We start from the raw sequence: 144179 nt of genomic DNA, 5'->3' as shown, positions 1-144179 counted from the left end.
GTTAAGCGCAAAATGCTGAGCCAATTAGTGTACTAGTATGTTTTCACCTTAAAAGCTCTATCATAAAGAAAAATGGACACCATGTGTAAATAATAAGAACACAAGTACAGCCATACTGGGTCAGACCAAAGGTCCATCTAGCCCAGTATCCTGTCTTCCTACAGTGGCCAATGCCAGGTGCCCCAGAAGGAAAGAACAGAACAGGCAATCATCAAGTGATCCATCCCCTATCACCCATTCCCAGCTTCTGGCAAACAGAAGCTAGGGACACCATCCCTGCCCATCCTGGCTAATAGCCATTGATGGACCTATCCTCTGTTAATTTATCTAGCTCTTTTTTGAACCCTGTTATAGTCTTGGCCTTCATAACATCCTCTGGCAAGGAGTTCCACAGGTTGACTGTGCGTTGTGTGAGAAAAACCTTCCTTTGGTTGTTTTAAACCTGCTGCCTATTAATTTCATTTGGTGGCTCCTAGTTCTTGTGTTATGAGAAGGAGTAAATAACACTTCCTTATTGACTTTCTCCACACCAGTCATGATTTTATAGACCTCTATCATATCCCCCCTTTGAAAAGAGATGTCAAAGATGAAAAGTCCCAGTCTTATTAATCTCTCTCTTCATACAGAAGCTTTTCCATACCCCTAATAATTTTTGTTGCCCTTTTCAGAACCTTTTCCAATTCCAATATATCTTTTTTAGAGATGGGGTGACCAGATCTGCATGCAGTATTCAAGATGTAGGCATACCATGGATTTATGTAGAGGCAATAAGATATTTTCTGTCTTATTATCCATCCCTTACTTAATGATTCCCCAGCATTCTGTTCACTTTTTTGACTGCCGCTGCACATTGAGTGGATGTTTTCAAAGCACTATCCATAATGACTCCATGATCTCATTCTTTGAGTGATAACAGCTAATTTAGACCCCATCATTTTATATGTATAGTCGGGATTGTGTTTTACAATGAGCATTACTTTGTATTTATCAACATTGAATTTCATCTGCAATTTTATCGTGGAAAATACAGAAGATGTTTTTATACACACAGACCATGAAAAAATGGGTGTTTATCACTACAAAAGGTTTTCTCTCCCCCCATCCCACTCTCCTGCTGGTAATAGCTTATCTAAAGTGATCACTCTCCTTACAATGTGTATGATAATCAAGGTGGGCCACTTTCAGCACAAATCCAGGGTTTAACAAGAACGTCTGAGGAACAGTGGGGGGGGGAAGGAATAAACAAGGGGAAATAGGTTACTTTTTATAATGAATCAACCATCTTCTGTATTTTCCACAGTATGCATCCGATGAAGTGAGCTGTAGCTCACAAAAGCTTATGCTCAGATAAATTGGTTAGTCTCTAAGGTGCCACAAGTTCTCCTTTTCTTTTTGCGAATACAGATTAACACGGCTGTTACTCTGAAATCTGCCATTTTTTTGCCCAGTCACCCAGTTTTGTGAGATCCTTTTGTAGCTCTTCATAGTCTGCTTGGGACTTAACTATCTAAGTAGTTTTGTATCATCATCTGCAAATTTTGCCACCTCACTGTTTGCCACTTTTTCCAGATCATTTATGAATATGTTGGACAGGACTGGTCCCCATACAGACCCCTGGGGGACACCACTATTTACCTCTCTCCATTCTGAGAACTGACCATTTATTCCTACCCTTTATTTCCTATCTTTTAACCAGTTACCAATCACTGAGAGGACCTTCCCTCTTATTCCATTGGTAAGGGAACTTGTCAAAGGCTTTCTGAAGTACACTATATCCACTGGATCCCCCTTGTCTACATGCTTGTTGACCCCCCTCAAAGAATTCTAGTAGATTGCAAAGGGAAATCATGCCTCATCAAAAACCATGTTGACTCTTGCCCAACAAATTATTTTTATCTATGTGTCTGACAATTTTGTAGTGGTAAACACCAATTTTTTCATGCTTTGTGTGTATAAAAAGATCCTCTATACTTTCCACGGTATGCATCTGATGAAGTGAGCTGTAGCTCACGAAAGCTTATGCTCAAATAAATTGGTTAGTCTCTAAGGTGCCACAAGTACTCCTTTTCTTTTTGCGAATACAGATTAACACGGCTGTTACTCTGAAATCTGACAATTTTGTTCTTTTCTACAGTTTCAACCAGTTTGTCTGGTACTGAAGTCAGGCTTACCGGCCTGCAATTGCTGGGATCACCTCTGGAGCCCTTTTTAAAAATTGGTCCACATTAGCTATCCTCCAGTCATTTGTTACAGAAGCTGATTTAAATGATAGGTTACAAACTACAGTAGTTAGCAGTTCTGCAATTTCACATTTGAGTTCCTTCAGAACTCTTGGGTGAATACCATCTGATCTGGTGACTTTATTACTGCTTAGTTTATCAATTTGTTCTAAAACCTCCTCTAATAACACCTCAATCTGGGACAGTTCCTCAGATTTGTCACCTAAAAAGAATGGATAAGGTTTGGGAATCTCCTTCACATCCTCAGCTGTGAAGACCGGTGCACAGAATTTATTTAGTTTCTCCGCAATGGCCTTATCGTCCTTGAGTGCTCCTTTAGCATCTTGATCATCCAGTGGTCCCACTGGTTGCTTAGCAGGCTTCCTGCTTCTGATGAACTTAAAATTTATTTTTGCTATTACTTTGAGTCTTTGGCTAGCTGTTATTCAAATTCTTTTTTGGCCTTTCTAATTATATTTTTACTCTTCATTTGCCAGAGTTTATGCTTCTTTCTATTTTCCTCACTAGGATTTGACTTCCACTTTTTAAAGGATGCCTTTTTGTCTCTCCTAGTTTTTTTTACTTTGTTGTTTAGCCATGGTAGTACTTTTTCGGTTCTCTGTTTTTTAATTTGGGGTATACATTTAAGTTGAGCCTTTATTATGGTGTCTTAAACATTTCCATGCAACTTACAGGGATTTCACTTTTGGCCCTGTACCTTTTAATTTCTGTTTAACCAACTTCCTCATTTTTGTGTAGTCCCCCTTTCTGAAATTAAATGCTACAGTATTGGGCTGCTGTAGTGTTTTCCCTGCCACAGGGATGTTAAATTTAATTATGGTAGTTTTTCAAAAAGAGACATTATTAAGGGCACAAGAGCAAACTATCCCACTGCTTAGGAAAGATAGGAAGTATGGCAAGAGACCACCCTGATTTAACCAGGAGACCTTCAATGATCTAAAAATAAGAATTAAAAAAAAAAAAAAAAAAAGAGAGAGACAGAGTCCTACAAAAAGTAGAAACTAGGTCAAATGACAAATGATGAATATAAACAAACACAAGTATGTAGGGACAAAATTAGAAAGGCCAAGGCACAAAACGAGATCAAACTAGCTAGAGACATAAAGGGTAACAAGAAAACATTCTACAAATACATTAAAAGCAAGAGGAAGACCAAGGACAGGGTAGGCCCGTTACTCAATGGTGGGTGGGTGGGGAATAATAACAGAAAATGTGGAAATGGCAGAGGTGCTTAATGACTTCTTTGTTTCAGTTTTCACCAAGAAAGTTGGTAGCGATTGGACATCTAACATCGTTAATACCAGTGAAAATGAGGTAGAATCAAAGGCTAAAATAGGGAAAAACAACAAGTTAAAAATTACTTAGACAAGTTAGAGGTCTTCAGGTCACCTGGGCCTGAAGAAATGCATCCTAGAATACTCAAGGAGCTGACTGAGGAGATATCTGAGCCCTTAGCAATTATCTTTGAAAAGTCATGGAAGAAAGGAGAGATTCCAGAAGACTGGAAAAGGGCAAATATAGTGTCAATCTATAAAAAGGGAAATAAGGACAACCCGGGGTATTACAGACTTAACTCTGTACCCAGAAAGATAATGGAGCAAATAATTAAGCTATTTGCAAGCATCTAGAAGATAATAAGTAACAATCAGCATGGATTTGTCAAAAACAAATCATGTCAAACCAACCCGATAGCTTTCTTTGACAGCGTAACAAGACTTGTGGATGGGGGAAAGTGGTCGACGTGGTATATCTTGGACTTAGTATAGCTTTTGATACTGTCTTGCATGACCTTCTCATAAACAAACTAGGGAAATGCAACCTAGATGGAGCTACTATAAGGTGGGTGCATAATTGGTTGGAAAACCGTTCTTAGGAGTAGTTATAAGTGGTTCACAGTCATGCTGGAAGGGCATAACAAATGGGGTCCCACAGGGATCAGTTTGTAAAGCATTATGCATGTATTTATGTTTTAATATGCATGCTCTGATTTATGTCTGTGATGTCTTGTTTTATTTACCTGGGAAATGGTAATGTTAAAAATCACCATTTTGAACGGTGGCTAGTAGCTGTTTAGTAGTCGTGTTGGCTACCCTTCTCTTTGGAACTTTGGCACCCTTTTGTTTGAGTTTGGTGCTCTTTTGTGGAAAGGTGGGAAAAGGACTGGTCAGGTGGTCACTAATCTGACTAGAGGATATAAAAGCCCCACACACAGGCTCTAGGGTACTGTCCTGCCTAGCAGCAGCCCGCACTCACATCATCGGATCAAGAACCACCGGAAGATCTCAGAGATACCACCACAGCTACTTACCTGAGAAGTGATCCTGATCCTAATCCTGGTTCAGCAATCAAAGTTCTGAGTTCCTCCTGTGCCACCTGTCATCCCCAAGTGCAGTGGTAGGTCTGGATCCAACATCTCAAGGCCGAGGCAGACGATCAGATAAACTTTGATCTGTAAAGTATAAATACCTTTGTCTGTCATTTGTAGAGGGAGAGGGTTCTGGGCTTCATGCCCATGCAAGTCACTGAGATATTTTGTCCATTTACTTACCTTATGTTGAATAAAGCACTTTTTTATTTTTCAAAAAGAGAAAAGTACCTTTTCTTGTCCCTTATCCTTATTTGCACTGAGATCAATAAGGTGATATATCCTAATTCAGAGACAGCTGTACCTGTGACTTCTTAGCAGGGGTCCATAACATCCTTAATTTCTTCCCCCACATTGATACATTGTAACAAGTTCGGGGTACTGTTCAATATGTTCATCAGATAATGTCATAGAGAGTACACTTTGAAAGTTTGTGGGTGATACCAAGCTGGGAGGGGTTACAAGTGTTTTGGAGGATAGGATTAAAATTCAAAATGATCTGGACAAACTGGAGAAATGGTCTGAAATAAATAGAATGAAATTCAATAAGGACAAATGCAAAATACTTCAGTTAGGAAGGAACAATCAGTTGCACACATACAAAATGGGAAATGACTGCCTAGGAAGGAGTACTGCGGAAAGGGATCTGGGGGTCATAGTGGACCACAAGATAAATATGAGTGAACAGTGTAACGCTGTTGCAAAAAAAGCTAACATCATTCTGGGATGTATTATCAGGAGTGTTGTAAGCAAGACACGAGAAGTAATTCTTCCGCTCTACTCCGTGCTGATTAGGCCTCAGCTGGAGTATTGTGTCCAGTTCTGGGCACCACATTTCAGGAAAGATGTGGACAAATTGGAGAAAGTCCAGAGAAGAGCAACAAAAAATGAATAAAGGTCTAGAAAACATGACAACATGGCATATTTCAGTGAAGCAGCAAGTACACCACGAACACACATGCTACAGACAACAAACTTACCCCAAGGGTCACGTAATCATTTTTCCTTCACCTGGAGAACTCCCTTGCAAAACTCCTCAGTTAGCCACTCCTGTTCGCGAGAGAGTTCCACACACAATTTTCCCTCCTGGGAGAAAGAATGAACTCTATATTACAGATGCTAGTCTCATCAATTAATGCACTTTGAGAAGGCCCTCACATACCGTAGCGAAGGGCATAGTATGAGACCTTGAGTAGAATACAAATAGGCCCATGCATTAATTGGCATGAACTGTTGAGAGCTGCCCAGAAAGCTCCAATTGTTTCTGGTGTTGTAAAATCATTTGGAATACAAATGAACTATAGGCATATAAGAATTTACACCACTGAAGGGCAGAATTCTTTTAAGGACACCGGGCTGGATTCGCCTTTCAACAGTTTTACATGGTTGTTGCTCCACAGATTTTAATGAAGTCATTTCTGCTTTACTTCAGAGTGAGTGAGACAAATAAAGTCCAAAGTGTATGTGCTAGCAACACAGGACTAGAGAAGGCCAATTGTTGGTGTATCATGTTACACAGAAGCCACTACTCTAAAGACCATACCTGGGGTAGGGCAGAAGAAGTCAGGAACACCTAATCTGAAAGTGGGGAACATAGTTTACAAACTGTTCTCTGTATCAACAATGTTTATCAATCCTGATAATCTGCCAGTTGAGATAGAGTAGCTCCTTAGTGAAGAGGTGGAGCAAGCTTTCAAGGCTTTGAAACTAAGGTCTGGTCTACACTACAGACCTGTATTGGTATAACTATGTTGCTCGGGGGGGGATGAAAAATCCACACCTCTGAACAACATAATTACACCAACCTAACCCGCCCCATGTAGACAGCATTATGTCAGCAGGAGAGCGTCTCCTGCCGACATACCTACTGCCTCTCAGGGAGGTGAATTAAGTAAGCCGACAAGAGAGCTCTCTCCCCTTGGTTTAGAGTTACACCTTCATCCGGTGCTGGCAAGAGTCAGAGACAAGATACTAGCCTAGATGGACTGGCTTTCTGATTCTGCATGACAATTCTTATGTTCTTTAATAGTTCCAAGAAGGAAGGCACCAGAACACTGAAGAGAAGGAAGTTTAACCCAGGGTTTAAGAAGAAATTAGGAATGATCCAGGAATTTATTAGGCTTACAAATTTCTTATAGGCTTGTAATCTTGGTGATATGAATGTATTTATGATTTTGCCTAAGGGATGAAATCACAAAACTTCTGGAGAGAAGTGAGCTGATTAGAAACTAGTCAGTGTGGTGTAAGGATAAATTTAGAAATCTAGTGATATGTTTTAAGCAAAAGCCACAGAAGTCAGATAGGGTGAAGCAATGGATTGCTAAAAACAGATTGACTCAGTTACAAAGTAGACTAGAACACTCAAGCTACACTCGTAGGGCATCATTTTTCAATGGATATGGAACTGATTTGGTAACTGAGTGCAGAGTCACGGTAGTTTAAGATAAGTTAGAAATTTAACAAAAGGACCAATGCTGCACAATGCTGAGAGCATCCAGGACTGGATTAAAACACTGCCACTATGGACCCATTCCTAGGGTACTAACTCCTGGAGTCCTGTGATAATTTACCAAAAAAAAAAATCAAATCTCAGTTTTGATTGAAAATTGTTTCTAACTCTCATAGTTGCAGAACTAATCTGGAAATAATGAACAGAGGCATCTGCCAGAGTCTGCAGAGAGTCTGAAACAATAGCTCTGGCATCTGCCAGAGTCTGCAGAGAGCCTGAAACAATAGCTCTGAGAAGTGTCAACTGCCTGCCTCATCTTATTGGGTTGTTAACTCTGAAACCCTGTGCCAACAATACCCTAACAGAGGGCTCTATGTGTGTAGTGCCCTCACTGTAACTAGCCCCTCATGTCTCTGCAGGGCATTGTCAGAAGGGGCCCCCATATTCAGAGGGGTGAATAAGGGCTGAGTTCTCCCTCCTCCAGGACATATCCCAGCCTGCCTGAAGAGATGGACCAGAGGTCCAGGTAGTGCAGAGGCTCACCTGCTCAAACAGCTTTGGTTGGCTCCCATCAACCCAATAAGACAGCTCTTGCTTGAGTAGTCCCTACTGCTACCATCCCTGGGAGGATTAGGGCCATGCTGGAGGAAGCCTGGTCAGGACACCAGGGCAGGGCCAAAGTGGATTTAGGTGAGGTTATGCCTCAGTTGCCTTAATCTTACCCTGAGCACACACTGAGGTTCTGCATCATCAAAACACATTTAGGCTACTTAAGAAGTGTTGCACCAGCCAGAGAGGCCACGGTAGATGATATCACACCAGACATTGTGTAGTGAAGTTCTCAGATATGGCTCAGTCCTGTGAATTCACAAAACTCTGGCAGGGGGAGGTCCTCCCCAGGGCAACACCAGATTGGGTCAGGGAGTGTGCCCATTCACATGTCAATGAAGAGTTAGACCATGATGTGCTGGGGTGTTTTTGTCCATCCCGGTGACATGGCAGATGAGCACGCAGTGCCAGTTTTCAGTACAATGATCAACCAAAGGAAGGATTATTACTTTTACAAAGTCAAGCCAGTTAATGCTAAGGATTTGGCGCTGACAGCACATAAGGAATGTGCCTAGCAGCTCAGAGTCTGACTGTAAGAGGGCTTTGGTTTCTGACCTGACTAGCAATACAGGTAATATGCAGGTTTCTTAGATCCTGAAATTTGTCTCACTGTGAAGACATTTATGTGTCGATAAGCAAGACAGAGACTTCAAGCAGGAGGCAGCAAGACCTGTTTCTCAAAGAACGTCCTGTTTGCTTCTACCATTTGAACTCTGCTTGCAGCCTAGGTAAATTGAACTCATCAATGCTCTCCATGGCATTTGGTCACACGTGCACCAGGGGTTCTGGTATCCTAGCTCTGAGGTTCTGGACCTTGGTCTTGCGCCATAAAGCATTCAACCCCATAGTGTTGGCAGCATCTTTGAGACCTTTAATTGAAGTGAATTTTCTTCATTTGGATTGACTTGAAACTACATTTTCCCATTCTGAACCAATTTCAACAGAATGTTTCAACCAAAATAAATTGTTTATTTTGTTCTCAATTTTTCAAGCAGAACATTTAGGACTTATCTAGATGTTTGCATCTTCATATCACTGCATAGCATTAATCCTCACAACAGGGTAGGAAGCAGGTAAGTGCTGTATGTATTGTAAAAATGGGGAAATAGAGAGAAATTCATTGAACTACCCAGGAGTACACAGCAAGTCAATAGCAGAGCCAGGATTACAGATGCAGAACAGAAGTTAGGGGAAAAAATAATTGTGATACTTTATATGGGATTTGTTAGATTATATTTATAATAAAATGCCCCTTTCTGTGCACTCTCAAGTGCCATTACTCTTTATCTCAAAGTGTAAGCAGAGTCAGAATGAGCTCTACCCTGACATCTGGTGGTGACCTGTGGAAAGGGACTTCAGGGGCTGATCTTGTTTGCATGGGCACACCTACCCTGCCTAGCATGATGGACTGCTTCCCCAAATGGTCACTTTGGCTGCTGTGGGATCCCCAGTCTCTTTGTTATTGGGGCACAAGAAATAAAGGGTTGTTATTCTGGTTATGTAAATCAAGGACAGTAGAACTGTACTTGGCATTTTATGATGGAGAGACTCGCCCTCAACTAAGTAGCACTCGCGAGGCAAAGGACATGGGTTCCAAAGCCCAGTGAATTGTGAGAGGTTGGACACAAGTATATGTACCTAGTAGTGTGGGTATGAAACACTATTTTCCCCCCCTCCCCACTATGTAATAGAACTAATTTTGGCTCCGTTAGGAGTCTTGTTACATGCTGCAGAGCTGAAATCACTAATACCTAGGTCTAAGCATTAGACCTACTTTGGGCTAGTGGTGCACCAGCACTTAGGCTCCCCTACTACCAGCTAAAAATCACTGAGTGCTGAAATCACTAAAGAGAGTGGAGCAGAGTGGATAGCCTGGCAGAGAGGTGCAGAGAGTGGAGCAGAGCGGATAGCAGGATGGCTGGCGGAGAGGTGCAGCTGGCGGTGAAGACTGCAGCCAAACCCCATGGAGAGGTGTGGCACTTGGCTGTCGACCCGAGCAGTGGAGCATGTAAGATGCCCCCCATACCTCCCCCCACTTCCACCCACTTACCTCCAGGCTGGGAGGTAAACTCTGCAGATGAACTTCTGAACTCTGGGGGGGCTGCACTGACCAAGGAAAGAAACTGGGCGGGGGGGGAGGTAACTATTGGGTTGCTGGACTTAAGACCCTGAGGGAAAGGACACTGCCCAACTTACTTGGGGGTGGGTCTTTTGCTCATGGCTGGTGTCATGGATCTTGTTTGTTATGTTTCCCCAACATAATGCTGCATTGTTTCACTTCTTTATTAAAAGGCTTTGGCTACACCCAGAGTCTGTGCTTGCGAGAGGGGAAGTAATGCCTCTTAGAGGCCGCCAGGGGAGTGGTATGTAATTGTCCCAGGTCACTGGGTGGGGGCTCAAGCCAGTTTTGCATTGTGTTATTGAAACGGAACCCCTAGATACTGAACCTGGCCCCTGTTGCTCCAAACTCTGACGGGCAAAAGCATTACGAAAGCATAGAAGTCTTCACATTTCCAATCTCTGGATTGATTATTTCAGTGAATAATGCTTACACCCTGTGTATACATCTTCCAAAGAAAAATGTGAGTTTGATTCTGACCACTGATACTGAGGGGCACTGTACCTTGTAAAAGCAACATTTATTGCAAATTCACAACTGGACTGCATAAAGCAGTACCTTGTAAAATTAGCTACTGCAACTGGCTCTGTGTGTATGAAATATGCTTTGGGGTTTATTTAAGTATAATAAATTCAAGATTTCTTTAAAGAAGGAAAATAAAGCCATAAAGAAACAACTTAGAGTTTCCATAGAAACAATATTGGGACTTGGGGTTTCTTTACATTATCATAGGTTCTTGGTGTAAGAATTTTAATTTATATGAGTTAAAAGCTTGTGCTAGCTTGTCCCAAGACCTGGTGTAATATTAACTGAATTATGTCAAGCATTTTCTGTCAGCTACGAGATTTGTTATAAATCACAAGAAATCTTGTAATAATGTAGTTCTGGGTTTTATGTCTCCAAAAAGCCCCTTTCATAATGGGAAATACTGACTCTTATGTTCTTTAATGTCTTTTTTTCCTCCCTTCCCTTGGGCTATGCTTTTTTCTTTCTTTCTTCCCTTTCAGGGAAGTTAGAGCTTTTCCTTTTGAATGACTAGAGAAAAATCAAATATTTAGTTCAAATCCATGTTTGTGTCTTCTCTATCACTTGGTAATGGGACAATTTCCCAACATCTGCACAAGAGTTTTAATACTTGAGGCCCCATTTAAAATTTGAACACTTCCAATCATTCCACATTTCAGCTGTCAAAGCAGCACTTACGAATCAAAGATAGGCTTCCACTGAACATCTGGATTCACACCTGAATCTCAATCCAGATTTGAAGCCAAACTTTGTGGCTCTACAACAATGACTTATACCAACATTGCAGAGCCAAACATCCCCAAATGTTGCTGAAGTTGGTGTGACCTGCTACTTGCAGATTCCCCTAGCGTGAGGATAATTCATGGGGGTCAGACTCATTCCTACATTCTCTAATAGCGCCAAGAAAGAAACCACCACCTTTCTGACACAAAGGACAGAGAAAAAAGTAACATCTGCACAAAACCAAGGAGAAAGAACTAGACTGTGCAACCCTCATACTGGGGAGAGCTTACTCACCCAAGTAGGCCCTGGGCATGCTCACTGATGTAAGGGTTGCAGAGTTCAGTCTATAATGATCGAATGGAGGCCAACCAAAATAAATGAGACATGCAGCATGACCAAAAGGTAGCCACTGAGACGACTCCCTTTGGGAGGAAGTCCATACTGGAGGACCCCAGCCAGGAAAGCCCTGCTTTGAACTGAAGCTGGGGACCAAACACAGATTTGTTTCAGAGGACCATAACTGCTAGGCAATGACATAAAGCAAAAGGCAATTGCTTGTGTGTTTATGGCTGTTTATGATTGTGTGTACACAGGACCAGCCACCTCCTAAGCAGCCCCACGTGGCCTGCCTATTGTGCCATACTACCAATTTCTCCCCTATTCAGAGCCCCTTAACTCACAGTTTACAGGTAATTTAAAACATTCCCCTCCTGGGGTCCCATTTATTTAGTCCTTACAAACTGTCTCTCCAGGTCCCCAACCTGAGTTCATTCAATCTCTCCCTTTAGGTAAGGCAATCCCTAGCCCTTCTTCCCAAAGCTGGGCCCCAACTCATAGTCTGTCCGGCTTTACCTTTGTGGAGTTCAGCCCTGACTTCTAGGCCTCCAAACCCTTCTGCTAATCAGTATCTTTAGTCGGAGCTGGGACTAGTACTTACTGAGCTGAAGCTCAGCCTTCCGGTTCTGGCTTCCAGGCCCAAACTTTTCTCTCAGCGACCGTCTGTAGGAGGAGCTCTTCTCTGTTACAATTCCCTTAGCTTCAGAGTCGTCCCTGCAGAAGCATTTCACAATTTCCTGTACTTCCCTCCTTTATTACAGCCTCCTGCTGCACTTTATATGGCAATCATCCTGATCCCAACTATGACTTATTATGTAACTATGGTTGGCTAGCTCCAGCCCTTAACGGCAAGCCACCATGTTACAAGATCCTAAATCAAAAAGGGCTTTTTATTAGGCTTGCCAGGTGTCTGTTTTTTTATCAGAACGCCTGGTCAAAAAGGGACCCTTGCAGCTTCAGTCAGCACCATCGACCGGGCCATTAAAGGTCTGGTCAGCGGTGCTGCAGGTCTAAGGCAGGCTAGTCCCTACCTGTCCTGGCTCTGCACTGCACCCCGGAAGTGGCCAGCATGTCCGGCTCCTAGCTGGGGGAGGCACTAGGCTCTGCATGCTGCCCCCTCCCCAAGCACCAGCTCTGCACTCCCATTGGCCAGGAACTGCGGCCAATGGGAGTTGGGGGGCTGTGCCTGCGGGTGCGAGCAGCGCGTAGAGCCTCCTGGCCCCAACACCTAGGAGCCAGACCTACTGGCCACTTTTGGGGCGCAGCGCAGTGCCAGGACAGGCAGGGAGCCTGCCTTTGCGCTGCTGACCAGGAGCCACCTGAGGTAAACCTGTGCCCCAACCCTGAGCCCCCTCCTGCTCCCCAAACCCCTCCTCCCCAGCCCCATCCCAGAGCCTGCACCCCCAGCCCACAGCCCTCACCCCCTCCCAAACCCCTGCCTCAACCTGCAGCCCCTCCCACATTCCAAATCATCCCCCAGCCTGGAGTCCCCTCCTGCATCCCAAACCCCTCATCCCCAGCCCCACCTGCACCCCAGAGCCCACACCCCTAGCCAGAGCCCTCATCACCTCCCGCACCCCAACTCCCTGTCCCAGCCCGGAGCCCCCTCCCACACCCTAAATCAGTCATTTATGGCCCCACCCCAGAGCTCGCACCCCCAGTTAGAACCCTCACCCCCTCCCACACACCAATTCCCTGCCCCAACCCAGTGAAAATGAGTGAGGGTGGGAGAGAGCGAGCCACCGAGGGAGAGGGGGAATATAGTGAGTGGGGGGCAGGGCCTCAGGGAAGGGGAGGGGCTAGGGTGTTCACTTTTGTGCGATTAGAAAGTTGGCAATCCTACTTTTTATAACAAAACTAAGACTCCATGTTTGATTCTGTGGCATATTGATAGCCAATGCAAGTCTGGGAAAGTAGGAATATTAGGGTTTCAAACCCTCCAGATTGTCATGGAATCTCCAGGAATTAAAGATTATTCTTTAATTAAACATTGTCATATGATGAAACCTCCAGGAATATGTCCAATCAAAATTGGCATCCCTAGGATGGAATGACACATTTCCCTGCTTCAGTGCAAAAGAGCAACTATATTTTGCAACTGTGGCAGCCTCCAGCCCAGTTTACGTGGAAGCCTAATTAGTCTGGCTTTAACTAGCCAAAACGAACACAGGCCAACTTGATAGGGAGTTTGTCTGTGCCCCCCCCACCAAACTCCTCCTGGATCTCAGCAAGGGAGATGTACTAGAAACAGTATCAATCCAGAGGTTTTTCAGCCTAAGCAAATAATTGACTATAATAAACAATCAGTTAAGATCAGTACCTTATTATTCCCAGAGAGCACTAAGGTACAGTACATTCCAATTTCAAAATATGAAATCAATACATTAATGAGTCCATCAGATGTAGAAATCTCCAACATATTCTCCACAGTAGAAACACATGAGAAGTCAACTTGCATCTGGTTTGACTAGATTATAATAAATGCAGCTTGCTGTTCCATATCAAATAAAAAATGTGAGCATTGCCATGACAGTTTACCCAACAATTACCAGGGGGGTGGGAGAGAGGAGGGGGAGAGAGTCTTGAGGGCTAATATTTCTTGTTTATAAAACAACAGCTGCCATTTTTCAAGTTTATGTTGGCCTCGAAACATTGGGGAGCAAACACATTCTTCACCAGTGGGAGAATGCATTTCTGCAGTTGAGTCATATTTTAAGAACTCAATAACAGCTAAGTCTTCGGGGAAAAATGAGCATCAGCATTCTCCTTTGGACTTGTCAGGTCCAGAGGTCTCTACAATAGCATTCACAGATGAGCAATTTTCCATTCTGTTCCTTTTCCATGCTAAACCACACATCTTATTAGCTGCACAAAAATGTGGTGGTCTCTCTCCCATCCTGAACAGAGATTTAAGAGCAAAAGCTGTAGTGAAAACCTATATTACTAAGAGTATTTTGCTCAAATATATTATACTACATTTACCAGAATACCAACGTATTATCGTCAGTTAAAAGTAAACTACAACTGGAAAAATAAATGACATCTTGTGATGTATAATCATTGCTTTTCATTGTGTTTGTCTACAATGGCCCTGCTTCATCAGTCTATCCCTATTCCGCAAAGTATTTAAGCACCGTGCTGAATTGGGACCTTAGGCCTGATGTACCACTGAAGTTCCGTTTAAGAACTGAAGATGGCTTTTAGGGGGGAATTAAGTGATGTGTATAGACCTTATGCTGGCCCTCTGCAGAGGAGTGAATTACACCCTCTCAGAGCTCGTAGAATACTGTATAATGGATTTAAGCCATTTTTGTTTGTGAATCATTTGTGAACCAATCTTGATTTCTGTGCACTTATTTGTAAATATTTGCTGACTAGCTGGGCAAATTATTCTCAAACTCTGGGTGGCTCACAAACTGTTCACTACAAGCACCGACTAATCATTATTTGCAATTCATGATGCGTGAATGCTGACATGGTATTGCTTTTGATCACTCTCTGAATGACTAAACTTTCTAACATGAGAATGACAGACGGTGAATAGTGACTAATGAACACCTGGTATGAATCCTTGACACTTTTGGGATTCACAAATATTCTGAAGAATTCTGGCAGTTACCCAAATATTTGCAAATACTGATGAGTTTGCCACCATTCTTAGGAGGGAATTTAATTTGAATTGTTTATTCACCTATATATTTTCCTGAAACTGTATTTTCTAACATACAGCTACTTGCTAATTTGAAAAATTCAGTAATTCTCAGTAGAACTCCAAGTCATAATATGAATCAGTGAGGCTCTCCTATACTTACACTAAAATTTTTAATCTGTATTGTTCACTACTCTTGAACTAGTTTCGAGGATATGTATCTTACTCACTCATTCTCCATTCCCCACTGTGTTTGGGGAAGTTCTCGCTCTCCCTTTCTTTTTTTCTCATCCCAATCAATGTTGGTGAAGTGTTTCCAAGATAGATCCCTCTCTCTCCCCTAATGCATCCTTGGATGGTAGTGTTCAGTAGCTACACTAGGTGGTCCATAGGCCACTGAGCTGTGGTAGCAGAAAGGCGAGGGCGAGCACTCGTTTGACCATTGACCAGTACTCACAATGGTGATCAGCAAGTTGAAACCCCATTTCTTCCTGTGCCTCCCATGTGCAGCACTCAGTCATTAGACACTAGCAACAGTAATGTCAGCTACAACAAGCATCATAATGGAAGAAGCCCAGCCAGAATGTTGTATCAGCTGAGGCCTTGTGTTTCGGTGTCTTAGTGAGGCAAGATGCATCTAAAAAGGGTATTCTATATTTTAGGCTTGGCAAGAAACACTGAATATACTCTCCTGTGACCATGTATTTTAAGTCAGGCTCTTGTATTAACATCTGTACTGTTTAAAACTGAAAGAATTTAGTTTACTTTTTTGCCATCTAGCAGTTGGCTGTTTGGGAAAGGAGGGATTTGTCTGGAGTATCAATCAGCTGGGGAAGTGACGCTAGGCTGATTTGATGCAGGGCTGCATCCTGTTCACTTCATTCGTACAAGAAGCCCGACTGATTTCTATGGATCTACTCCTGTAAGTAAAGGAAGCAGGATTTTCCCCAGGATTGGTTTTGCCTTCTAATGCTCAGGTGCTAGCAAAATCTGCAGAGTTTAGATTTCAAATAAGGAGGGGGATGTTAATTTTAGCTTCTCTCCCCTAAACTTCCCCTCCAAATAAATTCTTATTCTGATTTTAAAAAAATGTAGGTTTTGTGAAATCTTTTCTAGGTTAAGAGGGAGTTTTCCAAATATGCCCAAGAGATTTAGGAGCCAAAGCACCATTTTCAACTGTGAATTAGCCATTTAGGCTCCTCAGTCCCCTTGACTTTCAATGAGATTTAAGCTCCTAAATCACCCTTGAAAGTGCGGCTAACAGCTTGTCTTTATAGGGAGTTGTTATGGAATAGCAATGCCTGAGTAACTCCTGAATAACTCAATGTGCGGATGCTCTTATTCCAATTAGCTTAATCCACTTCAAGTTCACACCCTACCAAATTCTGGATTACTTTGCATGTACAAACAAGCCTTTAGGTGATTTTGAAAATATTACCTTAAGGCCAGATTCTTATGCTTATGCTAGATTTACACCGGTGTAACTCTATTGATTTCAGAAGAATGAGCCCAGATTTGTACCAGCGTAATTAAAAATAGGAGTTTCCTTCCATGTTAGCAAAGGTCTGTTTCTGCACATCCAGCTTATGTGCCACACTACCCCGTGAAAGTAGAGGAATGACACGCATTTTAACAAGGCATGTGTGAGAATTCATGCAGCATGGGACTAGGAATACTGCCTACAGGTTTTCTTGTGCAGAGATGCATGGGGGCCTTACATCCACCTGAACTCTACTTCTGCTGGGACATCCCATCTGTTTCTTAATTTTTTTTAAATGATAAAAGGATTAAACTAACGCACTAAACCAAAAAAAGAGGAAAACTGCCAGATGGAATTTTGTTTGTTTTATTCTGCACGCAGTAGGCCCAACAGCTCTAACCTTTATATGTTGCTCTTCAGGACTCACGCTCTCAGTAGCTTGACTAGCATTACATCATGAGAAATAAATAACTGAGACAGAAACAGAGATAACAAATAGTGCAGGGCAATTGCAGTAAACTATTGCTTAAGGGGGAAAAATCATAGTTCCAGAGGCTGTGGAATACAGTAAAGCCAAAGGCTGAGAGAAATTAACTCAAACACAGAAATTATTATGTCTGCTGTTGACCTCACAGTCAGTCAATATAATTTTTTTCCTTCCCCAGCCCCGTTGGGGGAAGGCCACTGGCTGGAGCAATCTTCAAAAGCTAGAGGGATGGGGCAGGTTCTCGAGCCTTCTGTCCATTATTAGAGCAGCTTGGGGCATCCTTAATGAAAGGGGTGGAGCTGATGAGGTTCTTGGGCTCTCCTCAGAAACAGAAGTCAGGCAGGGGCAGACTTGGGGAGTGGGGCTTGGGGGTGTGTGTAAATGTTGGGGAATTTTCTCTCAAGTGTGTGGGGTGGGCATGCTTCATGAAACACCTTCCCCAGCAGGACACAACAGCACAGTTGCTTTTCCGCTCTGTGGCTGAAGATGCCTATGCTTGCTCTGCTCCTCTCCCTAATGCCAGCTGGCTCACTCCTTGGCTACAGATGGGGCCAGCTCAGGCCACCAAGATATCTGGGGGAAGGGAGCTGCAGGCCTAAAATAGCAAAAGAATTTGCTTGGCAAGTGTCATTTTAATGCTGCTGCAGGTATTGGCCTCTTCCAGGTGCAACATTAGAAGACATCAGTGGTGGTAATATTCATCTAACAGCATTGCCCAGCTGTGTGTGCTGTTACTTACTTTAGAATCATAGAATATCAGGGTTGGAAGGGACCTCAGGAGGTCATCTAGTCCAACCCCCTGCTCAAAGCAGGGCCAATCCCCAATTAAATCATCCCAGCCAGGGCTTTGTCAAGCCTGACCTTAAAAATATCTAAGGAAGGAGATTCCACCACCTCCCTAGGTAACGCATTCCAGTGTTTCACCACCCTGCTAGTGAAAAAGTTTTTCCTAATATCCAACCTAAACCTACCCCACTGCAACTTGAGACCATTACTCCTTGTTCTGTCATCTGCTACCACTGAGAACAGTCTAGATCCATCCTCTTTGGATAGGGGAAAGCAGCTATCAAATCCCCCCTCATTCTTCTCTTCCGCAGACTAAACAATCCTAGTTCCCTCAGCCTCTCCTCATAAGTCATGTGTTCCAGTCCCCTAATCATTTTTGTTGCCCTCCGCTGGACTCTTTCCAGTTTTTCCACATCCTTCTTGTAGTGTGTGGGGCCCAAAACTGGACACAGTACTCCAGATGAGGCCTCACCAGTGTCGAATAGAAGGGAACAATCACGTCCCTCGATCTGCTGGCAATGCCCCTACGTATATATCCCAAAATGCCATTGGCCGTCTTGGGAACAAGGGCACGCTGTTCACTCATATCCAACTTCTTGTCCACTGTAACCCCTAGGTCCTTTTCTGCAGAACATCTGCCAAGCCATTCAGTCCCTAGTCTGTAGCGGTGCATGGGATTCTTCCATCCTAAGTGCAAGACTCTGCACTTGTCGTTGTTGATCATCAGATTTCTTTTGGCCCAATCCTCTAATTTGTCTAGGGCCCTCTGTATCCTATCCCTACCCTCCAGTGTATCTACCTCTCCTCCCAGTTTAGTGTCATCTGCAAACTTGCTGAGGGTGCAATCCACACCATCCTCCAGATCATTTATGAAGTTATTGAATAAAACCGGCCCGAGGACCGACCCTTGGGGCACTCCACTTGATACCGGCTGCCAACTAGACATGGAGCCATTGATCACTACCCATTCAGCCCAACAATCTAGCCAACTTTCTATCCACCTTATAGTCCATTCATCCAGCCCATCCTTCTTTAACTTGCTGGCAAGAATACTGTGGGAGACAGTGTCAAAAGCTTTGCTAAAGTCAAGGAACAACATGTCCACCGCTTTCCCCTCATCCACAGAGCCAGTTATCTCGTCATAGAAGGCAATTAGATTAGTCAGGCATGACTTGCCCTTGGTGAATCCATGCTGACTGTTCCTGATCACTTTCCTCTCCTCTAAGTGCTTCAGAATTGATTCTTTGGAGGACAATAGTATGATATATGGGCCTGATCTAAAGTTCCTTGAACCCAACGGGAGTCTTTTCATTGACTTCCCTGGACTTTGGATCAGGCCCTGTATTTGGTCACATGACCCATTTTTTATCACTAGGATTTGGAAAAATAAATCCCAACAGATGATAAATCTCTCTCCCCACAATGGAGCCTGTCATGGGGTGCATCCCTCACTGCCAGACTGGTGCCTCTTCCTGGTCACTTTGGGGATTACCTCAAGGCCAACGCCCTCATCTGCAGTTTGCATACTGTTGCTCTGACTATCCATCCAGTCTGTGGCCCCTCCCTCAGCCTCAGGAACTGCCACATCTTCTTCATGACTCAGCCCTTGCCACCATCTGTGTTCCCCTCCTTCTGGGAGTGGTGAGAGGAAGGACATATCACAGTCTTATTGTCCAGCCACTTCCCCAGAGGCAAGTGGGGGGTACCAAGGCCCCCAAGGGACCTCAGGGCACTCCACTCAGCCAAGAGCTTCCTCTTGCTCCCCCAGTTCCTGCCAGCAGCTGCTCTGTCCAAGGTGCTTAAAGGTCTCTCAGCCCTCTAGGGGCATAGTCCTTACTCCATGAGCTGTCAGCAGCAACTGACCCACTCTGGCCCTGCAACTCCTTTTATGTGAGCCCACTGGGCCCTGATTGGTTGCTCCTTGTATCCGCTCCCTGATTGGCTGTGCCTTATGCAGCCTCTCTGGGCTGCTTGGAGCACTCGCCTCCCCAGCTCCTTCTGAGACAGGCATAGTTAACCATTTCTATGCCTGTGTGGGGTAGGCACCTCATGACAGAGCCCCTGATGTTTTTGTCATGAACAAGCCATAGTTGTAAGTGTTTTCCAAGAAAACCAGCAGCATTTAGCTAGAAGTGCCTGCTGGCAGCAGCTTGGCATTAGGTTTCTTTGTCAAAGGATGACAGAGCTTAAGTTTTTCAGGAGAAAGAGAAATTCTTTTGATATAATACTATCATGCCAGGCAGACAGCCCTGCTTGTGTAATCCACTTTGTGCACAATAACACATTGCAGCATTAGTATTGTTTCCAGCTAAAAAGTGGTTATGTGTTGCCTGGCCAAGGAAGTTATCCTGACTGACACATTTAGACATGGGTACTGTGTGTGCTATAGATTCAAAGACCAATGGAATCCACCGGTTTAAAAAGGGATGCCTCGGGGGTCTGAGCGCAGGGGCTCTAGGCCCACAACTTCCTTGCTGGTGTAGAAAAGGTAGCAAGATGCTTCCCATGATATTGTATCCCCACTTCACCTGGACACTGCTGAGAGCTCTCTGGGAGGTTGGGATTGGTGGCTTTCAGGGTGGCAGTAGGCAGGTGTGGGAGGGCATGGTTTCAGAGAACCATACATCATTGCAGCATCTTTGCTTTTTACCTGGTATTAGGCATGAGGAAACCGCACTGTCACAGCGGGGTGCCAAATAACCCCACTTGCTAACTATATACACACATACATGGCCTAGTTACATGTGTACATGCTGCTGCTCTGTTAGAGTTCTGCAGGCACCAGGAATAGAAGATGGAGGCCTATTAGAGAGCTTCCAAACCATTTAAAGGGATGCTGTCCAATTCCTATGCTCTGCCAGTCATCTCTTCACCAACCCTGCAGCCTAAGGCTGTGTTCATTTTTGAATGGCCTCTCTCCACACTATGGAAACCGCCCCTTTGAGGAGGAGGCAGCGTTTCTGGTGATATCGGTGGGCAGAAGAGTCACTGGCAGCTCATCTCTATTAGAGTTACACTGTTAGGGACTTGAAGGGATGGCAGGTTTTCCCAGAGCTAGTGCAGAGGAACTGGGCCTCTGTCATAAATATAAAGGGAAGGGTAAACCCCTTTAAAATCCCTCCTGGCCAGAGTAAAACTCCTCTCACCTGTAAAGGGTTAAGAAGCTAAAGGTAACCTCGCTGGCACCTGACCAAAATGACCAATGAGGAGACAAGATACTTTCAAAAGCTGGGAGGAGGGAGAGAAACAAAGGGTCTGTGTGTCTGTCTATATGCTGGTCTTTGCCGGGGATAGACCAGGAATGGAGTCTTAGAACTTTTAGTAAGTAATCTAGCTAGGTTCACTTCAGTCCCTGGAAAAATCATGGAGCAGGTCCTCAAAGAATCAATCCTGAAGCACTTGCATGAGAGGAAAGTGATCAGGAACAGCCAGCATGGATTCACCAAGGGAAGGTCATGCCTGACTAATCTAATCGCCTTTTATGATGAGATTACTGGTTCTGTGGATGAAGGGAAAGCAGTGGATGTATTGTTTCTTGACTTTAGCAAAGCTTTTGACACGGTCTCCCACAGTATTCTTGTCAGCAAGTTAAGGAAGTATGGGCTGGATGAATGCACTACAAGGTGGGTAGAAAGCTGGCTAGATTGTCGGGCTCAACGGGTAGTGATAAATGGCTCCATATCTAGTTGGCAGCTGGTATCAAGTGGAGTACCCCAAGATTCGGTCCTGGGGCCGGTTTTGTTCAATATCTTCATAAATGATCTGGAGGATGGTGTGGATTGCACTCTCAGCAAATTTGCGGATGATACTAAACTGGGAGGAGTGGTAGATACGCTGGAGGGGAGGGATAGGATACAGAAAGACCTAGACAAATTGGAGGATTGGGCCAAAAGAAATCTGATGAGGTTCAATAAGGATAAGTGCAGGGTCCTGCACTTAGGACGGAAGAACCCAATGCACAGCTACAGACTAGGGACCGAATGGCTAGGCAGCAGTTCTGCGGAAAAGGACCTAGGGGTGACAGTGGACGAGAAGCTGGATATGAGTCAGCAGTGTGCCCTTGTTGCCAAGAAGGCCAATGGCATTTTGGGATGTATAAGTAGGGGCATAGCGAGCAGATCGAGGGACGTGATCGTTCCCCTCTATTCGACATTGGTGAGGCCTCATCTGGAGTACTGTGTCCAGTTTTAGGCCCCACACTTCAAGAAGGATGTGGATAAATTGGAGAGAGTCCAGCGAAGGGCAACAAAAATGATGAGGGGACTGGAACGCATGAGTTATGAGGAGAGGCTGAGGGAGCTGGGATTGTTTAGCCTGCAGAAGAGAAGAATGAGGGGGGATTTGATAGCTGCTTTCAACTACCTGAAAGGGGGTTCCAAAGAGGATGGCTCTAGACTGTTCTCAATGGTAGCAGATGACAGAACGAGGAGTAATGGTCTCAAGTTGCAGTGGGGGAGGTTTAGATTGGATATTAGGAAAAACTTTTTCACTAAGAGGGTGGTGAAACACTGGAACGCATTACCTAGGGAGGTGGTAGAATCTCCTTCCTTAGAGGTTTTTAAGGTCAGGCTTGACAAAGCCCTGGCTGGGATGATTTAACTGGGAATTGGTCCTGCTTTTAGCAGGGGGTTGGACTAGATGACCTTCTGGGGTCCCTTCCAACCCTGATATTCTATGATTCTATGATTCTATGTGTTAGATTATGATTTCTTTAAATGGCTGAGAAAAGAATTGTGCTGAATAGAATAACTATTTCAGTCTGTGTATCTTTTTTGTAACTTAAGGTTTTGCCTAGAGGGGTTCTCTATGTTTTGAATCTAATTACCCTGTAAGGTATCTACCATCCTGATTTTACAGAGGTGATTTCTTTACTTCTATTTACTTCTATTTCTATTAAAAGTCTTCTTGTAAGAAAACTGAATGCTTTTTCATTGTTCTCAGATCCAAGGGTTTGGGTCTGTAGTCACCTATGCAAATTGGTGAGGCTTTTTGTCCAACATTTCCCAGGAAAGGGGGGGGGGTGCAAGTGTTGGGAGGATTGTTCATTGTTCTTAAGATCCAAGGGTCTGGGTCTGTAGTCACCTAGGCAAATTGGTGAGGCTTTTTACCAAACCTTGTCCAGGAAGTGGGGTGCAAGGTTTTGGGAAGTATTTTGGGGGGAAAGACGTTTCCAAATAGCTCTTCCCCAGTAACCAGTATTTGTTTGGTGGTGGTAGTGGCCAATCCAAGGACAAAGGGTGGAATATTTTGTACCTTGGGGAAGTTTTGACCTAAGCTGGTAAAGATAAGCTTAGGAGGTTTTTCATGCAGGTCCCCACATCTGTACCCTAGCGTTCAGAGTGGGGAAGGAACCTTGACAGCCTCTGAGAGACTGGCCTCTAGTACATGAGCCTCTAAGACTTGTAGGTTCAGGGAGGACAACCACTGAAGAAATTCTGTGAGGGACACCTTGGGAAGGGTTCTTCCTTTTCAGTTCCCTCCAGTGGGTTTTTCAATGGGGAGCAGAGGGGATGATCTGACCTTAACACACAAGAGGCTCTGTCTGTGTATATGCTTTTTTTCTCCAAGACTGAGGGTTGAGATCTCCACTCTCTCTAGAATTATTGTTACAGTGTATTAGCTAATAATCAGAGTGGGGTGCAAGCTGCAAAATTTGGATCAAGCAAATCGTTTTCGCCTATTGAGGGGAGACTGAGTGCCTGCAATGGCTTGGGGAGGGTTGTTTGTATTAATCTGACACACCTTAGGCTGTAATAGATGTGATTGTACATTTCTCTGCATTTTATAAATCAAAGTGACAACTATAATAGAATAATTGTATTATTTAATTATAATAAACAGTGTGATGTAATAATATAGGCTCCCTGCACAGGAGCACAGTTCAACACGTATTTAAAGTTAAGCATGAATTTACGTACTTTCCTGACTTGGGATGGATGGAAGTGTGATGAAGTGTGAATTTTCGGTGGTATTTTTATGGGTCCTATTTGTGCCTTAAATTTCCCCCTATATGTTGCATGGCTCCTGGTGGGGCAGTGGGAGGATTAAGTTTGCTCTCAGCACAGACTCAGCCCTGGTCTACACTAGGAGTTGAAGTCAAATTTAGCAGCGTTCAATCGATTTAACCCTGCACCCGTCCACACGTCGAAGCCCTTTTTTTCGACTTAAAGGGCTCTTAAAATCGATTTCCTTACTCCACCCCCTGACAAGGGGATTAGCACTGAAATCGGCCTTGCTAGATCGAATTTGTTTTACTGTGGACACAATTAGATGGTATTGGCCTCCGTGAGCTATCCCAGAGTGCTCCATTGTGACTGCTCTGGACAGCACTCTCAACTCAGATGCACTGGCGAGGTAGACAGGAAAAGGCCCGCGAACTTTTGAATTTCAATTTCCTGTTTGGCCAGCGTGGCAAGCTGCAGGTGACCAGGCAGAGCTCATCAGCAGAGGTGACCATGATGGAGTCCCAGAATCACAAAAGAGCTCCAGCATGAACCGAATGGGAGGTACGGGATCTGATCGCTGTATGGGGAGAGGAATCCGTGCTATCAGAACTACATTCTAGTTTTCGAAATGCCAAAACATTTCTCAAAATATCCCAGGGCGTGAAGGACAGAGTTCATAACAGGGACCCGAAGCAGTGCCACGTGAAACTTAAGGAGCTGAGGCAAGCCTACCAGAAAACCAGACAGGTGAACGGCCGCTCCGGGTCAGAGCCCAAAACATGCCGCTTCTATGATGAGCTGCATGCCATTTTAGGGCGTTCAGCCACCACTACCCCAGCCGTGTTGTTTGACTCCTTCAATGGAGATGGAGGCAACAAGGAAGCAGGTTTTGGGAACAAGGAAGATGATGATGATGAGGTTGTAGGTAGCTCACAGCAAGCAAGCAGAGAAACCAACAGCCAGGAACTGTTTCTCACCCTGGACCTGGAGCCAGTACCCCCCGAACCCACCCAAGGCTGCCTCTCGGACCTGCCAGGTGGAGAAGGGACCTCTGGTGAGTGTACCTTTTAAAATAGTATACATGATTTAAAAGCAAGCATGTTTAATGATTAATTTGACCTGGCATTCGCGGCTCTCCTGGATGTACTCCCAAAACCTTTGCAAAAGGTTTCTGGGGAGGGCAGCGTTATTCCATCCACCACGGTAGGACACTTTACCACTCCAGGCCAGTAGCACGTACTTGGGAATCATTGTAGAACAAAGCATTGCAGTGTATGTTTGTTGTTCAAACAACGTCCGTTCTTTATCTCTCTGTGTTATCCTCAGGAGAGTGATATCATTCATGGTCACCTGGTTGAAATAGGGTGCTTTTCTTAAGGGGATATTCAGAGATGCCCGTTCCTGCTGGGCTGTTTGCCTGTGTCTGAACAGAAATGTTCCCTGCTGTTTGCCACGGGGAGGGGAGAGGGGGAAGGGGCTAGCCAGGTGCTGGGGGGAGGCAAAATGTGACCTTGGAACGAAAGCACATGTGCTATGTATGTAATATTAACAGCAAGGTTTACCATGAAAGAGTGTACCCATTGTTCTATAAAATGTGTCTTTTTAAATACCACTGTCCCTTTTTTTTTCTCCACCAGCTGTTTCAAGGATCACAGGATCTTCTCCTTCCCAGAGGCTAGCAAAGATTAGAAGGCGAAAAAAACGCACTCGCGATGAAATGTTCTCAGGGCTCATGCTGTCCTCCCACACTGACAGAGAACAGATGAATGCATGGAGGCAGACAATGTCAGAGTGCAGGAAAGCACAAAATGACCAGGAGGAGAGGTGGCGGGCTGAAGAGAGTAAGTGGCGGGCTGAAGAGAGGTCTGAAGCTGAAAGGTGGCAGCAGCGTGATGAGAGGAGGCAGGATTCAATGCTGAGGCTGCTGGACGATCAAACTAATATGCTCCAATGTATGGTTTAGCTGCAGGAAAGGCAGCAGGAGCACAGACCGCCCTGTGTAACCAACCGCCCTCCTCCCCAAGTTCCATAGCCTCCTCACCCAGATGCCCAAGAACACGGTGGCTGGGCCTCCGGCCACCCAGCCACTCCACCCCAGAGGATTGCCCAAGCAACAATAAGTATTGAATGCCATTCAATAAGTTTTAAAGTTTTAAACTTTTAAAGTGATGTGTGGCCTTGTCCTTCCCTACTCCACCACCCCTCCTGGTGCTTCTCTCCACCACCACCCCTCCTGGGCTACCTTGGTAGTTATCCCCCTATTTGTGTGATGAATTAATCAAGAATGCGTGAATGTGAAGCAACAATGACTTTATTGCCTCTGCAAGCAGTGATCGAAGGGAGGAGGGAAGGGTGGTTAGCTTACAGGGAAGTAGAGTGAACCAAGGGGCGGGGGGTTTCGTCAAGGAGAAACAAACAGAACTTTCACACCGTAGCCTGGACAGTCATGAAACTAGGTTTTCAAAGCTTCTCTGATGCGCACTGCGCCCTCCTGTGCTCTTCTAACTGCCCTGGTGTCTGGCTGTGTGTAACCAGCAGCCAGGCAATTTGCCTCAACCTCCCACCCCGCCATAAACATCTACCCCTTACTCTCACAGATATTGTGGAGCGCACAGCAAGCAGTAATAACAGTGGGAATATTGGTTTCGCGGAAGTCTAACCGAGTCAGTAAACTGCGCCAGCGCACTTCTAAACGTCCAAATGCACATTCTACCACCATTCTGCACTTGCTCAGCCTGTAGTTGAACAGCTCCTGACTGCTGTCCAGGCTGCCTGTGTATGGCTTCATGAGCCATGGCATTAGGGGGTAGGCTGGGTCCCCAAGGATAACTATAGGCATTTCAACATCCCCAACGGTTATTTTCTGGGCTGGGAATAAAGTCCCTTCCTGCAGCTTTTGAAACAGACCAGAGTTCCTGAAGATGCTAGTGTCATGTACCTTTCCCGGCCATCCCACGTTGATGTTGGTGAAACGTCCCTTGTGATCCACCAGTGCTTGCAGCACTATTGAAAAGTACCCCTTGCGGTTTATGTACTCGCTGTGCTCCGGTGCCAAGATAGGGATATGGGTTCCGTCTATGGCCCCACCACAGTAGGGAATCCCAATGCAACAAAGCCATCCACTATGACCTGCACATTTCCCAGGGTCACTACCCTTGATATCAGCAGATCTTTGATTGCATTGGCTACTTGCATCACAGCAGCCCCCACAGTAGATTTGCCCACTCCAGATTGATTCCCAACTGACCGGTAGCTGTCTGGCGTTGCAAGCTTCCACAGTGCTATTGCCACTCGCTTCTCAACTGTGAGGGCTGCTCTCATCTTGGTATTATTGCGCCTCAGGGCAGGGGAAAGCAAGTCACAAAGTTCCATGAAAGTGCCCTTACGCATGCGAAAGTTTTGCAGCCACTGGGAATCATCCCAGACCTGCAACACTATGCAGTCCCACCAGTCTGTGCTTCTTTCCCGAGCCCAGAATCGGCGTTCCACCACATGAACCTGCCCCATTAGCACCATGATGCCCACATTGCCACGGCCCGTGCTTTGAGAGAAGTCTGTGTCCATGTCCTCATCACTCTTGTCACCGCGCTGACATTGCCTACTCACCCGGTTTTGCTTTGCCAGGTTCAGGTGCTGCATATACTGCTGGATAATGCGTGTGGTGTTTAATGTGCTCCTAATTGCCAAAGTGATCTGAGCGGCCTCCATGCTTGCCGTGGTATGGCGTCTGCACAGAAAAAAGGCGTGGAACGATTGTCTGCCGTTGCTCTGACGGAGGGAGGGGCGACTGACGACATGGCTTACAGGCTTGGCTTACAGAGAATTAAAATCAACAAAGGGGGTGGCTTTGCGAGAAACTGAATGGCCCCTTCAAGGATAGAACTCAAAACCTCAAGGATAGAACTAAAAACTGGGTTTAGCAGACCGTTGATTTCACGGAGGGAGGGAGGAGAAAATGATACAAAACAAATCTGGTCTATTTCTTGTTTTGAGCCATAGAATCATAGAATATCAGGGTTGGAAGGGACCTCAGGAGGCCATCTAGTCCAACCCCCTGCTCAAAAGCAGGACCCATACCCAATTAAATCATCCCAGCCAGGGCTTTGTCAAGCCTGACCTTGAAAACTTCTAAGGAAGGAGATTCCACCACCTCCCTAGGCAATGCATTCCAGTGTTTCACCACCCTGCTAGTGAAAAAGTTTTTCCTAATATCCAACCTGAACCTCCCCCACTGCAACTTGAGACCATTACTCCTTGTCCTGTCCTCTTCCACCACTGAGAATAGTCTAGAACCATCCTCTCTGGAACTACCTCTCAGGTAGTTGAAAGCAGCTATCAAATCCCCCCTCATTCTTCTCTTCTGCAGACTAAACAAGCCCAGTTCCCTCAGCCTCTCCTCATAAGCCATGTGTTCCAGACCCCTAATCATTTTTGTTGCCCTTCGCTGGACTCTCTCCAATTTATCCACATCCTTCTTGTAGTGTGGGGCCCAAAACTGGACACAGTACTCCAGATGAGGCCTCACCAATGTCGAATAGAGGGGGACGATCACGTCCCTCGATCTGCTCGCTATGCCCCTACTTATACATCCCAAAATGCCATTGGCCTTCTTGGCAACAAGGGCACACTGCTGGCTCATATCCAGCTTCTCGTCCACTGTCACCCCTAGGTCCTTTTCCGCAGAACTGCTGCCTAGCCATTCGGTCCCTAGTCTGTAGCTGTGCATTGGGTTCTTCCGTCCTAAGTGCAGGACCCTGCACTTATCCTTATTGAACCTCATCAGATTTCTTTTGGCCCAATCCTCCAATTTGTCTAGGTCCCTCTGTATCCTATCCCTGCCCTCCAGCGTATCTACCACTCCTCCCAGTTTAGTATCATCCGCAAATTTGCTGAGGGTGCAATCCACACCATCGTCCAGATCATTTATGAAGATATTGAACAAAACCGGCCCCAGGACCGACCCCTGGGGCACTCCACTTGACACCGGCTGCCAAGTAGACATGGAGCCATTGATCACTACCCGTTGAGCCCGACAATCTAGCCAACTTTCTACCCACCTTATGGTGCATTCATCCAGCCCATACTTCCTTAACTTGCTGGCAAGAATACTGTGGGAGACCGTGTCAAAAGCTTTGCTAAAGTCAAGATACAATACATCCACTGCTTTCCCTTCATCCACAGAACCAGTAATCTCATCATAGAAGACGATTAGATTAGTCAGGCATGACCTTCCCTTGGTGAATCCATGCTGACTGTTCCTGATCACTTTCCTCTCATGTAAGTGCTTCAGGATTGATTCTTTGAGGACCTGCTGCATGATTTTTCCGGGGACTGAGGTGAGGCTGACTGGCCTGTAGTTCCCAGGATCCTTCTTCTTCCCTTTTTTAAAGATTGGCACTACATTAGCCTTTTTCTAGTCATCCGGGACTTCCCCCGTTCGCCACGAGTTTTCAAAGATAATGTCCAATGGCTCTGCAATCACAGCCGCCAGTTCCTTTAGCACTCTCGGATGCAACTCATCCGGCCCCATGGACTTGTGCACGTCCAGTTTTTCTAAATAGTCCCTAACCACCTCTTTCTCCACAGAGGGCTGGCCATCTACTCCCCATGTTGTGCTGCCCAGTGCAGTAGTCTGGGAGCTGACCTTGTTCGTGAAGACAGAGGCAAAAAAAGCATTGAGTACATTAGCTTTTTCCACATCCTCCATCACTAGGTTGCCTCCTTCATTCATTAAGGGGCCCACACTTTCCTTGGCTTTCTTCTTGTTGCCAACATACCTGAAGAAACCCTTCTTGTTACTCTTAACATCTCTCGCTAGCTGCAGCTCCAGGTGCGATTTGGCCCTCCTAATTTCATTCCTACATGCCCGAGCAATATTTTTATACTCTTCCCTGGTCATATGTCCAACCTTCCACTTCTTGTAAGCTTCTTTTTTATGCTTAAGATCCGCTAGGATTTCACCGTTAAGCCAAGCTGGTCGCCTGCCATATTTACTATTCTTTCTACACATCGGGATGGTTTGTCCCTGTAACCTCAACAGGGATTCCTTGAAATACAGCCAGCTCTCCTGGACTCCTTTCCCCTTCATGTTAGTCCCCCAGGGGATCCTACCCATCCGTTCCCTGAGGGAGTCGAAGTCTGCTTTCCTGAAGTCCAGGGTCCGTATCCTGCTTTTTACCTTTCTTCCCTGTGTCAGGATCCTGAACTCAACCAACTCATGGTCACTGCCTCCCAGATTCCCATCCACTTTTGCTTCCCCTACTAATTCTTCCCGGTTTGTGAGCAGCAGGTCAAGAAAAGCTCCCCCCCTAGTTGGTTCCTCTAGCACTTGCACCAGGAAATTGTCCCCTATGCTTTCCAAAAACTTCCTGGATTGTCTATGCACCGCTGTACTGCTCTCCCAGCAGATATCAGCCACTTCAACTATCTTTAAACATCTTGCTGGCAGCAGACTGTGCAGTACGACCACTAGCCATCGTCATCTCCTGGGTGCTCGGCAGAAGACGATGCAGTATGACTGCTAGCCATTGTCTTCTGCTGGCTGCAGATTAAAAGACAGTGCACTGTCGGTAGGACTCAATCGCCATGAGACGAAACTTAAAAGGGAAATGACCTGGCTGAGTCACTCCCATGTCACGTCAGGACGAAATGCAGAGACAAAATTTCTCGATACTTTAAATGACTGCTTCTTGGAGCAGCTGGTACAGGAACCCACAAGGGGAGAGGCAACTCTCGATTTAGTTCTGAGAGGAGCGCAGGATCTGGTCCAAGAGGTAACTGTAACAGTACTGCTTGGAAATAGTGACCATAATATAATAACATTTAACATTCCTGTGTGGGAAGAACACCTCAACAGCCCAACACTGTGGCATTTAATTCCAGAAAGGGAAACTATGCAAAAATGAGGAGGTTAGTTAAACAGAAATGAAAAGGTACAGTGACTAAAGTGAAATCCCTGCAAGCTGCATGGACACTTTTCAAAGACACCATAATAGAGGCTCAACTTGAATGTATACCCCAAATTAAAAAACACAGTAAAAGAACTAAAACAGAACCACCATGGCTTACCAACCATGTAAAAGAAGCCGTGAGAGATGAAAAGGCATCTTTTAAAAAGTGGAAGTCAAATCCTAGTGAGGTAAATAGAAAGGAGCATAAACACTGCCAAATTAAGTGTAAAAATGTAATAAGAAAAGCCAAAAAGGAGTTTGAAGAACAGCTAGCCAAAAACTCAAAAGGTAATAACAAAATGTTTTTAAGTACATCAGAAGCAGGAAGCCTGCTAAACAACCAGTGGGGCCCCTGGACGATCGAGATACAAAAGGAGCACTTAAAGATGATAAAGTCATTGCAGAGAAACTAAATTAATTCTTTGCTTCAGTCTTCATGGCTGAGGATGTTAGGGATATTCCCAAATCTGAGCTGTCTTTTGTAGGTGACAAATCTGAGGAAGTGTCACTAGAGGAGGTTTTGGAATTAATTGAGAAACTTAACAGTAACAAGTCACCGGGACCAGATGACATTCACCCAAGAGTTCTGAAAGAACTCAAATGTGAAATTGTGAAACTATTAACTATGGTTTGTAACCTGTCCTTTAAATCAGCTTCTGTACCCAGTGACTGGAAGATAGCTAAAGTAACGCCAATATTTAAAAAGGGCTCTCCTGGCAATTACAGACCAGTAAGTCTAACGTCAGTACCAAGCAAATTAGTTGAAACAATAGTAAAGAATAAAATTGTCAGACACATAGAAGAACATAAATTGTTGCACAAAAGTCAACATGGTTTCTGTAAATGAAAATCATGTCTTACTTATCTATTAGAGTTCTTTGAAGGGGTAAACAAACATGCGGACAAGGGGGATCCAGTGGACACAGTGTACTTAGATTTCCAGAAAGCCTTTGACAAGGTCCCTCACCAAAGGCTCTTATGTAAATTAAATTGTCATGGGATAAGAGGGAAGATCCTTTCATGGACTGAGAACTGGATAAAAGACAGGGAACAAAGGATGGGAATAAATGGTAAATTTTCAGAATGGAGAGGGGTAACTAGTGGTGGTCCCCAAGGGTCAGTCCTAGGACCAATCCTATGCAACTTATTCATAAATGATCTGGAGACAGGGGTAAACGGTGAGGTGGCAAAGTTTGTAGATGATACTAAACTGCTCAAGATAGTTAAGACCAAAGCAGACTGTGAAGAACTTCAAAAAGATCTCACAAAACTAAGTGATTGGGCAACAAAATGGCAAATGATATTTAATGTGGATAAATGTAAAGTAGTGCACATTGGAAAAAATAACCCCAACTCTACATACAATATGATGGGGGCTGATTTAACTACAACAAATCAGAAAGATCTTGGAGTCATTGTGGATAGTTCTCTGAAGATGTCCACGCAGTGTGCAGCGGCAGTCAAAAAAGCAAACGGGATGTTAGGAATTATTTTAAAAGGGATAGAGAATAAGATGGAGAATATCTTATTGCCCTTATATAAATCCATGGTACGCCCACATCTTGAACACTGCGTACAGATGTGGTCCACTCATCTTAAAAAAAATATACTGGCATTAGAAAAGGTTCAGAAAAGGGCAACTAAAATGGTTAGGTTTCAGTGGTTAGGGGTTTGGAATGAGTCCCATATGAGGAGAGCTTAAAGAGGCTAGGACTTTTCAGCTTGGAAAAGAGGAGATTAAGGGGGATATGATAGAGGTATATAAAATCATGAGTGGTATGGAGAAAGTGAATAAGGAAAAATTATATACTTGTTCCCATAATATAAGAACCAGGGGCCACCAAATGAAATTAATGGGCAGCAGGTTTAAAACAAAAGGAAGTTCTTCTTCACTCAGTGCACAGTCAACCTGTGGAATTCCTTGCCTGAGGAGGTTGTGAAGGCTAGGACTATAACAGGGTTTAAAAGAGAACTGGATAAATTCATGGAGGTTGAGTCCATGAATGGGTATTAGCCAGGATGGGTAAGGAATGGTGTCCCTAGCCTCTGTTTGTCAGAGGGTGGAGATGGATGGCAGGAGAGAGATCACTGATCATTACCTGTTAGGCTCACTGCTTCTGGGGCACCACCTGCCATTGGTCACTGTCGGTAGACAGGATACTGGGCTGGATGGACCTTTGGTCTGACCCAGTATGGCCATTCTTATGTTCTTAGTGGTAATGGTAGCAAAATGCCCATGTGCAGCTGTAATAGGAGCAGCATGCAGTATGCCTGCCTGGTGGTGTTTGTTGGAAGTGCCATAACATACTGTTTCATTAAGCAACTGCTTTTGATATGACGTGCAACAGAGTCAGTTTGAACAGCAAAAATAGAATCGAAAGCTCATGCCAAAAACAAAACAAACAAAAAAACCCCTCTTTCAAGGGTGATACTTGGAGAAATGGTATCAGGAACTTGCTAATGCCTCTGTTTGGAAGGATTCAGGTAGCAAGATACATGTTCCACCCAAAAACATCCTCATTCTGAGGAATACATACTTTCCCAAACATACTTTGGCTCAGCTAGGATTATTGCTGAAATCCTGGTTACCTAGTGTAATAGCAAAGCTAGTTTATAATGCTGGTGTCAAGCTCTGAGTACTACTAAGATATTATGTTTTCATATTATGTTTTTTCTTTTTATTCTGTGTTTAAGAATATTCCTCATTTCAGAAAGAGAAAAAGTCCCTTTATTCATAGGATTATGATGATTGACAGAATGTATTTATTAGTGTACTTTTAAGATTGCCATGGGTGCCCAGTTTTGGATGGGTGCTCATATATTGTAGAGAAGTAGAAGTGGAAATAATAAATAAATATTAGAGCATTGCATATCCAGTGAACCTGTCATTACAATTTACTAACATTATGCTGGTGCGCTGCCATGTTCAATCAAATATTCTAGAAATTATAGTTAACAATGAAAAACATAAGCTAAGCTCTGATAATTCTGTACATTACTCACAAAGAAGAGATGGCTTCTTTTAATGTTAAAATGGTAACATGAAAGTTTCTGCCTATCTAGTATCAGGACTTGGCTGTAAGGAGCATACTGATATTGTGAGGTCTGACAAGTATTATATAAACAGAATTAGACTTTGCTTGCAAAAACTTGATTTTTATTTTGTGGTCTTTAGCAAATAATTCTAATGGCTTTTGTTGATTCCCAACTGGTGAAGAGCCAAAAAGTTGACACAGTAAAAATGACTGATGATTTTTTCTCTTTGCAAAGAGTTAAAAGATAGAATTGTGCTCATTTTGGTGTGCTGGAGTTTGCATGAACACTTTTCTTTGGTTTATATTGGTAAGTTTGACCCCTCCCCCCCCCCCACCTTTGCTTTGAGTTTCAGTGAACCCAAAATGGAACTTAGTTGAAACCATGAGCTAATCGAGGTTTCAACACAAAACCATCAAGTGGCCCAAGCTTCCTGGAAACCGGACTCAGATTTTCTGAAGAGGTTCATGAATCCTAGTAAATGTTTGGCCACATCTGAGCTGAGTTTCATATGCTTTGGGGCTTTGTAACAAATGTTTTGCTCCATAGCTTTTAAATAAACATGTTCTAACTTCTCCTCTAGTTGCAGAGCATTAGTCTTCAATGAGAGTGCCTCTTGTGGTTGGTGTTTCTTTACAACACTAAGCTGTTTGCAAAACCCACAGAGGGCCAAATTCTATTCTCTGTTACACTGCTGTAAATCCAGCGTAATTCCATCAGTTCCACTGAAGCCATATTTAAGTGATGGAAAGGTCTCAGGCTGACCTTTTACAGAAAGGTGAGTCATCCACACCACAGAAAGTGGATAATGGTAGCACAATTAAGTGAATCTAAGGATTTCATATTTGAGCAGGAGTGCAAGGGGAATTTAGGTAAACAGAATGACTCCACGCTGGAATTTAACCAGGGCACTGTGGTTAGCATCCCTTCTCTAGCTATTAATGACCATAAGTGAACAGGACCTTATTTTTCCATCTCATTCAAAAGATCATCTTCAGCAGCACAGCATCTGCTCACACCATTGTTATTATTTATTCACAGAGGGGGACACTGAAATCCACCCCTGTGCAGAGAGCCAGCACAGGCCTGTGCCACTTAAATTCCTCCTAAATCCTAGCTTGAGGATTTACGTGGTACTTAAATGGTGACCAGGCCTTGTGCTGGCCCTCTCCGTAGGGATGGATTTCACCCTCAGCACCTAGAAGTGTGCTAGGTGCCACACAGACAAATAAAAGAGGTGCCTGGGTGCTGTTCCTGCCCTTTAGAGCTGTCAAATTAGACTGGGGCATTAGTTCAATATTGATTTAGGGGAAAAGAATCACAAATTGAATTTCCCAGACCACTCCCCAGAGCACCATGGGGTTTTCCAGTACTTCCCACCCAAGCACTGACCAGGGCTGAACATGCTTTACTTGTAAGATCTGAGCAAAGAGGAGCAAAAGCCTAAGGTTGAATTATCACTATTGCTTAGTGTGAGTCCAAATTTGGAAGCAATGATACATGCATAGCCCAGAATGTAAAAGCAGTATGTTAACTGACTTAGACTTTACTTGCAAAACTTGATCTTTTCTTTATGATAAGGTTAGAGAAAAGAATGGGGGAACATACAGTAGATGCGAAAGCTTTTTGTAAGTTAGAGAGGAACTTTTAAAAAAATGTTTAATTACTTTCTGTAAAATATGTCAGATTACAAGCTTAGACATCAGCTCCTGATCAAACACAAACTATACGCTGACAGGGGTATTAAGTTCCCAGACCACTTAATGGTTGCAGAGGTTGCAGTGGTTGCAGTGTCTTTAGTCATAGCTACATGAGAAAGCCATGGATGTCCTAAAAACCAGGATTCTGCAACTCTGTGCAACAAACACACTGCTTGAAATGTATGCCAATATGGCCCCCTTTCCAATGACCATCAGTTCCAGCAATTATCACCCTTAGTGAGAACTCTGAGTTTACTAGAATTCCCTAATCAGTATTTCCTTTTTAGAATGAGGTGAATCTCCGCTCTCTCTTATTTTATCCTCTTTTCCTTTGCTAACTTATCTGAAGATGTTTGGGGAATGGGCTTGGGAATGAACCTTCCAACCGATGAACAAGAGACAAGATTTGATTTAGTTATATTTGAGCTATCCACTCCACTCAAAACTATCCAGACTTTTGTTGCAAAATTGGATCATTAAGGCTAAAAGACTCACACACTGTTTTCATTGTTCTAGTGAGAATTATTTGCTATGTACTTATAAAGAGCGGTCTGAAAAGTATTCTCCCCCTATATATAATGAGCAGGGATTTTTTGTGTGTGTAAAGATCTCTACAGACTACAGATGTGATTTTGCAGTTCTTGCCTCAGACAGATTAACAGAGAAATATCTTAATCCTGAAAGGTATCTAAAATGTTATAAAAGGGGTTAGAAATGACAATGAGAACTTAGGGCTGTCCCATTTTCTTGAAACTCATTCAGACAGTTACAATGAAAGAAATGCTTTAATTTCTGTAAGGAGTGTTTAATGGTCTTGGAAGAAAGTGCACAAAAGCTAAAAACATCTCTTAGAGAGTTTAAAACCCACCCTCCTTTTAAGATTTTTTTCCCTATTGAAAAGTACTTTCAGGGGAGCACATTCAAGTGGTTGTCTGTAGAGACTTTTCATAAGTAATTAAAAGTTTTTCTGTAGAGCCACCATCTCGTAAAGTGGTGGTGGTGGGGAGGAGTCCTTCCCCAGAAATTGGTCTTTCCATGCTAAAGCACATGAACACCCAGTAACTGTAATTGTGCATATACCAATAGACATAACATCTGCTTCTCTCTATCAATAGTTTCCCAAGGCTCATCAGGCGATTCAGTGTTGGTCTCATTTGGAAAGGTGACCATTAGTACTGGTCTTGCATTGACCCTTTGTCTTGTGGCTTTGTGCTGACCACATCCTTTTGGCTTCTGATCTTATTTCCATCTCACTTGCAAATCCTTGGTCTGAAGCACAATGAGGTGGCTATTGGTGCAGATCATTTGATTTGAAATTATAAAATAATAGTGTCCCTGGTGGTTGCACCTAAGACACTAACATTAGTTGCTCAGAGATGCAACTCTACAATCTTTGTTCTTTGGATCTTTTTCTTTGGGTTGATTTTGGCCTGGTTGAGCTTTATATTTTGTCAGTCACTTTGACTCCATTTCAGCTTTGATGGTACAAAATGAACAAGACACTTTGAAATGAAGTTTGTTTTCTCGTTAGGGCTGTAGTACTGTAAGGTGCTGCACCACCAAGTAAAGCTCATCTATCTGAGAGTGCAGAAATCAATTTCAAATGATAGTTTGTAGTAACAATCCAATGCCTCTCGAAACCAGAGGCTGATGGCCTTCTAAACCTGACTGATAGCAATATGAGTAACTTACAAGAATCTTTAGGGAAAATGAATAATTTCCTTCTTAGAGGAAGCCTCAAAATGAGAGATGATTATATCCAAACTGGTTTCTCATTCCTGGAACAGAGTACTCCTTGGGAACTGGATATTGGTGCCTGGGCTGAGATTTCTGGAAAAGAGGGGATTGTCTGCATGCTGTTTGTGAGTGTCTCAGTTCTGGGACTGGTGTGTTTGTGTAAATAAAGTAAATTTGACTTAGAATACACCCAGACTCCATATCACTGATTTCTTTCACAGGGAAGTCGATCTGCAAGGACCTAGAATTCTGCTACCACTTGGCGGAGGGATAATACTGGTGTCACAAGGGGGACACTAATGTCAGAAGAACAAAATAATAACATATACTGGGAAGCACCTGAAAAGAGCTCAGAACAAAAATTTGGCCCATAAGGTTTGTACATTTCTAGGCTGGATTATAACTATGAAAAGAATCTGGAACGTTTCAATACAGATTGGCTGCTTGAGACAAGAAAAGCCAGAACCTCTCACTGAATTCACCATTTATATCAATTCTTTCTGCAAAGCTATTTATGCAAGAGACTAATACTGCTGCTTTATATTTCCTTATCTAAACAAAATAAGCTCCCAAAGGCACCAAGAATGGTGGGGTCTATTGCACAGAAACCTTTGAATATTAGCTTCTGTTTCAGTTTTGATGTGACAACAGGGGCATTCACCTCTTGAGTGCCTCCTGCGACTGTGTATGGTACTGCAGTCCTTTTCCTTCTGCTGGCACCCCTGTAGGTTATCGACCTTGCTTGGTGGGTCTTCAGTGGCGTAGCCCTCTGGTCATGTCACACAGTCAAAATGTGGGTAGCAAAGAGTCCAACAAATACCATCTATCTGCCCTCACTAGAGTCTTCAGCCCCAGCTCTGGATCCTTTAATTTCCTTCCTAGCAAGCCTTGTTCCCTTCTTGCGGTTTACACCATTTCACTAGTGGGGGAATCTGGGCCTGCCCACTACTCTGGGTTCCAACCCAGGGACCCTATAAACAGCAGCCATATACTGCTCAAGTCAATTCATTGCTGCTACTGCCCTGGACCTCTTCCCATCTGGCCTCTTTATCTTCACCCTTAGCTCAGGATTAAAGTTCTCAGGTCCTCTCTCTCCTAGCTTAAGCAAATGCAGCTAGGACCAGACTCTGGTTTTGTCTCAAGTGCCCTTGGCCAGAGAGGAGCATCCTTCCTTGCCCATCTGCTCCCAGCCAGGCACTGACGACCTGTTCCTTTTATCTGAGCTCCTTTTATCTGAGCCTGCTGGGCTCTGTTTGGCTGCTTCTGGGCAGTCTAGGCAGGCCTGGAGGACCCATTTTGCTGCTCCTTTCCTGCGGTGGTATGTTATAGGATGGCAGGGCCTCCAGCAGGTGGCCATGAAGGCTTGATATAACCTGTTACACATTGGTATTAGGAACTGCGGCAATCAGAAGTTTATCTAAGCATTGCTATATATGCCATGGGAAGGCAGACCTCGTGCTCGTCTTAAAGAGCTGGACTGCTCTGTCATGTGCCTAGACTTGGTTTTCACTACTCAGAAAAGACCAAGAGTTTGTAGACTCATAAGCTTAGGACATGGATTCTGGGCGGAGAATTTTAAGACTATTTTGAGTTTGCTCAGGCAGGACCACCTGCATGGAAACATCATTTGATCTTGCTGCAGTCACGTGCGGTACGTTTTTCCATGAGTATACGCGGTCATGTCCACTTGTGTTTATTTCAGGCTCTTTTTTATCAAATAGCTTCTGCTCTGGAGTTGAGGAGCATCTTTGCAGAGAATAATCTGTCTGTTCTCACTGGGGGTGAAATTCACCACCGTGGAGACAGCCAGAACAAAATGGGGTCATAAGTGTTGCACCGGCCTGCACTGGCTTGCACTTTGCACAGGGTGAATGCCAGGGTGTATTTAACTATGGGACACAAGGCTGTGCTTTTTTAATGACTTTGTAAGTATGATTAGAGAGCGACAATCTCATTTCAAGTCCTAGAACGGACTGGAGTTCAAAAGGGTATTGATTGCTTTTGCTGCCCTATCACAAGCCAAATGTATCCATTTTGCTATCTACCGCTTTTTGAATTACTGCTTTCCTGATTCCACCTTCAAACTGAATGGGCCAGATCCTTTGCCATGGCTGAAGAGCACATAGTGCCTGCTAGGGGCTGGAGGGATGTAAAGGGGAAGTAAAACTTACCATTGCATTTCCCAGCTCCACTAGCCCCAAGGGGCTGAAACAGGGAGAACCCAGCCATGCCCTCTATGCTGGTGATAGGGGATAGGTGGCTGAAGAGCTTCTATGATATCTCTATGCTACAAATGGATTCCCCTACTTAGGGTGATCCTTTTGTGGCTAGTTCTACCAGCTCTATGGCCCACCAGTGGTATGGACCAAAGCAGCTCCACTGCACCCAAGAACTTCGGCCAGTACATTTTGCTTACTTTTCTGTATATGAATTTCATTCCATTAGTTCCTGTCCATGTTGACAAGCTCTGTACTTACCTCGGTATAAAGTTGTCTATCAGCAGAGGTGTTTGCAACACCTCCAAATTTAGCATCATCGGTTAATTTAATTGCTATGCTGTTTACAGGTCTCCATTTCCAGCTCTTTAATGAAGATGTTTAGACCTCTCAGAAGCTTTCAGTATCATATACTCTGGGTTGTTGCTCCAGTGTCTATGGGAGATTACTGGTGTGCAAGGAATGTCTCCATAGTGGCTGGAATATCTGTGCATCTCCATAGTTCAAGTCCTGCGTATGAGATATGAAATTTACACTGTGATTTTGAACAACTGTGCACAGACTGTAAATACCTAGAGAGAGAGGCCAGACTAACACAGCTGCTACTCTGAAACCTGTCATTCTTCCTCTGCGATTGCACATCTCAAGGAACATGAGTTCCTCATGATTGCAGTGTTTTGTGGTTTAGATTACTTCAGGAAGTGTGATTCAGGAATGATTCATTATTACCTCCAATACAGCTGATCTGTAGCAAAGGCCCACTTTAGTTCACTTTCGACCCTCCTCCTTTTCCTTCTCCCCCCCCATTATTAGCCTACAGTATTTCCCCTTTGGCATCACCACTGTCAAGTTGTATTTCACTGGCATTTATGACATTTATCATGTACAGTAGAACCTCAAAGATACAAACACCGAGTTACAGACTTACCGGTCAACTGGACATCCTGTGAAACTGAAAGTCATCAATCAGCTACCAGCGGAGACAAAAAAAAAGAGAATGCAAACAACCAAACAAACCAGCAAATACTGTACTGCCTCAGGGGTTTAGCTCTGGGGCTCACGTCTTCAGCCACAGGGGGCTGGGGCTGCAGCTACAGGGGTGGGGGGGTGTCCAGGGTCCAGGCAGGAGGGGTCTGGGGGCTTCTGACCCTTGGGAGCACCGGGTCTGAGGGCTTTAGACAGGGGGGAAGCACTGAGGCTCGGGGCTTCAGCCCCATGTGGGGTGCCTGTGCTCAGGGCTTCAGCCCCGCAGCTCCATTCCTGGCTTCAGCCCCGCAGGGGTCACTGCGGCTCGGGGTTTTAGCTGCAAGGGGAGCGCTGGTGTCAGCCCCATTGCTTCCCCCCCCCCCCGCATAGCTAAAGGCACAAGCCCTGGCGCCCTCCCCACTCACGGCCACAGGCTGAAGCCTCGATTCCCAGTGCCCTCCATGGGGCTGAAGCCCTGAGCCCCGGCACCCCCTACGAGGCTGAAACTGGGAATGGAGCCATGGGGCTGAAGCCCCAAGCTCCCCCCAGGTCTAAAGCCTTGGGACCCCCTCTGGGAGTCCTGGCAGCCACTAGGGTCAGAATCCTGCCTGGAGTTAGGGTTGCCAACCCTCCAGGTTTGTCCTGGAGTCTCCAAGAATTAAAGACTAATCTTGAATTAAAGATTTGATGAAACCTCCAGGAATACAACCAACCAAAACTGGCAACTCTACCTGGAATCCTGACCACTCCACCCTCCCCCACCCTCCCGAGTGACTGCAGCCCCAACTCCATCGTGTTCAGTTACGAACCATTTCAGAGTTACAGACAACCTCCATTCCTGAGGTGTCCATAACTCTGAGGTTCTATTGTACTGCCATCCCTCACTCTCTTCTTTCCTTCCTATCTGTCCTCTATAGATCATACCCATCAAAAGACAAAATAATTCTGACAAGTTTTGCGCTAAGCCATAATTACTACTATCAATAATTTTTCTTGTTCTTACTATACCATTCCTTTCATATATAGATACTCATCACAAAAATATTTAAGTTCTAATACATTTTCTGTTGCAGAACACCTCTATCTGCTGTATTATTTTAGTGGTTGTAAGTTTATACTGTACAGGTGGAGTTACAGTAAGCAAAAGCTGCCTCTCTCGCCCTTCCTATCTTCTTTAAAGCCAGCCTAATAAGCCTGGTTTGATCCCAGGCTGTTAATTTAAATCATGTATAGACATGGGTTATTTACCTTTGAAAAGACAGAAATTCTCAATTACAGCCACCAGCCACTTTCAGAGATGTTTTTAACAGAGTTACAGCAAACTTTGATCATTTTCCTGTGATCTAGGTTAGCGGTAACACTACTGAAAATCAACCCGAGGAAGGCTATTGTATCCAAAAACCAAAGGATTTCTTTGGTCACAAAGGAGAGTCCAATTCTCTTCTTTGATATGCATCTAAAGCTGGTTTTCTTAATGGGTTGTCAATTTTGCAATACAGCATGTAATGTAATGAAGATATGGAAATGAATGAAGATACTTCCGAGAATGGTTTGACATTTCTCTACAAGTATAGGCCAACATTTTCAAATTTGGGAGCCTAAAGTTAAGCACTTAAATCCATGTTTATCCTCCTACATGAAAAGTAGCCTATATTTCTGAGGAGTGGAACAGCAGCAGTTGTTCCTGCTGCTGCTAATTTCAGCGTGGTTGCACTGCTGAAAAGGGCTAGTGACTTTCACTGGCATATGTACACTATATTATGAATGGTTTCAGAGTAACAGCCGTGTTAGTCTGTATTTGCAAAAAGAAAAGGAGGACTTGTGGCACCTTAGAGACTAACCAATTTATTTGAGCATAAGCTTTCGTGAGCTACAGCTCACTTCATTGGATGCATCCGATGAAGTGAGCTGTAGCTCACAAAAGCTTATGCTCAAATAAATTGGTTAGTTTCTAAGGTGCCACAAGTACTCCTTTTCTTTTTATATATTGAATGTTTTACAGTATAAGAAAGAAAAAAGCTTTTCTTAAAAGTGAAGCCATTTCATTGTGTGTGTATGTGTTAGAATTGGTAGGAAACAAGATGTAGGTCATCAGACCTTAATTACCCACCAGTGATGAGTAAATAGGGAGCCAGAGAGAGTACTCAATAACCACAAAGTTTGCACTCTGCAAACTCAGATTAAATATCCATCTTCTCTGTTACCAGCTTCTAAATCAGTGACAGGTATCATATTTCAGGCCCTCAGTCTGTGCACCAAACTTGTATTGACATCAAGAGAGTCCAATATGTGACAGAGACCGCATGTGACCATTACTGATGTCTCACGTAACTGTTCACAGTGGATTAGAAGCAAAAACATCTTTCTCATATATAATGAATATTTTACTTTGCAGTATTCTTGTTGGATTCCTAGGGTGAAATTCACTCCTGTGCAAATTCCTTCCTCTCCCCCACTTTAAAGGTTTGTGAATCAGTAGCTTAAAGTTAAAATACAGTTATAGTCAGAAAACTGGCTGTTTAAAAATGACCACTTCCGGCTTACCTGCTCCTGTTGGATCGTATCACCTGTTACTGACAAAAGCCAGGTTTTACTCATTCACATTACAAACAGCACAGTTGGGAAAGAGCACATTGGGATTCTATTCTGCCTCATGCTTCATCAGCAAAATCATCAGCTAAATTCTGATTGCAGAATCAGAATTACTGGTGATGACGCAAATGATGGAGCACAATCTATCAGACTTCCGTCGCAGATTGCAGTGACATGCTATCACTTAAGTCAATCGTCTTCTGACTTGTGAATCAAGCACGGTTTATACGGATGTTACAGAGGTAATAAGTATGGAGCTCCACGTGGCAATTTTTTTTTCACACTTAAGACTGAATCTTTAATTTTGAACTTTGGGTGTGATAATGTAGATAGACAAGGTCACCTGCCATCAGATGTATGAGGTCAGAAGGGCCCCTAGTAAACAGTGAATCATTTCTAGAGCCCTGTGTTTTTTGCTAATGTGAAATAACATTAACATGCAATAAAATGAAAAACAAAACAAAATAAAACTAAAACTTCATCCAGCAACTTCTGTAGCTCTTGATGATGCAGAGAGTAGACAGGCCAAACTTGAGTGAGTGCTCCTGTAACCTGGTGGATGGGATTGCAGCGCCACCCACTCAAATTTGGCCCCCCACCCCCTCTGTCATCATGATGAGCAGCAGCTGGGCCAAACCTGAGCAGTGCTACAACCCTGTGGGACAGGAGCTACAGCTGCTGCCATGTGGGATGAGGTTTTAGTTTTATTTTGTTTTTCATTTTATTGCATATTAATGTTATTTCACATTAGCAAAAAACATGGGGCTCTAGCAATGATCCACTGTTTACCACAGGCCCTTCTGACCTCGTATGTCTGACGTCACGTGAATTATCCATCCACATTGTCGCACTCACAGTTCAAAATTAGACTGAATCTTTAAAGTGTGGAGCTGCTGCTATGGGATGAAGTGCGAGACAGACTTGTTCTGCATTCCCCCAGGCCTCCCACACCTGTTGGGTGAAGGACCTGACCCCCGGGAGGGAGGAGAGTCGAGACAATGAAATGCCAAGAAATCCCCCCCCCCCACACACACACAAAAAGCTATAAAATTATAAACAATAAAAGAATTTCAGGGGCTGTAGTCATTGGCAGGATTTTTCACACCATTGACTGACACAGCTATGTTGACCTAAACATTAAGTGTAGACCAGGCCTGCATGTGGGAGTAAGAACACTCCCTACTCATGGGCAGAGGTTAGGAGGAACATGAGGGGGCGTTGCCTCCCAAACTGGATATGTCACACAGGTAACATGGGGGGGGGGCACCCAGGTTTCTCCCTTTATTTGGCCCTGCTTCCTTCCCGTGCAGGAATGTTCGGGGGGGCAAGTGTTGATGCCGGGAGCGCTGTGGGTCCAGGTCAGTTTCCCCATGTGGGGTGCCTAAGGGGAGGGCAGGAGAGCAGCTCCTGACACCTCACAGCAGGGCTCCGGCTCGGGGCCATTTCAATTTTACTAGCCTATAAAATAAGAGACTTGCCCCAGAAACACAGACATGGAGACACAGGGGCCACATTCTTATCAGCACCGGTAACATTGTAGCAAGTGAACTTAAGCTCTGAGCTGCTTCCCCAAGCGCCTGTGTAGTTACAGCACTGGCTGTGTCAAGCCCCGGGAGTGACAGCGACCAGGGAAGGTTAGAGCTGAGTGGAATGGGCTTAGGCAGCTGGGCAAAGGGGCAGGCTCTCGCGATGGATTTGTTCGCTGTGTGCATTGCATGTTTATGCATCTCTGAAACTAGGGAGACATGAAAGTGCTCGGTTCGGTTTAGACAAGAATTTGTTTTTATGCCAATGTTGATTTTTAAGTGGTAGCTGGTAAACATGGCAAATAATTAAGTTACAACAAAAAATTGAGGATGATTAAATAATGAACATAAACTGTACTTGTGATTGCAAGTGCACTGTAATTTAAATACCACTAACAACTGGCAAAACCAGAAGTTGGACCTATACTTATTATTAATAGTATTAAGCCCCTTGCTTCCCTCCCCCACCCATTATAGAAGTCAACCTTATGCCTGTACACATTTGTGTGAGCTACCTGAATCTTCTGTCTGCGTGCCCAGGAGTGAGCACACGCTGTGTTCCTAGCTAATCGCACAGAGCAGGTGGGTGGAGAGTGCATGAAGAGGGCAAGAAATGAGTGAAGCCTTGACTTCACCTTCCCTATTTGCTTGCCAGTGCAGCTGAACCAGCCAAATAGTGCCATAATTTGCCACTGCTATGGGCCAGTGGAAAACGTCTACCCCAGCCCCCGGAGCAAGGAGGGAAGCGGGGAGGCGGGGGGGAATTGGGAATCAGAGGAGGTGAGCCTTTCTCCCAGCACCACTCCTGAGGGGGTGGGGCTTAAAAGCCACCTTACCTATTGTTCTGGGCTGGCCTAAAATCACAATCTAGCCCAACACGATATTTATTTTAAAAGACAAAACATGGTCTGTAAGACTAGGCTAATGCCATATCATCAGTGGGTATCAGCTTGTTTGTATTTCTTTTGTACACTAACATTCTGACCTTGTTTTCCTGATCAAACAACAAAAAGAAGGAAAGGAGAGAGCAAGAGAGAGAGAGAGAGAGAAAACACACAATAAAAGTAAACCCAGAACCTTAAAAAGTATGTGTGTGCGTGCACGTGTGTGTGTGTGTATGTAAGCACCCACTGTCCTTACATCCTAGTGAATAATTATGGTTTTATCATAGTTTCATACAACCCCCTACTGGCCTCATTTTTTTCTCCTGTGCATTTCTTAGAATGGCTATATATATATATATATATAAACCTCAATATTCTTCACTGAGTCACTGTGTTCAATAACTCTTCTCCAAGGGAAAAGGATAGTTTTATCAAGCAGCACTGGTTCTCTGTACTGTTCTGCCATTCATCCTTCCGCAGCATCAAACCTTGTTTTCCTATATTATTTTAAAATCACAATGGCGACATGTGGCAGGAATTGACTATATCCCAGTCTAATGAGTTGTCAGACTTTCTGCAATGTCACTCGTCTTCCAGGCAGGTTATTATTATGAAGGCTGTCAGAGGCGGGTGAGGATGGGGTGAGCAGTACATTCTCTAGTCAGCAGGGAGCTGAGACTCTGTTCACATGGGATCAGCAGGGAGCTGTGGGAACATGCCTACCATGCAAGCATCCACCAGGACTACCATTTAAGAGAGCTCTATGGGTTCATGGAAAACTCAGTGAGGTTTCCTCTAATGTATGCCCTAATGAGCCTTAGGAGGGTGTTCTGCCTGCCTGTATGTCTTTAGTGTGGTAAAGCAGAGTGGACATTCTCGTACAATAGTAGGCTTAAATTCAGCTTCTCACCAAGGCCTAATTCATGGGCGGAACAGCTTTTCTAATACCTATAGAACAGAAGTACAGTAGGTCATAACTAATTGGAGTTGACAGTTGCATATCTATCCATCTCTCGCCCCTACTGACACGTTTTGAATCATGGGGGATGCTGTATTCCATTGACACTCAGCCACTTACAGAAGAAGAAGATTTTGTATTTACATGAGCCTAGATCCTCAAAGGATCAATGGGAGTTATCCTCAAAGGATCAATGGGAGTTGGGTGCTTAAATACCTTTGAAGATCTGGACCATGGTGCTTCGCATGTTCAAAGAGTTTTACGGACATAAACAAATTAATCCTCACCTCACCCCCATGCAGCAGGTAGATCAGTTAGTGTGTTATCCCTCTGTGCCGTCAATCCCCATCTGAAAATGGGGATAATAATGCTCCCTTTCTCCCACTTTTTATCTTATTATCTCTTCAGGGCAGACACTGTCTCTTGCTATGTGTTTGTACAGGGCCTAGCACACTGAAGTCCTGACCTGGTTTGACACTACCATAATGCCAATAAAATAATAACAACAATGCTGTTTTACAGATGGAGATGCTAAAACCAGAGATTACCAGGTTTGCTCGAAGCCATCTGACAAGCCTGGGACTAGTAACCAAGTCTCTCAACTCCCAATCCCATGCTTAATATGCTAGACTGTAGTGTAAACAGTTATGGCTTTTTATTCTGCATCGGTTGATTTTATGTTGGGGGACAGTTCAGCCATCCTTTATCATAAAACAGCATGGCCGCCTGCTAGCTCACACACAGATATAGCTGCTGGAGCATGCATAAAATCAGTACTATTGACTCTTCCATTAGAAAGCAGGCACGTATCACCCAGATAAAATAGTTAACATCCAGAACTTCTCAGCGAAGAACCTCATAACTATGTTGGAACACAATTCGAATTACACATCAAGCTGTCAGTCTTCCTTCTCAATATAACAACATCAAGAATGTCAACAACAAAATCGAGTACAGTCACTTTACATGTGGAAAGAAGCAATCCTCCCTCCGGGAGTGGTTTGTGCTAGCTTGGGCAATTTTCACTTTGTGTTTACTTAGGTCTACTTTTTATGCTGCTGCCCTTGAAGCTCTCTCAGTAAATTGCTCGTCTCAAACAGCTGATATTATAAAATCATTTAGCTACATTTTATGCTTCTTCAAAGCCTTCTTCATCACTCATTAATAGTGAATTCCACACCAGATAAGAAATGTAGAGTATGCCAAATTGGGCTGGTTAGCACTTTGTTCTGGGACCAAAGGAGACTGTATGGCATATAATGCTGCTTGCATTCACACAACACGCCAGTAACATGTACTTTCCTTATCCACAAAGTTTTAATTGCTATTGGTTTTACAATCTGCGATTTTATTGCACTCAGATATTACAGTGATGGGCAGCAGTATAAAAGCCTAAAATAGATAAAACAAGGACCAGGTAAATGATCCATGATTTGCCCAAAATATTTTTCATTTAAGGATCATCTGGAATGCAAAAATTCTTTTAAAAAAAACCCCACTGGTAATGTGGGAAATACGTTTTTAAAAACCAAGTAAATGCAACACACATTGGTAAAGAGAGCTCATTTTGTTATGGTGGTGTGATCACAGAAGGTTTTGCTACCATACAATTTTTAGTTAGGCCCTCAAAAAATTATTCTGCTTCACTTATGCGGAGTACAGTAAACAGCTATATAAAATGCATGAGGAATTAAGTAAATAGGCTTTGTTCATATGTGTTGACCTTTAGAAGACAAAGATAAGAGAATGACATTTCTATTTCTCCCTGTATTTATCATGTAGCAAGTCAATGTTCCCTGATAAAATATACAGTGATTATGATTAAAAAATAAACTCAAGTGAAATTCTTCGCTTCACACTTCAACAGTCTTCCAGCCGTACAAATGCATTCATGCATGTATAGCTGTCATTTCCAATCCAGACAATTTTTAATAGCTTTAGTTATTCTGAGGTGCTGCCAGTTTGAGTGACAACCCTGATACCTGTAACTAAATGGTTAATCTGTTCACCATTGTGAATGTAATCAGTGGTCTGAGACAATAGAATTCCAGAGTTTTTGGAGTCTGAAATGAATGGTTTAGTAACATACATTATATATGTATATTATAACAGAGAGAAAATATATTTTAAAGATGACCAAAAATTGATTTTCTTTTTGCCAAAATGATATATTACATGTAAGATTTAAGGCCTTGGTCTGATGTCACTGTTCCATTATGGATTTTTTAGTATAATTGAATGGGACATTGCAGCTCCCTTATTCCAATCTCCATGAATGAATTTAGTGGTATTCTTGCCTTGAAAATGCTGTGACCATGACAGGAATCTTACCAAGTGTACCAAGACACGGTGCGCATTCCCAAAAGTGAGAGAAGAAAAAACAGCAACAGTAGAGGGTATGTAGTTAGTTTCCCCCTCTGTACATTTGGTGCATACGCTGCAGTTCTGCTCAGGCAGCTTTAATTTGCTGAGCTGGCAGCTCTGACGCACATTACCTGAGGGCTTATGCAACTTGGCCCATTACAAAGGTTACATTTTTCACTTGGATGAGCTATTTTATACCAATACATTTTTCTTCCGCATCAGACATTCAGGTCTTCGCTTTTTTCTACTCAACCTGTCAAACATACTAATTTTGACCATTGCAAGACACACACACCCCCATTTACCCAAATCTCACTCAATAACTGAACTTTCCATTTTTCTGACAGTATTTCATGGCCATAAGAATGGCAATACTGGGTCAGACTAATGGTCCATTTAGTCCAATATCCTGTCTTCCAACAGTAGCTGGTTGCAGATACTTCAGCGTGAATGACCAGAACAGGGCAATTTATCAAGTGCTCCATCCCCTGTCATCCAGTGCCAGCTTCTGGCAGTCATGTTTAGGGACACCCAGAGCATGGGGTTATGTTCATGACCATTTTAGTTAACAGCTGTTGATGAACCTATCCTCCATGAACTTCTCATTCTTTTCTCCAGCCCAGTTATACTTTTGGCCTTCACAACATCCATTGGCAACAAGTTCCACAGGTTGACTGTGCGTTGTATGAAAAAGTACTTCCTTATGTTTGTTTTAAACTTGCTACATATTGATTTCATTGGGTGACCTCTGGTTCTTGTGTTATGTGAAAGCCTTTTTGACTGTCACTGCACACTGAGTGGATGTTTTCAGAGAACTATCCACAATGACTCCAAGATCTCGTTCTTGAGTGGTAACAGCTAATTTGGACCCCGTCATTTTGTATGTATAGCTGGGATTATGTTTTTGAATGTGCATTACTGCACTTGTCATCATTCAATTTCATCTGCCATTTTGTTGCCCTGTCACCCAGTTTTGTGAGATCCGTTTGTAACTCTGCAGTCAGCTTTGGACAATTTACCTTGAGTAATTTTGTATCATCTGCAAATTTTGCCACCTCACTGCTCACCCCCTTTTCCAGATCATTTATGGATATGTTGAACAGCAGAGGTCCCAGTACAGATCCTTTGAAGACCCCATTATTTACCTCTCTCCATTGTGAAAACTGACAATTTATTACAACACCTAAAGTTATATGTTTAGTTAATTGTTTTTAAACTGGCATTGCTAAGGTGAGTATAATCTAAATTTACATTCTAGAACAGGGGTGGGCAAACTTCTTGGCCCCAGGGCCACATCGGTGTTGCGAAACTGTATGGAGGGCCGGGTAGGGAAGGCTGTGCCACCCCAAAGGCCTGGCCCTCGTCCTCTATCCGCTCCTTCCCACTTCCTGCTCCCCTCAGAACCACTGACCCATCCAACTCTCCTTTTCCCTAGACCACCCCCTCCTGGGACCCCGGCCCCAACTGCCCGCCGGAACCCCACCCCCGTCCAATCCCTCCTGCTCCCTGTCCCCTGACTGCCCCAACCCCCATCCACACCCCTGCCCCCAGACAGGCCCCCCTGGGATTCCCACGCCTATCCAACACCCCTGTTCCCTGTCCCCTGACTGCCCCCTCGAACCTCTGCCCCATCCAACCGCCCCCTGCTCCCTGTCCCCTGACTGGCCCCTGGACCCCCCTGCCCCTTATCCAAACCCCCGCCCCTTACCATGCTGCTCAGAGCAGCAAAGCCCTGCGACCTGGCCAGAGCCAGCCATGCCGCTGCCGTGCTGTCCGAGAGGAGTGGCAAGCCAGAGGGCTGGCATCACGTCGCGCTGAGGCTGCAGGGGAGGGGGGACAGCAGGGGAGGGGCCTGGGCTAGCCTCCCCAGCCAGGAGCTCAGGGGCTGGGCAGGATGGTCCCGTGGGCCGGCTGTGGCCCACAGGCCATAGTTTGCCCACCTCTGTTCTAGAAGGATACTATTATTTGATTGTTCCATTTTGATTAATGAATGACAAAGCACAATATGGTAGTAAAAGTAATAATGGTAATTACTCCAGCCAGCACAGGTTTGGCATTTTAGAACTCACTAATCAAAGAATTAAATTTAAACATGAGAGAAATAAAATTATGAAAGCACAGACCAGTCAAAAAACTAAAACAACAGTACTATAATCCTTAACAAACTTTGAAAGAATAACATTACAGAGAATATATGTGCATTGCGCATTTCAACAGGAAGTATCAAGAAGTAATAACAACAATAACACAAGTGTGTGTATTGGGGACTGAGTGTATGTGTTGGGGGAGTCAAAGAGAGTGCGTGTGGTGGGGGACTGTGTGAGAGAGAGAGAGACAGTGTATGTTGGGGGAGTGTGAGAGAGACAGAATGTATGTGTGTGTATGCATGTGTGTGAGAGAGACAAAGAGTGTGTGTTGGGGGGAGTGTGAGAGACTGCATGCTGTCACTTTAAGCATACCACTCACTGAAGGTTTGTTCAGTCCAGCAGCAGCAGCCCCCATTCCTGACCCAGAGGCAGCAGCAGGAGACTGGGTCCATGGGTGTGGAGGGGGATGGGGATACCCCGACATCAGTGCCCCACCCTGCACAGCAGACAGAAGGCTCCCAAGAGCAGATTTGCCATAGGTGGCTCCAAGGTGTGAGGGGGAGCAGGAGCAGCGGTGGCTGCAAACGGTTGCAGAGCAGGAGTCGGGAGGCGGGACAGGACACCCCAGCTCCAGAGGTGCCCCGCTCAGCAAGGCGCACCCTGGGCGGTCATCCAGTCCACCCATCCCTGCCAAGTACACTATACTAACTGGATCACCCTTGTCCACATGCTTGTTGACTCCACCAGATAATTCCAATAGATTGGTGAGGCAGGATTTCCCTTTACAAAAGTCGTGTTGACTCTTCCCCAACATATCATGTTCATCTGTGTGTCTGATAATTCTATACGTTCAACCAACTTTCAACCAATTTGTCTGGTACTGAAGTTAAGCTTATTGGCCTTTAATTGCCAGGGCTGCCTCTGGTCATCTGGTACAGAGGCTGACTTAAGTGAGGGAAGAGCATCTTCACAAGCAGGCTGGCTAACCTAGTGAGGAGGGCTTTAAACTAGGTTCACCAGGGGAAGGAGACCAAAGCCCTGAGGTAAGTGGGGAAATGGGATACCGGGAGGAAGCACGAGCAGGAGTGCATGAGAGGGGAGGGCTCCTGCCTCATACTGAGAAAGAGGGGTGATCAGCGGGTTATCTCAAGTGCCTATACACAAATGCACGAAGCCTGGGAAACAAGCAGGGAGAACTGGAAGTCCTGGCAAAGTCAAGGAATTATGATGTGATTGGAATAACAGAGACTTGGTGGGATAACTCACATGACTGGAGTACTGTCATGGATGGATATAAGCTGTTCAGGAAGGACAGGCAGGGCAGAAAAGGTAGGGGAGTTGCACTGTATGTAAGAGAGCAGTATGACTGCTCAGAGCTCAAGTATGAAACTGCAGAAAAACCTGAGTGTCTCTGGATTAAGTTTAGAAGTGTGAGCAACAAGGGTGATGTCGTGGTGGGAGTCTACTATAGACCACCGGACCAGGGGGATGAGGTGGACGAGGCTTTCTTCCAGCAACTTGCAGAAGTTACTAGATCGCACGCCCTGGTTCTCATGGGAGACTTCAATCACCCTGATATCTGCTGGAGAGCAATACAGCGGTGCACAGACAATCCAGGAAGTTTTTGGAAAATGTAGGGGACAATTTCCTGGTGCAAGTGCTGGAGGAACCAACTAGGGGAAGAGCTCTTCTTGACCTGCTGCTCACAAACCGGGAAGAATTAGTAGAGGAAGCAAAAGTGGATGGGAACCTGGGAGGCAGTGACCATGAGAGGGTTGAGTTCAGGATCCTGACACAAGGAAGAAAGGAAAGCAGCAGAATACAGACCCTGGACTTCACAAAAGCAGACTTTGACTCCCTCAGGGAACTGATGGGCAAGATCCCCTGGGAGAATAACATGAAGGGGAAAGGAGTCCAGGAGAGCTGGCTGTATTTTAAAGAATCCTTATTGAGGTTACAGGGACAAACCATCCCGATGTGTAGAAAGAATAGTAAATATGGCAGGTGACCAGCTTGGCTTAACAGTGAAATCCTTGCTGATCTTAAATACAAAAAAGAAGCTTACAAGAAGTGAAAGATTGGACAAAGACCAGGGATGAGTATAAAAATATTGCTCGGGCATTCAGGAATGAAATCAGGAGGGCCAAATCACACCTGGAGTTGCAGCTAGCAAGAGATGTTAAGAGTAACAAGAAGGGTTTCTTCAGGTATGTTAGCAACAAGAAGAAAGTCAAGGAAAGTGTGGGCCCCTTACTGAATGAGGGAGGCAACCTGGTGACAGAGGATGTGGAAAAAGCTAATGTACTCAATGCTTTTTTTGCCTCTGTCTTCACGAACAAGGTCAGCTCCCAGACTACTGCACTGGGCAGCACAGCATGGGGAGGAGGTGACCAGCCCTCTGTGGAGAAAGAAGTGGTTCGAGACTATTTGGAAAAGCTGAACGTGCACAAGTCCATGGGGCTGGATGTGCTGCATCCGAGAGTTATAAAAGGAGTTGGCGGATGTGATTGCAGAGCCACTGGCCATTATCTTTGAAAACTCATGGCGATCAGGGGAAGTCCCGGACGACTAGGAAAAGGCTTATGTAGTGCCCACCTTTAAAAAAGGGAAGAAGGAGGATCCTGGGAACTACAGGCCAGTCAGCCTCACCTCAGTTCCTGGAAAAATCATGGAGCAGGTCCTCAAGGAATCAATTCTGAAGCACTTAGAGGAGAGGACAGTGATCAGGAACAGTCAGCATGGATTCACCAAGGGCAAGTCATGCCTGACTAATCTAATTGCCTTCTATGACGAGATAACTGCTTCTGTGGATGAAGGGAAAGCAGTGGACGTGTTGTTCCTTGACTTTAGCCAAGCTTTTGACACTGTCTCCCACAGTATTCTTGCCAGCAAGTTAAAGAAGTATGGGCTGGATGAATGGACTATAAGGTGGATAGAAAGCTGGCTAGATTGTCAGGCTCAACGGGTAGTGATCAAATGGCTCCATGTCTAGTTGGCAGCCGGTATCAAGTGGAGTGCCCCAAGGGTCCGTCCTCGGGCTGGTTTTGTTCAATATCTTCATAAATGATCTGAAGGATGGTGTGGAATGCACCCTCAGCAAGTTTGCAGATGACACTAAACTGGGAGGAGAGGTAGATACACTGGAGGGTAGGGATAGGATACAGAGGGCCCTAGACAAATTGGAGGATTGGGCCAAAAGAAATCTGATGAGCTTCAACAAGGACAAGTGCAGAGTCCTGCACTTAGGACGGAAGAATCCAATGCACAGATACAGACTAGGGACTGAATGGCTAGGCAGCAGTTCTGCAGAAAAGGACCTGGGGTTACAGTGGACGAGAAGCTGGATATGAGTGTACAGTGTGCCCTTGTTGCCAAGAAGGCCAATGGCATTTTGGGATGTATAAGTAGGGGCATTGCCAGCAGATCGAGGGACGTGATCATTCCCCTATATTCGACACTGGTGAGGCCTCATCTGGAGTACTGTGTCCAGTTTTGGGCCTCACACTACAAGAAGGATGTGGAAAAACTGGAAAGAGTCCAGCGGAGGGCAACAAAAATGATTAGGGGACTGGAACACATGACTTATGAGGAGCGGCTGAGGGAACTGGGGATGTTTAGTCTACGGAAGAGAAGAATGAAGGGGGATTTGATAGCTGCTTTCAGCTACCTGAAAGGGGGTTCCAAAGAGGATGGATCTAGACTGTTCTCAGTGGTAGCTGATGACAGAACAAGGAGTAATGGTCTCAAGTTGCAGTGCAGGAGATTTAGGTTGGATATTAGGAAAAACTTTTTCACTAGCAGGGTGGTGAAACACTGGAATGCGTTACCTAGGGAGGTGGTGGAATCTCCTTCCTTAGAAGTTTTTAAGGTCAGGCTTGACAAAGCCCTGGCTGGGATGATTTAATTGGGGATCGGTCCTGCTTTGAGCAGGGGGTTGGACTAGATGACCTCCTGAGGTCCCTTCCAACCCTGATATTCTATGATTCTATGATAGGTTACATACCATAATTAATAGTTTGGCAAATTCATATTAGAGTTCTTTCAGAAGGTAAATACATTGGTCCTGGTGACTTATTACTGTTTAATTTCTTGATTCGTTCCAAAACCTCCTCTATTAACACCTCAGTCTGGGACAGTGTCTCAGATTTGTCACCTAAAAGGACTGACTCAGGTGTGGGAATCTCCCTCGCATCCTGTGCAGTGAAGACCAATACAAAGAAAGAATTTAGCTTCTCACCAACGGCCTTATCATCCTTGAGTGCCCCTTTAGCACCTCAATCATCCAGTGGCCTCCACTGATGTTTGGCAGGCTTCCTGCGTCGAATGTCCTTCAAAATCTTTTTTGCTGTTATTTTTTGTGTCGTTTGTTAGTTGCTCTTGAAATTATTTTTTGGCCATGAAGGAGTGCCCTTTGAGACTCCATTAAATGTAGGATCGCCAATAGTATTAATTACTATGATGAAAATATACTGTATAAGTAGCAGGTTGGAAGAACTGAGTGTTTTTTCTATAATTCTTTTACATTAAGAATAAAGGTGCTTGCTTAGAAAGCGCTGTGTAGTAATCTGTAGGCAATACACTGCTCATAGTGCCTGGAGAGAACGCAAAGAGCAGGCACTGGCCTTTAGGCAGACTTTTGCTGAGGATTTGCTGAGGATATCACAGTGGAAGAGAGGGAGCTGTGCAGCTTTAAAACCCTTGATCAGAAGGGAATGGGCCAAGGGTTCCTCCCCAGAGACAGGTGATGGCTGGTCTTGACTGGGCACTCTTAAAGACTGGGACACCTGAGACTTGACTGAGCACTCTTGGAGTGGACCACGGAGGGGTGAATACAGGAGCAGTTACCCTGATACTGTGACATTGAGGTCCATCAAGATCTACCATGGAGACTTACCATGTGGGAAAAAGCTATGTGAGCGTGATGAATGATTGCTACTCACAGCTCCCAAAAAAAGCAGGGAGGAAAAAAATAGGGCTAAATTCTGAGCTGTGTCTCCTGAAAGGTAAATTAAAGGAGGTGCAGCCTTTGGTAGCACTGGGGAGTCTGCTGTAACTGAAAGAAACTCCTGAACTTACTGTAACTTATACAGAAGGTGGTTCTGGCCCCACAGCAGCCTTGAATCTGGAGGTTGCAAATGTGGCTTAAAGCCAACTTTCCTTCCCTTTTCCCCAGGCTGCACCTCCCTTAGTTTACCTTTCATGAGGTGCAGTTCAGAATCTAGCGCAAGAATTGAAATGCCCAGATGAGTAACTATTTCACAGCTGTACATTTGAGCAGAGATTTCCAGCGAAGTGCTTATCCCATAATCTCAGCCTGCTTCCCACACCTGTCTTTGGTGCTACAAAAATATCAGTGGCATATAAAAACCGCGGCACTGTCAGGACAGCATATAGCAAAATAAACAACCCAGGGGCTAAAGGACCAATAGTATTACTTTCATATTTAATTCATTACATGAAGCTGTCACAGACTTCCCAGTCTGCTGTGCCAGATAGGCACAGACTCTGGGGACCTTGCCACAGGAGATACAGCCAGCTTGCTGCAGAGAGTCTTGGGCTAAAAGGCCTACATTTGTGGGTTCATGCTCCAGAAATATGGGCTCTCAGAACAAATGCACAGTCAGTGAACACTGACAGACTTTAAAAACACTAGGGTATTTTTTCAACTAGAAAACAACCCTTTACATATGCTAAAACCCAAACACATTCTGCCTCAGCTTAATCTCTAGCTGCTCCTACATCCTGGCTTCCTCCTTTTATTTCCCCGGTACCATATTTCCCCGGGATGCCTGGTACTCAAAAGATGAAATAGCTTAAACAGTCACAAGAGGGAGCAATACTAAAAGCAAACATACAGGAATAATAAAGGCATAATAGGTACAGAGGTTACCTTTGATTTAGAGAGTAAACCCTACGTTTGAATAGTGATTTTGGGAAGCTACTTGAGAAACTTGATAGATCTTTAATAGGGCTTAATTAACATCAGCCACTGTAGGGTGTCTAAAGTTGATTTTATAAAAGGGGAAAGACACTTTTCATATCTTGGGTTATCACCTTGTCCTTGTGGGAGGCACCCCAAGTCACTGCTGTTCCTTGTAAACAGGGCTCACCTTTCCCTCTTCATTTTTGCATCAGGTGTAATGAAAGATTAGGGTGGCTGAAATATAACAGAAACTGTTGATGTTCCCAACGTGAGTTGATAAAAGCAATATTTGTCTTAGGTGTACCCACAGGGCCCATCACTACAGTAACTCTCTTCTTTCACCGAAGACTTCCAAACCTGAGAGAGGTACTCTGGGTTGTTTTGGTAGCTGCAGTTTTAGTAATTCTAATCTTCTCTCATTGGCTATTTGCAAAGAGATAAGCATTCCCTGACAATGGGTAGGCTGGGACTCATTCTCCTCTGTCTCTCTCCAGCTTTCTAAAATTTCCCTTTGGTCACTGTCACCTACTTTGTTTCTAGAGTTGCCAACCCTCCTGGTTTTGCCGGGAGCTTCCCGGAATCAGGCTCTCTCTCCCAGAGGCTACTGAATCGAAACCAGGCAATTTTAGATGCTAAAAGTCTGGCGGCGCAGCAGGGCTAAAGGCAGACTCCCTGCCTGCCCTGGCTACACGATACTCCCGGAAGCGACCAGCACATCCCTGTGGCTCCTAGGGTAAGTGCAGGGGGTCTCTGCACGCTGGCCCTGCTCCGAGTGCTGATTCCATGGCTCCCATTGGGAACTGCAGCCAATGGGAGCTGCGGGGGCGGTGCTTGCAGGCAGGGGCAGCACACAGAGACCCCCTCCCCCCCCCTCCCCCCGCCCAGGAGCCACTGACAGAGGGATGCGTCAGTCACTTCTGGGAGCCACCTGAGGTAAGCGCCGCCCAGCCGGAGCCTGCACCCCTCACCTCTCCTGCACCCCAGCCCAGAGCCCACAACGCTCATCCCCTCCTGCACCCAAACTTCCTCCCAGAGCCCACACCGTGCACCCTCTCCTGCACTCCAATCCCAAGCCCCAGCCTAGAGCCTGCACCCAAACTCCCTCCCAGAGTCTGCACCCCTCACCCCCTCCTACACCCCAAACCCCTGTCCTAGCCTGGTGAAAGTGAGTGGGGGGGGGGAGCAAGCAACGGAGGGAAAGGGGGTGGAATGAGTGGGGCTGGGGGCATGGGGAGAGGGCAGGGGTGTGGCCTCGGGGCAAGGGTGTTTGGGTTTGTGGGATTACAGTTGGCAACCTGTTTGTTTCTGAGGGTCATGAATGGAGCACAGCACCAGTGTAACTGAAGTCAACTGACTGAGGACCTTAAAGACTAGAGGGTCACACACTTTGTGGCTTCCTTGCACCCACGAGGGGCTCCTTATATCGCTCCACTCCCCCCACAAGCTCCCTCTGTGCCACCCTCCTGTAACGATCTTGGGGTTCGTTAAACAAACCAAATGAATGAGAAAGGAATAAAAACTTTTAATAAAACAGTGTGGAGAGTTTCTATGGTGAACTGCTGCACACAGCCACCCAGTGTTCCCCACCCCTGCCAGGGCACAGCTCTAACTTCCTATGTTCACAATACTGTCCCTTATGAGGGAGCATCTCTAAATTATAATCTTCTATCAACATATCTCTACACCTCCCCTCTCCCTCTATTTAAGGGATTCCCTGCATCTCTTCACCTCTTCTCTCATGCCAGAGGCTCTGCATGCCCCCATATCTTCTTCCCTCCATACAATTGCCTCCCGTTCTCCCCCCACATGAGGGGGACTGTATGCCCCCAAGTTGCCTATTCTCCCCCCACTTCCTTCCCCCCTACAGGGTCCCATTCTTCTCCATTGCCAGAGGTTCTGTTTCCCCAAATTCCCCTCTTCCCCACCGTGGCAGAGGTTCTGTGTGCCCCCCATTGTCCCTTCTCCCCATACCGGGGTCCCTCATCCTCACCTCCATTATGCCAGAGGCTGTGTGTACCCCCATTCCCCTCTCTGCTAAATGCCAGGGTCTGTGTGTGTCCCCCATGACTTCCTCCCCCCATAAGGGGGAATATGGGACCCTGGTATGGAGAAGGTAAGAGAATAGGGGGCCATGGGGGAACACAGATCCTGGCATGTCCCCCATTCTCCCTTCCTCCACGCCAGAGGGTCTGTGTGTCCTCCATGCCCACCTATTTCCCCCCATGTCCTCCCTTCCCACCGTGCCAGCGTCTCCCATTCACACCCCTGCCCCTCAATCCGAGGTTCCTTATATTCACCCATTCCTACTCCCTGTCCCCATATGTTGTGCAAATAGAAAAAGACATAACCACCTTATATGGGGGTGCACAAGGGGATACAAAGCCACATCACCTTAGATGTTACTTCAAGAGGTACAATCTCTCCCTCAGTTTCCTGGGATGCAGGGGAGGAAACACCCTGCGCCGTTCTTTGGGATAGTGCACCCTGCTTCTTTAAGCATTTCAGGCTAGCTCTGTGGGCCAGTTCAGGGAAGACAGAGCCAATGACTCAGTGACAGTATTTGCTTCAGTCACTGCTATTCAGCTGAAGTAAGGGCTGCAGAATTAGACCTTAAGTGGCTAGGTAAGTGACATACAGGAAGACAGATATATATAGATTAGCAATGACTCCTGAGTATGTCTGGAGCAGGAGTAACTTGACAGAGGAGGATGAGGATGACTCAGTATTGATGGATAAGAGAAGAGCCCTGCTTTTTAAATGCATGTTAGCTAATTAACATTTCATGTCATGTACAGCTAAAGTGCAGTACTATTCCTTTGACACACCATTTTTTTTAATGTTAACTACTATGCTGCTGACTTTATAATGAATTGTCTGACAGGTTACTTAAAGTGAGATTATTCAGCCATTAAAATTCTTTGGGTCTCCACACAATAGTACAGCTGATTAAAACAGGATTGTTTATCCTCAGATTTGACATCTACTATTACCTACATCTTTAATTGTATCATTTAACCCTCTAAATCTCCTTCCCCAGCAGAATGATTGAATAGGAGCTCTTCTTTGTACATTTATGGCAAGAATCCTTTCCCCACAAAACCACAATATGAGCTGACGTGTTTTAAACCTGATCCACGTATGCATGTAAATCTATAGAGTGTCACAGGTATGAACTAGCTTCCCCTGCTTCTAATTACATACCTGAAGCAGTCTGTCAAAGCAAGTAGTCACTTGCCTTCTGCAAAGTGATCATATCAGAGTAATATCACATCAGTTAGTTATTTTTATTTTCATTGTAATCCACATTGATCAAAAAACAACAGATAATGCTGATTCCTAAAATGTAAAATCTTTGCCTAGTAGTGCTCAGAATTGTGTACAGATATTTTAAGTGGCTATTGATCATTTAGCAAATGTGCTACAGCGGCTTCAGATCCAAACTGAGATATAGATAGATATTAGCTGTAGATAGAGAGATAAAGATATAAGTTGGGCTGGTAGTATTACCTGTTATTAAGGTTTCCTGACACTTCCCATACATCACAGCCTTTGTTGAGCTCTCTCTACTGAGCACTCAACTGGCTGCTGTGTTTGGGTCCACGCTGGGCCCATGTACTTTTAAGATTCCCCGCATCTGGGTAGGCTACAGCACGGTCTCTTTTCTTGCTCCCTATGGCACACTTCCTGGGTGCAGATGCTCTGTCTGTCATCCCTTCATGGAAGTGGGACCTCCCAGGCCATCTGCCTTAGACCCCCCAGGATTAGTGCTGATTGCCCAGCCTCCCAAGTTGCATAAACACATCCATTCCCACAGCTCCAACCTTGTGGGCACTCAGGATTATAGCTGACCTCCCCACATGATAGTGGAAGGTCATAGAATTCCTTTTGCAAAGTCTGCATGCTAACACAATTGCTCTTTACTTTCGACAGCACAAGAGACACGCAGATCCAGGCAAAACCGTAACACATTTGCCCACCTTTCCTTATTTCAGTTTTCTCACCATGCTGGAGAGTTCTTTGGCTTAGGTCAGAGTCCTCTGGGATGTCCAGCACCCTCCTGCTGCACTCATAGGCGATGGGTATCATAGGCTGGGGTAGGCTGTGCCTCCCCAGACAGCTAGACATGGCTCTGCTCATTCTCCGCCCTAGACTCCTCGCTCCTACTTCCCACTTCACATAGCTGGAGTCCAGTCTCCCTGTGGGGTGGCCCCGGCTCAGGCTACACCACCTGCCCTCCCGGTGCTCTGGGGCTCGGGAGAGCTAGCCCGGGGTGGGAGCCAGTGGCTACACTGGGGAGGAAGGGGGGTCTGGTGGGAGGCACAGAAGGAGCGGGCTGGGGGCTAGCCTCCCCCAGCCGGCGGTTCACGTGCCATTCACAGCCTTGCTTTCTGCTTCTGGTCTCTTCTCTCTAAACTGGTTGGTGAAAGAGTTCTCATTTTATATGACTGCAATTTACTCTGTTATGTGACACCCTCAGGTGTTCAAACTACCTGACTAGATGATCCATTGCCTAGTTACTAGCTCACCTGGGGGAACCAGCTGTCTTGGTGTGTCCACCATATTTCTCCAAAGGTGAATCTGAATAGAAGACTATCAAGATTTAACATCCCTCTATTGTTAGCCTTGTGTCACCACCCTTTGGAATTTCCTTGTAAGATGGAGATAAAACAGACTGCAGAGAGGGCAGACTAGCCTTACAATCAAAATGGAATTTATATTTTGTTAAAGATATATACAGAGTTCATAACCTCACACAGAATTCATTAATTGCACAGTGTCAGATTCCCCAAATCATCACACTATTATTAGACCTGTTTTTAGTTGCTTATAACTTTTGCCAAACTGTAACAGTTTGGGCTGAAATTTTCCATAGCAGGGGTCTGTCAGGCTGACCTCTTTTGGAAAATTTCATGAGGGAAAGAAAGCGTAGTCATTTCCGAGAACAAGGCTAGAGAAAAATGCATTGTTTTGCCCATGTGAAACAATTCAGGTGGCCTTTTATTTTAAAAGCTCTAAAGCCCCAATTATTTGGAGCAGGGATTGAGATGTGGCAAAGACATGACTTTTACCATCACTGAGAAAATCCACCCAAATTTGGCCAAGTTATAAGCCTCTGAAAAACCATAGTTTGCAAGTGCTCAGTGGATACTTCTCAGATTTTAGCTAAATTTGTGGAAGGATGACTCTAGTCTGGGGGTGAGTAGGTCTTTCCTTGCAACTGGACTGTGCTGGGTCTGGATCCAGGCACCTGAACTGAGAGCAGGGAGCCTGTTTCCTTTGTTTTCAATACCCCCCTGGCTGGGCCAAGGCAGCATGAAGGAGGAAGCTGTCTGATTCAAATGGAGAGAGGACAAGAGCTGCATCTGCAGGGCACAGGGAAGGTGGAATAGATTGAGACAAGGAGCCTGGTATGTCAGGAGACTGGGACTAGGGGCTGGTGAGGGGGGAGAGGGAAACTGGGACTGGGAGTCAGGGGTGGAGACTGGAACAAGGGACTGAGGGGCAAGGGGGACGGACACTGAAATTGGTCAAGAAGCTTTTGAAAGCAGATTGGGAGTAGGAGCCAGTGGGGATGGGGAATATGGGGAGGCAGGGGAACAAGGGAACTGGAGGCCCAGGCAACCTTAATTCTGGCATTTCCTAAATTTTGAGTGCTTGACTTTGTAATATCAAAGTTCTTTTTAACATATTGTGTGTGTGTGTGTATTGTGCAAGATCCTCAGCTAATGTAAACGGGCATAACTCCATTGGCTCCAACAGAGCTGCAGCACCAGAGGACCCAGCCCTTTAATTACTAACAGACCCTCAAATTCTTAATTTTTTCATACAAATTAACAAAAATCCTCACTTTAAATTGTGCTTATATCTTTAAAAGTTCTGCAATTTTGTTTAACTACACTAATGTTTGTGATATATTGCCACGCTGCGTGGTGTAGTTTTAAAAATCTGTTCAGCAGCACTGTTAAAAGAAAGTGTAACTTTAACAAAAATCTTATATAGCTGGAACCCTGAAAGTGACTGATGAAATGACAGATTTGTAATAAATATAGTTTAAATTTAAATATATTATAAGATGTGACCCAAATGTAATGCTGCTTGTATCTAGAGTCAAAACACTACTATACAGCCCCACTCTGAATTTCTAGTGCAGCTCATTTACAACAGGGAGACCTCAGGCTTTGTGAGGAAAGTCTACCAGCAAATCCAGCTCTCCTGGAGAGTGGCACTTCTGGACTGATGTGATGCTTGAAATGACCCATATTCATACTGCTCAAGGGGCAATACATCAAATTATACCTCCAAAGGAATCACTTGTTAAGGAGAGGCAGCCAGATCCTATTCTTAGTGATTTTAGCAAGAGCAAATGTCTGCTTTATCAATTGTTTAACATTGGAGATTGCCCTTTGAAACTGAAATGAAAAGTTATCAACCATATAGGTTAAAAAATATCATGGAAGTTAAAAAAAAAAAAAAGAGCAATTTAAGTATTACTTCAGCTAGAAATGAGTAACCAACAACAGTACGTAAAACCAGCTTGTATGTGACAGTGATTGTCAGTCTGACTGACAATTGTCTCTGATATTTTAATGGATACTTTGCCAACCTCATTTTCAGTAGTTCTGAAAGAGCAGTGACTTTTAAAACTATTTAGTCTGCCTTTTAGAAAAAGATCATTATAATCCAACATATCATACCAAGCCAATGTCTGTAAGATTTGGAATTATCCTAACCTAGATTCCCTATGCTAATAAAATCCTGTTTGGTGCTCTCTTGGCATGAAGCCAGCTCCGAGTTTCTGTTGAGAAAACATTTGTGTGGAAGTGCAACTTCCAAATTCCTTCTGTACAATGCTTGATTTCTCCTTTTTCTTTGACTAGCACAAGAATTCCGTTTTACTTTTCATACAGATGATTTTGTTTTCACCACTACATAATATCAGTTCCAAATCTTTAATGTCAAAACTTAACAGAAACAACAGCACGTAACACAAAAAAACTTTTCCAGAGGCAAAAAACAATAGCTGATAATTAAGGAAGTCCTATTATAACTTGGCACAGTATCCAGTGTTTCAGAGACTTTTTAAAGGGCCTTCCTTTAGTGCAGCTGCATAATTTGCGTGTACATTATTTGCACATGCAAATGAAGGTTATAAAACATTGATTTCATATTTAAGCATATATGGTGTCCAAAACTCACCAGTTGTAAGAGTTTTTTCTTTCCTACCACTACACACACACACTTACGCTCATACATGCTTGTGTAGAAACATATCAGTGAAAGCTTCCCTCGTTAAGCTTGCCTACTCTGTTTTGAGTATTGTTATAGCCTGTTGGTCCCAGGATATTAGAGACAAGGTGGGTAAGGTACTATCTTTTATTGGACCAACTTTTGTTGGTGAGTGTCATAAATACAAAGGGAAGGGTAAACACCTTTAAAATCCCTCCTGGCCAGAGGAAAAATCCTCTCACCTGTAAAGGGTTAAGAAGCTAGGATAACCTCGCTGGCACCTGCCCAAAATGATCAATGAGGAGACAAGATACTTTCAAAAGCTGGGAGGAGGGAGAAAAACAAAGGGTGTCTGTGTGATGCTTTTGCTGGGGACAGAACAGGAATGGAGTCTTAGAATTTAGTAAGTAATCTAGCTAGATATGTGTTAGATTATGATTTCTTTAAATGGCTGAGAAATTAAGCTGTGCTGAATAGAATGGATATTCCTGTCTGTGTGTCTTTTTGTAACTTAAGGTTTTGCCTAGAGGGATTCTCTATGTTTTTAATTTAATTACCCTGTAAGGTATTTACCATCCTGATTTTACAGAGGTGATTCTTTTTTACTTCTATTAAAATCCTTCTTTTCAGAAACTGAATGCTTTTTCATTGTTCTTAAATCCAAGGGTTTGGGTCTGTGGTCACCTATGCAAATTGGTGAGGATTTTTACCAAACCTTCCCCAGGAAGTGGGGTGCAAGGGTTGGGAGAATTTTGGGGGAAAGACGTTTCCAAACAACGCTTTCCTAATAAAAATAAACCCAGATAAACGTTTGGTGGTGGAAGTCCAAGGGCAAAGGGTAAAATAGTTTGTACCTTGGGGAAGTTTTAACCTAAGCTGGTAAAAGTAAGCTTAGGAGGTTTTCATGCAGGTCTCCACATCTGTACCCTAGAGTTCAGAGTGGGGAAGGAACCTTGACAGTAAGCAAGACAAGCTTTTGAGCCACAGTTAGCACATATTATAAGGGACCATTCAAAGTAGAGTGTGCTAACTACTTAAGCTAAACAATCTTTTCCACCTTGCATTTTGCTGTGATGCTGGGAGTTCCTTTCCTAGGCCTAAAGAAGAGCTCTGTGTAAGCTCAACAGCTTGTCTCTCTCACCAACAGGAGTCTCTGTAATACAAAATTGAGCCAAATGGTCTGACTGCATTTGAAAGGCATGGGGACTCCTGGCTCCCACTTCTCAAGTCCTTTCAGTATAGTCTCAGGTTCCCTAACCCCATGAGAGGCAGAGGATAACAGTACCGACGGCCTAACGTCTCACCTTGGGGCTTGGTGAACCTATCCTGCCTGGCTGGTATACCAGAGTCTAGCATCTCCTTGTAGGTGTGGGGGAGATCAGTGAGTGGGTGATCTTCTTGAGGACTGTTACCCTGATGCTTTTCAGAGTCCCTCTTGGGAGCTGTAGAGCTACTATGCTCTCTCCCAGAGCTGCCCAGCAACTGTCTGGAACTTCCTGCTTTTAAAGCCTTAGTCCGCCCTTGACATGATTGATAGGCCCAGAGGGCAGGACCATGGCAACTTTTAACCCCTTCGTCACCAGTGCAGGGTTTATACACTTCATCACACCTCAGCAGCTGAAAGTAGCAGTGAAGACACAGCAACACTGACCCCTGCATGAACTGTACAAGCCTGCCTGGACCCCTGGGTACATACTCATGTTGCTAGCCCACGATAGGGTCCATGCCACCATGTCTTCACTGGTACCTTTAGCCATGCCAGTTAGATTAAAGCTCACACAGGTATGCATACACAAGCTGCAATCTAACCTTTGATTGCAATATAGACCTAATTTAGGCCTAAAATTTGGTGATATAGCAATTCCACTAGGCGAGTTGTGGATGACACAGCTTATAGCAACAAAACAGTGTTTTTGCCAATTTAGCTTATATCAGTTTGGTGAGCAAAATAAGCTATAATGGCAAAAACTTTTATGGTGGTATAACTTCATCTATACCACAGCTTTTGCTGGTATAGAAATGTTGCAAAACAAAACAAAACCAACAACAACAAAAAATAACCACCACACTCCTAACTGACACTGCTTGGGTTCCTTCACAGAATGTCCCCTTGCCCAGTTATTTTCAAGATGCAGGTGTGGAGACCTGGCAGAGGCAGTATTCCCAATCTGTGGCCCTCTCCTAAATTTAATGGGAGACTAGAGAGCCTACCACGCTCTGATTGTATTGACTGGGACTCCACTTGGTGTGCACTGAGAGGCTGATGGAAGAGGGAGAATTGTGGGAAAGAATTTCCCCCATCCACATAATCTAATGCTCCTCCACTTCACCTTTTAGTCTCTTATTTTTGCCCAGCCACTCAATATTCCCCGTCTTCATATTTTCCATTGGTCTTTGCAGCCTTTTTCTTCCTTCTCCTCCATGTCACTCTCTCTGGCTGTTTGTAGCGCTGTCTGTTAGCTGGGCAACAAATCCCGTAATAACTTTGGCCTTATTCTCTGAAGGGGAAATGTTCAGATGAAGCTGAAACACTAAATTGAATTAATGCTCCTTCTGAGAATGAGATCAGCTAACTAAACTTACACAGTTCATAGCCCGCACTTGTGACAGGCTTTAGTACTCCAGCCAGTGTTTTCATCCACCAACCTGATCTCTTTCAAATCTGATGCCTAGGGGTCTTTTTGCTCTCCTTGTACAAATGCTTGGATTGGGTTATTCAAAGAAAAGTCTGCCTACAGAGGGCACCCCAAGCAATACATTTATACTGTGACTGTCGGAATAACCCAGAAATATACCCTGATTAAAAAGTATTTATTAATTCTATGTATTTAATTTTAAAAAAGCCCAAACACAAGTTAGTGACAAAAATAAAATTAAATAGAACTCAACTCTTACAAACTCTCCTCCCACACCCAACTGCATCAAATCCCACCTGCCAGAGCAGCCCACATAGATAGATGCACCTTGCAGTCTGCCCTGAGGGTCAAGGGACCAGAGTTATTTTGGGCCAGGGTGGGGACCTTGTTCCAGAACTGAGGGCCCCTCATGGAGAATGCTTTATCGCCAGACAACTCTCTTTTAAATCCACGGAGACTCAGTCCAAGGGCTTCTGCTGACTGCAACTGTGGCAGGATGGCATGGGGAGAGAGAGAGGCAGTCTCTCAAGTAGTAAGGTCCCAAGCCTTGCATTCTTGGTTACAAAATCAAAATGACCAATGAAGCTAAAAGGCCAAATTCTGCTCTCAGTTACACCAGTAAAAATCAGGATGAACTCTACTGAAGTCAGTGAAGCTACTTTGGATTTACACTGATGTAAATGAATGCTGGGAGGGCCCAGTACCCTGCTGGAGCTCCCCTTCTGATGACACAACTTTGCACCACCCTTTAATCAGGTCTGTGTGCCTTCATGTCTGTTACTTTCCTTTGATTGCCACAGGCGCTTATCTACTCTGGGTTTTCTGTACCAGTGCAGCTAAACCAAAGTATTTGCACCACGGTTGCAACCCCCTCGGGTAGATGCATTGTACAGGTGTAAAAAGTGACGCGCTCGAAATGAAAGTAAGGTGCACCAGTTAAAATTACTATTTACACCGATGCCCCATTTGGGGAAGGTGGAGGGTTGTTTGAACAATAAAGTTTCAGATCAAGAGTTGAAAAAGGAATTTGGGTGGCTCGGAAGTGAGTCTATAGTTGGCAGAATGGGATTATTGCTGGTAGTTCTTTCTCAGCAAATTCAGCTTCAACCAGGAAATAATACTGGACAGCTCTCACTGTTGTGAGAAAGCTGAGCTCAACAGGAACTAGCTCTCTCTGGCTGATATTATAGGGTGATGGTGTGTGAGTGATGTCAGTCAGGGTTTGCACTTGCATAGATAACACAGTATAACGTATTTCTGCATTGAAGTGTCACTGCCATCGGATGTCCTGCTGCTTAATGTGTTTCCTTAGGAACAAAATGTAGGCAGTTGGGTTAGTTTCCCATCACTGTGCATAGAAATAAAATATCATCCATACACATAAGGTTCAAGGGTTGTATTAATCTAAAACAAAAGCTCTTTCCTGATCATTTCCTGTTGAGTGTTTGCCTAAATATCCTGACCTAAAGGCAGAGAAGAATGCAAGTTGTTACCAAACCAGGGAAATTACAGAGGACAAAGGGTGAAATTCACCCCTGTGTAGAGGGACAGAGCAAGGCCCAACTCAGAATGATTTTATCCACTCAGTAAACAGCAAATTGCTCACTGAGAAAAATGAGTCCATTTCCAGATCAACCAAGCTATGGAGTACTCAGAAGAGTACAATGTAGGACATTGTATACAACGATGCATTCTATACTTTCGGCCAAACATCTCTTTCCATCAGTGTTCTTATCAACAGCACCACACAAAATGGCAATAGACTCAAAAGTACAGTTAGTGATACTACTGAAGTGTGGTTTAGTGCTCTGATTATGAGACTGGGAGCCTACCGACACTGACTCCTTCTATGACCATGGGCAACTCACCTAATTTTTTCTGGTTTGGCTTCATCCTCGGTAAAATGGAGCTAATAATAATTACCTACCTCTCAGAGGTATTGTGAGGCTTAAATGGGAAGGAACCTGATCCTGCACCTGACCCCCAAAACTCTTAATGAAGTCAATGGGAGACATGGGTGCTCAAATACAGTAGAACCTCAGAGTTACGAACAACCAGAGTTATGAACAGACCAGTCAACCACACACCTCATTTGGAACCGGAAGTACGCAAACAGGCAGCAGCAGAGACTAAATAAATAAATCAATAAAAAGGGCAAATATGGTACATTACTGTGTTAAACGTACTCTGTTAAACTATTAAAAAAATAAAGGGAAAGCAGCATTTTTCTTCTGCATAGTAAATTTTCAAAGCTGTATTAAGTCAATGTTCAGTTGTAAACTTTTAGAAGAACAACTATAATGTTTTGTTCAGAGTTACGAACAATGTCCATTCCCAAGGTGTTCATAACTCTGAGGTTCTACTGTATGGTCGTATTGGGCCCCAATGTCTGCAGATGAGAAATGCTATATAAGTGTTAATTATTATACTAGTATTAATAGATACATATTTATCCTTAGCAATCGTATCAGGAAAGAACTAAAGTAGCTTCCACAAAGAAAATCTTCCTAAGCGACTGACCCTAATCTTGCAAATGCTTTGCCACAACATACTGTGTGGCAAATTCTCTGACTTCAGGTAATCTGAAATGTTTGGCTATGTAATATTACCAAAATATGGCTACCCAGGAAGACCAGGGCTTTAAAAAGCCCCCTCCTAAGCAACCAGAGGAGCTAGTGAACAGGAGCAACTAACAGGGGAGCTCTGCGAGGACGTCTCCAGGGGAGTCTGAACCAGGGGACTAGATACACTTAACACTCCTTAAACTTCTTTAAACTTAAAGCCCAAAACACCCCCTGATAAAAACAAAACAACAACAAAGGAACAAACTTCTGGAGTAAAAAGAGAATGCAGGCAGAAGTCCCGCAACACAGTGGGGGCTACCCAGTTTATTGCACCCAATGCAGCATGTATGATTACCTGCCCTATGGGCTGGTAGCGTACGTATGCATTTGGTGAAAGGAGCTCCTGGCCCGCAGAGACCATGTACGGGTTTTGGAGACCAGGGTGGCTGAGCTGGAGGAGCTAAGGGAGACAGAAAGGTATATCGATGAGACTTTCTGGGACACAGTAGAACGGTCCCCCCAGTCTGACAGCCTCTGTGCTGTTGAGGAGGATAAAAGCCACAGGGAAGGAGAACATCCAACTGGAGCAGAGGGAAATGATCCTACAGTTGGGACTCTCCTTTCAGATGTTGTGGTATCCTCTTGCACTGAGCATACCTCTCTGCGGGAGGGAACTCCAGTTATTGTGAAGAGACCGGTATTAGTAATGGGCGATTCGATTATTAAAAACATAGATAACTGGGTATACAATGACCAGGAGAACCGCATGGTGATTTGCTTGCCTGGTGCGAAGGTTGCAGATCTCTCAAGACATCTAGATAGACTTACATGTAGTGCTGGAGAGGAGCAAGTGGTCGTGGTACATGTAGGTCTAGTGACATAGGGAAGGATAAGAGAGGGGCCCTAGAGGCCAAATTTAGGCTGCTAAGTAAGAAAATGAATGCTCCATGGAGCATTCTCTGAAATGCTTCCAGTTCCATGTGCAGGGCCAGTCAGGCAGAACTGCAGGGTCTCAATGCGTGGATGAGACGATGGTGTATGGAGGAGGGGTTTAGATTTATTAGGAACTGGGAAACTTTTGGGAAAGGGGGAGCCTATACAGGAAAGATGGGCTCCACCTAAACCAAAATGGAACCAGCTTGCTGGTGCTTAAAATTAAAAAGGTCATAGAGCAGTTTTTAAACTAAGGGCTTGGGGAAAGCCGACAGGTGCAGAGGAGTATTTGGTTTGGACAGAGACATCCCTCTGGGGAGGATCTATAAATGGAGATTTCCTATGTTCTAATAAGGAGGAGAGGATGGAAGATGATAAAATACAGGTAAGATCTGATGAGACACAGTCAAAAGAAAAAAAGTTCCATTCAATTACATCATGTAATGGCAGACAGCTAAAAGGTGACAAGTTTTTTAAGTGCTTATATACCAATGCTAGAAGTCTAAATAATAAGATTGGTGACCTAGAGGGTCTCATATTAAATGAGGAAATTGATAAAAAAGGCATCACAGAAACTTGGTGGAATGAGGATAATCAATGGGACACAGTAATACCAGGGTACAAAATATATCGGAAGGACAGAACAGGTCGTGCTGGTGGGGGAGTGGCACTATACGTAAAAGAAAGCATAGAATCAAATGAAGTAAAAATCTTAAATGAACCAAATTGTACCATAGAATCTCTATGGATAGTAATTCCATGCTTGAATAATAAGAATATAGCTGTAGGGATCTATTACCAACCACCTAACCAGGATGGTGATAGTGACTGTGAAATACTCAGGGAGATTAGAGACACTATTTAAAAAAACCTTCAGTAACAATGGGGGATTTCAACTATCCCCATATTAACTGGGTACATATCACCTCAGGAAGGGATGCAGAGATAAAGGTTCTTGACACCTTAAATGACTGCTTCTGGGAGCAGCTAGTCCTGGAACCCACAAGAGCAGAGGCGATTCTTGATTTAGTCCTAAGTGGAGCACAGGATCAGGTCCAAGAGGTGAATATAGCTGGATCGCTTGGTAATAGTGACCATAATATAATTAAATTTAACATCCCTGTAGTGGAGAAAATAGCACAGCAGCCCAACACTGTAGCATTTAATTTCAGAAAGGGGAACTACACAAAAATGAGGAAGCTAGTTAAACAGAAATTAAAAAGTACAGCACCAAAAGTAAAATTTCTGCAAGCCGCATGGAAACTTTTTAGACACCATAATAGAGGCTCAACTTAAACGTATACCCCAAATTAAAAAACATAGTAAGAGAGCCAAAAAAGAGCCACCATGGCTAAACAACAAAGTAAAAGAAGCAGTGAGAGGCAAAAAGGCACCCTTTAAAAAGGGGAAGTTAAATCCTAATGAGGAAAATAGAAAGGAGCATAAACACTGGCAAATGAAGAGTCGAATACAATTAGGAAGGCCAAAAAAGAATCTGAAAAAAGCTAGCCAAAGACTCAAAAAGGAGTAGCAAAAAATTTTTTTTAAGTACATCAGAAGCGGGAAGCCTGCTAAACAAACAGTGGGGCCACTGGATGATTGGGATGCTAAAGGAGCACTCAAGACAAAAAGGCCATTGCAGAGAAACTAAATGAATTCTTTGCATCGGTCTTCACTGCTGAGGATGTGAGGGAGATTCCCAAACCAGAGCCATTCTTTTTAGGTGACAAATCTGAGGAACTGTCCCAGATTGTGGTGTCATTAGAGGAGGTTTTGGAACAAACTGATAAACTAAACAGTAATAAGTCACCAGGACCAGATGGTATTCACCCAAGAGTTCTGAAGGAACTCAAATGTGAAATTGCAGAACAACTAACTGTGGTTTGTAACCTATCATTTTAATCAGCTTCTGTACCAAATGACTGGAGGATAACTAATGTGACATCAGTTTTTAAAAAGGGCTCCAGAGGTGACCCCGGCAATTACAGGCCGGTAAGCCTGACTTCAGTAGTGGGCAAACTGGTTGAAACTATAGTAAAGAACAAAATTGTCAGACACACAGATGAACGTAATTTGTTGGGAAATAATCAACATAGTTTTTGTAAAGGGAAATCATGCCTTGCCAATCTACTAGAATTCTTTGAGGGGGGTCAGCAAACATGTAGACAAGGGGGATCCAGTGGATATAGTGTATTTAGATTTTTAGAAAGCCTTTGACAAGGTCCTTCACCAAAGGCTCTTAAGCAAAGTAAGCTATCATGGGATAAGAGGGAAGGTTCTCTCAGTGATTGGTAACTGGTTAAAAGATAGGAAACGAAGGGCAGGAATAAATGATCAGTTTTCAGAATGGAGAGAGGTAAATAGTGGTGTCCCCCAGGGGTCTGTACAGGGACCAGTCCTATTCAACATATTCATAAATGATCTAGAAAAAGGGGTAAACAGTGAGGTGGCAAAATTTGCAGATGATACAAAACTGCTCAAGATAGTTAAGAAAGTGTTATTTACTCCTTCTCATTACACCAGTCCTAGGGGCCACCAAATGAAATTAATAGGCAGCAGGTTTAAAACAAACAAAAGGAAGTATTTTTTCACACAACACACAGTCAACCTGTGGAACTCCTTGTCAGAGGACGTTGTGAAGGCCAAGACTACAACAGGGTTCAAAAAAGAACTAGATAAATTCATGGAGGACAGGTCCATCAATGGCTATTAACCAGGATGAGCAGGGATGGTGTCCCTAATCTCTGCAGTTTCCACGGTATACATCTGATGAAGTGAGCTGTAGCTCACGAAAGCTCATGCTCAAATAAATTGGTTAGTCTCTAAGGTGCTACAAGTACTCCTTTTCTTTTTGCGAATACAGACTAACACGGCTGTTACTCTGAAACCATCCCTAATCTCTGTTTGCCGGAAGCTGGGAGTGGGCGGTGGGGGATGGATCACTTGATGTTGCCTGTTCTGTTTGTTTCCTCTGGGGCACCTGGAGTTGGCCACTGTGGGAGGACAGGATGCTGGGCATGACGGACCTTTGGTCTGACCCAGGATGGCCGTTCTTAGTTTGATTTCTGTGGCCTCAGAGAAGGGCACATGATTTGGTCCAGTAATAATTCAATCAGAGATAGTACTATTTCTTTGAACAGTATGGAGACAGAAGGAATTTGCCAATGATTTGGGGGGATATAAATACGTAGAGGAGTGGACACTGCTTGGAAGTATAGTTGTTCATTGAATATATTAAGCATTAAGCAGAAAAAATAAAATCATACTTACTGTGTACAGTAGCCTCAGTCTCAAAAGGACCTATATATATTGGGGCAAGTTCTTGTCTGATCAACTGCTATGAGACTGTGATGCTAACACACGGATTACTAAATGTTACAAAGACAATATTTATTAGGGCTTAAGGGAGTTAGGAGTTATAACTACAGCAACACAGCTAAAATTCATTAAGTGTAAGCAAGCCAGGAAGGGCATTTTGGGCATTCTAGTGCCAAGAGAAATAGTAGCAGTTCTACTGCTTGAGGTTTAAAACTATACTGCAGCTTCCAATCCTGCACTGGCAGGGACATAGACTAGAAGAGCTAAGTATTTTTTTCCAGTTTTAGTTTTGATAATTCCATGTCCATATTAATTAAAATATCCTACTGTATACATTACTCTTCTGAAAAGAAATCCAGTTCACTACGCTTTGCTCCACCTCAACATATTGCAAGAAACATGGAACTGGAAAAAGCTGGCTTTACATGAAAAGAGAGTATAACAGCGTTTCTTACCAAAAAGCTCCACCAGACAGGCCTAATGCAGGTTAAGCACTGCCGCCTTGTGGTTAAATATATACACTCACACGACATTCAATTCTGGGATGAGACTGAATCTAGTTTGCAGATTTCTAACCCTGTTGTTCCCAGGTTATTACAGAGACAATGGGGATGAGGGGAGTATCTTTTACTGCCTAGATCACTTCATCAGTGAGCTGTAGCTCACGAAAGCTCACGCTCAAATAAATTTGTTAGTCTCTAGGGTGCCACAAGTACTCCTGTTCTTTTTAAGTACAGTAGGTGGCAACAACCCCGCTAACTCCAACCCTGCAATGAGCTTTCTTCTTTTTTTATTTAAAAAAAAAACAAAACTTTTTTGCTCTACTTTAGCAGGTTCTTTCTCAGCTCAGGAATGAATTGATCATTTGGAAATATTTTTAGGCGAAACGGTTGAGTAGTTTTCAAAAACGAAGAGAGAGAACTAAGTTCTTCAAGTTTGTGGGGCACTTGGCTGCTCTGGCCACGGGGGAACTGGAGAAATAATGGGGCACGGAAAAGCCTATGAATTAAATAATCAAATGCACTGCACGGAGCAGTCACTGGGCCAGGCCACGGGAAGTAGCTGCAGGCAAAGGCCCGGACCCTGCAATGGGCTCCACGTGCTTTGGCTCCCCCCGGGCCTTGGGGACAGTCTGTCTCCCGCCACCGCCATCATAAAACCGCTAAGAAAGCGCAGATTCAAATTCCAGCCCCCGCACACGCACACAGAGGACTACGGTACGGAACCAACGGCCACAGGTCGCCGCTACCGCACGGGAAGGGGCGTGGCCATTCACGCTTCAGTCTCCGCGAAGAACCGCGTCGCCCGCCAACTCGGTCCCGCCACTCAGCGCCCGGCTTTGCCGTTCGCGCGCCAGCCTCCCCCTGCCCAATGGGACTCAGGCTTCCGTGGGCGGGGAAAAGGCGAAAGGTCAGGGCGCCCTCCCGGAAGTGGAGGCGCGGGCGTCACTTCCTGCCTTTCTCTTAGACTCCCGCGGGTGCACGTGCGGCCCTGCGAGTAATTTTTGTTTTTACCGCTGCCTTGCGCCAGGCCGCGTTACCATGGTGAGGGGGGCGCCGCCGCCGCGACGGGGAGGGGTTGGGGGGGTGGCGGCGACGGGGGCGCCCTGGGGCGGAGGAGGGGCGGGGCGGTAGGTAACGGGGTGGGGTGGGGGGGTCCGTGCGGGATCCGGGCCGCTCGCCCTGACCCCGCTGGTGTGGTGACTTGTGCCCCGCAGAGCTTGCCCCTGAACCCCAAGCCCTTCCTGAACGGGCTGACGGGGAAGCCGGTGATGGTGAAGCTGAAGTGGGGGATGGAGTACAAGGGCTACCTGGTGTCTGTTGACGGCTACATGAACATGCAGGTCAGTGGGAGCCGGGACGCGGCGGCCCCGGGGAGGCCCCAAGGGCTGTGGGAGATCCGCTCCCCTAGGGCAGCCTGGGCTGTTCAGGAGGGACGGGGGGCCCCAGAGCTGGAGGGGGCTGGGTCAAAGCTGGGTGCGTGTCAGGGCTCAGAGGGGCCCAGAGGTGGGTGGTGTGTGCGTCTGTCTGTGTATCACGGTGGTTCAGAGGGGATGGCGGGTCCCACAGGTGCGGGCGGGTCAGGATTATTCAGGGGAGTGACTTGATTCAGGATATCAAATAAGTCATCTGACAGGTAGGTAGGGAGCCCACTGCTCCTGTTCTGCTTAGCCCTGTGAGGAGCTACCCACTCCTGCAGTGCAGGGCAGCGCAGCAGCAGCCTTGTCCAAGATGAAGGTATGATTGGATTGAGAATTTATGAAAAGGGCTATACAAGAACTGATAAGTAGTAGCAGTAATTACTTCTTTGAAGCCTGATGGCAAACATATGTTTTAATTTCCTCAAAAGTACACTTACAGGAAGTTTAGTTTGTAGACTAGTTCTAAAGCAATAGGCAATACTTGGCTATATATTACATACTTCTGGTCACATTTCTAAATGAAAAGCAAAACATAATAAGCTACATGCATAATAAAATGAAGTGTTCTAATGAGGTACAAGTTACTATTGAACAGACCCAGTCTCCAAAAGGGCCCATTAACCCTTGTAGAATGACTTTAGCCTTACAATAGTTTACTACTTGCTGGCTGAGAATTTTTTTCAAACAATTGTGCTAATATTTTCTTTCTTTTCTAAAAGCTTGCAAACACAGAAGAATACATAGATGGTGCATTGTCAGGACACCTTGGTGAAGTTTTGATAAGGTAATTATCAAATTGGAGTATTTTGTAAATTACATAGTAGACATATTACATTTGTAGATGGACATAACTGTTCAACTCCTAATACTCAACCTAAAGCAATCTGAAAATGTGCAATGTTAAAGACATTAACAAAGCGTTGTCAGGGACTGTTTAGCATAGAAATAGATATTACAATTAAAGGATTACACTAAAAAACTATATTATCGGGGGTGGGGGAAGTAACACTAAAACTCACAAATGTTTCATAATTTCTCCTTTTGTAATGATGTCTTTCATTGGTTCTCTGGGTTCTTGTTGGATATTTATAAGAATCTTTTGTCACTAGCTGAGGAAAATCTCACTACTAATATCAGGAAGTTAAATAGGCACTGAACAGTTTCACAGCAATCAGCAGGTGGCAGAGACTCCAGAGTGCGTGTGTGGCAGGGAGGAATTTCAACAGAGTACTAATAAACTATTACATATGTATTAAGGCCCGGCTCCTGCAAACACTCTTGTGCTTGAAGTTAAGCATGAGCATAAGTTTATAGGCTCTGGGCCTAAAAATAAATTAGCTTAATGTACAATGAATCTGTCATTCTTTAAATAACTTATTTTCTCTGTTATAATGGACAGTTACAAAATGAACCATCTGGAAAGCTCTTGGACTGTGGGATCACAATCAACATATGTTAATAGGTTGGCCTGCTAAACTTGATATTTGGAGGGTTTTTTAAGTAGCTGGTCCAAGTTCAATTTGGAAAACACATAACTTAGTTAAAAGCTAGTGTTCATCTGGGGAAAGCCAGAACAATAACATCTTTAAAATTAAGAGAACTTCTGGTTCTGTTTACAGATGTAACAATGTCCTGTACATAAGAGGAGTAGAAGAAGAAGAAGAAGATGGAGAAATGAGAGAATAAGTTTGTATATTTCTGGAAAATAAAGATCAGTTTTTCACAACTTTTGTTAAGGAGTCTGAAGTTTTACTGTACAAATTTATATAAAATTTGTTACTTTTTGTTTAGTGTATTCTCGTATGGACGGAAACTTTTAACTGTATAAAACCATCTAATTTAAAGTCAAACTTTTTAAAGGTTGTTGCAAGATTAATGCTAGAGGAAATCTTTCAGTCTGAAATAGAAATAAGATTACATAGCTGATAGGATGAAATGACATTTTAAAATACTAATATGTGTACTACTTTTATTTTATTCTTAAAGGTGAACTCTTGCATCTAAGTGGCTTCCCATGGTAAATTTTATTTTTAAAGTTGTGCATATCAACTGGATCGTGATATATCACTTTATGTAGCAACGGGTGTCCTATCTCTTTCGTTGCACTGCAGTCATATTATAGAGCAGCTCAAAAGTCGGTGAGGATTTTTTTACTGTTGCAAACAGCTTGTCTTTCTAAGCTAACTACACTGGAGTATACTGAAGAAGTTGTGGAAATGGCATTTTTCTCTGTTGATAGTGGTAATAGGTGTTACAGAACAAGCAGTGAAGAGATTCTGGGCTTTTTCACATTAGATATACAAAGTAGGTTTTCTACTTATAGTAAGGATCCCTTAATAACTCCTTTTTGTTAGTAAGTTCTGTTAAACTACAGTACAGAATATTAATTTTTGCTCTAGATGAACTAAGTAGGAAGAAAAAGCTACAGCACTGTAAAACTACCTTTAAGGAGGTACAACTACTTTTAAACTCAAGTGAAAAATAACAAGTCGTCTTGCGTTTTTGTGTTGTTCTCTTTCGGGCACACCTCCTTCCGTCTAATCTCTGGAGGCTGTGAGCGAAATACCAGTTTTCTTCCCATCTGAAATGTTGGAAAAGGAAAATGTTGAACACAAACATTTACGTCTATGGAGACTCATATTTTCTATTAAGCCTATATAGGACTGCATTGTGAAATACTTTCACAGTTCTATATTGGGGGAAGAGTTGCATTATGCCCCAATGATTCCAAGAGTCATTTTTGCCCTGAAATAGTCAAAGCTGCCTGAAGTATGACTGCTCTATTACCTATAGAGAAAATATGGCCTCAGTGGCTGGATGGGTGACACAATGGAGATAATCCTCAGCTGTTGTACATTTGCATAGTTCCATTGAAGTCAATGGAGCTATGGCAATTTACACTAGGTGAGGATCTGTCCCAAGGTCTCTTGCTATGTGTAGGTCTGGCACATCATAGCCTTAGTCTGGTTTATAACGTGCAGATTCTTGCTTAAGAATATAAGTGGACTTTAAAATTTAAAAAGAATAAAACTATGTTAGTTGATTAGTTTATTTAAAAAAAAAAAAGTCCTCAACCCTTGCCTGCGCATCTGGGCTGAAGTTCACAGCTGCTTTGCTGTTATCACCAGCTGAAGACCATGACCCTTCTGAGGCTGTGATGGCACATTACATCTAAGAGTTTAAACCCCTATGGATTTAGTTCAGAAAGGCGAAGTACAAACCAGAACTAAACAGCTGGAGGTGTTAGGGGTGTATGAACAAGAATTAGTAGAGGAGAGAAGGGTGTGTGAATGCACGACTGTCAGAAACTGGAGCACATAAGAGGCTATAAGCACCAGCTACTTGCAGGAATGAGAATCTTGAGTGGCTCAGGGCTGGGATGGCTCCTTCCCATGGCACTAGCATCAGTATGTGGCACTTACTGCCTTCTCTTTGTTGTGGCAGTATGCTGCCTTTTATTCTACCATTTATACATGAGTTAATGAATCATTTCCTAGCCTGGATCCCAGCCTGCGGCTATGGAAAGGCTCCCTTCCCCACTCTGGAAGAAGCACCTCTGATGAAGTGAGCTATAGCTCACGAAAGCTTATGCTCAAATAAACTGGTTAGTCTCTAAGGTGGCACAAGTACTCCTTTTCTTTTTGCGAATACAGACTAACATGGCTGTTACTCTGAAACCTCCCAATTCTAGTTTGTTAGCAGGCCTGACAATACTGCTGTTACCAAGATTAGAGGTAGAGAACAGAGAGAAATTGGAATCTACCACCACCACTTTTCAAAACTTGTATTAATCTACACTCTGCAAAAGACTAAAGACACCCAGCTTTAACAATATTATGTGTGTCTGAAAGTTTTACCTGCTTTTGTTATATGCCACCTAAAACAACTCACTGAAACATTAGAAATTACCTGTTCTTCAGTTTACTCTAATAACTTGCACTGCTTCTGGCACAGTCAATCAATTAAGACTGGAGCTTACAAACAAATATATGAATCATTTTACTTGTGGGTGTTACCCATGTACACGAGCATTTGCAGTACCTTAGCTTGCTCCGTGAAACTCATTTTTCAAAATAGAAAAACATGCATAAGTAGAGCACTCACAGCTATTTCACCTGCCTAATTTGAAAAACAAGACTATGCTTCAAATTGTGTGTCTCTGAGGTTGAGATAAAATCAGACAGACAATCTGGAAACTGCACAAGTTTTTACATATTTATTAATAGAGGGCCACATTAAATTCTCACACAACCCTGACAACATAAAACTGTATAACACAGTGAAAATTAATTACTTATATAATCTTAGATGTGTAATTAGTGTTACTGCATTTACTTCATTATATAATTAAGATGTACCTTAACATATACAGTCAGAGGGAAGAAATAAGGTTGAGGTGATAATGTTCACTCAGTTTTCTGATTTTACCCTGTTTTTTGGCTGTAATTGAACAGTTGCATAATTCATTCTACATTTACAGGCCTACTCAGTTTGAATAATGATGCTAGCAGAATGCAGAGTAGTACTAGCATCCAGAAAATATGAAGCAGATAGTATTGTACATTTTATATATTGTAGTTGAGGCCATGGAAACAGTTCAAGTATGCTCTTGAAATGTGAATTCTCTGCTGATTTCTAACTGCTAATGATGTGACCTCTTAATTAAATAAAAGGACCTTGAACTGGATTATACTTTAAATTTCCCTCAACCAGCTTCAAGTAGTATTTTACTGAAATACTCAATTAGTTACTATTCAAAATAAGGGCTAGATATTTTCAGTTACTCCACTAATTGGTTGCTGGCATATTTTAGTGCTTTATAATTGAGTTTTCACCAAATACTAGTTAGCTCTTATTCTAAAAGGCCTGTCTGATGTCAAATAAGTTATAGTGGATTAATTATTTTTAGTGATCATCTACTACTGCAAATTTTGTAAATTTATTTACTGAATAGACTAATGATCAGTAGTGTTTTATGTTTTAGTCATAACTACATGCAAATTTCTCTCCTGCATAGGAAAAGTAAAGCTAATACTAATATTTAACTTTAAAAGTGCTATAAGGGGACAGGATTTTTCTTAAGAAAAATACACGTGGTCTCAGACTTTTCAGAAAAAATAAACTAAATGCAAACCTTCTTCTTTGGTGCTGCAGTTGCTCTTTTCAGAGAACACTGCAGTCGTTCTTCCTGAAGTTTCATTTCTTGTCTCTTTTTTTCTTCACGTAATCTGCAGTGGCGAAAAATAAAATTTGCTAGTGACTCCTAAGGTATTGATAGGAACAAAAAGGTCTGAAACTTTAACACAAACTCTTTTTGCTTCTTTAAATTTAATTTTGGAGGCAACAAACAGTAGTTTTGAAATAGTAGTTAATTATCTTGGTTCAAGGAAGGTGTTTTCCTGAACTACCAGCAAAATGACTAAGGAGAATGAAGTGGGGCAGGTTTGCAGATTAGAATTTTTAAAAATAATCTGGGATCCTATATAGCTGCTTGTTTTTTTTTACTAGAGTAATATTACTGTTTTAGATGTCACATGGGATGATCTGTTCAGGAATTTGATGGAAGCAAAGTTTATTTCTTATAAAAGAGCATCATGTCTAACTTGCAGAGCAGGGGAGAAGGAAATGGTATCATGATGTTATTTCCACATAAGGCAGTCATTGTCTTTAAATTTTTTGTCCTCTTTAAGACTTTTTTTTAAACCATACTCTTGTACTATGATTACATCAGCTCTCACAAGCTATACGATGTTGGTCCTAATCAGCATTCAGATGGGATACTTCTAAACAACAACTCTATGACATAGAAAGTGTTTTGACAGGACGAGACTCTCCTCTCTCTCCATATAAATCGAACTAATGCCACAGACCGGTGAGAAGCGGTATTGTGCTGCTGGAATTGTTGCTTTTGGAGACAAGTGGTGAGCACCTTCAAATTCTCATGGCACGTTTTTGAAAAACAGAAATTAGCCAAACACTGACCTAGCCAAAGCCGAGCTTGGATAATCACACTGACATTCCAAAAGTAGTGCACTGTTAGATAGTTGCCATATTCTACCCCAGAAATGACTATACATATGTATAACTAATAGGTCCCAAACACTTTAGGAACTATTGCTGAAATCATTTTATCCAGTTCTAGGGTGGAACATGGTAGCAGTTTCACAGTGCACAGTGACATTATTTAGGTTGAACAGGAAGCATATACTAACATATCCTCTTGAAACTGCAAGGTATGTCGGAAGGGGATGGGAAGGCAGTAGGCAGATACAATACAGTTAACCAAATTGGGCTTTGGTCAGAACTAGCTAACTTTCTTTCACATCTTTCATAACGGGGTACAAAATCTTTATCACATGTGCTCAGGTGTGGGGTTTTATGTCTTCTTTGAAAGATGGCACATCCATCCAAAAGTACAATCTGTCCCTTCACATCATGCTGGGGTGTGAATTTAGTAATTACTCAGAATAAAGAATGGCCTTCCAGCTACATTACTGTCCTGTTTTTTTCAGGCATACTTTTTTGATGCTGTATGCTTTATTTATTCTTTTCTGTGGTGGGTGTACAGTAGACTGCAAACTGTAAGTTACCAAATGTACGATATGAGGAAAAAACAAAGAGGCTTTACAAAATTCTGGTCACACTAATGTAGCTAATGCATAAAAAGTTTTGTATACTATTTAAGTAGCTCATATACTGATAAAACCCATAAGGGGGCAGTACAGTATAACTATTCACTATATTAGACATTACATCATAGTGTTAATGCAAAAGTGTCAATTAAAAACAGGATGGTGGCTTTGCAACAATGCAGTGGAATCCTTAATTATTGCTAAAAAAAAAAAAAAAACCCAAACAAACCTAATGAACCCAACTCACTTCACAACAGGCTGCCATGTAGAGAGAATCAAAGCTCAAGCCCCACATTTAGGCTCTGATCCTGCAAACCCCTATTCATGTCCATGAAGAAGTTCTTAAGTTACCAGGAATGGTCAGGCAACCTCTCTCCTCAAAAGAGCAAACCAACTTTTGAAAAAACTGAAACCATTTGAAAAAATTACCACAGTAACAAAATGAGCTACTGGAGGTAAACTACCTGCATTACATCAGATACGTTTGTTCTGAATTTTCATACAAAACTCCTTAAATTTGTAATAATTTTTTGGTGACTAGACATGACTGTCAAGGTTGGAACATAATACGCCTGCCAGGTGTTTTATCTCTGTTTTTGCTGGGTAATTTAACACAAGGACAAAGCATGCTGTAACTGCCTTGACATTTATTTAACTTTGGAATTCAGCTAAAACAGATGCCAGTTTCTTTTCCCAGAAAGCTACTGCTTTATGGCACCTTGTGGAATCACACAATAGCAGTAGCTTTATTAATTGTCATATTATCTATGCTCCCACAACCCAAATCAGTGCAACTGGCACTGCTGTGATCACTGCACGAATACTGTGTCTTGTTTTGGTGTACACATTTAAAGAAGGATGTTGAAAAATTGGAGAGGGTTCAGAGAAGAGCCCTGAGAATGCTTAAAGGATTAAAAATCATGCCTTACAGCAATAGACTCAAGGAGCTCAATCTATTTAGCTTAACAAAGAGAAGGTTAAGGGGTGATTTGATTACTTGGTATATGTATCTGAATGGAAAACAAATAGTTAATAATGAGCTCTTCAGTCTAGCAGAGAAAGGTATAACATGATCCAATGGCTGGAAGTGGAAGCTAGACAAATGCAGACTGGAAATAAGATTACATTTTTAACAATGAGAGTAATTTACAATTGGAACAACTTACCAAGGGTCATGGTGGAGTCTCTATCACTGACAATTTTAAAATCAAAATTTGATGTTTTTCTAAAAGATCTGCTCTAGGAATTATTTTGGGGAAGTTCTATGGCTTGTGTTATAGGAGGTCAAACTAGATGATCACAATAGTCCCTTCTGGGCTTGGAATCTATGTGGCTAGTTTCTCAACAAAATGGGACCACTCGTGTGTGTTGGCAGGATCAGCAGGGCCTTAGTCCCTTGCTTTTGTGAAAGTAGTGCAGCAAAGGTAACATGCTCAGCCCCTCTCATCAGGAAAGGAATCTCTGCCTTACAAAGCCAGCTTTCCTGCTGATTCATGGCAAGGAGCATATCTCCTCCGAATCCCTTCCTCTTGTGCTGAGAGGTCTGATGCATGCTAAAGGTAGAAACTGCCACCTTCTTCTACTAGAAGAAAAATTAGTGCACCAGGGACCCTATGGCAGTTTAGAACAAGTCGGAGCTTTGGGACTTGAAGGATGCTTCCAGCTGCAAAGAAAAATCTGTTATTTGGAAAAGCCAAACTTTGTTTTTATGTGTGATGTTTTGAACATGGTTGACATGCCCTAATTTTAAATGAGCTGTTGATGTCCCAGAATAGATATCCAGCACCATGCAGCTGGGGAGTAGCCATATCTCCGCTTTGTTGTTTTTGTAATAGATCAACTAAAAGCAACTCCTAGTCCTGAAACGTTTAAATGTGTCCTTGTTTCAACAGATACATCTGGTGTACTGACAGAAAAGAAAAACCTTTTAGCTACTTGTATTTTTATTGTAATATTCATACAAAATGTCAACTATGATATTCCAATATACCACAGTATAAATATTTAACTCATGATTGAACTTCCCTAACATAAAACAAAAGCATTTTTATTATATAACAAAACAAGTGTAGACCTGTTTCTGCACCAAAAGTAGAAAAAATAATTCCAGAAACGCTTAGAACATAAAAATATAATTGGGGCCTTTTATGAGATCAGTGTTGTATTCAAATTTCTGAGGGTTTTTGTACATTAAACAGTTTCTTTTATGTTTTTTGAAAAACTTGTGTGTGATATCACATTAAATGAACTGTTTTTCTGACCTGTGGTAAACCCAGCTTTGAAATATAGTGACATCCAAAGGAGGAGCATTTGGCAAGATGTTTGCTCCCCTGAGAACTCCAACTCATACTATCTCACTGGCACTATCTCTTTAAAAAAAAGTAACAGGAAAAACAGGAAGAAAAAATTGCCCAATCCATTTGTTTCCATTGGAACATAGCTGTACAAATATAGTACCTCCAGATAACAAATAATAGGCTACTGAGGACCAACCAGACACTCCCATGTACAATAGGGCAAAAAGTTGAACTATAGTGGATTGTTAGTGACTATAACCTGATGGTGTTCCTCTGTCATATTATCACTATAACACATGGGTTAGGGTCTGGCTCCCTACTCCCATTGACCTCATTCCCTGGTTGTTTCTCTCTATTGTTCTAAGACTAGACTGCCCATCAAGTCATACGTTTTTGTCCATTTAATAAAAGTAAAAACATCTCAGTTTGCTAAACCCAATAACCACTGGTTGAGATTAGACACCATACGAGTCCTTCATATCCCATGCTCAGAGGTGCATTAAGGTTTCCGGGGGCCCTGGGCCAGAGCACGTGGGGGGCAAAAATGGAACATGATGATGAGCCCACACTATCCAGCTGGAGCGCACCACTCCCTTCTCCTAATAGCACATGCACGCTCCGCAGGTGCTGACTTTCCAAAGTGCTGGGGGGGGGGGGGGAGAGGGGGTGCATGCATGAGTGAGAGAGAGAGATGTGCATTGCCCCTTTAAGTACGCTGACTGCACTTTAAGTACGTTGCCCTTTTAAGCATGTCAGTTCAGACAGGAAGCAACAGTTTCCAGCAAGCTCCCTCTGTTCTGTCCCTGAGCCCTGTCCCCCTCCTCTGCTTTATGGAGAGGGGGTACGGAGCGGGGTGGGGGGGCAGGAGGAGGGGGACATCCTGATATCAGCACCCCTCTCCACCCCCCCACCCCCCGCCAACTCCCAGCAAGCCGGAAGCTCCAGGGAGCAGCTCCAAGGCAAAGGGCAGGGCAGGAGCAACACATGACAGTCGGGGGAGGGATAGCTGAACCGCTGCTGGGCAGCTGCTGAGTCACAGGACCTGACAGGGGATTTCGGGGAGCTGATGAGGGGGGAGGGCTCCTGGCCCCCCCCGGTTCTAATCTCCACGAGGAGGGGCTGCTCTTCCAGAGAATCCTGCAGGCAGTGGACAAAGCAGGCAACTGCCAAACAACGGTTATAAGGGAGCACTGCACAACTTTAAACGAGCTAGTTCCCTCATAGATCAGCGATGTAACAACGAAACAACAACATTAACTGGGACAATGTTAAGTGAGGAGTTACTGTATTGAACATTCACTTTACCTTTGCCTTCTTTCTTTCATCTTAATTTTCTCAATTGCTTCAATATTTTCTTTTGGAACTGACTCCAACAATTCACACAGTTCTTCAATTCGATTCTCTATTCTTCTCAACATCTGAATGGAGCTAATGCTTGATGCGTCTACTTCTCCAACACTAACTCTGTACACTTCTGCAACCTTTTTAGTAAGTGAATGTAGCATTTTGTCCTTAGATTAAACACAAAAAAATCTGTAAGAGCCTATAAAATATTGCATGAGTGATATTTGAATATAATAGCATTTCTGTAAATTCCTTAAAGCAACAGACAATATACACATGTATTTACTATCAATGTGACAGTCACATGTAATCACATCAATAGGAGGACGATGTTTGTGTTATGTGAATGGTGAAAAAACAGAAGCAGTTTAACCTTATGAAAAACAACAAATATGCAGCCATGGAATTCAAGGAAATTCCACCTTAGCGTTTTGGTGATAAATACCTCAGTCTATTCTTTCCTGAGCTACGGCCCTAATTCAGCAAAGTACTTACGTACATGCATACATGTGTGTCAATGGGACTTTTCACATGCTTACAGCTGGGCACGTGTTTAAGTCCCTGGCTGAACTGTGCCCCCTAAGGGGCAGCCCAGGGATCACCTGCAGCAGCGACAGTAAGGTAAACTATAATTTATCCTGTTTACACAAGGATTTTATAACTTGTTATCTATCAGGTGAAATCTACCTCATTACAAACACCTGTCTTTTTTTCTGGTGTAGACATGGCCTTGGACTCAAGAAGTGGGTTTCTTTCACAAGAGATAAGCAGTGACAGCGTCATAGTGGAATACCAGCTCTGCTACAGTTAAGGTTCAGACCAGCTTTCTGTTTAAAGGCAGACTCTAAAATCCGCAGTTACTCAGATTGCCCTGAAATATGATGTGCCTTATGGGGGCATGGGTTAGTGATCCAAATTTAGGGTCACTGGACCAAGGGCTTCCTGAGACATAGTGCCCTCCTCCCTCCCCCCACAAAAAACACAACAGCTTTTCTTAAGGTTGACATCTTTTACCAACTTTTTTTGTTTTTTTGCCCAGTCTGAGAGATTAAACCATGGCTCTGAGCCTGGCCAAAATGATCTCAATCACCGGACATTTATGTCAGCTGGTGCATGGCATCCACTAACCTTTGTTAGCAAAATTGAAAACAGTAGTGTCAAGATAGTTAAGTTTCAAGTTAGGCACATGCCTAATACGCGGGAACTAAATGGATTACTTGGAGCATGCATGAACATAACAACCAACAGGGTTTCTAGTGTGTCTGTTTTCACTGCAGGTGGGTCCCTCAATGGGATCTACAGCACCCAGTGAACCTGACTTCCAGCCAGTGTCAGTTTGAGCCCAACCTCGGGCAGAAATCTAAGAAAGAATTTAGCACCGTGCCTTCAGATGTAGCTTTGTTGTGTGTGTCAGGGCTGAATCCTCACTCTGTCACTCTGAGTGCAGGAAGTGGGGACCCACAAGGATTTTAAAAATTAATAGTTGCCACTCCAGGCTTGTATTAAACTCCCAAGGTTACGGCTTTTCTCTGACCTTGGCTTGGTAAACGCTGCCACCACCACCCAAATGAAAAAAAAAAAACCCTCTGAACCCAGGAAGGAGCACTTGGGAATTCCTCCCTGTGGGGTACCCTCAAGCTCTTTCACGCCCCCTCCAGGGAAGAGCTGAGAAAGAAAACAAAGGAAATTAGCTGTGGCTATCAACTAATCAACCAACATGCACAAACCTCTTAGGACACCAAAAATCCAATCCCGTTCTTAAAAAAGGTAAATTTTATTAAAAACAAAAAAGGGAAAAATACATTTGGAACTTAGGCTTTTTGCTAGATCTTAAAAGAAACAATTACAAAAATTAAGCACCCAAAACAGCTTTCTTGGGGGTTCAGCTTAAAGGTTAGAATCATAGACTATCAGGGTTGGAAGGGACCTCAGGAGGTCATCTAGTCCAACTCCCTGCTCAAAGCAGGACCTAATCCCCAACTAAATCATCCCAGCCAGGGCTTTTTCAAGCCTGACCTTAAAAAACCTCTAAGGAAGGAGATTCCACCACCTCCCTATTTAACCCATTCCAGTGCTTCACCACCCTCCTAGTGAAAAAGTTTTTCCTAATATCCAACCTAAACGTCCCCCACTGCAACTTGAGACCATTACTCCTTGTTCTATCATCTGGTACCCCTAGATCCATCCTCTCTGGAACCCCCTTTCAGGTAGTTGAAGGCTACTATCAAATCCCCCATCATTCTTCTCTTTTGCAGACTAAATAATCCCAGTTCCCTCAGCCTCTCCTCGTAAGTCATGTGGTCCAGCCAGGGCCGTCCCTAGCTATTCTGGGGTCCTACGCAGCCCCCCCAGAGGGGGTGGGGGCAGGCCTCCAGTGGGGGGGGGTTGGCTTGGGGGACGGGGGAAACCCCCCCCCAGCACTCACCGGCGGCATAGCTGGGGCCAGTCTGCACTTCTCATCGCCAGTGAGTGCAGGCCTGGCCCTGCTGCAGTCCTCAGGGGACTGGAGGCGGGGCTGGGGCAGAGCAGGGGTGGGAAGAGGCAGGGCTCGGGCGGAGCAGGGGCTGGAGCAGCATGCAGCTGTGTAGGGTACCTTTCCTGGTGCCCTACTCAACTGTGTACTTTGCATATGGGTGAGGACAGCCTTGGCTCCAGCCCCCTAATAATTTTTGTTGCACTCCACTGGACTTCTTCCAGTTTTTCCACATCCTTCATGTAGTGTGGGGTCCAAAACTGGACACAGTACTCCAGATGAGGCCTCACCAATGCCAAGTAGAGGGGAATGATCCCTCTATCTGCTGGCAATGCTCCTACTTATACAGCCCAAAATGCCGTTAGCCTTCTTGGCAACAAGGGCACACTGTTGACTCATATCCAACTTCTCATCCACTGTAACCCTTAGGTCCTTTTCTGCAGAACTGCTGCCTAGCCACTCAGTCCCTAGTCTGTAGCCGTGCATGGGATTCTTTCTTCCTAAGTGCAGGACTCTGCACTTGTCCTTGTTGAACCTCATCAGATTTCTTTTGGCCCAATCCTCTAATTTGTCTAGGGCCCTCTGTATCCTATCCCTACCCTCCAGCATATCTACCTCTCCTCCCAGTTTAGTGTCATCTGCAAACTTGCTGAGGGTGCAGTCCACGCCATCCTCCAGATCATTAATGACAATATTGAACAAAAGCATCTGGGGTTAGCACAAAGGAGATCCACAAGCCAAGATGAGAAATAAACCTGATTGCGTCTAGCTAAACATTATGATCTACTTACACATTTGGAGTTCAGATAAGTAGTTCTAGACATGATCTGATGATTTATGATCACACCTGGCTTAAGCTGCTTACAGCATTGCTGCTCTGTCCCTCCAGCCCAGAGAGAACAGACAAAGGGAATGTTTCTTTCCCAAATTTAAAAGTTCAAGCCCTCCCATTGTCTCTTTCCGTCAGGTGCCCATTCCTTTTCTTTTACCTGTAGGCTTGTTAACCCTTTACAGGTAAAGCAAGCAGAGAACAGATGCCAAGAGGGATTTTACAGCTAACTGGCTGGCTGGCTGTTCTTAAAGGGGGGCTACCCCCCCTTCATTTATTACAGTGTGTGTTATTTTGGGACAATGTAATGAAATATGAGAACGCTTGCTAGGAGGGAAGTAATATTGCGGGGTGGAAGAGTGGCAGGGAGAGGTGTCCGGAGTTGCAGCAAGGGAAAGGAGAGGATTTTGGGGATAGAGGGGCCTCAGGTGAGGGAAGGCGGTGGGGTTAGGGACAGCTACAATCCACCAGCTGGGTGACCTTGGGCCAGTCACTTCACCTTTCTGTTCCTCAGTTTCCTAGCTGTAAAATGGGGAGAATGATACAAAGTTCTTTGAGATCTACTGATTCAAAAATACTATGTAATGGCTAGCTCTTTTTGTTATTACCAAAGCGCAACAGCGTATCAACTGCAAAGCTACGCAAGAACTACAACTGCCTAAATCCCCACTAACTCCTACAACAAATCTTTCTTCCTTCCTTTCTGTTAATAAAAAAACTAGGAAATTCACGGACAAAACTTTGTGAAAACACAGAGTGAAGACTTCCTGGTGATATCTCATGCTCTTTGTCAGAGTTGCTGGGTGGTCAGCTGAGGCAGGAGCAGATGCAGGCTGGAGCAGGGGCTGCTCAGGTGGAAACCCTTATGCACATGATGCCAACACTGTACTTTCACTTACCCATCATCAAACCATCCTAACTACTGACAAGCCTCCTGGCAAGAAGATCCCTGTGTCCCACTAGTAACACAACCTACACAACACAGTGCTGAAATGAGGCATGTTGGATGTCTCAAATGTACAGATGCACCTTTTTTCTTTGATCACACACATGCGGGCCAGGTAGAAGGGATCACCCTCCCAGCGGCATACCCTCCAGATTTCAGTTTATCACAATCACAGCTCTTCCAAGCTGCTCCAGCTAATCTCTCCAAAATTCAATACAGCTAACAGAGGGAATGCAGCAGGAGTGCAGGCAGTTAATTCCTCGCGTCTATTACCAGCTTCAGGGAGGCAGAGTTAAGGTCACATGGGCCTGTAATTTAACACTTCATTTACTGGTTTTCAGAAGTTTGAATTTTGCTTGTTGAATTCAACTTTCTGGAAGAGTACGATATATCACCAGACCTCTTTAACTCTGTATTAACTAAGTTTTTTGTCAGTGAACTTGCATTATTATTATTTTCCAAACACACATTTGTTTAAATATGTTCAAGTCCTGAAAATAAGGCTGTGAACAGAATGGATTTTGGAAGCCAGGTTTCACAATTCAGGTTTGCACAGAGAATAAAGCAAAGGTTTACGTTACTGTTACTGAATCTTCTTGATCTCTGCATATCTTCCTCTAGCACAGCCTGTGTGATATTTTTCTTGCAGACTCAGACCCCAGGCCCAGAGACTATGGCTCACTCACATTTATATAAAGTAATTGCACATTTGCATAACATGCATGTTACATTTATCTATCTTTGTGCTCAAACACTTGAAATACATAGTCTAAGGGAAAAATATATAACCTCATATTATCCCTTTCCCCTCGCACAACGTTACCTAGTCAGATTTACTGTACCATAGCTAGAAAGAAGAATTTACTGACTTCTACATCAGCAACTTGAATAGCTGCAGATGGTAAATGAAGTAATAATAATAATAATAAAGTATTAGACACTGCACAATTGATGCTGTTATCTGAACAGGAACAGATTAGGAGAGAGGGGAGGAACCACATGGAATACTTTACACTACTATTTATTTCAAGGCATAAGAAAATCCCCATTCCAGCAGCTTTTTCCTCTATGATAAGAATAAGATTTTTTTTAAAGCTGTAATTGTAAAATTTGTTCTCTTGATATAAAACATGTTTTACAGAAGAGTTACCTGGATTTCTGGATTAAATTCTCCAAAAGAAAACATTTTAGCTCTTAGTGCCAGATCTGTGAGTTTTTCCTCTTCACTGATGCAGGAAACTTTAAGAATTTCTTTATGTCCTATAACAACACTTAATTTTTCATTTCTGTGGGTAAAAAGAGATCTGTGTCATAGTCATATATTCTGTGGATTCATTTGGTTGTGCAGTAAGCATCACTCAGCAGTTTAAAATGTTCTTTTTAGACAACCGCTAAAATCTTAGAAACTGGCTATTTTAGGCAAAGGTAGACTTCAGAGCTTCAAAGTCTAAACAGTAAATCAGTTTATCCCTTAGAGGGGGAAAGAAAATGACAGGAATTTTTTTTTCATATAAGGTAACAATTTCAAAAGCATTCTAGGCAGCTAGAACAAATCTTGGGATTATTTAGACTTCACTACAGTGACTGTCATTATCAAGTTTCAGAGTAGCAGCCGTGTTAGTCTGTATCCGTAAAAAGAAAAGGAGGACTTGTGGCACCTTAGAGACTAACAAATTTATTTGAGCATAAGCTTTCGTGAGCTACAGTGAAGTGAGCTGTAGCTCACGAAAGCTCATGCTCAAATAAATTGGTTAGTCTCTAAGGTGCCACAAGTCCTCCTTTTCTTTTTGTCATTATCAATTGATACTATAATAAATAAGCATCATGCACTATAGAAGTTAGGCAATTAAATAGAGAAAATGAACAAAAAATTGATTTTAAAAACTTTGAAATTAATTAAAAAACAAAACACAAATAAGCTGTGCATTTGTGAAAGGATATTATGAGAGAAAAGGCCATAAGGCATCTGTGAAGTAATATCTGCAGCTCATAACGTAGCTTTACTCCCAAAGTGCATACAAAATAATATATTGGGGTCACTTCACCTTGCTGGGGGTTGGAACACAACAGCTATTTAACAGCACTCAGACACATTACACAACCCTGTGGGGCAGGAAGTGAAGAAGAGTCTCTTATCCAGCTCAAAATGGAAATGGAAATGTAAGTAAAGTAAATTTAATTACCCACGTTGAAATTTAGCAAAAGTGCTATAACCACCACACTGTCCAAAGTGGATCTTGATTGCAAAAGGGATTGGGGCAGCCCTGTCTCCTTCTGCTCCCCCTGTAGGGTGTGGAGTATCCCCAGAGGCACTTGAATGGGGGAGGGGGGAGGAGGAGGAGGAGGAGGAGAAGAGCCTCCTCGTGCCATTCTGTAGGACTATAGGCCCTCATTAGATCTGAGTGAACTATGGTTTTAAATTGAGGTGGGATATTAGCATGCACAATAGGCCCAGAGCATGTGACCAAAAAGAATGAGACCATGAAAAAAGAAGAGTTGTTGTGTTAATCTTGTAATGAAACTTCAAAATACCTGTGTTATCTTATTTAAGGTTTGGGATGAAGTAATAGAAATAAAACATGGTTAACTGGCTACCAGGTGCACTAAATAATTGGTTACATAAGAAACTGCTTCATCTGGCCTTAGCTAAAGTCTGAGAATTGGCAATGACATCACTTGTTTGTTAAAGGAGGTACACAAAAAATAAACTCTGAAAGGGTTACTTGCTAATCCCTGCCTGACCATGTTGGAGCTGACCAATAGGTGTCTAATCAGCCTTGGGTATAGTCCATTTGTAAGTATCTTGATCAAACGCTTGCAAGTGTTCTGTTAGAGCTTGGACGTACTATACTGCTTATTAGTTAGGCTTTTTAGGCATGTTTAGAGCAATTGTATAAATCCCATTTGGCCTTTGTATTTCATAAAGGATTTATGGTTAAATGAATGTCACGGTAATAATCCCAGCGCCTTCCCCTCCACTCTGTCACACGAGGGCCAGGGACTATATGGTCCTTACTAATTACAAATGGGACATACACAACATGGAGGATATTTGTCTCCCCAGTCTACCTATTTGCAACCCAAAAATGCCAAGCTTGTGTAGTAAAACTGGTATTTTCTGTTATGTATCTACCTTATTCAGAAATTGTGCTCCTTCAAAATACCTTATGAGCCATACTTAAAGCATGACTATGTTGAAAATGTCTCTGCTTTGCTGTTCAAGGAATAGGTCAGGTAATTTAAATATCCAGCAGTGAAGAGGTACCAACTAGCTTTACATATTGCTCTCTCTAGTTCAATAACTTACAGTTTTGCCTTTATAGTTTTTGCCATCTGCTCAATTTCATCCATAGTTTCATCTAAGTCTTGGTTATTTTGGATCAATGCAAGATTTTGTTCCTCTAGCTCTGTGAAGATCTGAAGTAACTGTTTTGGGTCTGTGAAATATATTTCTGGCACCTAAGATGGAGGAAAGAAAGATACATAGCATTTACTGGAAGAAGAGCTACACCTATGTTAGGTAACTTCAGTTTTGCTGCAAATAATTCTTTCTAAAATTTAAAACAACAGAAAAATGTTAATATCATGTATGGGGGGAATCTTAAGGAGCTGATTAAGAAAGGTCTGTGGCTGATTTGAGTTGTTATAGTGATGCAAAGCTGCTGAAGCAGAGCTGAGAACCTGGCCAATGGGTTGAACATGTGCAACCAAGTACACAATCTGGCCCAGAATTTCTGCAATTTTTGCATAAGAAAAATCAAGTCATTAAAAGAAAAAAAAAATCTCATTTTCCAGAGGACACATGTTCAATCGAGAAGCCTAGTTTAATTACCATATCAGTGTCCAGGTCTTTCAAGGAATCTTCATGAATAGCACAATCACTTTCGCTTTCCCACCTGATATAAAAGGGAAGTAGAAAAGGAGTCAGTTCCTGGTTTATAAGCCTAAAATCCCAATCCTACAAGAGCTTTCTGATTTCAGTGTGTGGAAAGGGAACTCCCATCATTGCAAAAGATGTTTTCAGCTCTTTGAAGACTTAGGCCTTAGTCTTCTCCACATATGCATACAGTGGAGAGAAGGGAGGAATTGAAGCTTTAACCAACAGGATTAAATTTGATTTTATAAAGGAACTCTCACACCCATTCCTGCAAAGGAACTCTTTCAATGCACTGTCCTGTACTTATAGATTCTCCAGGACTCTATTGAACCTACAAGAATATTTTCTGCCCTTTTCAATAATAGCTGCTTTATAAGTGCTTCACAAAGTTGTGTGTTATATACAGGTATTAATGACTGTGTAGACAAACCAAGCAATCATTGTGAGGTCAATATAGCTCAATAGCCCACACGTTGCCTTGGATATATCTATTTTTTAAATTGTGACAGCCTTCAGCAGGTTCCAGCACATAATCAAGGGCAGAAATATGGCAGAATGGATGGGCAAAACAGACACGTCTATCTGCAAAGAAAAACAACATTAACTAAAAGAGGATGAAAAAGGACAGTTAACTATACGATGCTAAATTACAGTTCTCAATTCCCTCCTACTCTGCTCCCTTGTTTCTCCCAGTCCTCTTGTCTTTCTACTCCACTGCTCTGTAACCAGTGCTGCACCTCCAGTGGGAGCCCCACAGCCAAGCCTAACTGTGAGCCTTCAGCCACAAGACAGTTAATTTAGCTGTCCCATCGCAGGCACCTTCACCTGATACTGGTCTGGCTCCAGATGTTCACTGACAAAATTTTCATTCAGTCATCATACTTCTCCTGGTGTGAATAATCACAACAAATTCTTGGGCCTTCATCCTCAAGTCACCTTAATACTAAGTTGTTGATTTAAAGTTGCTAGCACCAATGATTGTTAAATCCTTCTATCTACCAGATGTCAATGCTCAGAACAGAGGCTGACCTGGGGGCGGAGGAACACATAAATGTGGATCCTTCTAGCTGGCTTTGGCCATTGGTACCACTATCAAATCACTACCACTATGGAGGTGGGAGAATTATTGATAAACTTCCTTACTGTGGTATATAATTGCATTTCTTATTTTATTTGATTTCTTACTTGATATATTTTCTTCTTATTGTACACAGGAAGATGGAGAAAGCAAACTGAGAATGGAGAAAGCAAAGTTTGTCTGATACTATTACCTTGGTGATGTCTTTTTTTTATCAGTCAAGATGGATTTGCACTCACTTAACATTTTCACTTCTTCATTCAAGTCTGCTTTTGTGAGCTTTCTAGAAGATCTGCGTTCATTTTCTTCAAAATGTGAAGCAAGAAAAGGATAAATTTGAAAGTAAATACGTATCCAAATTATATTATTATTCATCTATAGGAACATGAACTTACACATTAAGGGGTATATTCTTATCTTGCTCCTTGGAACGTTACCAGCAGTGGTCTCCATATGTTAAGGAGGTGTATTTATCAGTTCGTCTATAACTATCATACAGTTTCTTTGTAAATATATATTAGATAAATACAAATATAAAGCAGTCGTAAGATGTAAGGTAGACATTGATCCCACCCATGTAAATTGCCCGCTACACTGACCTCATAACTCCACCTTTGCAAGCAGCATCGCCGTTAGGTGGAGGTAGTCAGGGTGACGGTGTCTGTGTAGACACTGTTACTTTGCCTGTTTTGGCTGTCAGCCCCACGCAGGGCTCAAAGCTGGAGCCACCCCCACACACCCTGGGGCTGACAGTCTGAGCTGTCAGTCCCACTTGAGGCTCACAGCTGCCCCCCCTCCCGGGGCAGGGGTGGGGGATCCAGCTGTCAGTGCCCCACACAGTTAAGTTGGTGGAAGTACTCCTGGTGAAGATGCACACCACTGACAAAGGGGGCATAGTGTGGACAGGAACCACTGCAGTAATTACTGTGATGGCTGTATGTCAACCTCACTTAAGTCAACTTAATTTTGTAGTGTGCACTCACGTCTCCGGCTGCTTCATCTATGCACCCTCTGCCCCTGCTCCTCACAGAGACAATCCTACCAAGGGGAACGAACCCTCCATGACTGTGTGAATTTTACCATCAGTGAACAGGAATACCTTCACCACCCTACTGCATAGACCTCATACCTTTGTTACCATGCACTGCTGTTCTCTGGTGACAACTCTCACTTACAGCTGATGTTTTCCTATTGTATCCAGCACTTTTCTCAAAGGAACTGAAGCGCCTGTCTGTATTTGATACATAGAGTCTATCTAAAAATATAAAGAGAACTATAACTGAAGAGCTTTCCTAAAAGAAATGTGTCTTGACTGACAACAACAACAAAGTTACTGCTCTGATTTACTGTAAAAGCAAGTGGAAAATATAATGGGATCTAAATAAAGAATAACGTAAAGGAACTTTTTATCTGAGGTACAGCTAAACCAAGAAAGCTTTTCCAACTGCAACTGGGAAAAACAAATGGTAATATGGGAACAGGCCTTTAACAGTAAGGTCTTGTCTGCACAAGAAACTTGCGCTAGTTAAGCTAAAATCAGTTTTTAATTTGATTTAGCTTAACTGCAAACTCCTCTGTAGACATGTCTTATATGGATTTAAACCTGATTTAGCGGATTCCTTACCAGATTAAGCTAAATCAATGCAAGACAGGTTTAAATTAATTTGAGTATCCACACAGAGGTTTGCACTGTTTCAACTAAATCAATTTAAAAATACACCTTTAATTAAACTTTTAATAAAAACAACGCCTAAGTGAGGAATCTAGAAAAAAATAAACATTGCTAGCCTAAACATCAAGCTTCAAAAGACACAACCCACTAACGGGGGCTTATGTGAGCCACATTATTTACCCCGAATTCCAAACCTACATGTTAAAAAAACCATGAGTCAAGACCCCAAAATCATGAGAGTGGCTTTAAAATCATGACTTTTAAAAAAAAAAGTAATAAATTTGGGGTTCTCTTCATTTGTCTTCTGGTTTCTAAGTCGTAAAGGTGTACTTGCTTCATTTTTTAAAGCTTTTCTCTGTAACCAAAAGGGCTAGAAGCTTACTTTTTAAAAAACTGAAAGCTGAGCTCTCATACAATCTGTGGATTCCAGAAGCTGGGGTTTCATGAAAAAAACCCCACCGAAATTGTGAGACTTGTGGTAAAATAATGAGAGTTTGCAACACTGAAATGAAATCAGCATCTGATCACTTCATTTTTTAAAGTTCTGACTTGTGTGTGCTTAAATTTTCAGCCTTAACCACATTTATATAGATTGTACTTTATATTTTCAGACACATACTTGGCTTTAAAAAAATAGAACAGTGGCGTGGTTGGCGTGAAACTGAAGAAATTATCTTCTCTTTGCGTACACTTTCTTTTTCTTGGTGTGGAGTGAAAGTACACGTAATCATTTCTCTCTGCATGCACTCTCTTTCTCTCTGTTTGTTTATTCTTGCTTTCAACTTTTTTGTTCTCTGTTCTTCTTGCCATTCTTTAGGAGAAAGTTTCATCAAAAAATCTTCATAATATAAACTCTCCATGAGAAGGAATTCGGCATTTGCAATTTCACTACAAAAATACGTTACAGTATACAGTTAATATACAAGCAGATATACAAAAAAAATTTAAAGTTTAAATTATATCAACTTAAAATGACATTATCTTAGTCACACATTAGACTGGCATTTTTCAAAATGTGGGTTACTGAGAAACCCTCACATCTGGGTCAGGAGGTGACTTCAAAGTTCCTCCTCAGCATATGGGCTCAAACTTATTATAGATACTATGGTGCAGAGCTAAAAAGGTGTGTTGAACTATTAAGATGACAGCCTTTCAATGAAACACTAAACACAAGTTCTTTCTGCTGATCTCTAAGGAAAGTGAATGAGAAATTTCTTACCTGATCATTTTCTTTCTGCTAGCCATCTCCTTCCTCATTTATCCCTAATGGGTTAATGTCCCCCAACTCCAAGGAATTTTGTTGCTGGATACTGCAGGACTAAGCACCACCCTTCAGCTCAGGCCACCAAGCCATCAGAACAGTTCTTCCAAAGCAAAAGAAACACTCCAGCAACTGATTTATTAGTATTTAGAGAACTACCTGATATATTAATTAACCCCAATAAAATTATAAAAGGGGTAAAAACTAGGGTTATGTCATAGTAGGGATCTACTACAGACCACCTAACCAGGAAGAAGAGATGGATGTTGCTTTTTAAAAACAACTAATAAAATCATCCAAAGCACAGGACTTGGTGGTGATGGGGGACTTCAACTACTCAGACATCTGTTGGGAAAATAACGCAGCAGGGCACAGATTATCCAATAAATTCTTGGAATATATTGGAGACAATTTTTTATTTCAGAAGGTGAAGACAGCTATCAGGGGAGAGGATGTTCTAGATTTGATATTGACAAATAGGGAGGAATTGGTTGAGAATTTGAAAGTGGAAGGCAGCTTGGGTGAAAGTGATCATGAAATGATAAGAGTTCATGATTCTAAGCAATGATAGGAGGGAGAACAGCAAAATAAAGACAATGGATTCCAAGAAGGCAGACTTTAGCAAACTCAGGGAGTTGGTAGGTAAGATCCCATGAGAAGCAAGTCTAAGGGTATGTCTACACTACGGAATAAGGTCGAATTTATAGAAGTCGGTTTTTTAGAAATCGGTTTTATAAATTCGAGTGTGTGTGTCCCCACAGAAAATGCTCTAAGTGCATTAAGTGCATTAACTCGGCGGAGCGCTTCCACAGTACCGAGGCAAGCGTCGACTTCCGGAGCGTTGCACTGTGGGTAGCTATCCCACAGTTCCCGCAGTCTCCGCTGCCCATTGGAATTCTGGGTTGAGATCCCAATGCCTGATGGGGCTAAAACATTGTCGCGGGTGGTTCTGGGTACATATCGTCAGCCTCCCGTTCCCTCCCTCCCCCCGTGAAAGCAAGGGCAGACAATCATTTCGCGCCTTTTTTCCTGAGTTACCTGTGCAGACGCCATACCACAGCAAGCATGGAGCCCGCTCAGGTAACCGTCACCCTATGTCTCCTGGGTGCTGGCAGACGCGGTACGGCTTTGCTGCACAGTAGCAGTAACCCCTTGCCTTCTGGCAGCAGACGGTGCAATACGACTGGTAGTCGTCCTCATCGTGTCCGAGGTGCTCCTGGCCGCGTCGGCTGGGAGCGCCTGGGCAGACATGGGCGCAGGGACTACATTTGGAGTGACTTGACCAGGTCATTCTCTTTAGTCCTGCAGTCAGTCCTATTGAACCGTCTTATGGTGAGCAGGCAGGCGATACGGACTGCTAGCAGTCGTACTGTACCATCTTCTGCCAGGCAGGCAAGAGATGAGGATTGCTAGCAGTCGTATTGCACCATCTTCTGCCAGGCAGGCAAGAGATGGGGATGGCTAGCAGGCGTACTGTACCATCTTCTGCCGAGCAGCCATGAGATGTGGATGGCATGCAGTCCTTCTGCACCGTCTGCTGCCAGCCAAAGATGTAAAAGATAGATGGAGTGGGTCAAAACAAGAAATAGACCAGATTTGTTTTGTACTCATTTGCCTCCTCCCCTGTCTAGGGGACTCATTCCTCTAGGTCACACTGCAGTCACTCACAGAGAAGGTGCAGCGAGGTAAATCTAGCCATGTATCAATCAGAGGCCAGGCTAACCTCCTTGTTCCAATAACAACGATAACTTAGGTGCACCATTTCTTATTGGAACCCTCCGTGCAGTCCTGCCTGAAATACTCCTTGATGTACAGGCACCCCCTTTGTTGATTTTAGCTCCCTGAAGCCAACCCTGTAAGCCGTGTCGTCAGTCGCCCCTCCCTCCGTCAGAGCAACGGCAGACAATCGTTCCGCGCCTTTTTTCTGTGCGGACGCCATACCACGGCAAGCATGGAGCCCGCTCAGCTCACTTTGGCAATTAGGAGCACATTAACCACCACACGCATTATCCAGCAGTATATGCAGCACCAGAACATGGCAACGCGATACCGGGCGAGGAGGCGACGTCAGCGCGGTCCCGTGAGTGATCAGGACATGGACACAGATTTCTCTGAAAGCATGGGCCCTGACAATGCATGCATCATGGTGCTAATGGGGCAGGTTCATGCTGTGGAACGCCGATTCTGGGCTCGGGAAACAAGCACAGACTGGTGGGACCGCATAGTGTTGCAGGTCTGGGACGATTCCCAGTGGCTACGAAACTTTCGCATGCGTAAGGGCACTTTCATGGAACTTTGTGACTTGCTTTCCCCTGTCCTGAAGCGCATGAATACCAAGATGAGAGCAGCCCTCACAGTTGAGAAGCGAGTGGCGATAGCCCTGTGGAAGCTTGCAACGCCAGACAGCTACCGGTCAGTTGGGAATCAATTTGGAGTGGGCAAATCTACTGTGGGGGCTGCTGTGATGCAAGTAGCCCACGCAATCAAAGATCTGCTGATATCAAGGGTAGTGACCCTGGGAAATGTGCAGGTCATAGTGGATGGCTTTGCTGCAATGGGATTCCCTAACTGTGGTGGGGCTATAGATGGAACCCATATCCCTATCTTGGCACCGGAGCACCAAGCCGCCGAGTACATAAACCGCAAGGGGTACTTTTCGATAGTGCTGCAAGCTCTGGTGGATCACAAGGGACGTTTCACCAACATCAACGTGGGATGGCCGGGAAAGGTGCATGATGCTCGCATCTTCAGGAACTCTGGTCTGTTTCAAAAGCTGCAGGAAGGGACTTTATTCCCAGACCAGAAAATAACTGTTGGGGATGTTGAAATGCCTATATGTATCCTTGGGGACCCAGCCTACCCCTTAATGCCATGGCTCATGAAGCCGTACACAGGCAGCCTGGACAGTGGTCAGGAGCTGTTCAACTACAGGCTGAGCAAGTGCAGAATGGTGGTAGAATGTGCATTTGGACGTTTAAAGGCGCGCTGGCGCAGTTTATTGACTCGCTTAGACCTCAGCGAAACCAATATTCCCACTGTTATTACTGCTTGCTGTGTGCTCCACAATATCTGTGAGAGTAAGGGGGAGACGTTTATGGCGGGGTGGGAGGTTGAGGCAAATCGCCTGGCTGCTGGTTACGCGCAGCCAGACACCAGGGCGGTTAGAAGAGCACAGGAGGGCGCGGTACGCATCAGAGAAGCTTTGAAAAACAGTTTCATGACTGGCCAGGCTACAGTGTGAAAGTTCTGTTTGTTTCTCCTTGATGAACCCCCCCCGCCCCTTGGTTCACTCTACTTCCCTGTAAGCTAACCACCCTCCCCTCCTCCCTTTAATCATTGCTTGCAGAGCCAATAAAGTCATTGCTGCTTCACAGTCATGCATTCGTTATTCATTCATCACACAAATAGGGGGATGACTACCAAGGTATCCCAGGAGGGGTGGTGGAGGAGGGAAGGAAAATGCCACACAGCACTTTAAGCACAGCACTTTAAAAGTTTACAACTTTAAAATTTATTGAATGACAGCCTTCTTTTTTTTGGGCAATCCTCTGTGGGGGAATGGCTGGTTGGCCGGAGGCCTCCCCACCGTGTTCTTGGGCGTCTGGGTGTGGAGGCTATGGAACTTGGGGAGGAGGGCGGTTGGTTACAGAGGGGCTGCAGTGGCAGTCTGTGCTCCAGCTGCCTTTGCTGCAGCTCAACCATACACTGGAGCATACTGGTTTGGTCCTGCAGCAGCCTCAGCATTGAATCCTGCCTCCTCTCATCACGCTGCCGCCACATTTGAGCTTCAGCCCTGTCTTCAGCCCGCCACTTACTCTCTTCAGCCCGCCACTTACTCTCTTCAGCCCTCCACCTCTCCTCCCGGTCATTTTGTGCTTTCCTGCACTCTGACATTATTTGCCTCCACGCATTCGTCTGTGCTCTGTCAGTGTGGGAGGACAGCATGAGCTCGGAGAACATTTCATCGCGAGTGCGTTTTTTTTTCTTTCTAAGCTTCACTAGCCTCTGGGAAGGAGAAGATCCTGTGATCATTGAAACACATGCAGCTGGTGGAGAAAAAAAAAGGGACAGCGGTATTTAAAAAGACACATTTTATAAAACAGTGGCTACACTCTTTCAGGGTAAACCTTGAAAGTTAACATTACATACATAGCACATGTGCTTTCGTTACAAGGTCGCATTTTGCCTCCTCCCACCGCGTGAACGGATTTTGGTTGAATGCCAGCAAACATACACTGCAATGCTTTGTTCTACAGTGATTCCCCAGTACGTGTTGCTGGCCTGGAGTGGTAAAGTGTCCTACCATGAAGGACGAAATAAGGCTGCCCTCCCCAGAAACCTTTTGCAAAGGCAGAACCGCAAATGCCAGGGCAAAGTAATCCTTTCACATGCTTGCTTTTAAACCATGTATAGCATTTTAAAAGGTACACTCACCAGAGGTCCCTTCTCCGCCTGCTGAGTCCAGGAGGCAGCCTTGGGTGGGTTCGGGGGGTACTGGCTCCAGGTCTAGGGTGAGAAACAGTTCCTGGCTGTCGGGAAAACCGGTTTCTCCGCTTGCTTGCTGTGAGCTATCTACAACCTCCTCATCATCATCTTCTTCGTCCCCAAAACCTACTTCTGTATTGCCTCCATCTCCATTGAAGGAGTCAAACAACACGGCTGGGGTAGTGGTGGCTGAACCCCCTAAAATGGCATGCAGCTCATCATAGAAGCGGCATGTTTGGGGCTCTGACCCAGAGCGGCCGTTCGCCTCTCTGGTTTTCTGGTAGGCTTGCCTCAGCTCCTTCAGTTTCACGCGGCACTGCTTCGGGTCCCTGTTATGGCCTCTGTCCTTCATGCCCTGGGAGATTTTCAGAAAGGTTTTGGCATTTCGAAAACTGGAACGGAGTTCTGATAGCACGGATTCCTCTCCCCAAACAGCGATCAGATCCCGTACCTCCCGTTCAGTCCATGCTGGAGCTCTTTTGCGATTCTGGGACTCCATCATGGTCACCTCTGCTGATGAGCTCTGCATGGTCACCTGCAGCTTGCCACGCTGGCCAAACAGGAAATGAGATTCAAAAGTTCGCGGTTCTTTTCCTGTCTACCTGGCCAGTGCATCTGAGTTGAGAGCGCTGTCCAGAGCGGTCAGAATGGAGCACTCTGGGATAGCTCCCGGAGGCCAATACCATCGAATTGTGTCCACAGTACCCCAAATTCGAGCCGGCAACGTCGATTTAAGCGCTAATCCACTTGTCAGGGGTGGAGTAAGGAAATCGATTTTAAGAGCCCTTTAAGTCGAAATAAAGGGCTTCATTGTGTGGACGGGTGCAGGTTTAAATCGATTTAACGCTGCTAAATTCGATCTAAAGTCCTAGTGTAGACCAGGGCTCAGGGGAAAAACAATAGTTGGCAGCTTTTTAAAGAGACATTACTAAGGGCACAAGAGCAAACTATCTCACTGTGTAGGAAAGATAGGAAGTATGGCAAGAGATTGCCCTGGCTTAACCAGGAGACCTTCAATGATCTAAAAATCAAAAAAGAGTCCTACAAAAAGTGGAAACTAGGACAAAGGATGAATATAAACAAATAACACAAGTATGCAGGGACAAAATTAGAAAGGCCAAGGCACAAAACAAGATCAAACTAGCTAGAGACATAAAGGGTAACAAGAAAACATTTTACAAATATATGAGAAGCAAGAGGAAGACAAAGGACAGGGTAGGTCCGTTACTCAATGAGGGGGAAAAAATAATATCAGAAAATGTGGAAATGGCAGAGGTGCTTAATAACTTATTTGTTTCAGTTTTCACCAAGAAGGTTGGTGGTGATTGGACACTAACGTAGTGAATGCCAATGAAAATGAGGTAGGCTCAGAGGAGGCTAAAATAGGGAGAAAACAAGTTAAAAATTACTTGGACAAATTAGAGGTCTTCAAGTCACTAGGGACTGATGAAGTGACTCCTAGAATACTCAAGGAGCTGACAGAGCAGATATCTGAGCCATTAGCAATTATCTTTGAAAAGTCATGGAAGAAAGGAGAGATTCCAGAAGACTGGAAAAAGGGCAAAAATCTAGTGCCAACCTATAAAAAGGGAAATACGGACAACCTGGGGAATTACAGGCCAGTCAGCTTAACTTCTGTACCCGGAAAGATAATGGAACAAATAAATAATCAATTTGCAAACATCTAAAAGATAATAAGGTGATAAGTAACAGTCAGCATGGATTTGTCAAAAACAAATCATGTCAAACCAACCTGATAGCTTTCTTTGACAGGATAACAAGCCTTATGGAAAGGGGGGAAGTGGTAGAGGTGGTATATCTTGACTTTAGTAAAGCTTTTGATACTGTCTTGCATGACCTTATCATGCAAGTTTCCTAAACAAACTAGGAAAATGCAACCTAGATGGAGCTACTATAAGGTGGGTGCAAAACTGGTTGGAAAACTGTCCCAGAGAGTAGTTATCAGTGGTTCAGAATCATACTGGAAGGGCATAACAAGTAGGGTCCTGCAGGGATCAGTTTTGGGTCCAGTTCTATTCAATATCTTTGTCAATGATTTACATAATGGCATACAGAGTACACTTGTAAAGTTTGAGGACGATACCAAGGTGGGAGGGGGTTGCAAGTGCTTTGGAGGATAGGATTAAAATTCAAAATGATCTGGACAAATTGGAGAAATGGTCTGAAGTAAACTGGATGAAATTCAATAAGGACAAATGCAAAGTACTCTATTTAGGAAGGAACAATCAGTTGCACACATACAAAATGGGAAATGACTGCCTAGGAAGGAGTACTGCAGAAAGGGATCTGTTCAGTTTGGCCAATGTACATGGCAGAGGGGCATTGCTGGCACATGATGGCATATATCACAAACCAGACAGTCTCTACGTAAAAGAATAAATGGACACAAATCTGACATCAGGAATCATAACATTCAAAAAACAGTAGGAGAACACTGAAACCTCTCTGGTCACTCAGTAACAGACTTAAGGATGGCAATTTTGCAACAGAAAAGCTTCAAAACCAGACTCCAGTGAGAAACTGCTGAACTAGAATTAATTTGCAAACTAGATACCATTAACTTGGGCTTGAATAGAGACTGGGAGTGGCTGGGTCATTACAAAAAATTGAATCTATTTCCCCATGTTAAGTATCCTCACACCTTCTTGTCAACTGTCTGAAATGGGCCATCTTGATTATCACTACAAATGTTTTTTTCTCCTGTTGCTAATAACTCGTCTTAATTAATTAGCCTCTTAGAGTTGGCATGGCAACTTCCACCTTTTCATGCTCTCTGTATTCTGAAAGGATCGGGCCAGATGGCTATAGGAGAGTAACAGAAGGCAGATATATTAGCCCCAGGCTAAGTAGGTCCCTTTTCCCTGTGTAAGGTAACAGGGAAGGTTCCAGAACAATCAGGAACCTTCTGGAGACAATTAAGACAGGCTGATTAGAACACCTGCAGCCGATCAAGAAGCTGCTAGAATCAATTAAGGCAGGCTAATCAGGGCACCTGGGTTTTAAAAAAGAGCTCACTTCAGTTTGTGGTGCGTGTGAGGAGCTGGGAGCAAGAGGCACTAGGAGCTGAGAGTGAGAACGTGGACTGTTGGAGGACTGAGGTGTACAAGCATTATCAGACACCAGGAGGAAGGTCCTATGGTGAGGATAAAGAAGAGGTTGGGAGGAGGCCATGGGGAAGTAGCCCAGGGAGTTGTAGCTGTTGCACAGCTGTTCCAGGAGGCACTCTAGACAGCTGCCTTCCACAGGGCCCTGGACTGGAACCCAGAGTAGAGGGCGGGCCTGCGTTCCCCCCAAATCCTCTCAACTGGTCAGACACAGGAGGAGTCGACCGGGACTGTGGGTTCAGAAAAATGGCCAAGCTGAGGGCTGTCGTGAAGCTCCAAGGCGAGCAAATCCGCCAATAAGCGCAAGACCCACCAAGGTAGAGCAGGAACTTTGTCACAGTATGTATATGTATCTTCTTACTATATGTTCCATTCTACGCATCTGATGAAGTGGGCTGTAGCCCACGAAAGCTTATGCTCATATAAAATTGTTAGTCTCTAAGGAGCCACAAGTACTCCTGTTCTTTTTGCAGATACAGACGAACACAGCTGCTACTCTGAAACCTATCAGGATAAGAAATTTCTCATTCTCTTGCAAAGCTTCTCTCCTAATTCATCAACAATGGGAAGTAGCAAGAATTGAATCACAGAAGTGTAGGAAGATAAGTAGTGTCTTAATTATTATTATTATAGTAGAATAATAGGCAGGAAAGGAAGTTACTCTCATATAAAGCAAGGAATTAGGTGGGAACCAGCCCAGTAGCAACTTCCTACTGAAAGATGCCTCTGCAAAGGAATGGAAACTTACTTTGCAAATCTTCCTCAGATGAGGTGCAGATACTTTTCCCCCAGTGCCACTAGGGACTTCTGTGAATAGCTTCCCAGATGCCTAGCATGCCAACTGGTGCAGGATTTTAACATGTTGCCTGTAGCAACTTTGAGATCTGAAGACAGGGCCAGATTATGACATTCTGAGGCCCTAAGCTATGTCAAGTGTAAGAAGCCCCATACCATAAAAAAAAATAATTTATTATTTTCACAGAGAGGACATTGAATATATAAACACAAAATCTTTATACTTGCATATATACAAAGGCAAAGTTGTAAAAATAGAATAATAATTAACTAAAACTCATCTTGCAATATGCCTGTTTGCATTATAAAATAGTTTCAAATTAACATATTTTCGACTATGATCTCTTAATTAGTAGATATGAAAACTTTATATCTACATCAACACAAAAGCAGTTACAGTTACACAGACCAGCTTACCTAACGGAAGCAGTACAGCCTGCAGTATGTCTGTTTGCACATCACATTCATTTTAACACTGAAATTTAAAACATTTTCTTCTGTGATTTTTGGTGAGCAAATGATAAGCTATGGAGTGTGTCACTTTCGATGCACAGAATGCTTAGGGCAGATAGCTTTTCTTGCAGAATTTTCTAGGCAGACATCTCTATTCATGTTTGCTTCTCTATCCTCTGTCTCCCCCAGGACCACTAATTAATCTCGAGTAAACATCTCTGACACACAGAGTCACAACAAGCTATATGCGCGAAAGAGAGAAAGAATTTACCAGAAAAAAGACAGGTAATCTCTAGACAGGCATTGAGAAAGTGAGAAAAACTAGCCCATATTCAAGCAAATATAATGAATATTATAGGCTTTAATAGCCTATTAATCATAAATGCACATAGTTTGAAATAACTTGCTCACCAAGTACTCAGAATATTTTGATATATATGTATATCTTCCTTCACTTCTCTCAAAACCCTCTATTTATCCTTTCGTCAGCACTCTCTGATATTTACTGTGAAGGTTCCCGAAACTGACAGAAGGAAGCCAACACAAATGTATCCTCCTCAAGATCCACTAGACCCAAATCCATAAGATGATCACCAGCAAACTCAATCATGTGAAGCATGGATAGCGCGTGAAGCAGAAAGTGGTGTGCACGCTAAAATATACAATTGTACGTATGTACAGATCAAAAGAAGAAAGAACACACTAACACTTAAGAAAATGAAGAAAAACAGGAATGAAGGCACTCTATGACTGAGTGTGCTGGACCGTAAACAAAAGACGGTGGCCTTCTGGCTATTACCAGCCAAAGGGGATGCTATACATGACATCACTCCAAGGACGAGTCCCATAGGAGTATGAGCTTGGCAGGATTGCTTCAAGACACTGCCATCTCCGACATCACATTTTCCCTGATTTTATCGGCAGTTAGATTATTTATGTATTTTAAAAAATTATGAAGGCACGGTCAGAATTTTACCAGTAGCAGCTGACCAACAAACCGCTGCCTTAGGAGGCTGATAGGAGACTTACTTGCAGAACTACTAATTTTACAAGTGCAGTTATCTTTTTTTTCTAAGCCCTGGCCTCCTGCCTGTCAATAATGAACAATTTGTGAAGCGTAATGGTATGGTAAAGGTATTTGTGTAGCCAGATGTGTATATTTTTGTCATATTTGAACAAAAATGACTATATTTAGAAAGAATCTTCTTTTCCCATATCTCCTTTATTTATCAACCAATGTTGATAAAATTTGAAATGGAGTCAGTTTTTTCTTTTTTAGAGGCCCCTCATACTGCGAGGCCCTAAACTGTAGCTTAGTTATTTTATGCCTTAATCCGGCCTTCTCTGAAGGGATTTTGGATAGAATGAGATGAACAGGGTACAAGTGGCATGTGTACTCCATATATGCTTGAGATATATCTTTAGAGCACTAGAAATGCCCATTTATGGCACAACTTTCCATAGGAGCGCTAAAGGTTAGAACAAAATGATGGAAGAACTATGACCAAGGAATTGTGGAAAGAGAAATTTATCTTGAACAGAAAGATTTCTGGAGCTATAAGAATAGCCTTTTCCTCAACAACAGCGCTGTGGTTTTCATACAGGGGAACCAATTAAAAAACCTGCTTTTCTGAGCGTGCCTAGAAAGGCCAGCCATTGGTTTGTCTAACCTGTCGTTCTGATTAATCTTGGCATCTGATGATACCCAAATGGAGAAGCCAGTGTGCCTCCCCACAGAATGCCTCTATGGCCAGTACTCATGTTTCTATGGTGCTTAGTTGTACAACTCCAATCAAGCATCCTGGAGAATCTCTAGTATAGCTGAGACTACCAGAACTTTGTGATTGTCATTATACTTGTGTAAGCACAGTCAGGATGAGCTCCACCCTGACATCTGGTGGTGAGTTGTGGCAAGTTGTGGAAAAGAACTTCAAGGGCTGATCTCATTTGCATAGGCACACCCATCCCGCCTAGCATGAGCCCATAGCTGCCCAAATGGTCACTTTGGCTGCTGTGGGATCCCCAGTTTCTCTGTTATTAAAAGACTTTTGCTACACTCAGACTCTGTGCTTGCGAGAGGGGCAGTATTGCCTCTTAGAGGTGCCCAGCGGGGGTGGTATATATTTGTCCCAGGTCACTGGGTGGGGGCTCAAGCCAGTTTTCCATTGTGTTATTGGAATGGAACCCCTAGATACTGAACCTGGCCCTTGTTGCTGCCAACTCTGATGTGCAGAAGGGTTACACTTGTATTACAGTAGCATCTACAGGTCAGGGACCCACTGTGCTGGGTACAATACAAACATTTTTCCTCTTTCCTCTCACATCAGAAACATAAATTTGTCTATATCAATGAATGAGATTTCCTGGTTGTTTTTTTTTAATTTTTGTTATGCATGCTTGGTGTTACTGCTGGCTGTTTACAGGGAGGAAGTAACATGCTATTCATCCTGGCGTGGGGACCACACAACCAAAGAGGGGTCTGGCTAAAAGTACCTCACTGTGGAAGTAGCTTGACTGAGATCCCTGGGAGTCTGTACCCAAGTGAGTAGTGAAAGGACAAACAAGGACCACTTGGGCCTTTACTCGGTAAACAGGAGTCATTTTTAACATGAGAATGGATTTCTCACTTTCCCCTTTATCATCCCATGAAGGTTCAGCTTCCTGGGGAGTGGAATCCTCAGGTGCCTCTCTTCTTGTAAAGTTCTCTCAAAAAGCGTTAGAGTGTGAAATGAAGAACTCTATAAAACTAAGTTATACTTAAGTATTTTGACACGTGGTTTCATCTTCCAGCTTTTATCATCAGCTATACAAAATGACTGATATTTTGACTGACTTAAAATGAAGCACTGAGAGACAAATTCATTCCTACTTTAACTCCACGAAAGTGAATGGTATTATGTTAATGATGGGTTATTTAACAGGAACTAAATTCCCATACATTATTCTGTGTACAGATCTCAACTCTGGTGAGCCATTGTTAAAAAGAACTATGAACCCATTCTCAATTTTGCTTCAGACAATTTTCACACTAAAACCTAAAGTTTACATAGTAAGCAGAAAACATTCACAAACTAGATCCAGGGCAGACTGTCCTTTTTACCAGCTTAACAGCTTTGCTAGCAACACTATGTCCCCACCCTCTTAACTTGTGCATGTCCCAAGCTGAGAGAATCCCTAATATTATCCTTATACATACATACACGCACACACACACACATACTCTACTGAATACACAGTTCACACAAAGAAAATATTTAAAAAAACACACCAAACACACATACACAGAAATCCAATCTAGCAAAACAGCACCTGACATTGGGGTGGCAGCGAACACCATCACCCCTCACAGACCTGACCAGGTCAAATCCTGGCACTGCCTAATGCCTCTTTGCAAACCTACAGGCCTGAAGGTACAGTTTCCCAGCTCCCCACTTGTCCCCATTACTATCTTTGGTTATCCATTTAAAGGAGTTTGGTCTGTTAAAATGAAGATACAGTATCATACTCTGTACTGCTGTAAAACAGTTAGGTCTGTGAAACTCTCTGCTGCCCTTAACTCACTTCATGGGGATCAACAGGTGTGGGGTTCAGGCCCAAACTGTACACCTACAGAACAGCTCAATGTGGCAGTGGGTGAACCTCAAAGATTTGCTCCCCCCAGAGTGTTCTTCAAAAGAGGAGAATCTGCACCACTGTTACCATAAAAAGAAAAGTACATTTATAACATAAAAGTCTCACCTTTTAATAGCGAAGAGTTCATTAATAGCAGACTTTACATCTGCAACCATTTCCATTTTGGATTTAGTTTCTTGGGCTGCACTAAAAAGTAACATGGAAATATTACAGAGACATAGGTGTACGGTTTTCGGTAGATCAAAAATTGAAACAAACATTAACTGTAATAGCAATTCTAACATGTTAAGTGCATCTGCAGAACTTCGGTCATTTTCTTTCAGAAATTCCTCAAATGCAATTGTATCCTCTTCTAGCTTTGCTTCGGCAGAAGTGGCCTCTTTCTCGGCTTGCATTGCTAATTTCTCCAGCTTCTTTATAGTTTGTTCTTTTACTTTTACTGCGTACTAGGAAAACAAGAGAGTGGGGAAATGTTATGTACAAAATGCTGTCCAAATGTATTTTGTATCTGTATTTCATTATTTCAGGGAGCAAAGTAAACTCAGCAAGACATGCTCAGAGAGATAGGAATAGCTGCCCTAATTCAGACAAGGAAATACAGCATGAATTAATGTCCAAAATATATTACCGTATTTCAATGCTAAATGTACAGATTTAAACACAGTGTAAAGAAATACAAAATCAAGAATCCAATAGTTATATTTTTCACTACATATACCAAGCCTGATTCTCCATTGTCCTAAGGCCCCTTCATGCAGTTTTGGCAACAGAACGAGACCTTAGAGGTAGCAGAGCTTTCCCCAGGGACTATCCTCAGTGTAAGAGAGTTCCTTGGGCAGTACAGAGCTGGCAAAATGACCCTGTGCTGGTACCCTGCCCAGGGGGCAGAGCTGCAGTGCTGCTGGAGGCATGCAGCCTGAACATCAGTTAAAAGATAATGGTATGGAAAAACCTGCACTGTAGTTTGTGATGTAGCTGCTCTTCTATACTGAGAATTTCTGTCTCCAGTGATATCAGTTTGGCAAAACTTCCAAGTAAGGTCTGACTTGTCACTGAATTGGTAATTGTAGAAAAAAAGCAGCCCATCCAAACACTTTTATTATGATGAATGTGAGCCTTACTCAACTTTTTTACCAAATTCAGGGCCAAGTCCTTTAAATACTTAAATATGTGAGTTAGTTTTACTCACATGAGTAGTTCCAGTGACTTAGATGACATTGAGTAATCTTACTGTGTTTGCAGGGTTAGACATGCACACTAATGTGGAAACTCAGGTCAAGGTGCCTCTTTACCATCACAAAAATTCAGACTTAGAGATAAACAGAAATATTCTAATCTAGTTACTTGCACTATTTTTATTTCACATAGTGTGCTTTTATAACTACATTTTTCAGAAAGCACCAACCATAAGAACAACAACATTTTAGGGTACCTGCAGCAGAAACAACTCCTTCTGTTCCTTGATATAATCTGCTAAAGACTGTTTGTCACTTTGGCAACCTTTTAAGAGAATTTAAATGTTGTTAAAATTAATCTGATGATGTTACTATTATTCTTCCAAATTCCACGGTACAAGATCCCATAAATTACATTTGCATTCAAAGAATTACAATATATGTTTATATCTTATTTAGTTTGATAAGCAAAAAATGGCATTATAAGAAGTCTTACTGGGATTAGTTTCAAAGAATTAATTGAATTAACAGATTAATAGATTAATTGAATTAATTAATTAATAGACTTCCCAATGCTCTAATTTTGAAAACAGCACATCACATAAAGGAACAACGTTTTGCAGCAGACTAATTCTTAGTACAGTGGCCCCCAAACTGTGGGGTGTGCCCCCCCAAGGGGCTCAGGGGAATATTGGAGGGGGGGACATGGTGGGGCTCAGGTCAGCTCCCAAAGGGAATGGGGAGGGAGTGCCACCCAGCCCCGCTCTGCCCCCAGCCCAGCTCCAACCCAGCCACAGCTCCACTCTGCCCCCTGTTCTGCCCCCAATCCAGCCCTTCCCACATTCCTTCTCTGTCCCCAGGCCAGCTCCGCCTTTAGCGCCAGCTCCTCCCCCATCCCCAGTTCTGCCCTCAGCTCTGCCTTCAGCCCAAGCTCCTTCGCTGAGGAAGCCATGGCTGTGCAGTAATGGAAGGGGAGACACAAACAGATTCCATTACTGGTAAGGGGGGGGCATGACAGGAAAAGTTTGGGCACCACTGTATTAGTTACAGACTGTGGTGGTGGTGGTGAGATGGGGATGCCAACATTTTCACTCTCTTCAAAATTTGGATGCAAGTCTAAATCCTTGTCCAGAATCCTGAAAACTGACCTGCGTGCCCAACAATCAGATCTTGCAACCAAATCCCTTTGCCTATATGGAGCTCCACTGAAATCAATGGGGTTCTATGCAGGTGCAGGGGTCCAGTGACAGGGATCCAGTTACAAAATCTGGTCCTAAATGACAGATTTTAGGTGTATGATAGATGAAAATCTATGCCAAGGTAAGCAACTCTGACATGTGTATAACAAAATGTAAAACTAAAAGAACGTACTCACATTTTGCAAAAGTAAGAGCCCAGTTGGGACCAGAAGTAATATACCCTTTATCTATTGTAGCCCGGGTCTCTCTTTCAATGACTGAGTCCATCTTTTTCACAGAGTCTCGAGACTTTGCTCTTGATGAAAATGTGCTCTTTTCATGGACCTTCAAATTCTGTTGAGCCTTTTTATCCTGCATTTATAGATTTTCAGATAAATGTGTTTATTAATGACACTATGAGCTCTTGGGTAGGGACTTACCTTTCAGTAAAATACCATACATCTACGGCACTGTATAAATAATAACTCAGGGCCCTATTCTGTCACCCATATTCCATTTATTACCAAGTCCTGTAAAGATTTATGCATGTGTTTAACTTTACTAATGAGCAGCTCCATTGATTCCAATGGAACCACCCACGGTGGTAAAGTCTAGCACGTGTGTAAGTCTGCAGGCCTGTGGCCTTAGTCTGTAAGTAGTCCCATTGGTCTTAATGGAACTACAATACAGTTAGAGTAAGATACTCAGTGTGAGTAAGTGTGGTAGAATCTGGCCCTTAGCTTGTACACAGTAATGGCCCTTAATATATAAGTACTCTTTCCATTTGCTGAAACAGTTCAGAAGAACAGAGTGTCTATGAATATTCATACACATATAGTCGTATTAGATATTTAACTTAAGATGCTATGTGAATTCATCTTTAAAGTACATTGCATAAAAGTCACTAAAAGAATAAGTTTTCATAAATTTATTTAAGTTATTTAATTTATTTATTATTAGAAACATAGAAATTAGAGATGAAGAACTGGTCATTTCACCAGTGCAAGATTATGCACTACAGTACATACATTATGTAGCATGTACTCCTAACAAGTCTTTTGATCTTTGATTAGAAAGTTATATAGCTAATACACAGGAAAACAACACAAGAGTTGTGTGTGTTTCTTTGTTTTCTGTGTTAGTTATTTAGGGTCAGCTTTTGGATTTGGATTTTTTTAATCTTTTGAAGCCCTCTGACTGTTCTTAAGAACAACAGTCAGAAAAGGCTATAAAGTCTAGCTGAGAAGCAACTAAAGCATCAGCTGTTGCTGGGAGTTATAACAGGTTGAACTATAATTCTATGCTGGGCAGACCGCTGGCACCCAGGACACCACAAAAGCCCCGATTCAACAAGATACTTAAGCACATAAGTACGCCCATTGACTTCACTGAGGGCATGACTACACTGCCACACAGGTCTAACTAAAGGGATGTGAATAGCAGTGTGCAACAACGTGCTGCACTGTAACTCAACTCCCCTGTGTGGACTGTGCAAATACAAACTTATAGGTCCCGAGTTCACACTAATGCAGGAAGTTTGCACCTGCAGTGTCCACACAGGGGAGTTACAGCACAGCACTTTGGTGCGTACTGCCGTTTGCACTCCCTTAGTCCAAACTGCGGGGCAGTATAGACATGCCCTGAGACATGCAAAAACATGATCTAAACTAAAGTGTCCCTAGCCACTATTTGCCAGAAGCTGGGAATGGGCGACAGGGGATGGATCACTTGATGATTACCTGTTCTGTTCATTCCCTCTGAAGCACCTGGCCTTGGCCACAGTCGGAAGACAGGATCCTGGGCTAGATGGACCATTGGTCTGACTCAGTATGGTTGTTCTTATGACTAATCACATGTTTCAAGTTAGGCACATGCTTAAGTTCCTTTCTGAATTGGGATCTAAATCAGTAGGGAGCTGGGGGACCTACAAAAAAATTGAACAAGACAACTTGACGATGAGGGGTGGCTTTGGAACGCTGGCCTGAGGGAGAATGTTTCTTTTTCTATTCTGCTGGGTCTGAGGCACGCAAAGTTTCTGGGCACAATGGGAATGGGGCACAGAGTTCCATCAGTTTTACTTTTGTGAAGTTATGACAAAAATATTTTACACTGAGAAAGTAAATTTTACACAAAACCCAACTGGTCTGAAATAATGTTAAGTCCAAGAGTGTATATAACAAATTTGCGTTTGTTCTCTGGATTGGTTCCAGAAATTTAGAAACCAGTTTAGTTAAATCAATGCAATTTCTGAATTCAGACCAGCCCAAAGGCTGTGGTCAGCCCTGATGGGTCAGTGACCTACAATACTTTTACAGTTAGGACACAAGCTTAAAGACCATTCAACAAAACTCACAAACAAAAAACAATTCTCAGGACTCCCATAGTCTCCTCCTGTATGAGTGAACTTCAGATCATTTTGCAAATATTAATAAATTTAGACATACAATAAAGCAGTATGGAAATAAAACATTATGAACCCCATTTACAGATGAGGAAACTGAGGCACAGAGCTATTATGTGACTTACTCAAAGTCACACAGAAAGTCCATGGCAATGTCTGGACTACAACTCAGAACACTCTACCCTGAGTTCTGTGCCTTACCCATGAAACCATACTTCAGTTCTTAGGCTGACCATTCTAGAAATATGCTAGTGGATGACTATATCTGGGGCAGCCTGATTTTTCCACTCTTTTGAAAGCATGTACTTCCTTTGAGAAACTATTGCAGGAATACTACATATACACATCCATCATCAGCAAAAAGAAATTTAAAATGCAGTATTTACCTCCACAAAAGATTTTAACACATTGTACTAAACTGATTTTCCCTCACATTATTCCTAATTTGGAGGGGGTGGGGTGTGGAAGAGTATTTATTTGCAGACTTTTCACCACTTTAATTGCTTTGTTTGGTGAAATGAGTTCCTTTCCCCCTAAACAGTGGGACTTGACAGTTACAGGTAAAGTACATTAAATTAATAACATACGTAGACTTAGCATAGGCTCTGGCAATTAAAACTGACACAAACGCATACCTCTTCTTTGGCCCTACATTCAATGTCTCTGTAAAGAAATGGCTTGCAGTCCACAATTGTAAAAGGAGTCTTCTTTTGATTATCAGTGTCGTAGTCTATAAAAGATGAAAGGGAAAAAAATTACATTCTGATATCTTTTAAAACACCACCATGTAAAATTCAGTCCAAAAAGCTGTTTTAGTGGAACATAAAGCTTGTGATTCAAACCCGTCAAACTCAGGAAATTAGAGTGTGCTATCCTTTGGCACCCGTCACCCTATCCTCTTGCGTATACATACAGCGAATCTCACCCTTAGTGCACAACAAGCCCCTTCTCGCAGTTGTTAAGCATTACACAAAATTCACGTATGGTGTTTATTTAATCAAAACATTTTTTTACCAAAACTAACGCTCTGAAATCTCGGAGTCTGGGACTGGGACGGTGGAAATAAGGCTACTGATGCCATCCCTACTTTCTGAAATTCCTTCCGGAACTGCTGAAATAGACAAAGTGGGAAAAAAAGCATGAGCATTAGAATAGTAAATCTGATAAAGGCTTGAGGCCAGCTTGTCTTTCGGTCTATGCATAGACACAAATTGAGTAGTAAGGCACATGATTAAATACGAACACACACAAACACAGATTTGGGTTTTATGCACATACATGGATGTACTTGCAAGTTTCTGTGAGCACAGTACGGAGGCCTGTTGAACACTGGACCCAAAATATCTGTGGACCAATTGAAGCAGTTTTAGCAGTACATACCACTGTGGGGTCTCTCATCAATTTCTATTTTAATGCATAAAATAGTGTCACCCGAGACTGCCAGAATATCCAGCGAGAACTCCTGGAACAGTAGATTCAGAGACATAGGATGGGATTCACAAAGTTACTCACGTGCCTAAACCCCTCACTTAGGTGCCTAAATCTTAGGCACCTAAATCCCAGGTTAGGCTCCACTGTGATTCACAAAACTCCCACCCCTATTCTGTAGGGACCTAACCTCACGGGGCACCTATGTTTCTACCTCTGAGCATGAGCACTGCTGCCTCACTCTAAGTGTCCAGGTGCCTATCTCCCGCCTAAGCCCCAGAGGGATTCACTAACGGCATTCGCCCATCTGTCTCGTGTGAGGGGCCCAAGGTGGTAGCTGTGCTCAGATGCTGCCTACCTGCTCAGGTCACATTCCAAATCTGGCCAGAGGAGAAGGTGATGCTGCTGACACCACCCACTTTCAAACTTTTGGCTAAGTGACTAGAGAATTCACCCAGGGTGGGGGAGACCCATATTCAACTCTCCCCTCTGCCTGAGGGAAAGAAAGGATTTAAATGGGGTTCTCCCATGTCTCAAGAGTGTTCTAATCACTGAGCTATGGGATAGTCTGAAGTGGAACTCCCTCAATCTCTCCTGCTGACGCAATTTCCCTGTGAATAAACAGAGTCACTGGAGCCGAGCAGCGAGACAGAACCCTGGGTCTCCCATGTGGGTGCCCTAACCACTAGGCTACAGAGTTAGTCTGTCTCTCTCTGGTCCAATGACTCTTTAATTATTTAATCTACAGTAGAACAGCTTCTACAGGATTTGATTTGGGGAGCCCCCATGAGAATATCCCAGAGCTCAATGGTTTGACCACTCTCCTGAGAAGTGGGAGAACCCTTTTCCAATCCTTTCTCCTCATCAGACAAACAAGGAAATTGAACCTGGATCATCCACATCCCAGGTGAGTTCTCTAACCACTGGGCCAAAAGTTATAAAGCAGGCTGCAGCAGCAGCACCTCCTCCTCTAGCCATTTGTGTGTAGTTAGGCACCTGCCTAACTCATTCTCACAAGAAAATGCCATAAAAAGCCTCCTGACTCCAGGAGAGGGGTTCCCAGTTTGTGAATTGCTAGCAAAGATAGGTGCACAAGTCCAAGCTGCGGGGAGGTGCCTACCTTTGAGAGAGAGGGACAGGGCTTTGCACACACCCGTTGTTGACATCTCCCATTGGCTAGTTTAGACAGCTTCCTACTAAGTATTCTGGCTTTTCTGGATCACATTCTAAGGCACCTATCTCTCCCCATTTATTGTATAGGGAGCCTAGGTGCCTAACTCAGGCTTTGTAAACCACAGTGTTGTTCCTGTGATTTTCTAGGCACCTAAAAGTTAGGTCTTATGACCCTGAGCATCATAATGCCCAAGCCCCTTTGTGAATCTAGCCCACACTCCTTTAATCCTCAACCAACCCAGCAGCTAATCCGCTGTCTGCTTCAAGGGGAAAAATGTTTACAAGGAAGCCCTGCCTCTGCATCACTGCCCAGGCTCACCACTGGGGAGAATGATGCCACATCACAAAAGATTTCCAAACACTGTCAATTGCTAAAGAATTTAAACTACCTTCAAAATATTTGTCCCTACCTCACAGTTTGTCTCACCTGAAGAAGGGTTAGCTCAATAAGGCACATCCAAGAAGCCTAGCACACCTGCCCCTTTTTGTGTATATAAACATATAAGTTTATATACATAAAAATGTGTTGATATTATTATATTTTAATTTACATGTTACAAGAAAAATATTGACAAACTGGGGGGAGTCTAGAGAAAAGCAACAAAAATACTCAGGACCTTTATATGAAAAAAAGTAAAAGAACGAAGCAATGACTAAACAGGAGAATGCAACTGTAGTCTACAAATATTTTATGGGCATACAAATTAAGGAAGAAATGATGTACTGTGATCTACAGGGGTCTGCCTAAAAGCAAAAAGTTGAAACAAAGAAGTGGAACATTTAGGATGAATACCAAGAAAATCTTCCTGCCGGTGAGATGTGTTAGGCTGTGAACCACCCAGTGAAAGCCATCGCACCACGCCTGGAGGAGGTCGCCGTGAACTGCGCCATCCCCGGTACTGACAGCCAGTTGCGACCTGACGTGGTAGTCACCGACGAGGCCCAGAAAAAGATCATCCTCGTCGACATCACGGTCTCCTTTGAGAACAGGACCCTGGCCTTCCGCGAAGCCCGAGCTCATAAGCTGGAAAAATACGCCCCTCTGGCCGACACCCTGAGAGCGAAGGGCTACGAGGTGCAGATGGATGCCCTGATCGTCGGAGCCCTGGGCGCTTGGGACCCCTGCAACGAGCGTGTGCTGCGGACCTGTGGGATCGGTCAACGCTACGCACGGCTCATGCGGCGCCTCATGGTCTCGGACACCATCCGATGGTCCAGGGACATTTACATTGAACACATCACCGGCCACCAACAGTACCAGGAGGTGTGAGCCGGTACAACATCGTGCATCAACTATGGGAAAGGGACTGAGAGACTTTTTCCATTGGACCATATGAACTAGAACCATAAACTCACTGAACATTAAATCCCACCAAATGAGGGTAGATCCATCCCCATCATCGTATCCACTCATTATACTCCACACCTGAACATAGCCATTATATGGACAACATACCCCCATATCACAATGTCTGTACTTTGACCGGTTAAACTTTTACCCCCAATCGGGGAGATTGCAGATTACGTATTCCTTACGCCACCCATTCCTAAACCGAATTTCGCACCCCTTGATAATCTGTACCTTATTCCCTGATAACCAGAAACTTCTATGCTTAAACTCTGTACCATTTTCTTTTTACTTCAACATTATCTTAATAAAATTATTATATCTGGGGAAGCTGGGAAAGCCCAATTATTCTGGACTTCTAAAAGTAGACTGGACAAAGCACTAGTATATGGGTGGTATGGAACAATCCTGCATTAACAGGGAGATGGGGTGGATGATCTAATAAACCTTGTCCACCTCTAAGTTTTGAGAATGTTGTAGAATCCTGGAAGATGATTGGCTGGCAGGAAGGTACATTTATATTGACCTGAGGCCTTTGCTGATGGCCCTCTCCATTATCTGCTGAATTCCTTGCCATCCCATTCATGTTGCCCTGAACAAGAGCGAATGATAGCTATATGTGACATGGTTGGTGGTAATCATTTAAGAAGGTCTGTGCCCACCAATAGCACAAGGAGAACATGGTGAAAGATTTTAAACTTAAGTACTTAAAGTTAGATTTTGGCACTTAAATAAAAATTGCCCGATTTCCGGAGGTGTTGAGCACCCGCAGAGCTTCAATTGACCTCAGTGGAATTTGTAAGTGCTCAACTCTTCTGGAAATAAGGCCATTTTCATTTCGGTCTAAAGGTGGAATTAGAAACCGAACTTTAGACACCTAAATTAGAAGATTTTGTCCACAGCATTATATTGTTCTCTTTTCTTTGAAGAGAAGAGAAAACCTAAAATGTTCATTTTGTGAATAAAAATTCCTGCTAAAATTCTCCCATCTCCAGCTCTATAGGGGGCAGTAAAATAGAACATTTCTTTTTAATCTTGGTGGAAATCAGATAAATGATAATTCCTTAACCAAGTTTGGCAAGGGGCAACAGGCGCACATGGGGCTGGTTCCTGTGACTCTGGGCAGGCCAGGAACTTTTAAGGGTGAACATTCCAAATTAAGAACCAAAACATTCCGGGCGCCTCAGTCTAACTGTAACATGAAAATAAGCCGGTGATATCTGCATTTCCATTCACACCACAAAGCCGGATTAACCGGCCACTTGTGGGATTTGCCTAACAAGGGAAAATCTCCAGCTGACACAGAGCCAGTGTAGGACATGTGGCCAGAACCCGCACTTCCACTCTAGCAAACCCCAACCGGCCAATCGGCCCCACTGGGGATATTACAAGCCAGCACCATTTGCAACAGCCCTTCTGGTGGTGCTCTGAATTGCAGTAGAGGAACCCCTACCCGAACCCAGGCCTGACACAAAGAGACACACAAGTACACCCTGGGCAGCACCATTGACAGTCAAGCCACCTAAGCCATCCCCACCCCCACTCTTCAGCAGAGCCCGGCCCCAGCCACTCCTGAGGCCTCAACCCGGGCTTGCTGACGACAATGGGGGCGCATTTAGTCTCGCCTCTCTGCAGTTACGCGCTTCAAAGGGAAAAGGGACGTGTAGCTAACGACGGGCTGGCAGAGGGGGAGGCCGGGCGGGAGCAGGACACAGAGCACCAAAGGGAAGGGGGGGGAAGCTCCCCCCGCAAACCTCAGCTCCCGCCAGAGCCTAGACACACACGCGCCCCGCCCCAGCCGCAGCTCCCTCACCGGGCGACGGGGCCAGGAGGGGCGCAGCCGAGCACAGGGGCAGCCGCGGGGACGGGGACGGGGCCCCGCCTGGAGACTGTTGAGCAGAACGAGAAACGCCCCCGCCCCCGCGTGCCTCAGCTTCCCTCCCCCTCCGCGCCCGTCCCGCGCCCCGGGGGCCAGGAGGAGCCCGCGCGCCCTCAAGCCAGCGGCCAGGGGCTTTGCAGACCCGGGGGCTGGACCCTTCTCTGGCCCCGCGCAGTCCAGGAGCTTCCAGCCCCGGCCCCTCCGCCCGCAGGGTGGCAGCGCTCCGGGTGGCAAGAAGCCAGCCAAGGGACTCCATTGCCAGCGCTGCCCCGCGCTCGGCCGCTGCCCAGGAGACTTGGAGCTGAGCGCGGGCTTCACCCCCCCTCCAGTCCGCTGGGCTGCTCCTGGCCTTGGTTGCCTCTGGCTGCGGCCGCTGTGCAGGTCCAGGGTCTGCGGGGGCTGTCGCCGCCCCTGTCTCTGCCCCGACATGGCTGGCGAGCACAGGCTCTTGCTGGACAACGCCCAACAGCTGGTGCTCGTCTGCACCAAAGGCGAGAAGTACCTGCTGCAGGCGGGCATGCAAGACCTGGCCGTGCTGGACAATGCCAGCGTGGTGATCGGCACGTAAGTCGGCTCTGTGAGCAAAAAGAAAAGGAGGACTTGTGGCACCTTAGAGAGGAACCAATTTATTTGAGCATAAGCTCTGTGACCGTGTCCCCTGAGCCCCCGGCCAGGCTCGGACCTGAGCAGGCACCTGGCCTGATGCAGCCAGATCTGCTCTCCGTTGTCCTGGGAGCCCTCGGGTTCAGAAAATAAAGTCTGGTGCATAAAGTTCTTCCGTACCTCTTTAGAAAAGGCAAATTCTTCAGTTCTGCAGGCTCGCCTTCAATTCAGACAGCAACCCGGCATTTTGGTGTGATCAGGTGCCACAAGTGCGTTAGAATTACTGCGATTCCACTGAAAAGGAGGCTTTTTATCTGAATCCACAATAAAATTTTACTCATTGCTTGTTGCTGAAAATAAGGGAAAAAATATGTTATTCTTCGTGTTGTGGATTAACTCTGACGAGAAGAAAAACTGCGGACTGGAATCCAGAGTCTTAGCTTTTTAATCAAGGGGGATTCCAGTTGAGAAACAAAGTTACTTTGAAAAAAGAAAAGGAATACTTGTGATACCTTAGAGACTAACCAATGTATTTGAGCATAAGCTTTCATGAGCTACAGCTCACTTCATCGGATGCATACTGTGGAAAATACAGGAGATGTTTTTATACACACAAACCATGAAAAAATGGGTGTTTATCACTACAAAAGGTTTTCTCTCCCCGCACCCCACTCTCCTGCTGGTAATAGCTTATCTAAAGTGATCACTCTCCTTACAAGGTGTATGGTAATCAAGGTGGGCCATTTCCAGCACAAATCCAGGTTTTCTCCCCACCCTCCCCAACAAAGCCACTCTCCTGTTGGTAATAGCTTATCTAAAGTGATCGCTCTCCTTACAATGTGTATGATAATCAAGGTGGGCCATTTCCAGTAACCTATTTCCCCTTGTTTTGTCCTACGCCCGCCTTCCTGTTAAACCCTGGATTTGTGCTGAAAATGGCCCACCTTGATTATCATACACATTGTAAGGAGAGCGATCACTTTAGATAAGCTATAAGTGAGCTGTAGCTCACGAAAGCTCATGCTCAAATAAATTGGTTAGTCTCTAAGGTGCCACAAGTACTCCTTTTCTTTTTGCAAAGACAGACTAACACGGCTGTTACTCTGAAACCTTTAGATAAGCTATTACCAACAGGAGAGTGGCTTTGATGGGGAGGGTGGGGAGAAAACCTGGATTTGTGCTGGAAATGGCCCACCTTGATTATCATACACCTTGTAAGGAGAGTGATCACTTTAGATAAGCTATTACCAGCAGGAGAGTGGGGTGCGGGGAGAGAAAACCTTTTGTAGTGATAAACACCCATTTTTTCATGGTTTGTATAAAAACATCTTCTGTATTTTCCACAGTATGCATCCGATGAAGTGAGCTGTAGCTCACGAAAGCTTATGCTCAAATAAATTGGTTAGTCTCTAAGGTGCCACAAGTACTCCTTTGCTTTTTGCGAATACAGACTAACACGGCTGTTACTCTGAAGGTTACTTTGTTGTTTTTAAAAGACAGCCGTTGGCTTAAGTGTGCCAACACACTTGTGCCTTAAGTTGCTATGCCCAAAACTTCAGTGTCGGAGTGCTGAAGGTGAGACAGGACACACAAACTCTTTTTAAACGAGTATGCTGAAAAGTAAGGTAAATTCTGGAATAATTATTATTAAAAGTCCGGTCAGTAGCGCAGCAGGGCTCAGGCAGGCTCAGGCAGGCTCCCTGCCTGCCATCATTCCGCGCGCTGCGTGCTTCCCAGAAGCAGCGGCTTATCCCCCGCTCCAGCTCCTACACGTAGGGGCAGCAAGGGGGCTCCACGCACTGCCCTGCCACAAGCCCGAAGTCCTGGCTCTGCAGCTCCCATTGGCCAAGAACTGCAGCCAATGGGAGCTGTGGGGGCAGCACCTACAGATGGGGCAGCCTGCAGACAGGGCAGTGCACAGAGCCGCCTGGCCGCGGCTCTGCATAGGAGCCAGAGGTGGGAAATGATGCAGATTCCAGGAGCTGCTTGAGGTAAGCATTGCTGAGAGCCTGCACCCCTGATCCCCATCCTGCATCTCAACCCCCTGCCCCAGCCCTGATCCCCCTCCCACCCTCTGAACTCCTCGGTCCCAGTCCAGAGCACCCTCCTTCACCCCAAACCCCTCATTCCAAGCTCCACCCCAGAGCCCACACCCCCAGCCAGAGCCCTCAGACCCCCTCACATGCCAACCTCCTGTCCCAGCCCAGAACCCCCTCCTGCACTCCAAATCCCTCAATCCCAGCCCGGAGCCCCCTCCTGCACCCCAACCTCCATATCCCTGGCCCCACCCCAGAGCCCGCACCCACAGCCGGAACCCTCACCCCCTCCCACACCCCAACTCCCTGCCCCAGCCTGGTGAAAATGAGTGAGTGAGGGTGGGGAGAGTGAGCGACAGAGGGAGGGGGGATGGAGTGAATGGGAGCAGGGCCTCAGAGAAAGGGCGGGGCCTTGAAGGAGGGTGGGGCCGAGGGTGGGGCAGGGATTTTCCATTTTGTGCGAGTAGAAAGTTGGCAACCTTATGCAGATTTGCCCCACCACCTCCAAAGCCCCTGGAAGCCCCTCCTCTAAAGTACCACACGATTATGGGGGAGTGAAGTTCCATGGCCAGTGTTTGGCCAAGGAAAGTCTATTCTTCCGGGTATCATCCCTGTGGGAGTGAAAGCTAACCTTAAATACACCAACTCTTGCAGATTCCACTTCATGCTATTTACATCCTCCAAGGGGGCAAGTGTACCCTTCAGGTGTAGGCAGGGAGACAATGGCAGCAAGAGTCTTCTGGAGGACAAGAATGCTCTGCAGTTACTGACTGAAGGGATGCTGTACATTTGCTAACCCACAACAGTGCAATAGTTTTAGTTAGCTAAAAGAAAATAAAAACTACTGTTGATCATTAAGCATAATTAATCCCACAGTTGGACCCTCCTTCCAGATAATGTTATGGTATCCGCTCAAACTGAGTATACCCCTCTGAGGGAGGGAACCCCTTGTATTGGGAAGAGACAGGTAAGACTATTGGGGGATTTGATTATTAGAAATATAGGTAGTTGGATTTCTGAGACTGACAAAACCACATGGTAAATTGCCTGCTGGGAGCAAACCTCTCGAGACATGTAGATAGACTTATGGGCAGTACTGAGGAGAAGTCGGTGGTCATAGTATATGTAGGCACCCATGACATAGGGAAAGGCCTGGAGGCCAAATTTAGGATGCCAGAAAACAGATTAAAGTTCAGGACCACAGTTTCTCTGAAATGCTCAGTTCCTCATGCAGGGGTAGTTAGATAGGCAGAACTTCAGGGTTTCAATGTATGGATGAGATGATGGTGTTCAAAGGAGGGATTTATGTTTATTAGGCACTGGGGAATGTTTTGGAAAAGGAGGAGCGAATACAGGAAGGATGGGATCCACATAAACCAAAACAAAATCAGATTGCTGGCATGTAAAACTAAAAAGGTAGTAGAGGAGTTTTTAAACTGAGGGCTGGGGGAAAGCTGGCAGGTGCGGAGGAGCACGCTGTTGGAACAGACACATCCCTTAAGGGAGGATTTAGTGAAGGGGATATTCTATGTCCTAGTAAAGAGGAGAGGATAGAAGTTGATAAAGTACAGATAGGAACTGAAGAGAAACAGTCAAACGAAAGAGAGTCCGGTTCAATTATATCACATGAAGGCAGATAACTAAATATTGACAAATTTTATAATGCTTGTATACAAATGTGAGAAGTCTAAATACTAATATGGGTGAACTTGAGTGCCTGGTAGTAAATGAGGATAGTGACAGAATAGGCGTCTCAGAAACTTGGTGGAATGATGATGATCAATAGAACAAGGTAATATCAGAGTACAAAATATATAGGAATGACACTGTAGTTTGCAATGGTGGGGGAGTAGCACTATATATGAAAGAAAACATAGAGTCAAATATACTAAAAATCTTAAATGAATCAAAGAGTACCATAGAATCTCTTTGGCTGGAAATTCCATGCTTCAATAAAAAGAGTATAGTAGAATATACTATTGACCACCTGACGAGGATGACAACGGTGCTTGTGAAATGCTCAGATAAATTAGAGAGGCTATAAAAACAGAAAACCCAACAATAATTGGGGATTTCAACTACCCCCGTAACAACTGGGAACATGTCACCTCAGGAAGGGGTTCAAAGATAAAATTTCTGGACACTGTTAATTACTACTTCTTGGAGCAGCTAGTCCTGGAACCCACAAGGGGAGAGGCAATTCTTGAATTAGTGCTAAGTGGCACACAGGACAGGTCCAAGAGGTGAATATAGCTGAACCACTCGGAAATAGTGACTATAATGTCATTAAATTTAACATCAGGGGGAGGAGGGAGAGAATACCAAAGAAGCCCACCATAGGAGCATTCAATTTCAAAATGGGGAACTACACAAAAATGAGGAAGCTAGTTAAAAAGAAATTAAAAGGAACAGTCACAAGAGTTAAATGCCTGAAAACTGGATGGAAAATTTTAAAAACACTGTAATAAAGGCTCAAACTAGATGTATACCCCAAATTAAAAAAAAAAAAAAAAAGTAAAAGAACAAAAAACCCCACCCCTCAATCATGGCCAAACAGAGTAAAAGAGGCAATCATAGACAAAAAGACATCCTTTAAAAATTGAAAGTCAAATCCTACTGAGGAAAATAGAAAGGAGCATAAACTCCGGATAGTCAAGTGTGAATACGGACCCTGGACTTCAGGAAAGCAGACTTCGACTCCCTCAGGGAACGGATGGGTAGGATCCCCTGGGGGACTAACATGAAGGGGAAAGGAGTCCAGGAGAGCTGGCTGTATTTCAAGGAATCCCTGTTGAGGTTACAGGGACAAACCATCCCGATGTGTCGAAAGAATAGTAAATATGGCAGGCGACCAGCTTGACTTAACGGTGAAATCCTAGCGGATCTTAAACATAAAAAAGAAGCTTACAAGAAGTGGAAGGTTGGACATATGACCAGGGAAGAGTATAAAAATATTGCTCGGGCATGTAGGAATGAAATCAGGAGGGCCAAATCGCACCTGGAGCTGCAGCTAGCGAGAGATGTCAAGAGTAACAAGAAGGGTTTCTTCAGGTATGTTGGCAACAAGAAGAAAGCCAAGGAAAGTGTGGGCCCCTTAATGAATGAGGGAGGCAACCTAGTGTCAGAGGATGTGGAAAAAGCTAATGTACTCAATGCTTTTTTGCCTCTGTCTTCACTAACAAGGTCAGCTCCCAGACTGCTGCGCTGGGCATCACAACATGGGGAATAGATGGCCAGCCCTCTGTGGAGAAAGAGGTGGTTAGGGACTATTTAGAAAAGCTGGACGTGCACAAGTCCATGGAGCCGGATGCGTTGCATCCGAGAGTGCTAAAGGAGTTGGCGGATGTGATTGCAGAGCCATTGGCCATTATCTTTGAAAACTCGTGGCGAACGGGGGAAGTCCCGGATGACTGGAAAAAGGCTAATGTCGTGCCAATCTTTAAAAAAGGGAAGAAGGAGGATCCTGGGAACTACAGGCCAGTCAGCCTCATCTCAGTCCCCGGAAAAATCATGGAGCAGGTCCTCAAAGAATCAATCCTGAAGCACTTACATGAGAGGAAAGTGATCAGGAACAGTCAGCATGGATTCACAAAGGGAAGGTCATGCCTGACTAATCTAATCGCCTTCTATGAAGAGATTACTGGTTCTGTGGATGAAGGGAAAGCAGTGGATGTATTGTTTCTTGACTTTAGCAAAGCTTTTGACACGGTCTCTAGGCAGTATTCTTGTCAGCAAGTTAAAGAAGTATGGGCTGGATGAATGCACTATAAGGTGGGTAGAAAGTTGGCTAGATTGTTGGGCTCAATGGGTAGTGATCAATGGCTCCATGTCTAGTTGGCAGCCGGTGTCAAGTGGAGTGCCCCAGGGGTCGGTCCTGGGGCCGGTTTTGTTAAATATCTTCATAAATGATCTGGAGGATGGTGTGGATTGCACCCTCAGCAAATTTGCGGATGATACTAAACTGGGAGGAGTGGTAGATACGCTGGAGGGCAGGGATAGGATACAGAGGGACCTAGACAAATTGGAGGATTGGGCCAAAAGAAATCTGACAAGGTTCAGTAAGGATAAGTGCAGGGTCTTGCACTTAGGACGGAAGAACCCAATGCACAGCTACAGACTAGGGACTGAATGGCTAGGCAGCAGTTCTGTGGAAAAGGACCTAGGGGTGACAGTGGACGAGAAGCTGAATATGAGTCAGCAGAGTGCCCTTGTTGCCAAGAAGGCCAATGGCATTTTGGGATGTATAAGTAGGGGCATAGCGAGCAGATCGAGGGACGTGATCGTCCCCCTCTATTCGACATTGGTGAGGCCTCATCTGGAGTACTGTGTCCAGTTTTGGGCCCCACACTACAAGAAGGATGTGGATAAATTGGAGAGAGTCCAGCGAAGGGCAACAAAAATGATTAGGGGTCTGGAACACATGACTTATGAGGAGAGGCTGACGAAACTGGAATTGTTTAGTCTGCAGAAGAGAAGAATGAGGGGGGATTTGATAGCTGCTTTCAACTACCTGAGAGGTGGTTCCAGAGAGGATGGTTCTAGACTATTCTCAGTGGTAGAAGAGGACAGGACAAGGAGTAATGGTCTCAAGTTGCAGTGGGGGAGGTTTAGGTTGGATATTAGGAAAAACTTCTTCACTAGGAGGGTGGTGAAACACTGGAATGTGTTACCTAGGGAGGTGGTAGAATTTCCTTCCTTAGAAATTTTTAAGGTCAGGCTTGACAAAGCCCTGGCTGGGATGATTTAATTGGGGATTGGTCCTGCTTTGAGCAGGGGGTTGGACTAGATGACCTCCTGAGGTCCCTTCCAACCCTGATATTCTATGGTTCTATGATTCTATGAAAGTGTAATCAGCAGGCCAAAACAAGAATTTGAGGAGCAACTAGCAAAAGACACAAACATTAAAAGCAAAATGTTTTTAAGTACGGCAAAAGCAGGAGCCTGCCAAACAATGAGCGGACGCACTGGAGGATCGAAGTGCTAAAGAAGCACTCATGGAAGACAAGGCTGTTGTGGAGAAGCTAAATTCATTTTTTGCATCAGTCTTCATCCTGCATCAGTCTTCATATCAGTATCTTCGCATCAGTCTTCACATCCTGGAGAGGATGTGAGGGAAATTCCCGCACCTGACCCATTCTTTTAGATGAGAGATCAGAGGAATCGTCCCAGATTGAGGTGTCAGTAGAGGAGGTTTTGGAACAAATTGATAAATTAAACAGTAATAAGTGACAAGATCCAGATGGGATTCACCCAAGAGTTCTGAAGGAACTCGAATATGAAATTGCAGAACTACTAACCGTGATATGTAATCTATTGCTTAAATCAGCTTCTGCACCAGATGACTAGCAGATAGCTAATGTCATGCTGATTTTTAAAAAAGGCTCCAGAGGTGATCCTGGCAATTACAGGCTGGTAGGCCTAACTTCTGTTCTAGGCAAATTGGTTGAAACTATAGTAAAGAACAGAATTATCAGACACATACCTGGAAGATGAACACAGTATGTTGGGGAAAAGTCAACAGTTTTTGTAAAGGGAAATCATGCCTCACAAATCTATTAGAACAAGGAGGGTCAACAAAGATGTGAACAAGAGTAATCGAGTTAATATAGTGTACTTGGACTTTCAGAAAGCCTTTGACAATGTCCCTCACCAAAGGCTCTTAAGGAAAGTAAGCACTCATGGGACAAGAGGGAAGGTCCTCTCATGTATCAGTAACTGGTTAATAGAGTGGAAACAAAAGATAGGAATAAATGATCAGTTTTCACAGTGGAGAGAGGTAAATAGCAGGGTCCCCCATGTGAACAGTACTGTTCAACATATTCATACATGATCTGAAAAAAGGAGTAAACAGTGAGGTGGCAAAGTTTGCAGACAATACAAAATCACTCAAGATCGTTAAGTCCAAAGCTGACTGCAAAGAGTTAAAAAGCTCAGAAAACTGGGTGACCAGGCAACAAAATGGCAGACGAAATTCAAAGTTGATAAATGCAAAGTAATGCACATTGGAAACCATAATCCCAACTATACCTACACAAAATGATGGGGTCTAAATTAGCTGTTATCACTCACCAAAGCGATCTTGGAGTCATCTTGGATAGTTCTCTGAAAACATCCATTCAGTGTGCAGCGGCAGTCAAAAAAGCAAACAGAATGTTGGGAATCATTAAGAATGGGATAGAAAATAAGAAAAAAAGTATCATAAAGCCACTATATAAATCCATGGTATGCTCAAACCTTGCATACTGTGTGCAGTTCTGGTCTTCTCATCTCAAAAAAGCTATATTAGAAATGGAAAAGGAACAGGAAGGGCAACAAAATGACTAGGGGTATGGAACAGCTTCCATATGGAGAAGAGATGAAAAAGACTGGGACTTTTCAGCTTAGAAAAGAGACAACTAAGGGGGGGATATGATAGAAGTCTATAAAATCATGAATGGTGTGGAGAAAGTGAATAGGGAAGTGTTATTTACCCCTTCAAATAACACAAGAACTAGGAGTCACCCAATGAAATTAATAGGAAGCAGGTTTAAAACAAACATAAGGAAGTACTTTTTCATACAATGCACAGTCAACCTGTGGAACTCATTGCCAGTGTATGTTGCGAAGGTCAAAATTATAACTGGGCTTAGAAAAGAATTAAATAAATTTGTGGAGGATAGGTCTGTCCATGGCTATTAGCCAAGGCGGTCAGAGATGCAACCCCATGCTCTGGGTGTCCCTAAACCTCTGACTGCTAGAAGCTGGGGCTGGACGATAGGGGATGGAGCACTCGATAAACTGTCCTGTTCTGTTTATTTCCCCTGAAGCATCTGTCACCGGCAACTGTCAGAAGACAGGATATTAGGCTAGATGGACCATTAATCTGACCCAGTATTGCCATTCTTATGTTCTTATGGCCATGAAATTCTGTCAGAAAAATGGAAAGTTCAATTATTGAGTGAGATGGGGGAGGGGGTCTTGCAATGGTCAAAATTAGTATGTTTGACAGATTGAGTGGAAAATAGCAAAGACCTGAATGTCTGATGAGGAAGAAAAATGTATTGGTATAAAATAGCTCATCCAAGTGAAAAATGTAACCTTTGTAATGGGCCAAGTTGCATAAGCCCTCAGGTAATGTGCGTCAGAGCTGCCAGCTCAGCAAATTAAAGCTGCCTGAGCAGAACTGCAGCGTATGCACCAAATGTACAGAGGGGAAACTACATATTCTCTACTGTTGCTGTTTTTTCTTCTCTCACTTTTGGGAATGCGCACCGTGTCTTGGTACACTTGGTAAGATTCCTGTCATGGTCACAGTATTTTCAAGGCAAGAATACCACTAAATTCATGCATGGAGATTGAAATAAGGGAGCTGCTATGTGATAATTAATTATACTAAAATATCAATAATGGAAAATGACATTAGACCAAGGCCTTAAATCTTATATGTAATATATCATTTTGTTGCCAAATGAAAAGCATCAGTTAATGATGCTCTTGTGGCAAAAAGAAAATCAATTTTTTGGTCATCTTTAAAATATATTTTCTCTTTCTCTGTTATAATATACATATATATGGAAGACAGGATACTGGGATAGATGATGGTCTATTGGTCTGACGGGGCATGGCCATTTTTTTCTTCTTACATTCTTATTTCAGTAACATAACAACTTGAGGATGCTGTTGATTTGGTAATAAGAATATACTGGGCTAATGAATACATTGGCATTTGCCTTTTGAGTTACAGGATACATACAGATATTACTTCACAAACAGAAAGGGCCCGCAACTTATCATCCTACGGGAACCACGCTGGCAGGGCATAGGGATGACCCAGGCTTTGCAGACACCTTGAGGTCCATAGGATTTCCTCATAGATCTCAAGGCATCCACATGATTAGCAAACAATCTTCCCTGTCCATTTTCAGAGTCCTGAAGACAATGACTCCATCACCTCTCTGAAAGGGTGATGCCTCAGGAGCTCCTAAATACAACTTGCTGAGTTTGCTTTTTAAACAAATTCACTCAGGCTTGTTTGTGCATTGTTTTTTTTTTGTTTTTTTGTTTTTTTGCAGAGATGGCTGTGTAAAAGCTGTAGGCCATGCAGATGTTATTCGCCAGCAATTTTCAGAAGCATCATTTGAAAAAATAATTGACTGTTCTGGGAAATGCATATTGCCAGGTTGGTGTATTTTCTTAACGTTAATAGTGCAAATCAGAGTGGCTGACCGTGTGTATAGACAAAGCACAGATTCCTCAGTTAATCAAACGCTCCCCAAACTTCTTTTCTTTGTAGAGGTCAAGCCATACATAAGTTAGGCCCCTGGTATTTGAGCAACTAACTCCTCCCCTCACATCATCCCCAGGCAGTTGAGACCATTAATAGTGCCTTTGCTCTCCTTCTGGAGATTCAGCTTGAATCAGATGAAGGGCAGGGCCTTCTTGGTTCAGAGACCAATTCTATGCAACTCTGTGAACGCCCCTTGGACTACTCCTCTGGCCATCTACAATGCTTGTTGCAAAGTCTATTCACTTGGGCCTGTTTACTTTTGTCATTTTCAGCTGTTCTTTCTCCTTGGGTTATTTATTTTTCTGTTGGCCCATTTTTGGTTTGGCCGAGTGACTGGCTCTCTCACAGCCACCTATTTGTTTTCACTGTTATTTTAACTTTTGTAAAGTGCCCAGATATAAAATACTATGAACGTCTCTTTTATGTCATAACTGAAGGCCTCGATTGGCACTTCACTGGAGACCTGAGTAAGGGGCAGTGTGTAGCTGTATGTACCCAGTATGTAGCAGTATGTACCCAGACAAACAAAATGGGAGCATGACTGACAGACTTACTATACAGGAGAAACAGTTTAACTCTACACCGAGTGCTGCCAGATAGACTAAAACACCCTGAAAAAAAAAAAAGATTTTTTTTCTTGAATATCTTCATTATAGTAATCATAGGTGTGTTTTGCAATAATATAAGGTAAAAACATTTTTCAAACAGAAGTATGGTGTAGTATGGTTTTTTTCTTTAGTTGATACTGTCCCTTTAATTTGTTTGCCCTTTCTCAAGTTTTTCCTTTTCCCAAACAATGAAATCTTGCAATATGTATTTATTTTATTGTTGTTGGGTTTTTTTAGGTTTGGTAGATGCACATACCCATCCAGTGTGGGCTGGTGACAGGGTTCATGAGTTTGCAATGAAGGTAATTTCACATAATTACAGAATTGTTGGGTTTTTTTTCTCATCATATTTGCTTTCATACACAACAATCTCTGCTTTCTCTACACTTCTATTTCTCATCTCTGGAAAGTAAGATCAGTTATATCATATGTAATTTAGGATGGGAGAGGGAGCAACGGCTTTTGGAGAGCAAGAACAGAGAAAGAGAGAGGGTTGAAGCCAAAGGAAAAGAGATGGGGAAACAAGGACCAAGAAGAAGAAGGAAAGAGAGAGCAATCCAGTGGCGGATGGGATATGAAATAGGGGAGACAGAAGTAAGAGAACAAAACTTATAAAAGGGAGATAAAACGATAGTGAGGAAAATGAGAATGAAATTGGGAAATGAAAAAAGAAGGGATTAAAGAAATGAAAACCTTATAATATAAAAAATGAAAATTATTTTATTTACTCATACACCTAGAATTTGTTTCTGATGTAACCCAAATGGGGGTATAAGATGGAGATGAGGGCCTACGATGGATTGCCAGAAGTTTGCATTATGGATGGGGAGGTTGGAAAGCCCAAGTGGACATGTCAAGTCTATATAGGATGGAGGGAAGGAGGAAATGCAAGCACCTGAATAGCTTTGAAATAAAATGTTTCCAGCTCTGCAGTGCTTGTTTTTTCTGTGGCATGTTTTGTTTTTGGAATATCAGGGTATGATTTCAAATTGGGGGTGGGGGTGATTAATTTATGGCTGTTTATATGTTACTGAGATTGTATGGTCTTCAGGGCAGGAACTGTTCCTTACTCTGTTTGTACAGGGTCTAGCACAGTGCAGCTGCATTCTCTGTTGGCCTACAGGCAACTGTATAATAAACATGATTAATATTTAATAATAGGGGTGTCACACCGGGTGTGGTGGCAAGCACCTGTAATCCCAGCTGCTTGGGAAGCTGAGGCTGGCGGATCACTCAGGGGTTCTGGGCTGCGGTGCGCTACGCCAATCGGGCATCTGGCACCACTGACAGCCTGGCCAGCGGGTGGCCAAGGGACTGGCTAGAACACAAATGACATGATCGGGCGCTCTCTCCGTGAGGGTTGAAGGACCAATCGATCAAGATGAATAGGGGTGTCATGTGATGCTGTTAGAGCGATAAGAGCTGCTGTGTAATTGATTCCATGAGAGGGAAAGACAGGGAGGGATAATTTAATCATGATACAATTTAATCATGGCATCACAATATGGTGAAAGGGCCTCCTATGACTTTATCCTAACTTGAGTCCCCTCCAAAATCCTAAAGCTGGTCCTGCTAAAAAATGATAATGTTCAAGTAATACAACTGCTGGGTAAAACCATGTCAACGGTAAAATAGACAACAAAACCAATAGTAATAACTACTTTGGGTAGGCCAAAGTCCAGTTCATTGTGTCTTGGTTCTTTCTTCCTCCCTTTCCCACGTCCCCTGTTTTAAAACCACCGAAGTTACAAGCAGATATGAATTCGAGGGTTTGCCTTTAAATCTGCTTTAAGAAAGGGGATTTGATGTTCTAAAGCAGTGTTTCTCAACCTTTTTGGTAGTAGGGACCAGCTTGCTCACTTGCTAAACTGCATTAGGGAGATCTCAAGGACCGGCACTGGTCCACAGACCAGTTGCTGAGAAACACAGTTCTAAATGACATCACTCCTTTCTGCAACTCTTCTATCTCTGGAGATGGTTCTGTGCAACCTAAGCATCAGATACAGTCCTGCCCTCCTACAATGGACACTCTTGTGGCTGTGTTAAATACTTACTTCAGCACTGAAATAGATTTTTGTTTTGTTTGTTTTTGCAGCATGACATCACTGCCAGAGTCTTTTGGGGGCCAGATTCAGCACTGGTGCAGGGAACGTGTCTCCCTATGTAGTCCCCTATATGATCTGAGGCAACCCCGAGTGCTGCCCTTACTTGTGCCTTGTGCAATGGCAGTGAGGCAGAATTTCTATGTCACTAGCCCACCCCAAAACACCAGCTGCTCCAGAGAGGTGCAATTGTCCATAGAGCTGTCTCTGAAGCTCCCAGAGAGTTTCCTGCCATGGAGGTATTCCTTTTCATTGCTTTGGCTGGCGCAAAGGGGCCACGGCCCAGGGGGGAATTTCCATGTTATCTTTTCTCATCAACTTCATCTCCACTTCAGTTCCTTTTTTCCCATGAAAATGAATCTGTGATGGCAGGCCAGACTAGAGCTGATAACCTCTTCCAGACTCAGGGGAAGGAAATCTTCAGGAAGATCTCTTTATGAAGTTTCCCCCTCCTAGTTCCATCACTGGGATGTTTTTTCTGTCCCCTCTCTACTGTGGGTTAGGCCACATGCACCTCACAGAATCCCTTGACGAAGGTGAATAGAACACTCATGAGAATTTTGTTTTTAGCTGGCAGGTGCTTCCTACATGGATATTCACCAAGCTGGAGGGGGAATACATTTTACTGTGGAACATACCCAGAAAGCCTCAGAAGAGGAGCTGTTCAAAACTTTCAAACACCGACTGCTGCGTATGCTCAGAACAGGAACCACTTTGGTCGAATGCAAGAGTGGATATGGTTTAAACCTAGAAACCGAGCTTAAAATGCTCAGGGTGATTGAACAGGCTAGACGATTACTGGATAGCAACATTTCCTCTACATACTGTGGAGCTCATTCTGTGCCTAAGTAATGTGATTTATTTTTTTCTTGTTCTTTTAAACAATAATACTCTCATATTATTTCATAAAACATGAGTGCAGCTCCTGAGTGAATAAACTACAAATTGGGGCAGATTATACAGAAATAAATGAGGCGCAGCAGTGCCAGGTGTGGGGTGAATCTGCAGCAGAATTTGGCCTCCTCACACAGTTTGTTTGGTGGCTTTGAGGGTTCGTTTTTTGTTCTCCCCAAAATGGCAACAAAGTGTACAATATTAGAAATAACAGCGTTCAACAAAGTAATGCTTTCCTAAACTGAACGTAGAAGTAAGTGAGGGAGCATCCTGGTGTGGTGGTGGTCAGTTATGAAAAAAGCCAGACTATTAGGTTTTAAACAGAAATCAACTGGATTCAGCCAATAGGCATGTAGCCATCCTTTGCGGTTACCAACTCCAAGCTGTATGGAAGTTTTCAGGAACTCCTTTTCAGAAAGTCTTTCTGCTTGGATCTGCTACTGCCATCAGACCGTAAACTGTCTGTTTTTCATTTTAACTAGGTAAGAGAAAACAATATTATAATACTTAATCATCAGAAGTTTTAGTATAACAACAACTTGATGTGCTTCCATTGGACCAGTTAATCACTGTATCCTGTGAGTGAGTGTGAGCCCGGGGTTTAGGTATTACTGCCAACAGGAAGCACAGTCTGGTTATCTAAATAATTGGATTATTAGCACACATTCTGGTTGGTCAAAACAACCCACTATTTCTCCTTTAATAGTTTTTATTTAATTTATTTTTATTTCCAGTGAAAAAGATAACTACTTGGGTTTATGAGACTTCACTAAATTACAGTTAAATGTCATAAAGAATGACAGCAGATGTCCTGGACACATGGTCTTGGACAAATAAAAGTAGCACATTTTGACAAACTGAGAAGTGGGCCTGGTGAAAAACAGACGTAACAGAAGAATGCATAAAAATGTAGAAATCACATACAACAATGCCCTAAAATGATGCACCTCCAAGAGCTCACTGCACAACGGCACCTACCCATCTCCCATTACATTCATGTCAGCTTTTCCTGCTTTAATCAATTATTAACCTATTTCGCCTAGATTTAGTATGTTCTTAAACTTATCATAAGAAGTTTTTAAGGGTGGATTTTTTTGGTAATTTTATTTTTTAATCAGAATTTTTAAACAAAATTTTTTCAGTTTCTCTTCAATGGGTTTTTTGTTGTTTGTTTTTTAAACCTGGAGAATTTTGACCAAAATGGTCAAAAAGCCATTTTTTGTCAAAAACATTTTTTTAACAAAATCATTTCAAGCTGCTCTAAAAATTAATCAGTTGGCATTCCAGATAGCAGTAGTTTATCTCAGAATAGCCCAGGTGTTATGCAGCTACAAACTCTCATTGTCAACATGGGTATAGTTTCAAGCCTCAGGGCCTGATTCTGCGCTCTGATGATGTAAATCAGGTCTAACTTCAACAAAGTCAGTGAAGATTCTCTTCTGGTTTACAGCAGTGTATCAATCAAGTCCTGGGTTTCAGAAAATCAACTTTTAATTGCCTGAAGCCAAATCAGTACATGGCATAGTCTATGGTGACCCAGTTTGGGCTTCTTAAGAGTTTCCTCAGTTCTGTTTACAATTCCTGTCTCTAGAAGTTTCCAGTTCCTGAATTCTGCAGGTCTGAGGTCCAGACCTCAAATGCTTTACACCATAATGGCTGTTAAACTGTTGTCTTCCAAGACCTCTATCTCAGTTCATGCCATGTTTCTTTCATCCGTATATTCCACACAAAAAAGGTGCAGTTATGTATAAATTATAGAAACTTTTAAACAAAGATAAAGAACTAACCTCAAAACCACTGTCTCTGTTTAAAGCCTTACACTTTTATACACATCTGTTATAAAACAGCACTTATCCTTTGCTCTAGGCACTCCTTGATCATTCTTAATTATACAGATGTAAAATAGACCACTCCTATAATACTCCTTAGGCTAACGTAACCAAAGCAAAATCTTACCATAAATCTTATGATCTTAAACCATTTCAAAATAATTTCCCTTAATCCAGAGTAAAACCATGGCATAATGTCACCTAGTTACAGTTAGAAATGCTCATTAAAACCTTCTAGAGCTGTCACAATGCAATTGTGTAATATCCTGTTAAGTCATGTTCTTGCCAGTTTCTACATTTGTGTTAATGTAGTATCACATCACAAATTATGACCACTAATGGCAGAAACATCACCAGAGGTTCTTTGCGACAACAAGTGTAGTCAACTGTTGTGATTTTATAGCGAGTCTTGCAATATTTGGTATTTTCCAGGTCCCAGAATCATGAGAATCTCAGCTTTTTGCTTTTTATTAAGTTTCCAGCCTTCATGGAAAAAAGTTGGAAAACCGTAAAGGCTCAAAATCCAGAAGGCAAACAAAAATCCACCATATTATTTTAATCATGATTTTTAACTCAATCTTATGATTTTTGGGATCCCTGGCTCATGATTTATGAATACTTAGTGTCAGCAATATTTTCTACACTGGGCAGACATTTTGAAAGTGAATTCCAATGCCGTTTATTAGAACGATGGCAGTCTTTCAGTGTATCTGTTTGCAGGCATTACAGCAAGTAGAACAAAAAGAGTAGAATCGTACCTGTCTTTTCTCTCTTTTCTAAAGGCTCTTTAGAGTTAATCTTTAATCCACCTTCCTCCACAAACTGCTGAGCCAAAGGAGGAAAAGAGAGAAGGCTGGACAAGGCAAAAGCCAAATCAACCCCAACTGTTTCAACAAGTGAACAAAAGAAAGGCAATTGGCTAGATTCTGTTCTGGTTCACAGCCATGCAACCTCATTTGTAAATGTGAGCAGAATTTGACTCCTTGACATTATTGCCATTGTAAAACTCCAACAGACAACTCCAGACGTCAAACATATATAGCATGTGTACAGGGCTGGTGCAGTGTTGTTTTTGTTTGTTTTACAGTGGCTGAATTAAGGGCAGAGATGTCATTGCAGGTCTTTAGCCTCAGTAGCTATAATTATTATTTTTCTGTCTCAAAGGTACAAAGAAATAAAAAGCCCTATATAGCTTTTTTTAAAAAGGTCATTACTGATCTCCTATAGGCAATCTTCATGTACCAATGGCATTCCAAAGTGGTTGTGACAGTCACAGCAGCATAGTCCCTTGCTGGAATGCCTCGATAAGACAAAACCTGCTCTCTGTGACTGTGAAGGACTAAAAAAAAGAAAAGAAAAAAAAAAGTAAATTTAAACTCAGTTTTTTGCTGAATGCCCCTGTTAGCTTTGATATTTCTGGTCTCTACCACTTGAGTTATGTTTTTTTTTTTTTAAGTGTCTGCAAGTCACTTTTAAGGATAAAATGTAAGCCGTTCAGAATGTATAAATAGAAAAGTAGAGGAATGTTTTTTTAAAGGGCAAAAAAAATTGTTTGGCATCTAAAGAAATCTGACTTACAAATAAGAGGATATAGCATAATCCTTTAAAAAGGATATTAGAATTAAGTCATGTTTGTGTTATATGAATTACAATATTTTTCCTCTTGCATTGTTGTTTTTAAAATTTAAATAATACACTAGTCTTAAAAACAAGGCAGCAATTGAAGTAAAATTCAGTGGTGTAGAAATGTTCAGACACATTAGCAACATAGATAAAAATATATGGTCAACTGTATTTTTGTCATATGCTAAATGTCTGAGGTTTTTTTGTATATACACCTTTTTTAACTAATATAGTTATTACATACATGAATTTAGAGTATTCCAAGGTTCAAAGACTAAATCATTCTGTGTCTTTATAACATTTTCTTTTCATTAGAGGGAAAAATGCTACTGAAGCCACAGATGACATTATCAGTAACCATCTCCCTAAACTGAAGGAGCTGAACTTAAATGGTGAAATACATGTTAATAACATAGATGTGTTTTGTGAGAAAGGTGTCTTTGATCTGAATTGTACCAGAAGAATTCTTCAGGCTGGAAAAGGGATAGGGTTACAGATTAACTTCCATGGTGATGAACTCCATCCAATGAAATCTGCAGAGGTACTTCTTCATTCTGTATGCATTTAAGCCATTTTTGCTTTTGACTTGCCTTTGGGAGAACTGATGCTCTGAGAGATTTGCAATATTCCAAATCAATATGTTGTTCTAGAAAAGTATGATAAGTAGTTCGTGAAATAAATCGCAAGTACCACCAATGTGCAAAGTTGATAAGTTAAAGATGTGGAACCTTGACCTTTATTGGTAACTTGTCTACTGGCTTTTCAAATATTGACTTAGCTTATCCTCTGGTAGTGAGGTCAATAGGAAAGATGGATATCTATCTGTGACCCTGTTCATTCCTGGTACAAAGTATAGATTTTGATACACTATTTTAAAAAATATTTATTTTTTCCTCAGTCATGCAGTTCATATCTTCCCAACAGTACAGACATTCCCGCTGGCAGCAGCAAATAACAGCAATTCTGTAAAGGGGTGTCAGGGTCCATACTTCATCATCATTTGAGCAGGGCCTCCTTCTAATCCTCCCTCATTAGTCTGTCAACGCTTATTTTTGTTGTATTTGGAGAGGATCGGTCTGGACATATATAGAATTCTTTACAGTGGGTACCTCTAGAACTGCATAGGTCAGTTGCTCCATTTCCTTAAGAATATCAGTTTCCACCAACTCTATTCTGCACAAAACCTGTTTATAATTTTATCCATAATTGTACAATTGTTTATATTCATGGAGACAGTAAAAAACTCTGTTCAGGGCATCAGTTTGACCAGATTCTTTTGATTACATTTTAAAAAGGATTAATAGCTTTAACTTTACATTAATAACTTCATGAAAGTTTTACTGCAGTAAAATTTGTCTTAAAATTACTTATTCTTCAGAGATCACTCTTTGAATTTTTTAAACAAGGGTTTTGTAAATAGGCCTTAGGTAGCATCCTAATGAATTGCCTGTCCAAGCAGATTGATAGTAAGAACGTAGCTTCTGTGATTCATTGGTATCTGTTAGTAATTTTTCTGTTAAATCTTTCGTGATAATCCACTTAGCTTGGAGCTGAACTAGGAGCCCAGGCTATAAGTCACCTGGAAGAAATTAGTGATGAAGGCATCGCTGCAATGGCAAGTGCAAAGTGTGCGGCTGTCCTTTTACCAACTACTGCCTACATGCTGAGGTAATGCCATTTTGACAGATTGGAAATTACAGCCAAAACTAACAGCAGGAGCATTCTTTTGGCTCAAGATTCTCATATTTCAGAAGGTTCTATCGTCCTTAACTCAGTCAGGGACCACGGAAAATGGCCACACCAGTAAAGAAGGCTAGATGGGCCTCCATACATCTTACTTACTATGGGGTCCCATAAAATCTAGTCAATGCCCTATTTCTGAGATGCACTCACATCGGTCCCCAGCAACCCAATCTACAATTGGTCTTAACCTATCTGATGCATTAACTAAAGCAGCTAGGCATTAACTGAAGATGTCACCTTGCAAACTGGATTTGTTTTCAGTAATCCAAATTTTATTTGGAGTATATACATTTGCTCATTTGCAAAAATTTCTTCTATATCTGACTTAAGGAAATGGATGACTAATCGCCTAACAAGCTGAAAAGGGTGTGTGTAAAATTTTAGCAATTTTGTTTAATTTTTACCCAGGCAACATCAGGTATTTTCTCAAAAGCTCTAGTTGCTTTTGACAGATATTTAACATACTGATCTATAAACACCAATTAAATGGGCAACCTCTGTGTCCACAAGCGTATGTCTACACTGCAATCGGGAGGTGTGACCAGGGCTGGCTCTAGGTTTTTTGCCACCCCAAGCAAAAAATTTGCTCTCCCAAGCTCCGAGAGCGCAACTGTCCAAGCAAAAAAAAAAAAGAAGATAAGCTAGAATTGTGCCACCCCAAGCATGTGCTTGCTTTGCTGGTGCCTTGAGCTGGTCCTGGGTGTGACTGCACCGAGGAGGCATGACTGCAGCGTGGTAGGCAAGTCCAAGCTAGCTTTTGATTGAGCTAATGCACTAAAAATAGCAGTGAAGCTGCAGCAGCATGGGTGGTGCTTTGGGCTAGCCCCCTGAGACCCTGAGGGTGTACTTAAGCAACAAGCCCAGGCTGCCACAGCTTCCCTGCTATTGTTATTTGAGCTGGCTAGATCAAAGGTAGCGCATCTTTGCCTAAACGTGCTGCAGCTGAACCTCCCCATTGCAGTGTGGACGTATCCTAAATTAACCAGCAAAAAACTGAAAATCAAAACCAAACAATATCTCCATTGTTGTGTCAGAGAACCATTTGAATTGGATTGTTGTTTGTATATCACCTTTTCATTCTCATACAAAAACTCTCTGTGATTCTGCCAAGAAGCCAAATTCAGGATTGAGGACATCATTTGACTAGCTAATACAGGGCCAGAGGCACTTAGCACCAGAAGAAGGATCTGATACTGAGAGAAGTGGGGAGTACCTCCAATAATGGGCTGAACATCTTCACCTCCTTTTGACTTCATTGGTAGGGTAGCTGGGAGTACTTAGCACCTCACAGGATCAGGCCCCCATAGCTCTCACTGGCTGCACTGAGGATTGTAGTTGTTCAGTACTTCACAGGGTTTGGTCTAAAGAGTCCAAGCTGTGCAGCTAAAGTATAGGACAACAAGCTCAGTTTGACCTTTGTTAGCAGCTCTTTACTCCTGCAGATCTGTGTATCTAAGAAATATGGAAGGGGCAGGGGAAGAGAAAAAAGGGAGCACCAGCACCTAAACAATGAGTCAGGTCTTTTATATCACTGCACTAATTTGAGAGTGTCTGCCACCAAAATTACAGCAGCTTCAAAAGCACAAGGTACCAGATTCCCGCTATAAAATCAATGGGGTTGCAGGTGGGTAGCTGAGAGCAGAATTTTGCCTCTGGTTTCCAACGTGATAAGCTAATCTGGTTACACCCTGTATACAAACCCAATAATACATGGATTTTTTCCTGGTGTACTTCAAAGCTAAATAGCTAAATGTACTGTATTGACAAATCTGTTCTTTTTCCTAGACTGAAGCAACCTCAAGCTAGGAAAATGTTAAAAGAAGGAGTTATAGTTGCTCTTGGCAGTGATTTTAACCCTAATGCATACTGTTATTCCATGGTAAGCCATTCTTAATGCATATTATTGCACACGAAATGGTTAACAGTCTTCTACTGTCACAACACATGGGTAGTTCTTGCTCACTTAAAGGGAGTCTTCTTAATAACAAGACAGAGGGTCAGATCTTCAGCTTAGATCAGCTTAGATCAGGGGTTCTCAAACTGCGGGTCGGGACCCCTGAGAGGGTCGCGCAGTTATTACATGGGGGGAGTCATGAGCTGTCAGCCTCAACCACAAGCCCTGCTTTGCATCCAGAATTTATAATGTTGTTACATATATAAAAAAGTGTTTTTAATTTATAAGGGGAGTCACACTCAGAGGCTTGCTATGTGAAAGGGGTCAACAGAACAAAGGTTTGAGAGCCACTGGCTTAGATGAATTACACCAGATGAGGATCTGACTCAGAGTATTTTCTCCAGAACCACCTCTAAGGCCAAGAGGCTCACATTTTTCACATCTGCTTTGGGAGGCTTGGCCAGTTACGGAGGACGAAGGAGCATCCTGTGTTCCCAGTTCTTGTTTTAGAATGGACAAGATGCAGGAGACCAGTTACCTGTGTCAGCCCGCCTGGGGGCTTTGGGCCTCCCAGCGTTACAGAATGGGCAGATAACCTATTTCATTATTGGTAACTCCTCTTTTCCCCTTTATTTTTGTATTAGCCCATGGTAATGCACTTGGCCTGTGTAAACATGAAAATGTCAATGAAAGAGGCTTTAGCAGCTGCCACCATTAATGCAGCTTATGCTCTTGGAAGATCCCATATGCATGGCTCTATAGAGAATGGCAAACAGGGAGATCTCATTATCATTAATTCATCAAGGTATGTACTTAAATTGTTGTTTAAAACCTAATTTAACATAAGGGGCCTGATTTTCCACTGCGTTGCACCTTGTGGAGTCACTTACACCTGTACTTTAGTAGCATTTTACACTGACTTTGCACTCATTTTCAGTAGGTATAAAATAACTCCAGTGGAGAATAGGACCAAGATTTTTAAGATTATCTACTCATAAACCCTAATACCACAACTATTTTGAAAGCACTTATTACATGGAAACAGTACAAGGAATTCTATACTGATTTGTGCATCTGCAGCTTACTGTCTTACTTTAATACTGAGACAAAGGTTCAAAACATAATACTTGCTTCTCGTGATTCAGGCTGGCCCATTTGTTCAATGTATGATCTGTATGTGATCTGCTTTTGTGAAAATATTAATACTACATAAATGTTTTACTGTCTTTTTAGATGGGAGCACTTGATTTACCAGTTTGGGGGACATCAAGAATTGATTGAGTATGTTATTGTTAAAGGAAAAGTTATCTACAAAAACGAAGGAATTATGGGCTACTAAGTTCTTACTGAAAGATGGTGATAATTTAGAAGGATATTAACATCAAAATGATACTGATTCAGTTACCCAAGAGCAACAGACAACTTGGATTTCTATTTTACTGGTACATTATTTGTATGCTCAGCTTACTTGCTCTATATTGAAATAAAGTTTACTAAGCATTTCCACTGAACCCTCGTTCATAGCAAATGCAAACCTATTATTTATACCTTTAACATAAGGCATCCTTGAAATAGAGACATGAAACAAAGAGAACAAAAATACCCTACAAAGGCAATGAGCTAGTGTTCAGATTCAGGTCAGATTTATAGACTAGAGTAAAAAGAAAAGGAGTACTTGTGGCACCTTAGAGACTAACCAATTTATTTGAGCGTAAGCTTTCGTGAGCTACAGCTCACTTCATCGGATGCATACTGTGGAAAGTATAGAAGATCTTTTTATACACACAAAGCATGAAAAAATGGGTGTTTACCACTACAAAAGGTTTTCTCTCCCCCCACCCCACTCTCCTG

General features: G+C 43.4%; 3 protein-coding genes across 8 annotated transcripts; 2 read left to right on the top strand and 1 right to left on the bottom strand.

The window, feature by feature from the left end:
* The first annotated feature begins 74738 nt into the window (after positions 1–74738).
* SNRPF (small nuclear ribonucleoprotein polypeptide F) lies at positions 74739–76974 on the top strand. Its single transcript, XM_048835540.2, has 4 exons — positions 74739–74871; positions 75045–75170; positions 75968–76032; positions 76868–76974. The coding sequence occupies exons 1-4, from the start codon at positions 74869–74871 to the stop codon at positions 76932–76934; spliced, it is 261 nt and encodes an 86-aa protein (XP_048691497.2). The 5' UTR covers positions 74739–74868; the 3' UTR covers positions 76935–76974.
* CCDC38 (coiled-coil domain containing 38) lies at positions 75627–121792 on the bottom strand. 6 transcript variants are annotated; one of them, XM_048835522.2, is made up of 17 exons: positions 118297–120619; positions 116181–116246; positions 115917–116013; positions 115538–115632; positions 112699–112873; positions 111581–111648; positions 110431–110594; positions 110254–110334; positions 97016–97284; positions 95854–95979; positions 94918–95029; positions 93602–93665; positions 93077–93228; positions 90920–91055; positions 85483–85688; positions 80383–80476; positions 75627–77829 (listed from the first exon to the last, which is right to left on the bottom strand). In XM_048835522.2, the coding sequence occupies exons 1-17, from the start codon at positions 118963–118965 to the stop codon at positions 77719–77721; spliced, it is 2685 nt and encodes an 894-aa protein (XP_048691479.2). In that variant the 5' UTR covers positions 118966–120619; the 3' UTR covers positions 75627–77718. The 6 variants fall into 6 exon arrangements, with proteins under 6 accessions (XP_048691479.2, XP_048691477.2, XP_074980373.1 ...); XM_048835520.2 differs by having other exon boundaries at positions 110254–110594; XM_075124272.1 differs by having other exon boundaries at positions 110254–110594; positions 115917–116010.
* Positions 121148–143839, top strand: AMDHD1 (amidohydrolase domain containing 1). The gene is made up of 9 exons (XM_048835537.2): positions 121148–121294; positions 131421–131527; positions 132481–132545; positions 134916–135193; positions 139007–139232; positions 140235–140359; positions 142220–142313; positions 142973–143133; positions 143562–143839. Exons 1-9 carry the CDS (start codon positions 121158–121160, stop codon positions 143665–143667), a joined length of 1299 nt encoding a protein of 432 aa, XP_048691494.1. The 5' UTR covers positions 121148–121157; the 3' UTR covers positions 143668–143839.
* Positions 143840–144179: the final 340 nt, after the last annotated feature.

Source organism: Caretta caretta, chromosome 1 (assembly GCF_965140235.1).
Source record: "Caretta caretta isolate rCarCar2 chromosome 1, rCarCar1.hap1, whole genome shotgun sequence".
Lineage (NCBI taxonomy): Eukaryota > Metazoa > Chordata > Testudines > Cheloniidae > Caretta > Caretta caretta.
The sequence above is the reverse complement of the archived record's forward strand: the minus strand, read 5'-3'. Positions and strand labels throughout refer to the sequence as shown.

Excerpts from the sequence above, each read along its gene's own strand:
- SNRPF (XM_048835540.2), top strand. Across the intron at positions 75,171-75,967 it reads ACGGCTACATGAACATGCAG|CTTGCAAACACAGAAGAATA; the intron begins GTCAGTGGGAGC and ends CTTTTCTAAAAG. Across the intron at positions 76,033-76,867 it reads CTTGGTGAAGTTTTGATAAG|ATGTAACAATGTCCTGTACA; the intron begins GTAATTATCAAA and ends TTCTGTTTACAG.
- CCDC38 (XM_048835520.2), bottom strand. The coding sequence starts at position 118,965 with ATGGGGGTATGTTGTCCATATAATGGCTATGTTCAGGTGTGGAGTATA. Across the intron at positions 115,633-115,916 it reads ATTTCAGAGCGTTAGTTTTG|ACTACGACACTGATAATCAA; the intron begins GTAAAAAAATGT and ends CATCTTTTATAG. Across the intron at positions 110,595-111,580 it reads AGGAGTTGTTTCTGCTGCAG|TACGCAGTAAAAGTAAAAGA; the intron begins GTACCCTAAAAT and ends TTGTTTTCCTAG.
- AMDHD1 (XM_048835537.2), top strand. The coding sequence starts at position 121,158 with ATGGCTGGCGAGCACAGGCTCTTGCTGGACAACGCCCAACAGCTGGTG. Across the intron at positions 132,546-134,915 it reads TTCATGAGTTTGCAATGAAG|CTGGCAGGTGCTTCCTACAT; the intron begins GTAATTTCACAT and ends TTTTGTTTTTAG. Across the intron at positions 139,233-140,234 it reads ATCCAATGAAATCTGCAGAG|CTTGGAGCTGAACTAGGAGC; the intron begins GTACTTCTTCAT and ends TAATCCACTTAG.